Here is a 110,458-nt window from a genome sequence, read left to right on the forward strand (position 1 = left end):
CTAAAGCAAATCTGACCACATCCCCTCTCCTACTGAAAATGCTTTTTATTGATTCATTCAACAAATATTAAGTATTTATTATATGTTGAATATTCAAGATATAATTATGAGCAAAACATGGAATTTAAAGCCTATGGGGGTGACAGACGTGAACCAAATGACCTCCTAAATAATTATATAATAAAAACTGGGCTAGATGCTATGCGAGGGCCTGACCTAGAGAGGGAGATCTTTGAATGCTCCCCAAGGCGTCCCATCTGAAGTCTGAATAGCAGTCAGCCAGGTCAACAAGCCAAGGGTAGGTAAGAGCTTACGCAAAGGCCCTGAAGTTGCTTCTCTGAGTTTCTGTTTCCTTGTCTGTATAATGGGAATATTTAGAGCTGTGAGGATTAAATGAGTTAATACGTGTAAAGTTCTTAGAACAGGCCTTAGAACATAAGTTTTTTTTCCATAAGTGTTAGTTATTTTATATATATATATTTTTATTTTTTATTTTTATTTTTTGAAATGGAGTCTCACTCTTGCCCAGGAGGCAGTGGTGTGATCTCAGCTCACTGCAACCTCCGCCTCCCAGGTTCAAGCAATTCTTCTGCCTCAGCCTGCTGGGTAGCTGGGATTACAGGCATGTGCCACCATGCCTGGCTAATTTTTGTATTTTTTGTGGAGATGGGGTTTCACCATATTGGTCAGGCTAGTCTTGAATCCTGATCTGCCCGCCTCAGCCTCTCAAAATGCTGGGATTATAGGAGTGAGCCACCGTGCCTGGCCAATAGCTTAATATATATTTTTTAAGTGGAGAGATATTGGAAATCTTTCAGCAAAGGAGTTAAAGGAAAAAGTAGCATTTTTAAAATGTCACTCCAGCTGCAATGAGGAGCATGGATTAGTACAAAGAAAGAGCAGATTTGGGGAAACTAATGAGACTTTTGCAGGGGTCCATTGAGAGCTATGGGGATTTGGGCTAGGGAGGCAGAGGGAAATTGGAGAGATTTTGTGATTTAGGTAGTAGACACTGCTGGGCTTGCTGTTTTATTGGTAGTGGGAGGCTGTAGGAGGTAGGTGGTTGCTACAACTGGTTGGGTGGTGATGTTCTTCACCAAGACAGGGAAGGCTGAAGGATGCCTAGGCCTCAGGGGAGATGCTGATTCTGGATGTGTTTAGATGCATACTGTGGGACATCCCAGATGAGCGCCGTGTAGGCAGCTGATTCATTGTGGAGTTCGGAGGAGAAACTGTGGCTGGAGATAAAAAACTAAGATTGCTGGTGATATGGTTTGGATCTGTGTTCCCACCTAAATCTCATGTCAAATTTGTAATCCCCAGTGTTGGAGGTGGGGCCTGGTGGGAGATGATTATACTAGGGGTTGTTTCTCACGAATAGGTTAGCACCATCCCCTTGGTGCTCTTCTCGTTATAGTGAGTTCTCATGAGACCCAGTTGTTTAAAAGTGTGTGGCACCAGCCGGGCGTGGTGGCTCACGCCTGTAATCCCAGCACTTTGGGAGGTCTAAGAGGGCAGATCACAAGGTTGGAGTTCGAGACCATCCCGGCTAACACAGTGAAACGCCATGTCTACTAAAAATACAAAACATTAGCCGGGTGTGGTGGTGGGCGTCTGTAATCCCAGCTACTTGGGAGGCTGAGGCAGGAGAATGGCATGAACCCAGGAGGCGGAGCTTGCAGTGAGCCGAGATTGCGCCACTGCACTCTAGCCTGGGTGACAGAGCAAGACTCCATCTCAAAAGAAAAGGAAAAAAAAAAGTGTGTGGCAGCACCCGACCACTCTGTCTTGCTCCTGCTCCTGCCATGTAAGACGTTCTGGCTCCCCCTTTGCCTTCACCCATGATTGGAAGCTTCCTGAGGCTTCCCCAGAAGGCAAGCAGATGCCAGTATCATGCTTCCTGCACAGCCTGTGGAACTGTGAGCCAATTAAACCCCTTTCCTTTCCTTTTTTTTTTTTTTCTTTTTTGATATAGAGTCTCACTCTGTCACCTAGGCTTAGGCTGGAGTGCAGTGGTGTGATCTCGGCTCACTGCAACCTCCACCTCCTGGGTTAAAGGGATTCTCCTGCCTCAGCCTCCCAAGTAGCTGGGACTACAGGCATGTACCGCCACGTGCAGCTAATTTTTGTATTTTTGGTAGGGACAGGGTTTTACCATGTTGCCCAGGCTGGTCTCGAACTCCTGATCTCAAGTGATCTGCCCACCTCAGCCTCCCAAAGTGCTGAGATTTACAGGCATGAGCCACCGTGCCCAGCCTCCCTTTTCTTTATAAAATTATCCAGTCTCAGGTATGTCCTTATAGCAATGCAAGAACAGACTAATACAGTTGGCAAATAAGTGATCACCTCAATCACGCCATCTGTGAGATGGTAGGAGACAGCTAGGTGATTTTTAAGGTTTCTTCTGGTTCAAACATGCATAGGATTCCAAGTGTTGAGGTCAGTAGGACTCCAGAAACAGAGAGAAAATCGATGTGGTCTGAAAGACTTGGCAGAAGCTCCTTGCAGGCTATTTGTTATTCATTCATCTGTCTTTTACTGAGCAGCTACTCCGAGCCACATGCTCTACTGCGGGTGGAAGGATAAACAAGACGTAGCCGCCAAACCAGTGTGGTGGCTCACATCTGTAATTTCAGCTACTCAGGAGGCCGAGGCAGAGGATTGCTTGAGTCCAGGAGTTCAAGGCTACAGTAAACTGATTGTGTCACTGCACTCCAGCCTAGGTGACAGGGTAAGACCCCATCTCTGGAAAAAAAAAAAAAAAAGACCGAGCATGGTGGATTACAGGCAGTGATTATGCCTGTAATCCCAGCACTTTGGGAGGCCAAGGCAGGTGGATTGCTTGAGGTCAGGAGTTCATGACCAACCTGACCAACATGGTAAAAACCTGTCTCTACTAAAAATACAAAAATTAGCTGAGTGTGGTGGCAGGTGCCTGTAATTCCAGCTACTCAGGAGGCTGAGGCAGGAGAATTGCTTGAAACTGGGAGGCGGAGGTTGCAGTGAGCCAAGATCGCACCACTGCACTCCAGCCTGGTGACACAGCAAAGCTCCATCTCAAAAAAAAAAAAAAAAGCAGCAGCAGCATCTCAGGGTCTCAGGCTTGGTAGACCAAGGAATGTTTCCTAAAGGAAGTAACAACTAAGGTAAGACCCAAAAGTCAGGTAAAAGAAAGCTCCCTCCTCTTGAATTTTTCACTTTAGACTTTACCATGCACTCTCAGAGTCCATTCCAGGAACAAAGGCCCAGGCGATAGCAGTTGCATTTCCAAGGTTCTGTTGAATTTTCCATCTTCGTTGAGATCCTTCTTCTCAATGTTCCCTCTGGCCTTATCTTCACATTCTCCGCCAGGGCTAGGAATAGGGTCAGAGAAAAGGGACTGAGGATACAGAAGTAGGGAGGCAATCACTCATAGGTCATGCAGTGTGCTCCTGGCCCTCTTCCCATTCACATCCCCACTCTAGCTTTTCCCTGTACTCTGCTGGCATCTTGCTATTCCCACATGTGGCTTCCTCTGTTTACAGTGAGCCTTGCCAACACTTGACTAAGGAAAGCTTGCCCATGATGAGCTCAGATGTCACCTCCTCCTGGAAGTCTACTGCTTTCTCCAGTCGTCACTGTCCTTCTCCCTAGGCCAAGATGGTCCCCTGTGCTCTAACAGCATGGTGAAGACTGCACAGTGGTTAACAGAACAGGCTTTAGCATCAGAGCCCTGCTGTGCTGTTTATTATCTGTGAATCACTCTCTGCGCCTGTTTCCTTCCACATGTGTGAAATGTGGTGCTGGCATCACAGGGGAGTTGTAAAGATTAAGTGAGAAAATATATGTAAAGTGATCAGCAGTGACTGGTACATGTACCAATCAGATACATGATATAATAAAGATACAGACAGGAAGACAATTAGAATACATGAGCACTTTAGAAGAAGCATAAACAATAACAATAGCTACCACTTACAGTAAGTGGTTATTGTTCATACTTCTTCTAAAGTGCTCAAGTTTTCTAATTATTTTCCTGCCTTTATCTTCATTATAAGTTTCTAGGGGCAAGAAGGAAGAAGAGGAGGAAGAAGATATTCATAAATGACATTTAACAAGCATTACGACATGTCTGCTGAATAAAGAAATGACAATTTCATGGGAAATGTTCTGGGCAGGAAATCTGGAATCCTGAGCTCCAATCACATGGTCCTAGTGATGGTACAGTTTCTGCCTCACTCACATTCACTTTAAGGAAAAGCTGCCCAGACCACAAACCCTGCTGGGGCCACGCTGTAAACCACTTGACCCCTCCAGCCTCTGGACTTCAGCAGATAGGGCCAGCACCAGAGTCAAGGATCACCATTTAATATATTCGCTGCTGTCTGTCCTCGGACCAATGGTGTATACTATTGTGTGAATGTGTTCCCCAAGGCTCATGTGCTGGAAAGTTAATCCCCAGTGCAACAGTGTTGAGAGGAGGGACCTTCAGGAGGTGATTAGGTCATGGGGGCTCTGCCATCATGAATAAATTAATGACGATATTGAGGGAGTGGGTTCCTGATAAAATGATGCATTCAACCCCATTTCTTCTTCTCTCTCTCTTTCTCTCTCCCCTTCTCTCTGTCCCTCTCATGCTGTCTTGCTCTCTTTGCCCTTCACCTGCTGCCATGGAATACATAGAAAGAAGGCCCTTGCCAGATGTGGACCCCTCAACCTTAGACTTACCAGGCTTTAGAGCTGTAAGAAATGTATCTCTATACTTTATAAATTACCTAGTTTCAGATATTCCGTTATAGCAGCACAAAATGAACTAAGACAGCCTAGCACAACAATCTAAGATGGGCCGATTCGAGGCTTTATTGAACCAAGGAACAGAAAGACATTGTTGGCCAGGCATGGTGCCTCACACATGAAACCCCAGCACTTCGAGGTCAAGGTGGGAGGATCAGTTAAGCCCAGGAGCTCAAGACCAGCCTGGGTGACACAGTGAGATTTCATCTCTACAAAAGGAAAAAAAAAAATTTTAATTAGCCAAGCATGGTGGTGCATGCCTATATTCTCAGCTACTTTGGAGGCTGAGGTGGGAGGATCATTTGAGCCTGGGAGGCAGAGGGTTGCAGTGAGCCAAGATTGTACCGTGCCACTGCTCTACAGCTTGGGTGATAGAGTGAGACCCTGTCTCAGGAAACAAAAAAAAAAAAAAAAAAAAAAAGGAAAGAAATTGTCAGGTGGCAGAGGGAGTTGAAGTAGAGAAGTCAGAGATAGCCAGGTGTGGTGGCTCATGCCTGTAATTCCAATCCTTTGGGAGGCTGATGCAAGTGGATCGCTTGAGTACAGGAATTCACGACCAGCCTGGGCAACATGGCAAAGCCCTGTCTCTACAAAAAATAACAAAAATTAGGCTGGGCACGGTGGCTTATGCCTGTAATCCCAGCACTTTGGAAGGTCGAGACAGGAGGATCACCTAAGGTCAGGAGTTCAAGACCAGTCTGGCCAACATGGTGAAACCCTGTCTCTACTAAAAATACAAAAAATAAGGCCAGGTGTGGTGGCTCATGCCTGTAATCCCAGCACTTTGGGAGGCCGAAATGGGCGGATCACGAGGTCAGGAAATTGAGACCATCCTGGCTAACACGGTGAAACCCCGTCTCTACTAAAAAATACAAAAAACTAGCCAAGCGAGGTGGCGGGTACCTGTAGTCCCAGCTACTCGGGAGGCTGAGACAGGAGAATGGCGTAAACCGGGAGGCGGAGCTTGCAGTGAGCTGAGATCGGGCCACTGCACTCTAGCCTGGATGACAGAGCGAGACTCCGTCTCAAAAAAAAAAAAAAAAAAAATACAAAAACTTAGCCGGTCATGGTGGTACACGCCTGTTATCTCAGCTACCCGGGAGGCTGGAGGCAGGAGAATCACTTGAACCTGGGAGGTGGAGGTTGAGCTGAGCTGAGATCGCGCCATTGCACTCCAGCCTGGGAAATAAGAGTGAAACTCCATCTCAAAAAAAAAAAAAAAAAAAAAAATTTAGCCAGGCATAGTGACACACGCCTGTAGTCCCAGCTACTTGGGAGGCTGAGGCAGGTAGATCGTTTGAGCCCGGGATGCGGAGGTTGCAGTGAGCAATGATCATGGCACTGTACTCTATCCAGCCTGGGTGACACAGCAAGACCCTGCCTAAAAAAAAAAAAAGTCATAGACAAGTAGATCTTGGCCAGGAAAGCCAGGTGCAGGCCCAGATAAGTAGGAGCAGAGACCAAGAAAAGGCAGAAGCCTGACTGTAGGTAGAGGGGGAAGGAGCAATCCTATCCAGCGATGAGGAGTGGCGAGGAGATAAGAGAATGAATAGATCAGCGATGAGGAGTGGCGAGGAGACAGAGAATGAATAGACCAGTGAGTCCTAGACCTCTATGCTTCTTTCTGCCTTTCAGTTCCAGTCCTTACAAGAAACTCCTTTGTACTTGAGCTAAATTGGGTAGGCTTCTGCAGCCCAATGAGCCTGACTCTACTGTGTTATCTTGGCAAGTCCCTGTCCCTCTCTGAGCCTCAGTCTGACTAGATTATCTCTAAAGTCCTCTCCAGGTCAGTGTTCTTTCTGAACACTGTGTAGAGAGAATGGTTTTTAGGTTGTTGGCACCTGAGTTCAGTATTAGTTACAGAGTGCCCCTGACATCCTGGCTCCCAAAATAGTGTGGTGGCTGGTTAAAGAGCCTGTTAGAGGATCCAACACCCACCTGGCTTTGAATCTGAGACCCGCTGATACAATTCGACTCCTCCTTCGATTGTATCTTTTGTTGGATCACAAAGAAACTGAGGAACCAGGGCTTGTGTTTCTCCAGTGTCTTTTGGCTGCTGAATGCCCTACCTGCCCCCTTAATACTTTTCTGGACCCACTTCAGCATTTCAGGGGATTTCAGTGCCAAGTCTGCTCTAAAAAAAAGTGCCACTCCAGGAAGAATTTGAACAAAAAAAGTTTCCTTCTATGGTATTAAGATTTCCTGCCTTCCAGCTGTTTGGCTCTGAGTCTGTGCCCTGCCTTCATCCTCCTAAGCTAAAAAACTATGTTGATAATAATACTCCCTTGCTTTTGTATGGTGTTTTGCACTTTTCAGAGCATTTTAACACTTACCATCTTATTTGATACAAAAACTCAGGCAGGATGGACAAGAAGGAGAGGCAGAGGATAATACCTATCATTTCTCCCATTCCCTCTACCCCCTTAAGACAATTTATTTTAAAATAATGTAAAAAATCTATTCCTATGTCTTTTTTAAAAACAGGTGGAATTTTTTTTTTTCTTTTTTTTGAGATGGAGTCGCTCTGTTACCCAGGCTGGAGTGCAGTGGTGCAATCTCAGCTCACTGCAACCTCCGTCTCCCAGGTTCAAGCGATTCTCCTGCCTCAACCACCCAAGCAGCTAGGATCACAGGTGTGCACCACCATGCCCAGCTAATTTTTTAAAAAATTATTTTTAGTAGAAATGGGGTTTCACCATGTTGGCCAGGCTGGTCTCGAACTCGTGACCTCAGGTGATCTGCCCACCTTGGCCCCCCAGAGTGCTGGGATTACAGGTGTGAGCCACCGTGCCGGCCTCATATAAGGTGGAAGTATTGAGATTGAACTTGATTAAGTGACTTGCCCAAGGTCACAGAGCAGGGTGATGGCTGAGTAGGATGTATAAGGCTTACAATTGAGGATCACACTTAATGTTTACAGTCGTTCTCAAGACCTGCCTAACCCTATTTTGTACACTGCTAGCCAAGGCAAGGGACCTTGAAGAAAAGTCGTGTTTCTGACATGTATGCCCCTATGGTGCTTGCAGGGATCATTCTTAATCTTAACCTGTACCCCCTACAGAGACTTAGCTGTCCCACAGTGACTTGTGAAGCACCAGGCGGTCACAGAAGTAAGCTAGGTTGGATGTAAGGCTTTCATTACTGTTCCGTGGGTACTGGCAAGAATAAATTCTGTTGGAAAACACTGTTTTCTTGTTTTTCTTACAGACCACTTGTCCGAAGACAGAAACAGTTGAGAACCATCAGTCTATCCCTCTTTCAGTATCTCTAAAAAAAAGGAAGCAGGGCCAGGTGCGGTGGCTCACACCTGTAATCCCAGCACTTTGGGAGGCCAAGGCAGGTGGATCACTTGAGATCAGGAGTTCAAGACTGGCCTGGCCAACATGGTGAAACCCCATCTCTACTAAAAATACAAAATGAGCTGGGTGTGGTGGCGCACGCCTGTAATCCCAGCTACTAGGGAGGCTGAGGCAGGAAAACCGCTTGAACCCAGCAGGTGGAGGGTTGCGGTGAGCTGAGGTTGTGGCTTCCTCGGACTAGGCAACCCCACCTTTGGCTTCACACCCCATGACTGACCATGGTTCTGATTCTGATTTTTTTGGCTTGACCTTGGAATTCTATCTTCAGGACACACTTTTGAGTTCTCGCTCCCCACGTGACCAACAGGATTAAGAGACAAGGTAACTTTTGCATTCCCATTCTCTCCCTGCCTGGGATCCCCCTCCAGAGGAAAGAAATTTAGCCCATGTACAAAAGGTAGATGGATAGCTGGTCTGGATTTTAAACAATCACACTTTTAACACTTCTCTGTCTTAATTCACTCATAGTCCCCTAATTGCCAAATCCAACTGATTCTTTGATCCTTTGCAGATCTTTTTTTTTTTTTTTTTGAGACAGAATCTTGCTTTGTCAATCAGGCTGGAGTACAGTGGTGCAATCTCGGTTCACTGCAACCTCTGCCTCCCAGGTTCAAGCGATTCTCCTGCCTGTCTCTTGAGTAGCTGGGACTATAAGCGTCCACCACCACACCCGGCTAATTTTTGTATTATTAGTAGAGACCGGGTTTCACCACGTTGGCCAGGCTGGTCTTGAACTCCTGCCCTCGTGATCTGCCTGCTTTGGCTTCCCAAAGTGCTGGGATTACAGGCACGAGCCACTGTGCCTGGCCGAACTTTTGCAGATCTTTTGTCTCTTTCTCTCTTTGTGGTATTACATACAACTTTCTTTGCATCTTTCACCTCTCTAGCTCAGAGAGGTTAAATGGAATGGGGACTCGAACTCAGTTCAGACTAACTTGAAAGCACACGCTACAGACAATATTCCATGCTGCTTCCCAAAGTAGACCAATAGTCCAGACCTATGCTGTCTAATATGCAGTCATTAGCTACATGCTATAGTTTGAATGTCCCTCCAAAACTCATGTTGAAATTTAATTGCTATTTTAACAATGTTGAGAGTTGGAACACTTAAGAGGTGATGAGGTCACGAGGGCTCTGCCGTCATAAATGGATTAACGCATGGGAATGGGTTAGTTATGGAGGGAGAAGACCCCTGATAAAAGGATAAGTTTGGCCCCCACTCCCTCTGTCTCACATGCACACTTACTCACCATATGATATCTTCTGCCATGTTATGGTGTGGCAAGAAGGCCCTCCCCAGATGTCGAGCAAATGCTGGTGCCGTGCTCTTGGGCTTTCCAGCCTCCAGAACCATGAGCCAAATAAATTTCCTTTCTTTATAAATTACCCAGTCTTTGGTATTTTGTTATAGCAGCAAAAAACTAAGATACTACATGTAGCTATTTAAATTTAAATAAAATGAAATTAAATATTCAATTTCTTGGTTGCACTAACCATCTTTCAAATGCTTGACAGCCACATGTGGCTAGTGGCTACTATATTGAACAACACAGATATAAAGCATTTCTACTACGCAGAAAGCTCTGTTGGATAGTGTTGGTTTAGATAAAGGCTCTGTCCTCTGACCTCTTTACCCTCTTTCCCTTTATTTATTCTCAGGAAGTGGACAGACATTGTTTAGTCTGTCTAATCCTTTACTCCTACTTTTCTGAGAAGTGTTACTCTATCCCCCACCCTCCAACACACCTTCATTCATAGAGTTACAGTGGATAAACCATTTTTATGCACGACCCTGTCCCCTTTTCCATAATATTACTTGATTCAGTGGTGGACATTTGGCCAAAGTTAGCTCTAACAAGAGCTCTTCCTCCCAGAAATTTGGAATTGAGCCTAAGAATCTAGTCACCTGGATGATTTTTTGAATGGAGGCAACTTGGGACTCATTGGTTACCATGTTTTATATGACATGGATTGGGAAAACTGGTCTTCAGAATGACAAAGCAATGACAAACGGTTACACATATTGGGGAAAGTTGTATCTAGGTGTTCAAAGGATGTCAGGGCTCTGTCTCACTCTGTCTGAATTCTGCCTTCCTCTGTGATGCCTTCGTTCTCAGACAGGCTCTTTCCATGAAGAAAGAATAATGGCTGCCCTCAGTTCCACATAGCTCAAGATCTCCAGAAGAAAAATCCTGTCTTTCCTGTATTTCAAATCTTTAGGAGGGCTTTGCTTAGCTTAGTTGGGGTGATGTGCCCATCTCTCCAAAATCTGTGATCTGTTTCAGCAACATTTCTGAGAAAACAAAGGCTGAAGGAGGGATTAAGTGCTTAAGTTTTACGTGAGGGGCACAGCCCTGGAGTAGTGAGAATTAGGGATAAGATGAGAAGCAAGGGAAGGAAATGTTTGCTGGCTACTTCACAATGAGCTGTAGCTAGTCTCTTGACAGGCAGAATGTTGCTCTAGACAGGCTATATGGAGAAATTTTATCTTGAAACAGTCCATTAGAGGAAGGAAGGGAAGAGTGCATTGTTCTAGCCAGCTCCTTCCTGTCTCCCATTGATCAGTTTGCTCTGTGGGTAGCTAAATCCTCTGTAGTAGGTTGCTTCATTGGCCCCTTCAGCAGCTGCTCAGGAAGCCAAATCCCACGCTCTGTGAGGTGGTGCTTCATCAGGGTGTGGAAGTTGCAGGAGAAGCCAGACTCCATGTTTGTAACTAGTTGGCCTCAAGCAACAGAACTGTGAGACCGTGCTTAGATTTGGTCAGCTGTCTGTTGTTGAGGTGGACCAAGTGGCTAATTGCCTGGGAGCCAAATTATCCTGAGAGACTATGAGGAGGCACTGGGCCAAGATGTGGGGAGATTGTTGATCGGTCAGACTGGGTCATGTTCCTACTCCTGTGGCTAATGGGGTACGGAAGATGTGCTATGGTAGGATGCATCCTGTCCTCTTTCCCCTCATTAACGTGTTCAGATTCTCAGGAAATCAAATGCCAAGACAGAATAAAATGCAAGAAATTTATTATGAAAAACACCTGTGAGAGGAAATGGAAGGGGAAGACTGAGAGAGCCATCGCACAGTGATGCAGGCCTAACCCTGAGTGAAGGACAGAGGGAAGGTGTTCAAGGTGGAAGTGTCTCAGACTGCAGTAAAGTTCTAAGGAAAGTTTGGCAAGGCCACTTAGGAGTCCTTGGGTCAAAGTCATCCATCAGAAGAGTATCACTTATCCCAGGAACAGTCCTGTCCTAAAATCCCCGCTGGGCTCAGTTGTTGGCTAGAAGCAGGGTATGGGAAGTAAGACCTTGGAGTAAAGGGCGATGGATTTCAAAGCTCAGGATGGATTTCAGAACTCAGCAGCTGGACTGTTGGTAAATTACAATTTCTCCAGTCAGAGATCTGAGAGGCACATTCTCATGGCCACACACCCTCCCAGCCTAGCCAATATAGAGAGGAAGAAGAATAAATTCTACAATCTTTTTTTTTGTTGTTGTTTTTTAAAGTATGCTGGGCACAGTGGCTCATGCCTGTAATCTCAGCACTTTGGGAAGCTGACGCAGAGGGGCAGATCACCTGAGGTCAGGAGTTCGAGACCAGCCTGGCCAACATGGTGAAACCCCGTCTCTACCAAAAATACAAATTAGCTGGGTGTGGTGGTGGGCACCTGTAATCCCAGCTACTCGGGAGGCTAAGGCAGGAGAATAGCTTGAACCTGGGAGGCAGAAGTTGCAGTGAGCCGAGATCACACCACTACACTCCAGCCTGGATGACAAGAGTGAAACTCTGTCTCAAAAGAAAAAAAAGTAGAGTGCCATTACCAGTTGAAAGGGCAAGGGGTATTCAGCAGGCAAGACAACAAATGTCCACCCCACAGCTTACAATGTGCCACTTGTAATTCAAACTCTATATATCCAAACCCGAACTCATGACTTCTCCATACCCTGACTCTTCATCTGAAGACTACCATCCTCTCAAGTGTGACACATGGGAGTCATATTAAACACCTTAATTTGGCCGGGCATGGTGGCTCATGCCTGTAATCCCAGCACTTTGGGAGGCCGAGGCAGGTGGATTACGAGGTCAGGAGATTGAGACCTTCCTGGCTAACACAGTGAAACCCAACCTGTCTCTACTAAAAAAATACAAAGAAATTAGCCGAGCGTGGTCGTGGGTGCCTGTAGTCCCAGCTACTAGGGAGGCTGCCACAGAAGAATGGCGTGAACCCAGGAGGCAGAGTTTGCAGCGAGCCGAGATTGCGCCACTGCACTCCAACCTGGGCGACAGAGTGAGACTCCGTCTCAAAACAAACAAACAAACACACAAAAAAACCTTAATTTTCTTGTTCCCCAACCCTCAATAGCCAGTCAATGGTCAAGTCCTTACAATCTTTCTTTGGCAGTATCACCTCTGCATTTGTATCCTCTTCCCTCATTCTCACTGCGGCTGATGTGTTCAGGCCCTCACCCTCATTGTATCTTACCTAAACTATTGTGAAAGTCTCCACACGGTCATTCTGCCACTCTGTTCCATCTTACTCTCTTTTCCAGATTGCTTTTAAGCATAGTTTTGATCATGTCACTATCTTTTGTAAAACCTTCTACCATTGGGAATGTAAAATGGTATGATGCTATGGAAAACAGTATGGTGGCTCCTCAAAAAACACAAAAGCAAACAAAAAAACAAACATAGAATTACCATATAATCCAGCAACTTCACTTCTGGGTATATACCCCAAACAATCGAAAGCAGGGACTCCAGCAGATATTTGTATACTAACGTCCACAGAAGCATCATTCATAGTGGCCAAAAGGTGAAACTAGAATGGTGATTACCAGAGGCTGGGGGAAAAGAGGATAGTGCGTTAGTGTTTAATGTATACAGAGTTTCAGTATGGGGCAATGACAAATTCTGCTGATGGATGCACAACAACATGAACAGACTTAATGTCACTGAAATGTATACTTCAAGATGGTTAAACTTAGGCCAGGGTGAGGCGGTGGCTCACGTCTGTAATCCTAGCACTTTGGGAAGCCAAGGCAGGTGGATCACCTGAGGTCAGGAGTTCCAGACCAGCCTGACCAATATGATGAAACCCCCGTCTCTGCTAAAAATACAAAAATTAGCCAGCCCTGATGGCATGTGTCTGTAATCCCAGTGACTCGGGAGGCTGAGACAGGAGAATCGCTTGAACTCGAGAGGCAGAGGTTGCAGTGAACCGAGATTGCACCATTGCACTCCAGCCTGGGCAACAAGAGCAAAACTCTGTCTCCTAAATAGACAAATAAATTAGATGGTTAAACTTGTTTAAAAGCAAAACAAAAAACTTCTACCACTCACTTCCCATAGCAGAAAATAAAGCCCAGGAGCCTTAATTTGACCATAATAATGTATCTTTCCATATGATTCTTCTTCCGTTCCCTCTTACTCTGTGCTTCCTCAACTGATCCCTCGCTTCTTCTATTTGCTTTAGTGGCTGCCTACGTCTTCCCTAATTCTACTCATTTTTCAAGACCCAGTTGAAATGTCACATCCTTGCAAATCTTTCCCGAACTGCTCCCACTATTTCACACTAGGTGGAAGTAAGCACTCCCTTTCTGAACTCCAGCAGCACATGAACTATATCTTTTAGTGCTGCTTTTATTTATTTATTATTTTTTTTGAGACGGAGTCTCGCTCTGTCACCTAGGCTGGAGTGCAATGGTACGATCTCAGCTCATTGCAACCTCTGCCTCCTGCGTTCAAGTGATTCTCCTGCCTCAGCCTCCTGAGTAGCTGGGATTACAGGCACGTGCCACCACGCCCAGCTAATTTTTGTATTTTTAGTAGAGATGGGGTTTTACCATGTTGATCAGGCTGGTCTCGAACTCCTGACCTCGTGATCTGCCCATCTTGGCCTCTCAAAGTGCTGGGATTACAGGTGTGAACAACTACGGCTGGCCAGCGCTGCTTTCCTTTTAGGCCAAAGGCACAGAATGAGATAGAAAGGTGTGGCTTAAGGAAGTCCAGCTGGCTGTCTAGACAGGTCCCGTTACACAGTGCTACAAGAACTGATGCTTAACCTTGCAAACTCAGAAACCTAATTTTAATAGTAAGCAGAAAGTTGAACCATTTCCTGGAGGTGGGGGGTGTCTTATATTTGCTAAGCTCACAGAAACTTTTATATAGAGGAATCTGATTAGCTACAATGAAAAATACAATTACCAAAAGAACTAGAATCCTCTAGGTGGCAGATCACTTAATTCTGTTCCTATCGCCAAGACACTTGCTGGGTGAACATAGAGGAAAGCATGATTTTTTTTTTTTTTTTTTTTGAGACGGAGTCTTGCTCTGTCGCCCAGGCTGGAGTGCAGTGGCACAATCTCGGTTCACTGCAACTTCCGCCTCCCGGGTTCACACCATTCAAGGAAAGCATGATCTTAAGAAGCATTTCTTAGCTGAGGCAGTCTGAGATATTCCCATCCACTACAGAGATAACATGGACAAGGAAATCCTAATGCTCAGTGTGGTTTAACTGAGATGAGGCTTAGAGGGGCAACGGTAGTGCTAGCCTTTGTGACTGCCTTGCCTTGTTTTGGACTGCCATGGCTGAGCAGGTCCTTTTTTTTTTTTTTTTTTTTGAGACGGAGTCTCGCTCTGCCGCCCAGGCTGGAGTGCAGTGGCCAGATCTCAGCTCACTGCAAGCTCCGCCTCCCAGGTTCACGCCATTCTCCTGCCTCAGCCTCCGGAGTAGCTGGGACTACAGGCACCCACCACCTCGCCCGGCTAGTTTTTTGCATTTTTAGTAGAGATGGGGTTTCACCGTGTTAGCCAGGATGGTCTCGATCTCCTGACCTCGTGATCCGCCCGTCTCGGCCTCCCAAAGTGCTGGGATTACAGGCTTGAGCCACCGCGCCCAGCCGCAAGTCCTTTTGTTCACAGACACTTTCTCCAAACAGGGTACAGAATGGCTGACAGGATTGATTAGGTTCCATTTATTAAACTACAATCATATCTGGCGTCTTCAGATTCCTCCTATATGCCCTTGATCAGAGTTTGTTTTTTTTTGGTCATGTTTGTAAAAAAGGTCTTGGCTTACCCCCATTGATAGCTAATTTCATGGCTGTAGTAGTCTGCTTAGCTAGCATGTTATGCTGCAACAACAACGAAAACAATCTCAGTGGCTTACAACAAAGGTTTATTTATTGTGCACACAACATTACAGGTTATGTGTGTCAGCTGTGGCTCCACACATCTTCATTCTGGGACCAAAGCTGAAGAGGTAGCTCTTATTTAGGATATGCTGCTCTTGTGTCAGAAGAAAGATAATATGGCAAAATCATAAGATAGCTCATAACTTCTGCTCAGAAGTGGTACATGTCATTTCTTTCTTTTTTTGAGACAGAGTCTCGCTCTGTCGTCCAGGCTGGAGTGCAGTGGCGCGATCTTTGCTCACTGCAATCTCCAACTCCCGGGTTCAAGTGATTCTCCTGCTTCAGCCTCCCGAGTAGCTGGGATTGCAGGCACCTGCCACCACACCCGACTAATTTTTTCATTTTTAGTAGAGATGGGGTTTCATCATCTTGGCCAGGCTGGTCTTGAACTCCTGACCTCGTAATCCACCCACTTCGGCCTCCCAACGTGCTGGGATTACAGGAGTGAGTCGCCGTGCCTGGACAGTTCATGCCATTTCTACCGATATTTCATTGGTCAAAACAAGGCCAAGCTTGACGACACTAGGGTGAGAAATCTTTCACCCTCATCTCCTAGGGACAGGCCAGATAGCAAGGGCTTTAGAAAGGGAAGGGCAGAGGCTATTGATAATACAGACGATAGCAAGGACTAATATTAGGCTTATATGTACCAGTTGACTGTTATCAGTTATAACATTGACTATTAAAATACTGAAATACTCTAGTACTATCTGGTAAATAGCTGCTGTCCCAAACCTCCGGACCACTCCCTTCCCCTGGGATCCCCTGGGACCTACTAGTCACAAACCAGCAACTGAAGGGTTAACACCTAGCACAGAGGGATACCTCCAGGATCCTAGCTGCATTTCTAATTCTGCTTCATCTATGCTTGAGCACTACTTGTTGTTAAATATATTTAATATCAATCTTAGAAAATTTCCTCTATGTAGATTTTTATTTCTGAGGGCAACCCAATTTCCAGGCTCTTGGAAGGAAATGGACTGCAGTCCCTAAGTGTGGTCAATACTTAATTGTAACAACAATCACTAATAATAACTTGCACTGCTTCACTGTAACTAAATGTCCATTTTTACATTTCTTTGGCAAGCACAGTATATGCTATAATTACTCAATAAATATCTGTAGAGATTTACCTCACTTTTTTCCATTAGCTACATCTGTCTCTACAATCTCAACATACTATTTTCTTATTATGAGTCTCCCTGTTTTTAATTTTATGCCATTTCTCATGTCTGAAAATGTCATTATAAGTAACTTTTTTTTTTTTCTGAGACAGGGCCTTGCACTGTCGCCCAGGCTAGAGTGCAGCGAGACGCTCATAGCTCTTATCAGTAACTTCTTTACAACACTTCTGCAATTCAGGAAGCACTCTCACATTATTTCATTCACTCTCCCCAACATTACCAAGAGTTAGGAATTGGATCTTTTTATAGATGAAGGAATTGGGACTCCCTGAAGTCAACTGTCTCATAGCTATGTTTTGTTCATTCATTCATCAAATACTGAGTGCCTGATGTGAGATTTACTGAAATTGGATTTAAGAACAATTTTCCTGAATTCAAGTCAAGCGTTTATTCCACTATTCTCAATTACTTTATCACCAGGGTTATAAACCCAAAGAAACTGAGTAACAACAGTGTGATTTTGTTGAGGACCCCCGCAACATAAGTCTCAGAAAGGCTCCAATGTCATTTGTAAAATTCAAGATTACCATCAGCAGGGGCAGTCATTCCTCTCAGTGCTTGTTACCTAATGCACTAACTCTCATTGTAGGTAATTCCATTCAAGACACATTTGATGACTATATTTACAGGTTTTGAAGTTATTCATATTGGGTTTCGACACTTACTAGCTGTGGGGCCTTAGATCAATTCCTTAACCTTTTTGAGTTTCAGTTTTATCATTTGTAAAATGGATATAATCCTGATGCCTTTGGACCAAGTGGTCATGGAAATGAGAGATAAGTATTTAAAAGCCCAGGCTCATAGTAGCTGTGGTTTCCAACTGCGTGATGAAGTTTTAAAATCTGCATTCAAATGAGAACAACTACGTCGACGTAAAGTTACAAGCTAACTGTTCTTGGTAAGTACTGTTCTTTATTCTGGAGAATATCACTTTACAGTTTGGTGTTAAATGCTCTTTTATAAATTTAAGGTGCCAGTAGCTGTCTACTTGAACGACATGCTAAATTTGGCATGCCGCCGGGCGCGTTGGCCCAAGCCTGTAATCCCAGCACTTTGGGAGGCCGAGGCGAGCGGATCACGAGGTCAGGAGATCGAGACCATCCTGGCTAACACAGTGAAACCCCGTCTCTACTAAAAAAAATAATAATAATAAAAATTAGCCGGGCGTGGTGGCGGGTGCCTGTAGTACCAGCTACTCGGGAGGCTGAGGCAGGAGAATGGCGTGAACTCGGGAGGCGGACCTTACAGTGAGCCGAGATCACGCCACTGCACTCCAGCCTGGGCGACAGAGCAAGACTCCATCTCAAAAAAAAAAAAAAAAAAAAAATTGGCATGCCATGTCGACCTTCATCCCCCAGTTCTCCCCAAATAAAAAACACGAATACACACACACGCCCCTCCTTAGTTCCTAAAGTTCAAGGGCACGCGCACACACCTACTTATCTTTTAACATTCAAGCTCGCACCAAAGAGAGATCCACAAGGGTGGGAAGCGTGGTGAAGGTCACCTGGCAGCGCCTCCAGATCCCCCGAAAGGGGGCGGGGTCAAAACTCTGAGATCTCGAGCTTCCGAAAGAGGGCGGGGCTAAAACTCCCAGCTCTCATTCCGCTTCACTCTGTCATCGCCCTTTCCCAATTCTCGCGAGACCTCAAGCAGCACAGCTTCCGCGTGCTGCACGATACTGGGAGTCCAGGCACCAGGGCAGGGGGAGGGGGAGGGGAAAAGGGGAGACGGTGCAAACGGCGTGGCCGCCATCTTGCTTGTGCCCCCGCTTCGCGCGCGCTCAGTTCTCCGTGACGCACGCTTCCCCCTCCCCTCCGCCGTGCCTGGGCCTCTGCATTGCCCGACTCCGAAGGAGCGCGGGGGCGGCTCCTACTCTTCCTGGACTCCTAAGCAGAGGCGTGTGAGTGTGCGGGAGGTTCTGTGCGAGGGTGATAGGGGAGCGGCGACGGGGGGAGGGGCAGCGCTTCCCGCCTTCGCCAGAGACCTCACTTCCTCGCGCGGCAGCTGCTGTAGCTCGGTCAGGCCTGCTCGCCGCCATGTTGTGCTCTTGCCTGGCCCGCCGCTGTCGCCACCGCCGCGCTCGTGGGGTCCGTGTGCCTCGTCGGCCCGGCCCGCGGGCTTTCTCCCATTGGCGGAAGGCGACGGCGGGGGGGCTCGCTCGTGATTGGTCGGTGGCGGGGAGGCCGCGGACCTGGCACCTTATTGGTCGCGCCGGCTCCGGCCTAGGGGGTGATGAAGGAATCTGAGGCTGCGGGGATGCGCGCGTCTTGGGCTAGGGCGGCTGGGGCATTGACCCCCTGCGGCGCAGGCGTGGGGTTGCTGCAGGAGGGCGAGCCTGGAGGCTTTAAGGGGAAAGAGAGGGTGATGGCCTGGCGGGTACTTTGGGGGTCGCTTAGGCCACGGCCTGGAATGGGGGATACTCACTTTCAGAGGTGCTTTTCCTGGTACATGCATGGCGCAAGATGGGGGTGTGCAGGCCCTCAGGGTTCCAGGCCTGGAAACACCGAAACCCAAGTGACAGGGTGAGAGGATCTTCAAGATCCTCTCGAAGGGATGCTAGTGTGACCTAGTTGAAGTGGCCCTGAAATCCACTGTGTGAGTGCATGGTGTAGGAAGAGAGGCATCAGGGCTAGGGGCATCGCTGAACGGTAGAATCAGATCAGGGATTTTGCTGGAGAGTGCAAGCATTTAAACACTGAGGTTTTGGTGGAGCCCTGGAGTCCAGAGTCAACGGACCTGGGATGTGATGTGAGGAGCAAGTAAACCGAGAGAGGGATCCTGTTGATAGGTGTGCTCTGTCCGAGCCTGGCATTAAGGCACAGCATTAAGTAGTGTCAGTTTAAAGTGACTAAGTCTGATATAGGAAGCATTTTAGGGAATATTTTCGGACTTGGGAAGTGTATTAATACAGCAGTTAAAGATTTTGAGTCTCAGGACCATACAAATAGTTTTGAGATATTGTATATGAAATTTGCTGCTCTGGGAAGGATACAGGTCATGGCTGAGTTTCCAAAGCTACATTAGCAAATATTAGGTACTTGGTAGTTATTTGTTGAGTAAATATTGTTAGGTTCCCCTTTAAGGGAAAGGGAGCTAGCCGGAAATTTTGAGTCTTGATTTATTTCCTTGTTTATGTGCCTAGAAAGTACACCCACTCCCATGTGTACTTTGATTTTTTTGTTTGTTTTTTCAAATAAACAGCTCCAAACCAAAAAAAGCCAGTGCATAGCTTCTTAAGGAACAGGACTTGCCAACACTTTCTGGTTCATATTCAAAAAGTTTTTATTCCAATCCAGAGTCGTTCCAGTCAACTTGTTGGGGATATGTTCCTTTTCTACTGAATCTGAATCATAGTTACTTGTATTGCTTTACATTTGCTCCTCCCAATGTGTGAGGGCCATGGAAACACATTTATGTTAAACCTCTGTGTTTTCCTAATTCGTTTTTCCTTGTTTTTGTTAGGTAGTCCTTTTTAGCTTTAGATGGTACTCTTCTGTTTTCATACCAATTTCAAGAAACTCCTATGGTTTTCAAATTTAGTCAGTTTTGTGTGAATGCAACTACATTTTCTCTAGAAGGGAATTGATAAGCAGAGGAAGAGAACTGCTATTTTGGGGCACATTTTAACACCAGTAGGTAGGCATTATCATCCCCATATTGTAGATGAGGAAACTAAGGATCAGAGGTTGAGTAGCTTGTCTAGTGTCACTCAGTAAGTGGTTGAGCTGGAATTCAAACCCAGGTTGCCTCATGCCAGAGACTGTAATTTTATTGGCTACATCAGCTATCAACATAAACCTGACTAATCAAACTTCCAGATAATTTTATATTTCCAAGTGGATCATCTACTTTGATTTCTGGGTGTTTAGAGTGTATTAAATGGAAGACTATAATTCGTAAGAATTTGTTGTGCTGCTTCAGGATTCAGACCACAGACTTGTAACCATATAGAATATGGGTTCTTCAGCTAGGTATTCAAATCATACTCCTTGGCTTCTATTGTGAAAGGGAAGATTTACAAAGTAAATTGCTGCATTTTTTCCTGAATCCAGGTAGATAATGGGGAAGAATATGTACAGAAACTTGAAGAGTCTGCATTTCTTAAAACCAAGCTTCAGAATATTGCAGATAGTCTTCTGTGTATGGAGGTAATTTATGCCAACCGGCAAGGAACTACCAATTGCAAAGTGTAAGGAGCTCACTGGAGAGGTTTTTCAAACATCACCAGTTCCTTAGGGTGTCCCCAAATACAAGGACCTATTCAAAGGCCTAGTGCTTTCTTCAGACTGTGGGATATTGATTCTAGGATATGCTTATCCTGAAGAATGTGTAAAATTAAGACTGGATAGGACAAAATATTTGCAGTTCCAATTTTGCATGGAAACCTTTAAATCAGGGTTTGAGAGGAGACCAGTGAGTTGGAAATCTTAATTGCTTTATGTCTTGATGTGCTTAGGTGAAGCCCTCCCTCATCTTTATTTACAATAATATGTCACTGTGGAAGAGAGAGGCAAAGCTACAAGTGAAAATAGGGTTTGCCATGCATTTTGTACATTGGTCATTTCAGGCTCATTTGGCTCAGTCATCAAGTTAACCAAATATGAAGAATGCTGTAGATCTATGATTTAGTTTCTTTTTTACCAAGGCTAGACAAGGTGATAAAAATGAGCGTATATGTACACCTTTTTTATTCAGCAGGCATTTCTGGAGCAACCTGCCCTTCAGCATTGGTGACCACCTTCATTCCATGTTAGCCCTTTACACCCATGGCCACCTTGTTAAGATATGGAATTGACTACTCTAGAAATCTTGAACTCTCAGGAAATCTCAGTAGATCTGAGTTTATGTTGAAAACTTGTGAACCTCAGGTTTTTCTTCAAGCAGAAATTAAGCTTTATGCTTTATAGGCTGTGTCTATGGCATCTTATTTAATTCTTATGACAGATTATTCTGTTATTTATACTTACACATTTTTTCCTTGGTCAAAACTACTAGAGACTGGATGCAGTGGCTCATGCCTCTGATCCCAGCATTTTGGGAGGCCGAGGCAGGTGGTATTTGAGGTCACGAGTTTGAGACCAGCCTCGCACACGTGATGAAATAAAATTACAAAAATCAAAAAATAGCCTGGCATGGTGGTAGGTGCCTGTAATCCCAGCTACTTGGAAGACTGAGGCAGGAAAATTGCTGGAACCCGGGAGGCGGAGGTTGCAGTAAGCTGAGATTGTGTCACTGCACTCCAGCCTGAGCAACAGAGCAAGACTCAGTCTCCCAAAAAATAAATAAAAATCCCCAAACTGTTCTAGAGAAGATTTTACAAGGCATTTTTATCCCCTTTTAGTTTCAAAGAAATGTAAGGCAAAGCGAAATGAGGATTCAGACCACAGAATTGTAACCATATATGGGCTCACCCCATTCTATGTTAGGGAGCTATGCTGGGAGTCTTGTTTTGGGTTTTGTTTTTTGGGAGTTTTGCTCTGTCACCCAGGCTGGAGTGCAGTGACGTGATCTTGGCTCACTGCAACCTCTGCCTCCTGGGTTCAAGCGATTCTCCTGCCTCAGCCTCCCGGGTAGCTGGGAGTACAGGCATGCACCACAACACCCAGCTAATTTTTGTATTTTTAGTAGAGATGGGCTTTCACCATGTTAGCCAGGCTGGTCTTGAACTCCCAACCTCACGTGATCCACCTGCCTCGGCCTCCCAAAGTGCTGGGTTTACGAGCGTGTGCCACCGTGCCCAGCCAAGCTATGCTGGGTGTCTTTTTGAGGTAATTTTGAAATTTACATCTTTTAGTTCAAAGATACTGAGCCACTAGGATCTATGAATCAAACGCAGGGATACTATAGTTACTACTTTTATTGAATGCTTACATTGTACCAGCTAGGATATAAATGTATTATGTATATCTTCATACACTATGAGGTAGATAATATAGTCACCCTCATTTTTACATGTGAGGAAACTGAAAAGTAATTTGCTTAAGGTCTCATAGCCAGTAAGTAACAGAGTCCAGATTCAGACACAGACACAGATTTGTAATTCTTTTTTTTTTTTTTTTTTTGGTTTTTTTTTTTTTTTTTTTTTTTGAGACGGAGTCTCGCCCTGTTGCTCGGGCTGGAGTGCAATGGCATGATCTTGGCACACTGCAACCTCCGCCTCCCAGGTTCAGGTGATTCTCTTGCCTCAGCCTCCTGAGTAGCCCCGATTACAGATGCCTACCACCATGCCTGGCTAATTTTTTGTATTTTTAGTAGAGATGGGGTTTCACTATGTTGGCCAGGCTGGTCTGGAACTCCTGACCTTGTGATCTGCCTACTTTGGCCTCCCAAAGTGCTGGGATTACAGGTGTTAGCCACCGCGCCCAGCCACAGATTTGTAATTCTTAATTCTTATGTAAGTGAAGCCCTTACTCTTAAACACTGTGTTGATACCATAGAATGTTATGGGAAAAGAAAAAAGTCCTGGCTTCTTAGCTCAGGAAGTGAACTTCAGTTCTTTCAGGTGTGTCCTTTATACTGAGACTTCAAAAGAGTGAGATGACCTTGGCAGGGTCACTTGGCTATGCAAGGGCAGAGCCAAATCTTGCCCAGATCACTGGATTTCTAGATAGGTGCTCGTTCCACTGGATAGCATTGGCTCTCCTGTGGAAGCATTGACTTGATGGCAGAGATGACTTTAAGTGACAAGTTTACTTCATTCACGGGAATGAGAATGGCAGAGGACATTACTAGGATCACAAATGACCTTCTTGAGGTCAATCCTGGCCCTCAGGCATACAACCAGGAAGAACATTCCTTTGCCAGTAAGTTGTTCATTTCCATTCTGTTTCTTGTTCTCAGAGGAAACTGGTTGTGAGTTATCAGATGTCTTACAGTCTTTCTTTTCATTTTGTTTATTCAGTTTTTCATGCATGCACTGTCACAATTTAGGAAGGCTACAAGGTCATTTTAGTGTTTTCCTGCAGAGACTCAAAGCACTCAGCATAATTTAAGTAGATTAATTGCAGGAGGAAATGGATTTTTAAAACTGGCCAAAAAGTGCCTTTGGGAGGGGACACCATTAGTTGCGGATTGGAGTCAGACCAAGGGAAGAATTCTGTCTCTGCAATGCATTTACCCTGACTGTGCTGGGGCAGGTTCTTAACTTGTTTATTCCTCTGTGAAGTAACGACAATAATACCTACCTTTAGAGTAGTTATGAGAAATGAATATAATAGTGTGTGGTAGATGCCTGTCGCTTAGTGGACCTTAACAAGTGAGAGAACACATTTTTGTTTTAGAACAGCATGAAATCTGTCCTTTCAACCAGTTACAGCTTCCTTGATGTGGAGGGGTAAGGCCTTTTGTAATTGTCTGTTCTGTTATATACAGTACGATTTCCATATGGAGGAGCAGCCACTTGGCCTGAAAGAACTAACCTAATTTAGTAGTGCTGTTTTGGTTTAGGAGCTGATTTCCAGTGGACCAGTGTGAGGTCAGTCTTACTTTTGAATGTACAAAGTAGTAGGATCATTTGTTTCAGGGAAAGGTTGTTTCCTGATCTCTTTGGTTCATCCCCAAGTGTTGAGTGGTAATGATTGTGATGAGATGAAAACTTTTTCATAATTAAAGTCGGAGCAACCAGTGTTTTCATTCTGACCAGAAGGAGAGATTTGCATTATAGTCATTTAAAATTTTTCCAACTGTAGAAATTATCAGTTGAAGTAGGACTGTTGGTTTGGTTTGTGTGATTTGTAGTCACTTGAGTAACATTTTCTTTGAAGTAAGCAGGAAGACAGTATTGCGGAATGGTTCAGGAAAAATCTCTCTGCCTGTAGAAAATTTTGCCAGGTTGCAGGAGTTGTTGCACCCTTCCCACACTTCTCCATGTTTAGCAGTGATGTACCTGATAGCTGTGAGACAGCACCTGTACTCATTTTCAGTGTTAGAGTTGTATTTTCTATTTTGTTATTTTCAGATCTCCAGATAGATTACTTCCACATCCAGTACTGAGAGCTTTCTATTGTATAAACTTGTAGTTTAGAGAGCCCGACTAGAGTCTAATCTTTGCATTTGAATGTTTCCAGTAGAATATGTTTAAAATAAAGGTCGAAATATCCATGTCTGGTCAGGCACGGTGGCTCACCCCTGTAATCCCAGCACTTTGGGAGGACGAGGCTGGCAGATCACCTGAGGCCAGGAGTTTGCAACCAACCTGGCCAACATGGTGAAACCCCGTTTCTACTGAAAATAGAAAAATTAGCCAGGCATGGGGGCAGGCACCTGTAGTCCCAGCTACTCGGGAGGCTGAGGCAGGAGAATGGCTTGAACCCAGAGGCAGAGGTTGCAGTGAGCTGAGATCATGCCACTACACTCCAGCCTGGGCAACAGAGCGGGATTCCCTCTTTACAAAAAAAAAAAAAAAAATTCCATATTGAAGGTACTATATATAAGGTGTCCTATTTAAATGAATATTATTCATTCATTCATTTGCTGGAGTCACTCTGTCGCCCAGGCTGGAGTGCAGTGACGTGATCTCAGCTCACTGCAACCTCTGCCTTTTGGGTTCAAGTGATTCTCCTGCCTCAGCCTCCCGAGTTGCTGGGACTACAGGTGCGTGCCACCACACCTGGCTAATTTTCATATTTTTTGTAGAGACAGGGTTTCACCATGTTGGCCAGGCTGGTCACGAACTCCTGACCTCAGGTGATCTGCCTGCCTCAGCCTCCCAAAGTGCTGGAATTACAGAAGTGAGCCACTGCGCCCAGCCTGAATACCCTTAATTTAAAGCCAATAGTATATCCTTTGCCTCCTGGGTTTGAGCTTTAAAGTCAGTGGTACATTCTTAATAAATAAGATTCAGTAATTGTCCTATTATTCTTAAATACATTCATGAGTATGAACCACAAATAGTGATCTTGAGCAGTGTTTCGAAGTGTTTCAATAAGAGGAATGGGCCAGGCGCAGTGGCTCATGCCTGTAATCCCAGCACTTTGGGAGACTGAGGCGGGCGGATCATGAAGTCAGGAGTTCCAGACCAGCCCAGCCAACATGACGAAACCCCATCTCTACTAAAGATACAAAAAATTAGCTGGGCGTGGTGGTGGGTGTCTGTAACCCCAGCTACGCTGGAGACTGAGGCAGGAGAATCGCTTGAACCCAGGAGGCAGAGGTTGCAGTGAGCTGAGATTGCGCCGCCATTGCACTCCAGCTTCAGCAACAGGGCGAGACTGTCTCCAAAAAAAAAAAAGGAATGAGATGACTCCTAGGAAATGATGTTAGAGTATAGAATATTTTGTATCATGTCTTCGGCTTAAATCTATGAATTAATAAAGGTTTTCACCATCCCTAATTACTGTTACCCTTGGCCTCCAGAGCTGTAAACTGTCCAGTGATCTCTATGAAGTGAGATTCTTTGCCCAGTGTTAAGAAGATATATCCCTTTGACACTGGCATGATTTGTTCATTTTAAAAGAGAAAAAAGAAAGGGCTAATAAAGTACACATTATCTGCACAGCTGACATCCTTGTCATTTTAAACTGTTTTAAAAATTATTGCTGTACCCTGAAGGTAAGTAGCATAGAATTTGCTCATTATGAAATGACAAAGTTGGGGCCTTTTAAGAAGCCAAGCATGCTTGGTTGGCAATCACTTAGGAGGCAAAGGATTGCTATTTATGGTGGTATTTAATGTCATTTTCAGTAGTACTAAGTTAAAAAGGAAAACGCCATAATGTGTGTAAAACTAACCATTTTGAAAGGTTGTTAGAATGCAGTTGCCTATAGTCTTTTCATTCCACTAAAATTTGTAAGTTGGTTTAGAGCAGCATTTCCCAAGCTCTTCCACTGAACATTAGTTCTGTGTAGTGCTAGTCAGTGTCCTTCGGGGATGAGAAGAGGATCCTTGACAAAAAATGACCAAAGTGAAATGCCTTCCTTCACTGCAGAATTATTATTCAGAGCCTTGGTGCTTATTTTGTCTATGACCCTTCAGGAGGGAAGATACATTGTGCAGCATTACTCAGACTTGGTCATGGACTGCTGTTTGTGAGAACACCGAATAAACGTTTCATGCTATGACTGGTATGTAGCGGAGCCCAGTTGAGCAGTTCTGGTGTAGTCTATGAATAAAAAATGAATCATTTTGCATAAGATAGCTTGGTAATCATGGGAAAGGACTTTTCTGAGAACAAGATACAGCTTCAAGGTAACATAGACTCTTAGTGATGAATGTGATTTCAAAGGTCGTCTAAATCCAGTGGCCAATAATAATAGTAACAGGTACCATTTTTTGAGTACATGATTTTTATCAGCCACAGTGTTGTTATTTTACATGCCTTATTAACCACTGGGTCTTAGTGATTTTTAAATCTTCTTTATTTTTTATTTTTATTTTAATTAATTTTTTTGAGATGGAGTCTCACTCTGTTGCCCAAGCTGGAGTGCAGTGGTGTGATCATAGCTCAGTGCAACCTTGAACTCCTGGGTTCAAGTGATCCTTCTGCCTCAGCTTTCTGAATAGCTGGGACTACAGGTATGTAGCACCATGCCTGCCCAGCTACTTTTTTTCTTATTGGTAGTGACGAGGTCTTGCTATGTTGCCCAGGCTGGTCTTAACTTCTTTAGTTCAAGTGATCCTCCCACCTTGGCCTCCCAGAGTGTTGGGATTACAAGTGTGAGCCGCCGTGCCTGGCTTATTTTTTATTTTTATTTTTTGAGATGGAGTCTCAGTCTGTTGCCCAGGCTGGAGTGCAGTGGCGTGATCTCGGCTCACTGCAACCTCCGCCTCCCGGGTTCAAGCAATTCTCCTGCCTCAGCCTCCCCAGTAGCTGGGATTACAGGCGTCTGCCACCATGACTAACTAATTTTTGTATTTTTAGTAGAGATGAGATTTCACCATGTTGGCCAGGCTGGTATCAAACTCCTGACCTCGAGTGATCTGCCCACCTCAGCCTCCCAAAGTGCTGGGATTACAGGCTTGAGCCACCACACTCAGCTTATTTTTTTATTTTAGAGACAGGGTCTCGCTCTGTCCTCCAGGCTGTAGTGCAGTGGCATGATTGTAGCTCACTGTAACCCCAAACTCTTAGGCTCAAGCGGTCTTCCTGCCTCAGCCTCCCAAGTAGCTAGGACTATAGGTGCATCACCATGCCTGGCTAATTTTTTATTTTAATTTTTGTAGAGACAGGGTCTTGCTTTGTTGTCCAGGCTGGTCTTGAACTCAATGTCTTCACTACTGCTTTTCCAGTCACCAGATAACTTTAGCATCCTGTTTTCCACATTAGTGGTCTAGAGTGCTGCCATCCTCCCACTATGTCCCCTTCTCCAACTTGTTCTTCACACTGTACGCAAAGGTAAGGAACTAAAGAGTCTTAAACATGGGGCTGGCACAAACAGAATTACACTTTAAATGTGGGATTGATTGTGCCAGTCCAGTGTTTAAGACTCATTAGTTCCTTATCATTGTCCTTAGAATAAAGTTCTAATATCTCAGCTTTGTCCAACCCTGTTTACCTTTCTTTTTTTTGAGATCCCTCGCCCTGCCACCCAGGCTGGAGTGCATTGGCGCAATCTTGGCTCACTGCAACCTCTGCTCCCTGGGTTCAAGCGATTCTCCTGCCTCAGCCTCCCAAGTAGCTGGGATTACAGGTGCCCACTGCCATGCCCAGCTAATTTTTGTATTTTAGTAGAGATGGGATTTCACCACGTTGGCCAGGCTGGTCTCAAACTCCTGACTTCAGTTGGCCTCCCAAAGTGCTGGGATTACAGGCATAAGCCACTGTGCCTGGCCTGCCTTTCTAACTTTTACTTTTAGCTTCTTGCTTCTGGGCTGCTGCTCTACCAAACTGCAGCCCTTTCAGGAATGTAATACTTTCTGTGAGCTTCAGGCCTTTGCACATGCAGTTCACTTTGTCTATCCTGGTTTTTATTCTTAGGATTTTAAATCTCCTAAGAAGCCTCCTCTGACCAGCCTAAAACTTAGGTGTAAGCCCTGGGGTAGGTGCTATGCTTATTTCCTCCCATAGCATTTTGCATTTGCCTGTGTTGTAACTCTTAATGTACAGCATTATGATTGCCTATTTTAACGTTCCTCTTCCTTACAGTAAACTTTAATCTCCTTAAGGACAGGAACTGTGTCTTGTTTAGAATCCCCAGAGCTTATTTAGTACAATGGCTATGCTTATAATGTAAGTATTTATTGAACAAATGAAATTATCCTAAGCCCTAAAACCTTGCAAGATGTTTTAGTGCAGGAAACTGGCCTCAGTGGAGTTAAATAACTAGCATGAGGTCACTCACCTAAAAAGTGGTGAGAAGGGATTAAAATCTAAATCTGTCTAGCTGTAAAGATTGGGCCTTTTTTCCTGCTGCTGCACATGACTGCGCTCTCTCATGTTGCCTTTACACATCCCTGTCAAGTGTTCACACAGCCCGTGCCTAACAACCCCATTCATAGCTTCTGAGGAAAGTTGCGTCATCTTTGGACAGCTCTAAGAGTTGAAGTGAGTCCTTGCAGAATAATTTCCCATCTATTGGTCTTAATTTATGCTTTGGAGAATATAACCTATTTTCAAAAAACAAGTAATTCAGAATTTGTCATCTCCTTAAGGTCCATTCCTTCATTCACTGAGTAACCATTTACTGAGCACCAGTGCCATGTTCCTTTATTCTAATGATGTGGTCATTGCTCAGAATGTTTCTGGGCCTTTTTGGGGATTATCTTCAGAACCTCTTTTTTTTTTTGAGAGGGAGTCTTGCTCTGTCACCCAGGCTGGAGTGCAGTGGCGCAATCTCAGTGCAACCTCCACCTCCTGGGTTCAAGCAATTCTCCTGCCTCAGCCTCCCAAGTAGCTGGGACTACAGGTGTGTGCCACCAAGCCTGCTAATTTTTTGTATTTTTAGTAGAGATGGGGTTTCACTGTGTTAGCCAGGATGATCTGGATCCCCTGACCTTGTTATCCACCCACCTTGGCCTCCCAAATCGTTGGGATTACAGGTATGAACCACTGTACCTGGCCTATCTTCAGAACTTTTATCAGATTATTTTGAAGATGTGTGAACATAGTTTTGTTTGTTTGTTAAAACTTGAAGGTGGATTGGATTTGAGAAATAGCTACTAGTTGTTCAGGAGCAAGTTAAGTGAAAGATAATGGGTCAGAAATTATAATCTGGCAGTCCTCAATTTTCTTCAATTTTCTTATAATGTTTTTTGAGATGGAGTCTCACTCTGTTGCCCAGGCTGGAGTGCAGTGGCATAATCTCAGCTCACTGCATCCTCCACCTCCCAGATTCAAGTGATTCTCCTGCCCCAGCCTCCTGAGTAGCTGGAATTACAGGCATGCACCACCACGCCCAGCTAATTTTTGTATTTTTAGTAGAAATGGGGTTTCACCACGTTGGCCAGGCTGGTCTTGAACTCCTGACCTCAGGTGATCCATCCACCTCAGCTTCCCGAAGTGCTGGGATTACCGGCATGAGCCGCCACGCCTGGCCTATGTTCTTTGTTTTTGTTTTTGTTTTTGTTTTAAACTTGAACTGAAACTTGAAATAGAAAGCTTTGACATTAAAACAGTCTGTCTTTTACTTCTTAAAGAATCTGGGCTGGGTGCAGTGGCTCACACATATAATCCCAGCATTTTGGGAGGTTGAGGTGGGAGGATCACTTGAGCCCAGGAGTTTGAAACCAGCCTGGGCAATATGGGGAGACCCTATCTCTATAAAAAAAATTTAAAAATTGGCTGGGTGTGGTAGCGTATGCCTGTGGTCCTAGTTATGCAGAAGGCTAAGGTAGGAGGATCACTTGAGCCCAGGAGGTCAAGGCTGCAGTGAGCTGTGATCATGCCACTGCACTCCAGCCTGGGCAACTAACCTTGTCTCAAAAAAAAAAAAAAAAAAAAAAGAGTGTGAAGCTCTTATTGCAGTTAACCAGATTTCCTACATGGCCTTCTTCATTTGGAGCTGTGTAGCGGTCACTCCTTTAGATGGGACACACACTTGGCAGTTTTCCTCAATCCCTGTTACTCCCTGTTGTTACTGACACTGTGGCTAAAATCGGATTTGTTTTATATCTTTATGCTTTGGGGATATATGTAGATAAAAATAAGACACTTGCTGCTTTCAAGAAGCCCTTTTCTGGTAATAGAGGCATATTAAAAAATAGTTATAATATGTGTACCTGCTATATAATCAAGTGTATATTTAGATATTAATTGGGCACCTACCACATTCCAGATGTGTTGAGTGCTTTCAGTTATTTAAGCCTCAACACTCCTATGAGTTGGTGTTATTTCCTCCATTTTACACATGAGGAAGTGAGCTCAGAAATAGTTAAGTATCTTGGCCAATGTGCAGCTAGTAAGCAGGTAGCTATGATTCAAAAATCATTCTCCCAACCAAGAGCATCAATTCTCACTTTGCCTTCTTTGAGAGTATTGAAGCTTCAACGGTGTAACCAGAGCTACTGGTTTTGTCTCATAGTGATTTGAGTGTTTTTTGTTGTTGTTGTTGTTGTTGTTGTTGAGACAGAGTCTCGCTCTGTTGCCCAGGCTGGAGTGCAGTGGCGCGATCTCGGCTCACTGCAAGCTCCACCTCCCAGGTTCAAGCGATTCCCCTGCCTCAGCCTCCCGGGTAGCTGGGAGTACAGGCATGTGCCACCATGCCCAGCTAATTTTTTGTATTTTTAGTAGAGACAGGGTTTCACCGTGTTAGCCAGGATGGTCTCGATCTCCTGACCTCATGATCTGCCCCCCTCAGCCTCCCAAAGTGCTGGGATTACAGGCGTGAACCACAGTGCCCGGCCTCATTTGAGTGTTTTTTAGGGTAAGAAGATGCAATTGGCTGCTGAGATCCAAGACCAGGGAAGAATGTTAGCTGAAATCCTAGAGATTCTGTTAGATTCTCAGTCCACAGTAATGTCAGGTAGAAGAGAAAGCTATAGTAAGTGAATGAATTCAGCTGCCAAATGGAAATTCAAGAATAATTTGGGTTCTCTTCTTACTGTGGCTTGAATTCTAAGGTAAGTGTTGATGAGAAGTAGGACTTGAAGTATTTTCCTTGCAAACTGCCAAGAAGTAATAAAAACTATGCTGAAGACCTTCATAGGGTGTTAAAGGTCATGATTGGTTTAATCTGGTATATCCAAAGCAGAGTCAAAGGGCCAGCTTTTGAAACAGTGATCAGACGTTCGCTGGGATTAATGGTGAGAAGCCTGGGTTTCCAGCCTAAAAAGTGGAGAATTTTATGGCACCTGGTAGTCTTCCCATACTGTCCTTTATGGCTAAGGAATTGCTTTCTGCAGGGCTGCAGAGTATGCTAGAGATAGAAGAGAGGTATTTCTTTGAAGTGGCTTCAGGGCCTTAAGCAGGTCTTCTCCCTTTCTGAACCTTAACCTTCTATACCTCAAGGAAGTTGAATTGGATGACATTTAATACTTTGCATTTTTTCAGTGCTTATTCAGGCATAGTACATATGCTTTACATATATTACCTTATTTAATCCTTATAGTGGCTCTCTGGTATACATGGTGGTATCTATACATTATAGATAAGGAAACTGAGGCTCAGGGTTAGTTCAGTGTCATATAATTAGTAAGTAGAGTCAGAACTTGAAACTAACACCGCCTGACTTCCAAGTGCTTAGTTGTTTTGCCATGCTGGCACTAAGTAGTAATCAGCGAGGTTGTGAACACGTTCTCCCTATTCTTCTGCTCCCACCCTTCAGATGAGCTTCTTTGCCTTGTCAGCTGACTGGCCCTCAGGTGTTCTGGGGCTAAGAGAAGCTCCAGTACAGATAAGTCCTGTTGGCCTTCTGCCTTCGCTTCCCAGGATGGGAGTAGCTATTCAGAATCTGTAATCTAAACTTTTGAGAAAAGAATTACGGTACCTATAACACATCCTGTTATCATAACCAAACGATGTGGATGCCATTGTGAAGTTGTCTCACAACCCCTTTAAATTTTAACGATGTACTCTTGTTAATGATTTACCTAGTTGTTTCATGCCCTTATAAATGTGGTTTGTTACTGGTTAAATGTTCCTAATAATTTAGTAGTAAACTTTATAACAACTTACAGGGTGCTATTTGGTCATACCATTGGCTAGGTCTCTAACTGGCAGATCAAATTTAACGGTAGTCAGATTTTACATTTTAATATTTATTTATTTATTTACTTACCTGAGATAGTCTGTCTCTGTCACCCAGGCTGGAGTGCAGTGGGACGATCACGGCTGATTGCAACCTTGACCTCTTGGGTCGAGTGATCCTCTGGTCTCAGCTTCCAGAGTAAGTGGGATCACAGGCGTGTGCCACCACACCTAGCTAATTTTTGTATTTTTTGTAGAGATGGGGTCTCACTATGTTACTCAGACTGGTCTGAAATGCCTGAGCTCAAGTGATTCTTCTTCCTTGGCCTCCCAAAATGCTGGGATTACAGGCGTGAGCCACCATGCCTGGCCCAGATTTTTAGTTTTTAAGTTTGTTGAAGTTGGATAATGGTTTATGCTATCTATACATATATATGGCACCTAAGAATTTCCTTGGATGTGCTTGAGGTGTTCCATGTCTTGGTAAGCAGTGTGGTGCAGTGGAAAGAGTAGCACTCTAGGTGGGACCCGAGTTTGAATCTAGATGTATGGCTAGGGTCCAGTTTTTTAACTTCTTTGAACCTCACTCTTTCTCACTGGTAAAAGGGTATTGTAGTGAGAATTAGAGGGGTAAAGTCTGTAATATACTTAGCACAGAACCTGGCACTAGTAGTTGTTCAGAAATCATTTCATTTCATCATGGGAAATGAGTGGAATGTATGTAGAGAAGTTAATATGGCAAAGTGATAGGGCAGACCACCTTGCTCCTATTTTGGGTCCCTGCTGAATCTCTGCACATGTCAAGGATGAGTTCTTATGTATGGGCAAGTGAGGAATTTCTAGAAAAGATCTCATCTACCTAGCAAAACAACTGTGTTTTTCAGTCCTAGGATATTTAGCTTTGGTGGGAGGAAGCAGATCTAAGGCGATTGTTAAAGGCCTCAGGTGATGAATGGTGAGATGTTTGTATTTGAATGTTTTGCTTAAAAAAACAAAAACAAAAACAAAATGCTAATTGATTTTCACCACATTAGGAGCTGCCTCTTAAAAAACCTAAGCAATTGGTCCAAAATCCGTAAGAAAATCTTTGACTACCACTGGTAGCCTTTGGCACCCTGGAATGTTTTCAATAACCACAGTGAGATAAGTAAGAATACTTGTAATATCTTTTCTGAGATCAACTCTGTTGTGCTTATTCTTAAAAATATGGGGCCAGGCGCGGTGGCTCATGCCTGTAATCCCAGCACTTTGGGAGACCAAGGTGGGTGGATCATGCTAGGTCAGGAGTTCGAAATCAGCCTGGCCCACATGGTGAAACCCTATCTCTACTAAAACTGCAAAAATTAGTCAGGTGTGGTAGTGGGCGCCTGTAATCCCAGCTACTTGAGAGGCTGAGACATGAGAATTGCTTGAACCCAGGAGGCAGAGGTTGCAGTGAGCTGAGATCACACCGCTGTACTCTAGCCTAGGTGACAGAGGGAGACTCTGTCTCAAAAAAAAAAAAAAAAAGATAGAAGACTGGGGTGCAGTGGCTCACTCCTGTAATCCCAGCACTTTGGGAAGCCAAGGCAGGTGGATCTCTTGAGGTCAGGAGTTCAAGACCAGCCTGGCCAACATGGTCAAACCCTATCTCCACTAAAAATACAAAAATTAGCTGGGCATGGTCGTGGGTACCTGTAGTCTCAGCTACTAAGTAGGTCACTTGAACCCAGGAGGTGGAGGTTGCAGTGAGTCAAGATCGTGCCACTGACCTCCAGCCTAGGCAACAGAGTGAGACTCCATCTCAAAAAAAAAAAAAGAAAGAAAAAGTGAGAAAAAATGTGTCCTCATCCAGGCACAGTGGCTCAAGCCTGTAATCCCAGCACTTCAGGAGGCAGGGGCAGGAGACTCCCTTCAGCCCAGAAGTTCGAGACCAGCCTGGGCAACATGGCGAGACCCCATCTCTACCAATTAAAAAAAATTGAAAAAAGAAAAGAAATATAAAAATTTAGCTAGGCGTGGTAGCACACACCTGTAGTCCTAGCTACTCAGGAGGCCAAGGTGGGAAGATCGCTTGAGCCCAGGAGGCGGAGGCTGCAGTAAGCCGAGATCGCGTCTCTGCACCCCAGCAACACCCCAGCTTGGGTGACAGAGCCAGACCCTATCTCAAAAAAAAAAAAAAAAAAAAAAAAAGAATGATTTTTATCCTCTGTGATGTCAAACTCTGTGGCTGCCTTAAATAAATTAGTTAATCCATCAAATTATAATGTGCTTTTAATAATATGTCATCAACCCTCCGCATCTAAGCATTCAGCCAACCGTGGGTCAAAAATATTTTTAAAAATTGTGTCTGTATAGAACATATGCAGACTTTTTTCCTTGTCATTATTCCCTAAACAATACAGTATAACCACTACATGTATAGCATTTACATTTTGTTAGGTATTATACGTAACCTAGTGATGATTTAAAGTATACAGGAAGCTGGGCAAGGTGACATGCACCTGTAGTTTCACTCACTTTGGTAGCTGCGGTGGGAAGATTGCTTGAGCCCAGGAGTTTGAGGTGGTAGTGCCCTGATTATGCCTAAATAGCCACTGCATTGCAGCCTAGCATCATAGTGAGACACCATCTCTTAAAAAAAAGTATACATGGGAATGTGCAAGTGTTTTATGCAAATACTGTACCGTTTTATGTTAGGGACATGAGCACCGAAGGATTTTGGTATCCATGAGAGGGTTGGCTGGGGAGTATCCTGGAACCAGTCTCCCATGGATACCAGGGGATGATTGTATTCACTGATGTTCTAGCTTTTTTGTCATCCTCCCCCCCACCTTTATCATTGTATTTCCTTCTTAGGTTTCTGGTTGACGTTCTAGAAATGCCACTGTCTCTGCCACTAACTTCATACATTACCTTAAAATTTTTCTATTTAAATTAGTTTGTGTTTTCAAATAAAGTGCTTTGCCTTGATACCAATCTGTGCCTTTAAAGTGCTACTAACATAATGACAGATGTCTTTTAGAAATCTTGCAAACTATTGTATGGCCATTGGCATCACTCTGTTAGTGTTAAAGAAGCTGCATTTTCTTTGCACTAGCCCTACCCAGTTTTGTTTTTCTTCTTTTAATGCTCAGCAGAAAACTGAAGATGGTCACAACTTTCCGACCTTGTGCACATTGCTTCTCTGGTCTATTACCATAGGATACCGTAGCAGTGTCTTACAGACATCTTTGATGGCCAATCAGCAGCAGTTAAATTACCGTAAATTTTTTAAATGGAACTCTGACAGCCAATAAGAAATCCCGTGGGTGGGAACAGTGACAGCCCTTTGGCTTGTTTTTAAGAACAATTCTAAATTTTCAGTATTCTGTTTTAGAAACACATGATTCCCTAGTGCAACTGCTATGTGCATTTGCCAGGCATTTCCACGCCTTAGAGTTCCCCATAGTTTGTAGTCTGAATCTGACCCCTGTTCTGCTTCTCAAGGTAACTTTAAAACAGGAAGTGTACAAAAGAGGTAACTGATGACGTGAACAGCCAATCGTGGCTTTGTGTTCTTAGCCAATAAAGCAGTTCAGCCAATGGGATCACTGTGGAGGCAAGGTTTGGTGTCAAATAGCATGCTAGATTGAATGCCTTTGACAAAGTGGAAGGAGGCTGCAGGGCTTCATTGGAGCCTCGGAGTTTTTCACTGAGGCAGGGGTCAGCTGAAAGACAAAGAAAAATGGCGAATAGTTTGTTGGGGGGTGGGAGGACAGCTGTTCGGGCTTTCACTGGAGTGGACATTCCAGACTCAGGTTTCTGCATCTCCTGCTGCCTTTTGTTTCCTCCGTCCTTTGGGGGGGAGGGATAGGAGTGACTTAAATTCTCCCAGTCCGAGGAGGTATAAATAACTACATGTAAAATTAATGCAGTTCCCGGTAAGTTTAATTCTTTGTTTTGTGTTGAAATGATAGAAACTGTTTAGCTTCAGAGAGTGTAGACAAGTTGCACTGTTCAGAAAATGGCCACTTTACATTCCATGCATACCTTTTGGTGCACCTAGAATACCTTGCTGTGTTTAGATTTTGCATGTCCTTCAACTAGGATTTCTTTCCTAGTTGGCTATCGACAAGATCAGGTACATGGAGAAAGGCTAATCATTTTTCAGGGGCACACAGAATCAAAACACTTTTCTCTTTGCATTGGGTAAACTTAACTGTTTTCCAAATAATTTTCCTTTGTTCAAGTGCACTGAAGCTTTCCTATGGAATAAGCTGAGTTGTTGTGAGAGTTTTTCTGTTTCCACGCACTTTGTTGACATCTGTGTTTTCAGATATAGGAAGCGACACTGTTGCTGTTAGAAATTTGTGTGAAAATATGATTTGCACTGCTGCAGGTTCTAATGGTGAAGGCCCACATGCCAGTGTGAAATTTTCCCGTAACTTTCTAGATTTACCTGTCTACCTCTAGATTCTAATAAGTACTAATTAATGTAGTAACAGTCTTTGTTTTTAATGCACATTTTAGCGTAGAATGCTGGTTAGAAACATCTTCACTTATATTGACAGTGACAAGAGCAAATCTTTTTCCATAGATTTCACACATTTTGTCAGGTGGTGATTTAGTTCTTTGAAATGATATGAGCAAAGTGCTTTTCATTTTTCCATATTAAATCTTTAAAATCCTGCAGTTTGTGCATAGGAAAGTTAAGAGTATAGGCACCCTATCTTTTGCCCTTGATATATATGTATTTTTCTCTATACAAAGCTAACGTAGGTTGCTAATCAGTAACCGACCAGTTATTATGAACAGTGAAATCTTCAATCCCACGTACTAAGATCTATAATACACCTGATTTTAAAATTCAATTCTTTGTTTTCTTTTTATTTGCAAATACGGAATGAAGGTCATTGCAACATTTCTGCAGCAGACTCAGTGTGGAGCCGTGAGCCAGCAGCACTTAGTCTCTGGGTAGGGAAAAGGAGCAGGCCCTATTAGAGGAGAAGTTTCAAGGGTGTTGATTTGCCTTCCCTAGCTTCCCCTGTAATAAAGGATTTACCTGAGAGGACTGATAGGATTTAGATTTGGGGCTCTCGGAGTTGGAATGATACAGCAAGTCAAAGTTCTAGATGCAGGCCTCTGTCGTTGCTTGCAAAAGTGACCTTGAAAAACTGCCGGCGAGTTGAAAGATTGAAGGACAAAGTTTGTTTATACAGATTTGGACTGAAAAGCTCTAGTTAAGATGAAAAGAGACTGTGATTCTGATATTCAAGTCGAGTGGTTAGTAGGAATATGTTATAGATTCAAATCAGGAGTTTTCAGGGAATAAGACAATAGGGCTGCATTCATTCTCTCTCCTACTCGTTTTACTTCCCTCCCCCCAGCAAAAAATTCTAAATTCTTTTGGTATGATAGCTGAGTGAACTGCCTAACAGATTCAGAATTCCTTGCATGCTACCTTGTCTTCTTTGTAATCTAGAGGGTTCTTAGTGAAGGAATAGTATTTTAGGAGTTCAGAGTAGTTGTATTTGTGAAAGTTTTGGGGAATTGAAATGCTTATAATAAGAAAATGTTCCTTCTGGGAATTTAAATCCTAAGATAAAGAAGTATGTGTTAAGGATTACATTTTAAGAGGTACTTACTTTGATTTAAATTTATTTTTTTAAAGTCATTGATTATTTATATGTTATCGGTTGTTCCAGGTTTTATATATGATTTTAAAAACAGTTGTAGGTACTGTCTTGACCCTGTTGGCCCTACGAGAAGGCCTGTAGCAGGGGAGACAGAAGTGAAGGTGTGGTACAGTATGAGGTAAACCATAAACTTGAGAACTTGGTGGATTTGGCTTCTTGGAAAGACGCCCAGTCACTGCCTCTCGCCGAGGTTCTTCACCATTTTTGGATCATAGACTCTTTGAGAATCTGACCCACTACCTGGAAAAATGCACATGGGCATGCCTGTGCAAACCTTTGATGACTAAGTTATTTTCTAGTGTATGTCAAATGGTGTTTAACACTTTAGCCAGATAGATGTTTACTAGACAAATGAAGAAAACTTTGCTTCCAGAAAGAGCAAAGACCTTCTAGAGAGCTAACTGTAATTTGGACCATGGGTGGCTGTGTGTGTAAGTGGGGGAAGCTTAGACAGGGTCTAGAGATGTGAACATTTATTTACTCTGATCACAATGTTTGATCAAGGCAGTATGGTACAGACCATTTAAAGGCAAGAGATCTGTGTCCAAGCCCCAGTCACCTTTATCACCAGCTTTGTAGTTTGGGCAAGTCAGCCATTTAGTGTTAGCTTCCTCACATGTAAAAATGGGACCTAAAAATAGTGTCTTATTTAGTGGTGAGTCTTGAATGAGATCATGTGTGTCAAAGTACTTTGCAAATTGTAAAGAGCTACATAATATTAGTTGTTACTAATCCAGACTATTTGGGGGATGAAACCTTTATGAAGATAGGTGTGGCATCAAAGAAAGAAATGCCAGTATTTTAACATTTTTAAAAAGGAATTAACCTGACACATTTCTTTTTAAACTGCCTTCACCTGCATATTCCTGTTTATGCTGACATGACCCTATTTATTTAATGCATACTTTGAGACCATCCTTTACTCATCAAGATTCCTGTGAAAGAATTTTAACCCCTTTGTCAAAATTTAAGACCCTCTCAGAATAAGATGAAACAGGTATGCTGATTTTTAAAAAACTCTTGTTAGATTTAGGACCCTCTCAGAATAAAATCTGGAAGCCTGTTCAGTTTGCATTATGAGATTTGCATTATAATGCAGGTAAGTTGTAATGGTTGCATATGTTTACCAAGCAGGAGTTACATTTTTAGTTTGTATACCAAATATTTATAAAGTAAACTGGAACCATTTTTTTTTTGTTTGCTTTGTGATTATCATGTCAGTTTTCAAGCATGGGAGGTAGTTATAGCCTGCAGTATGTATAGTAAGCAAATAAATGTTGGGATGAATGCCTTTTTTTTTTTTTTTTTTCCCCAGACAGGGTCTTGCTCTGTTGCCCAGGCTAGTGTGCCAGGCTGGAGAGCCGTGGCATGATCATGACTCACTGCAGCCTCCACCTCCTGGGCTCAAGCAATCCTCCTACCTCAGCCTCCTGAGTAGCTGGTACTACAGGCATGTGCCACTGTGCCCAACTAATTTTTTTTTTTTTTTTAATAGAGACGGGATCTTTATTTGCTGCCCAGGCTGATCTCACACTCCTGGGCTCAAGTGATCCTGTTGCCTTGGCCTCCCAAAGTGCTGGGATTACAGTTGTGAGCCACTGTGCCCAATTGTGGGATGAACACTTTTAAAAAAAGAAATAATTGATCGTTTATCAAAAATCTAACATAAATTTCACGCAGTTACTACCTACTATGAGATACCTTTCTAACATAATTGGTGGAAACTCATGGGGATTTCTTTTTAATCTAGTCTATATGCCCAGTGTCATCTATTTTTAGGACTTCCTTTTTTTCCCCCCCGGGGTGGGGTTGATATTTTGTGATGTTTGATTTCCTGTCCTATTAAGTCACTTCCTCTCAGGCCTATGGTCAGTCAGCATTGGTGTCTGCTTCCTATCTGTGCTTTGAAAGAATCATATTCAGACAGAATGAGGTTTGGCAAAATTGATACTGACTTTACCAAATAAAATTCCAGTTCCAGGGATGTGTAGGTTTAAAAACAGCAACTGTGGTCACTTTGGGCTTTTGTTTTTAAAACAAGATGAGGTCTCCTTCTTAAAGAAGCTAAATACTTTTGTGGGGGCTTCAGTAACCCAAAAAATGTATAAAAGCTGAACATGGCTATCTTCATGAATGGAATGATTTTTGCCTGTTCTTATTACTGATAATATATGCATACAGAGTTTGAATACGTCTAAATTAGGCTGATAGGAATCACTTAGAGATCTAGTCTAGTTCCCTTATTGTAAAGTGGGGAAATTGAGGCCCAGTAAGTTCAGGTGCCCTAATCCAAGTCTTTCAGCTTTTTAGGAACAGGCCTGTACAAGTTTGGAGATTTGACTCCCACTCAATTTGTTGCACGTTTCTTTTATTCCTCTAGGTTGTTTTCACTTTTTATTTTTCATGTTTCTTTTCCTTTTGGCACTTCTGTATAGGTTTGCTGTTTGGCTATAGAAGGAACAGAGAGAAAATGGGCCATGGAAGAGGTTCAGAAGTCTTTACCTGAAGTGTGTTGGTTAGAAAGTCTGCTGCAGCAGATTTAGTGTCCCTTTGGGATCTGAAGATACCTTGCCTCAGCCAGTTGCTTATTCAGAAAGCTGAGAACCAGCTAGGAAGCTAATGGTGCTCACCTGTGAGGTATTCCAGAGAGCCGGGTTACTGTTATGCATTATGAAGAAGTTAGGGTATACAAACACATGACCTGCATGCCAGTTCGTGTTTATTGTTTTCGTTTTTTGTTACTACATTTCAAGAACAAGCTGATTCCCAAAAAAGTTTGTACCTGGCTCTTAAAGTGAGTCTACAAGCTAACCTGTATTTAATAAACACAGATTCCAGGGTCATTTTAAGCATTTGAGAAGACTGAAATAGGAATCATTGTTTATAGACACCCAAAATAATATCTTAACTATGCTGACTTCACTCTTTCCCATCAGCAAAGTGGTATTATGTGTGTATGTGCTTGTGTATGGTTGAGTGGTTTTTGTTCTTTACATTCTTTGATAGACCATGATATACTTTAACATTTTTTATTTTTCTGAAGGTGATGACCTTCATATATTTAGACAAAAGTTATAGTTCATTGAAAGGGTGAGGGCTTGAATGATGTAAGTTATGTAATATTTAAGTCCTAAAATATACTGACTGAAAATTATGATAGACATAGCTGGATAGACTATACTTCATGTCTGCATTTCCCAGAAGTTTAGTTTTCTTTCTTTTTTTTGGAGACTAAGGTCTTGCTCTGTCGCCCAGGCTAGAGTGTAGAGTGTAATGGTGTAATCATAGATCACTGCAACCTCAAACTCCTGGGCTGAAGCAGTCCTCCCACTTCAGCCTCCAAGTAGCTGGGACTACAGATGCATGGTACTAGGCCTGGCTAATTAAAAAAAAATTTGAGAGCCAGGCGCAATGGTTCACGCCTGTAACCCCAGCACTTTGGGAGGCCAAGGCAGGCAGATCATGAGGTCAGGACATCAAGACCATACTGGCTAACACGGTGAAATCCTATCTCTACTAAAAATACAAAAAATTAGCCGGGCGGCCGGGCGCAGTGGCTCAAGCCTGTAATCCCAGCACTTTGGGAGGCCGAGACGGGCGGATCACAAGGTCAGGAGATCGAGACCATCCTGGCTAACATGGTGAAACCCCGTCTCTACTAAAAAATACAAAAAACTAGCCGGGCGAGGTGGCGGGCGCCTGTAGTCCCAGCTACTCGGGAGGCTGAGGCAGGAGAATGGCGTGAATCCGGGAGGTGGAGCTTGCAGTGAGCTGAGATCCGGCCACTGCACTCCAGCCCGGGTGACAGAGCGAGACTCCGTCTCAAAAAAAAAAAGTTTTGACTGGGTGTGGTGGATCATGCCTGTAATCCCAGCACTTTGGGAGGCCAAGGCGGGTGGATCACTTGAGGTCAGGAGTTTGAGACCAGCCTGGCCAACATGATGAAACCCAGCCCTTACTAAAATAACACCAAAATTAGCCGAGCCTAGTCCCATCTTCTCAGGAGTGTGAGGCACAAGAATTGCTTGAACCGGGAGGTTGCAGCAGTGATAGTGCCACTGCACTCCAGCCTGGGCAACAGAGTGAGACTCCGTCTCAAGAAAAACAAACAAACAAAAAAAACCAATTTTTTTTTGTAAACATGGAGTCTCATTATTTTCCCTGGCTGGTCTCGAACTCCTGGCCTCAAAGGATCCTTCTACCTTAGCCTCAAAAGCACTGGCATTTACAGGTGTGAGCGTCTGTGCCTGGCTAGTTTCCTTTTTAATCTGTTCTTTCTGCTACCTCAATATTGGGGCTCACCTCTTTATAACGTGGTCAGATTCTATTTGTGTTATCAATCTTACCTTCTTGTCTCTCCCTTTGGGATCCCAAAGTCAGACCCCGCTATTCAATAATTGATCAAAAGTTTTTCTCTACTTACAGTATTTATTTTAAATTAAATTACAGTCTAGAACCTGCAGTGAAAATGGGCAATCAAAGGATAAGGAATGAAGTTAAATTCCAGTATAGAGGAAGAACTAAAGAAAAAAAGATAGTAAATGTTTAACTTTAAAATGGCATAACATTGTGACCTTGTGTTCCTTAGTTCAAAGAAAGAAGACTAAAATAACCACAGCAAATAGCAGCGCGAATTCACTTGGTTATCCTTTCTTCTTGGAAGTACTACCGTTTTGGTCTGTTTCCATAGTTTCAATTACATAGAAAACTAAAGGGAAGACCTGCTTGATTGAAAATATCCAGATAAAATGAAATTGTCTTCTGTTTATCTAAGCTATATAGTTCTTACCTTCAAGGAAATGCTAAAATTGGATGCTTTTACACTTCCTTTCACCAATTCACCATGCATGCTTGTCTTTTTTGTGGAGAGTTTAAAAAGGTATACAAATAAAATTTTACTCTGAGACTGATGATGTTTATCAGGTATTAGAAACTGATACGGAAAGAACAAGCAAAATACACAGAATTCAGAAGAGGGGAGACCTTGGCTTAGGAATGAAGGGAAGCTATTTAACTGGATGTGGACTCAGGGAGGTAGGGACAAGGGCATTCCAAGCGTTGGGAGCAAAAAGAGCAAGATCATGATTCAAAAAGTATATCTTGGGTTAAAGAGAGCAGTAAATGGTCAGCTGCTTAGAGCATAAAGAGATGAGTTAAGGACAGGAAGGAGTGGTAAAAGAAAGATGTATGCAGAAATAAGTTGAGTCAGATGTTGAAGGGCCTTGTTTGACAGGCTAAGAAATTTGAACAGTCTCTGCTTGACAGTGGTGACCATTGGAAATCTGGGGTAATAGAGTGATGTGGCATTATGAGAGCTGCGCTTTTATAAGATTTATTACACATCTTAGGTTCACAACCTTTATAGGATTATTAGGTTTAAGATAGGTTGTAACATAAAGGGCTTAGAATTGTACCTGGCACACAGTAACCCCTAATGAGCATTAGCTATCATCATTTTTATTACATGGAGGCGATGAAGGTCTGAACAGAGATAGTGGTAGTATGAAGAAAGGTCAGGAGATGGACACTGCTGGACCCTGTTACTATAGAATTTAGCAGCTGATTAGAACTGAACAAGAGAAGAGAAAAAGTACGAAATGATACTGAGGTTTCAAGTCTGGGTGACTGGAGGATAGAAACAAATTCAGGAAGAGCAAGTTTGGGGGGAAAAGAAGATAGATTTGATTTGGGGCACGTGGAATTTCACTTCTGGGTAGCTTTCCGGTTGTAGATGTCCAAGTTGTAGATGTCCAGCTTTCCGGTTGTAGATGTTCAGTATATGCAGGAGTGAATGAAGCTTTGGAGAAATATCAAAATCGGTAATGTATATTTGGAATTTAGGCTCATAAAGATTATAGCTGAACCTAGGGGACAAACAGGAGAGAATCAAGAAAGAATTGACAAAAGACTAGTGCTACATGTCAAAGATGGAAGCACAAAAAAGGTCTGACTCTAAAGTTGAGAAATCCAGAAATGAGCATGGTAGAGTTCTCTAGGTCAGTGTTCTCTTAGCTTTTTTTGGTTGCACACTCCTCTTGTCTGAGTGTGCAGTTCCCATGTATGAATTAATATTCTTTACTCCAAAAAGTTACTTGCTCGGTTTTTTAGTATTAGTTTAGTAAAAATAGAGAATATCTGTAACTCCCCTTAATCCAGGCATATACAACAAGGTAAAGGTTTTGTTGTTAGCCTACATCTTCCTTGCAGTACTTGTAGCACCATATGTAATACATGGTCTTGTGACAAGTTCAACTAAATGAGGGCATCAGTATCAGCTCATAGGTTAAATATCCGAGAAGCTAATATTAACACTTTCCGTGTGTGCCTTGATAAGTAAAAGACTAGAAATATTGCCGTAGAATCTGGTGACCTTCACTTGCTTTAAAAATGTACAAATATTTCCTTGAGATTAGTACATATACCACATCTCCATTCAGTACAAAGACTAGATTTTATTTTCTGAGTTGCAGTGGGCTTGATCTTACTGGTTTTAGCTTTGTAAAATCTCAAATGGCAACATCCTGCATGAAGCTGACCAAAAATACATATGTAGGAATTTGGCAGCATTTGCTGAGCAAGTAATTTATAGCTCACATGATCATTATAGCACCAATGAGCAGCACACAAAAATTAATTACCAGGAATGGGACTAGCCTCATCTGTAGGATTTAGCAGAATTTTTAATATAAGACACCTATATTTAGTTTCTAGGCTGTGTATGTTGTAATTATCCTTAATCTAAAATAAAGGCAATAAGAAACTTTTCACTAGAGAAATAGTGGTAAATTTCCAGCCATTTTACCTCATTATTTATAATCTGAACTCCATGATTATTTTCCTCTTGGAAATTCATTGTCCAGGTGCCTGTGAAGCTCCCCTTAAAGGTGGTAAGCAATGTAATAGTATGCAGTGTTTATATGAAGCATAGTACTTTATAGTTAGTGAAGTGATTTCATCCTCATTCTCTTATTTGGTATTTACCTAATGTAAGTAGGACAGACGATTATCATCCCCCATTTTAAGGGTGACAAAATGGAAGGCAGAGCCTAATGACAAAGGCTTTTGCTGTTTGTACTGCACTTTCTTACTGTATATGAAAAACAGTCTATAGCTGTGTCCATCTTAGGGGACTAATTTTTCCTCCTACCTTCCCTTTTCCTATACTTGCTTCTCCCTTGAAAGGCACAGAACTTTCCCAGAGTTCTCATCGACTCTCATATTATAGACTGCTTATCAGGCTAATCATAAAGGGAGCAAACAGTCAAATTGAATTACCTTTAAAGTGTTTGTCAAAATAGGTGAACACAGTCACTTTTTGGAACAAAGCATAGTACAAGTAGATAGATACAATTGAGCACTACTAGTGTTTTGGGAAATTGTCTTTAATGAATCCTAAATTCACTAAGGTCAGATAAGTAGTTGAAGAATTTTTTTCCAAATAGATATGTGGTTAGAATTGTATTGGGTGTTCATTAGCTGGTATGTATTGAGGCAGCTCCCAAATTTGGGTTCTCATCTTGAGCCACAGAGATCAATATTTTTAGATGAATCATTGTGTTATTTTTTTTCTTTTTGAGACGGAGTCTCGCTCTGTTGCCTGGCTGGAGTGCGGTGGCGCGATCTTGGCTCACTGCAACCTCCGCCTCCCGGCTTCAAGCTGTTCTCCTGTCTCAGCCTCCTGAGTAGCTGGGACTACAGGTGCCCACCACCATAATTATCTAGTAAATAATTTTTGTATTTACTAGAGATGGAGTTTCACCATATTGGCCAGATAGTCTTGATCTCATGACCTCGTGATCTGCCCGCCTTGGCCTCCCAAAGTGCTGGGATTACAGGGGTGAACCACCGCGCCTGGCCTGTGGTGTTCTTAAATAATCAGTTGCTTTAAATTTCCTAGCTATGATTTATAATCCTTACTTACCCCTAGTGAGGTGGAACAAAGGAATTCTGATTTCTTGGAGGAATGGCTGGATAAGATAACTTTATCACCATGTTCACAATGTAGCGATAGCTGTAATTTTGAAACACTGCATAGAATTTAGCCAGGTGATTCCTCATATAAGTGGGTAGCTATGAAAACATCTCCAATAAAGGAGGCTGGGCTAAGGCTGTTCTTCTGAATTATAGTGAAAGAATTGAGTGACTTCCCATCACCAGGCCCCCAGAAAATGAACTTGATCCTTTCTATCTCCACTCTTATTTGGTAACTGGATGGCCTAGTCCCACTCCTCTGATGCAACTGCAGTTTAACAAGCTTGAAAACCTTAAGCTTTCTTGTTTAAGCTTTCTACTTTGAAATGTGTAAGAATCTGGTATCTTGATTTTTTTTGGAGTACTTTTTTCAGGAGAGTGATCAGGAAAACTAAAGGTAAAAAGGCCTGGTGGATTTGTGTTCCAGGCTGAGAAAAGCTGTAGGTTCTTAAGTTTTGGGTTTTCTATTGTTACCAATTCTAAAGTAGAAGGAGAAGATTTAATGAAAGAGCACAGAATTGAGAATCAGAAGACATGGATTTTAATTTCAGCTGTGGCATATACTTATCCTGGTGACTTCTGCCAAGTTCCTCAGTCTACCTGGATAAAGTATCTTTATCTGTCAGATGGGAATATTTGAACCTGTGTTGCTTATCTTACATGTTTATGGTGAAAACCCCATAAAATAATGTGAAACTACTTTAAAAAGTATAAAGTATGTACAAATGTAAGAGATTAGCATAACTATCTCAGTCACTTTGCACTCTTTGAAGTGGTCTTTATGTCCTCACTTCCTGACAGCTGTATACATGAAGGTAAGAGATTTAGGATTTGGTTGGCTTGGAAGATTTGTCTCGTTTCACGTCCTTTTCCTTTCTTTCTTCTCCTCTTTTAAACATTTAAATCAATGATAAAAGACACTAAGCAGAGGGAATAATTCAGTGTGTCTGAATGAGCAGAATCCAGACAGCCAAATGAATACAGCCAAGTTCATATTGACATTCTTATAACGCCCTCTAGGTTTTTAATTGACAATTTTCTGCCTTCCCCTGTCCCCCCACCCCCCTGGTTTTCAGATGTATTAACTCACCAGCACAATCTTCCATTTTTCAGTGGAGCTTATGATTAGATAATTGTCTACATTTGTGCTACATTTTCTAAAGTAGAACAAGTTTTTCTCCATCCCTGCTCTTGTGGCTCTTCCATTGGATTACTGCACAAAGGTTACTGCACAACTGAGCATAAGTACTTAAGGAATTTTCCCATTTGTCAGTTTAAAAGAAAAGCACCTAGAATGAGGCCAAGGATACTTGGGGTCTTAAAATAGTTCTTGTCCATGCATGGTGGCTCACGTCTGTAATTCCAGCACTTTGGCAGGCCAACATGAGAGGATCACTTGAGGCCAGGAGTTTGAGAACAGCCTGGGCGAGATAGCAAGACCCTGTCTTTACAAAAAATTTAAAAAATTAACCAGGTATGGTGGCAAGCACCTGTAGTCCCTGCTACTCAGGAGGCTGAGCAGGGGAGGATCGCTTGAACCCAGGAGGTTGAGGCTTCAGTGAACCATGATCACGCCACTGCACTCCAGCCTGGGCAACAGAGCAAGACACTGTTAAAAAAAATTCTTTTTTAAAGTTCTTGAGGAGCCTGTGTTTTTCATTCAGTAGATGTGTATTGAATTCCCACTATGTGCAAGGCACGTTTGCGTTGAGGATGTGTCAGAAACAAAATGATTATGTAAGACAAACTGGGGAAAAAATAGGAGCATGAAAATTTTAAGCTTAAAAAATAATATGCCCCCTAAAAAAGAATATGTTACACAAGTCTGAAGCAAGTGAATATGCTAATTAGAGAAATAGATTTGACTGTGTGCCAGGAATGGTTTCTTGGGGAGAAAAAAAAATAGTCATTGCTGATGAGTGAATGTGTAGACAGTATTTAATTTCTTTGCAGTTGTACTGTAAAGGCAAGCTTCTTATCAGTGCTATTGCAGAAGAGCCTTAAACATTGGTTTCAATCCATGAGATAGTCTGAGAAATTCCGGTTTTCCAGAACATGTTTCCTTCATGTTCACTTCAGGATGTTGGATATAGATGGAAGTGGGTGGAGCTCTCTTTAGAGCTCCAAACAGAATCTTTTGCTTGGACGATGGGGCCAGGTTGAGTGGGGAGCTGCCTGGACTCCAGGTTTCCTCTACCCTCTAACTTAAACAAGATTCCTTTCACAAGACAAAACAGGCACATACTCCTAGCTTGTGGAATTCTGAGGTATCCAAGGAGATGGTGGTGATTGTGGGGTTTTTTTGGCTTTTTTTGAGATAGGGTCTCACTCTGTTGCTCAGGCTGAAGTGCAGTGGTGCGATCATGGCTCATTGCAGTCTCCCAGCTCCTCGGGTCAAGTGAACCTCTTGCCCCAGCCTCCTGAGTAGCAGGAGCTACAGATGTGTGCCACCACACAGACTAATTTTTGTTTTTGGTTTTGGTTTTTCTTTTTTGTAGAGTCAAGGTCTTGCTATGTTTCCCGGGCTGATCTTGAACTCCTGGGCTCAAGCGATCCTCCTGCTTCGACCTCCAAAGTGCTGAGATTACAGGCATGAGCCACCATTCCCAGCCCAAGGAGATACATTCTAAGAATTTAAGGCTGGGCGCGGTGGCTCATGCCTGTACTCCCAGCACTTTGGGAGGCCGAGGCAGACAGATCACGAGTTCAGGAGACCAAGACCATCCTGGCTAACACGGTGAAACCCCATCTCCACTAAAAATACAAAAAAATTAGCCAGGTGTGGTGGTGGGCGCCTGTGGTCCCAGCTACTGGGGAGGCTGAGGCAGGAGAATGGCATGATCCCGGGAGGCGGAGCTTGCAGTGAGCCTAGATCATGCTACTGCATTCCAGCCTGGGGAATGGAGGGAGACTCCATCTCAAAATAAGTAAATAATAAAACATAAATAAGTAAAAATTTTAAAAAAATTGTTAAATGTTTTTGGATTAGTGTGGAGAGAAAACCTAGTATAGCTGTCGATCACTGACACTCTCAGGGATTTAAATTTGGCTCATTCCCATTTTCAGCTTGAGTTCTTTGCTTTTTTGGAACTAGTACATTTGTTCCAAGTTTAATAGTTTAAAGGGCTTTAAAAATTATTTCATGTTTATAAAAGAGATAGGAGAGCATCTTTCTCTATTTTAATATGTATTTCCATGCATCTGAAACTAGGCTTTTTAAAGAAATAGATTAAAAACAAAGTAAGTAGTCTAAATTATAGAGAAAAAGAAGCTAGTTGGTCTTTAGGCTTGGTACCATATCTGGGACTCTTCAGACCAGTAGTTGGTGTCTTGTCCAGCTTTGAGCAGTCATGATGGTATGATGCCATCTGGCATTTGTATGAATCTTGCTATTTTTTGAGGCCTTCTAACATGTGTTTTACCATTTGTGTGTTTCAATTGCCCTGTGGGATGTTGCTGTAGATGAATAGAGAAGTTTCTAAGAAGTTAAGAAATTTGCTCAAGATCACAGTTCGCCAGAGAGCTAAGAACCCCCAGGTCCAATACATTTTATTTATTTATGTGTTTACCTTGTGCTTTAGTGCCCCCAACTGTTCACAGCTGAGTATTCAAAGGTGCTGCTAACCCGCCTAGAGACATGCAAAGGGGAAGGATAAAACAGGAAAGAAAAAAGAGTGACAGTGCAAAAAGTGGGAATGAGCAAGTTATAATAAATTAAGACAGAATTTTAGAGCTTTTGCATTTTGACTCTATCATTTATTGTATTGTGATCTTGAGCAAGTAACTTGATACCTAACCATCAACTTTATCTATAAAATTGCAATAATATTGATAAATATATCACTGAGCTAAGTAAGGCTCAACTGAGGAGGATGCATGTGGCATGTATTTTATGAACTCTAAAGCCCATAAGTTGGCATCTTCGAAACATTCTTCAGAATTACACTTCTTATCTCTGCTGGACACACAAACACAAGCTACTGCCAGAAACTGGGCAAGAGGCTATTTGTGAATCTCAGAAAGGACCTAGTAAGAAAATGATGCTTTGTTTTAGAATACAACTTAACTTAGCTACAGGCGCTCTTTCTGTCTCTAGCTCATGTCACAATTCCTTTTTGGGATCAAGGCCTGAAAAACCAGTTACTCATCATTCTTCCTATAAGGATTTATTTACTCGTTAGGCTGGAGGGTCAGAGAGACTAACAGATTCTTCTGTGCAGCAGAGGGGGTCTGACCCAGCTTAGTTCTAATTGAGGATGAACAGCTGAGGGAGGCAGGGGAGCTAAATAACAGTTGTGTGATCTAGGACCAGCTTCTCAACCTCTGGTGTCAGTTTCCCCATCAGTAAATCAGGGATAAACAAAACACTTAACAATGCTTTAAAACAAGATCAGAATATTATCTGAAACTTTTTCTTTTTCTGTTTCTTTTTTTTTTTTTTTGAGACAGGGTCTTGCTCTGCTGCTCAGGCTGGAGTGTGGCGGTGGCGCAATCGTAGCTCACTGCAGGCTTGACCTCCCAGGCTCAAGCAATCCTCCCGCCTCAGCCTCCTGAGTAGGTGGGACTGCAGGCGTGGGCCACCATACCTGGCTCATTTTTTATTTTTTATTTTTTATTTTCTGTTGAGATGGGGGTCTCGCTATGTTGCCCAGGCTGATCTCAAACTCCTGGGTTCAAGTGATCCTCCCGCCTTGGCCTCCCAGAATGCTGGGATTAGAGGCATGAGCTACCACATGTGGCTGAACCTTTTTCCTTAAAGGTCCAGATATTTTAAGCTCTGCAGCTGTATGATTTTTGTTGTAACTCTTCAACTCTACTGTTTAGCATGAGAGCAGCCATAGACAATATAAACTAATTAGGGGCTGGGCATGGTGGCTCACGCCTGTAATCCCAGCATTTTGGGAGGCCAAGGTGGGCAGATCACCTAAGGTCAGGAATTCAAGACCAGCCTGGTCAACATGGTGAAACCTGTCTCTTCAAAAATACAAAAAGTAACTGGGTGTGATGGCAGGTGCCTGTAATTCCAGCTACTTAGGAGGCTGAGGTGGGAGAATCGCTTGAACCCAGGAGGTGGAGGTTGCAGTGAGCCAAGATCGTGCCATTATACTCCAGCCTGGATGACAGACCGAGGCTCCATCTAAAAGTAAATAAATACATAAATAATTAGGATTGATGCCTTCCAGTGAAACTGTTTCTAAAAACAGGCTGTAGGCTAGATGTGGCCTGTGAGCTATAGTTTTTAGACCCTTCCTTGCTTTAGAATACTTCACTAAATACTTGATCTTTTTTCTCCATCATACAAAATACTGCTTGTGTTTTATTGGTGTCATATATGCAGGGGTGGTTTAAGTTTGAGCATTCAAAGGATGAGGAAGAATGTGTGTGAAGTAAGATGTATCATTTTCTGTTCCACAGAAATAAGTTTTCAAATGTTCTGTTCATGCCTTCCCATCACTTTCATTGTTTATACCAGTTGCTGTGCCTTCATTTTTTTCTAGTTATAGTACAACTATATTATGATCTGGCTCCTGTTTCAAAGATTATATTATACTAGATACCAAATAGGAAAATAGTTTTGTTTTTGAAGGAAAAGTGGCTCTTCTGCCAGTTTGAAAATGTGTCCTTGTGAACAGATCTTTAGGGAGAGCAGTGTGCAGCCACTTCCAAGCCTAAGTCTTTTAGGAAGCATGGTTTTCCAGTAGGCACTTTGAAAAGCGGCTTCTTCTTAAGACAGATGTACCCTCAAACGTCAACCTTGGCATTAATCAGAGTTGGGGAAGTAGAGCTGTGTTATTCATTCTTGTATTATAGTAGTGAAGACTATTCAGTAGCCTGCCAGTAAATATGACCAGCTGGTACCCAGCTATGTGTGTAAGTAATAAGGTTTCAGGCACTAAGCGTAGTCCTTTCTTGCATGACTATATAAAAACTTTAGATGAGTTTAAACAGAGACTATTGAACCTTGTGTTCTCTCTAGTCACTTTGCCTTTCCTTGTATTCATTCATTTATTGCATCTTCAAGTAGTGAAGTGTAGGACTTCCCTACCAAACCACCAGACCCCTTTGGAATGTGTTCAGTATGCATCATTGCTGGAGTGGCTTAGTAGAGTGACTGACCCAGGGCCACCAGCTAGTAGGCAGCAAGCGGCCAGTACACAAACATAGGTCTTAATTTTCAGACCAGTTCTTCTTGTGAAATTGTCAATTTTAGATTGGTTTTTATTTTGGAAAGTATAAGCCTTCTTAAGGCTAGAAATGCTTTTTAGCTATTGTGATTGATAATGGCATAAGTCCTAAGGTCCTTCTGTGTAAACATAAAAACCAAATTGTCTGTTAGTAAATAAATCCTACCCCCCTTTCCCTCATCCATCCATTTATTTTTATTAATATTCTTCCTTTCTCTGTATCTCTCATCATCATTTAAAATACAACATCTTACAAACCTTAGCTCATTTAAATGAAGAAACCTAGAACTAACCTCAACAAATACCTGAGCAGTACTGGAACATAAAATGCTTGTGATAGTGCTGCCACTAGAGCAAATACAATAAAGCTAACATCATAATAAAGAGAGTCACACAAATTTGTTGGTTTCCCAGTGCAAACAGAAGTTATATTTGTGCTACAGTGTAGCCTATTAAATGTGCAACAGCATTGTGTCTAAAAAATACACATATCTTAATTTTAAAATACCTTATTGGTAAAAATGCTAATTAACATCTGAACTTTCAGCAAGTTATAAGCTTTTGCTGCTTGAGGGTCTTGACTTGATGATGATGGCTGCTGACTGATTAGGGTGGTAGTTGCCGAAGGTTGGGGTAGCTTTGGCAATTTCTGTGTGTGTGTTTTTCTGTTTTGTTTTTGAGATGAGTTTCATTCCTGTTGCCCAGGCTGGAGTGCAGTGGCGCGATCTCAGCTCACTGCAACCTCTGCCTCCTGGGCCCAAGTGATTCTCCTGCCTCAGCTTCCCGAGTAGCTGGGATTGCAGCCCCCTGCAACCCCCCCACCCCCGGTCCCCCACGCCCAGCTAATTTTTGTATTTTTAGTAGAGACGGGTTTCACCATGTTGGCCAGGCTGGTCTTGAACTCCTGACCTCAAGTGATCCACCCACCTCGGTCTCCCAAAGTGCTGGGATTACAGGCGTGAGCCACTGCATCTGGCCTGTTTTTTTTTTTTCTTTTGGGACAAGGTCTCACTCCGTCACCCAGGCTGGAGTACAGTGTTGTGATCTCGGCTGATTACAACCTCTGCCTCCTAGGTTCAAGCCATCCTCCTACCTCAGCCTCCCAAGTAGCTGGGACTGCAGACACATGCCACCATACCCAGCTAATTTTTGTCTATATTTTTTTGTATAGACAGGGTCTACTGTGTTGCCCAGACTGATCTTGAGGTCTCAAACTCCTGGGCTCAAGTGATCCTCTCGCCCTGGCCTCCCCAAGTGCTGGGATTACTGGCGTGAGCCACTGGGCCTGGCTGGCAGTTTCTTAAAATAAGGCAGCAGTGAAGTTTGTTGCTTCAGTTGACTCTTCCTTTCCTGAAAGATTTCTTTGTAGCATGCTTTTCTGTTTGATAGCGTTTTACCCAGAGTAGAGCTTCTTTCAGAATTGGAGTTTGTCCTCTCAAGTCCTGCCACTATTTTATGAACTAAGTTTATATAATATTCTAATGTTCATAGCATTTTCACTGGAAGTAGGTTCCATTTCAAGAAATCACATTCTTTGCCTTCCATAAGAAGCAACTCTTCATCTGTTAAAGTTTTACATGAAATTGCAGCCATCCAGTCACATCTCAGGCTCCACTTCTAATTACAGTTCTCTTGCTGTTTCTACTACATCTACAGTTACTTCTTTCACTGAAGCCTCGAACCCCTCAAAATCATTCAGGAGGATTGGAATCAACTTTAGACTCCTGTTAATGTTTATATTTTGACCTCCTCCCACGAATTTTGAATTTTTTTTTTTTTTTTTTTTTTGAGATAGAGTCTCGCTCTGTTGCCCAGGCTGGAGTACAGTAGCACGATCTTGGTTCATTGCAGCCCTGACCTCCCAGGCTCACGTGATCCTCCTACCTCAGCCTCCCAAGTAGTTGGGACTATAAGCATGTGCCACCACACCCAGCTAATTTTTGTATTTTTTGTAGAGACAAGGTTTTGCCATGTTGCCCAGGCTGGTTTTGAACTCCTGAGCTAAAGCAGTCCTCCCACCTTGGCCTCCCAAAGTTCTGGGATTACAGGTGTGAGGCACTGTGCCTGGCCATGAATATTATTTATTTATTTATTTTTTCTTTTTTTTTGAGACGGAGTCTCGCTCTGTCGCCCGGTCTGGAGTGCAGTGGCCGGATCTCAGCTCACGGCAAGCTCTGCCTCCCGGGTTTACGCCATTCTCCTGCCTCAGCCTCCCGAGTAGCTGGGATTACAGGCACCGCCACCTCGCCCAGCTAGTTTTTTGTATTTTTCAGTAGAGACGGGGTTTCACCGTGTTAGCCAGGATGGTCTCGATCTCCCGACCTCGTGATCCGCCCGTCTCGGCCTCTCAAAGTGCTGGGATTACAGGCTTGAGCCACCGCGCCCGGCGCTTTTTTTTTTTTTTTTTTTGAGACGAAGTCTTGCTCTGTCACCCAGGCTTGAGTGCAGTGGCATGATCTCAGCTCACTGCAACCTCCTGGGTTCAAGCAATTCTCCTGCCTCAGCCTTCCTAGTAGCTGGGATTACAGGCCCACACCACCATGCCCAGCTAAGTTTTGTATTTTTTTGTAGACAGGGTTTCACCATGTTGACCCAGCTGGTCTCAAACTCATGACCTTGTGATCTGCCTGCCCCGGCCTCCCAAAGTGCTAGGATTACAGGCATGAGCCACCGTGCCCAGCCTGCCATGAATATTCTTAATGGCATTTAAAATGGTGAATCCTGTCTAGAAGGTTTTCAGTTTACTCAGATCTGTCTGAGGAATCCCAGTCTATGGCAGTTGTATCCTTATGAAGTGTTTTTATTTTTGAGACAGCCTCACTCTGTCACCTAGGCTGGAGTGCAGTGGCGTGATCTCGGCTCACTGCAACTTCATGCTTTGGCCTCTAGAATAGCTGGGACTACAGGCGTGCACCACCAAGCCTGGCTAATTTTTGTGTTTTTAGTAGAGATGGGGTTTCATCATGTTGGCCAGGATGGTCTCGAACTACTCACCTCGGGTAATCCTTCCGCCTTGGCCTCCCAAAGTGCTGGGATTATAGGCATGAGCCACTGTGCCCAGCCATGTATTTCTTCAATAAGACTTGAATGTTGAAATTACTCTTTGATCCATGGGCTGCAGAATGGATATTGTGTTAGTAGGTATTAAAATATTAATCTCGGCCGGGCGTGATGGCTCACGCCTGTAATCCCACCACTTTGGGAGGCCAAGACGGGAGGATTACTTGAAGTCAGGAATTTGAGACCAGTCTGGCCAACATGGCGAAACCCCATCTTTACTAAAATTAGAAAAATTAGCTGGGTGTGGTGGCGCATGCCTGCCATCCCAGCTACTCGGGAGGCGAGGCATGAGAATCGCTTGAACCCAGAGGGCGGAGTTTGCAGTTACCTGAGATGGCACCACTGCACTCCAGCCTGGGCAACAGAGCGAGACTGTCACAAAACAAAACTCTGATGGAGTTGTGCAAGGAGATTAATGTTATTTGTTTTTTGAAACGGAGTCTCACTCTGCTACCCAGGCTGGAGTGCAGTGGTGCCATCTTGGCTCACTGCAACCTCTGCCTCCTGGGTTTAAGCTATTCTTCTATCTCAGCCTCCTGAGTAGCTGGGGTTACAGATACCCACCATCACGCCCAGCTAATTTTTATATTTTTAGTAGAGACTGGTTTCACCATGTTGGCCAGGCTGGTCTAGAACTCCTGACCTCAGGTTATCCGTCCACCTCGGCCTCCCAAAGTGCTGGGATTACAGACGTGAGCCACCGTGCCCAGCCTCCATCAGAGTTTTTGGATGACCAGGTAGGTATATTGTTAGTGAGCAGTAATATTTTGAAAGGAATCTTTTTTTTCTGAGCAGTAGGTCTCAACAGTGAGCTTAAAATAGTGAACCATGCTGTAAACAGATGTGCTGTCATCCAAGCTTTGTTCCATTTATAGAGCACAGGCAGAGTAGATTTAGTATAATTCTTAAGGGCCCTAGAATTTTTGGAATGGTAAATGAGCATCGGCTTCAACAGGCATTGACTTCTCCTTGATGGCATCTTCTTCCAGTAAAAGTCCATTTTGTCTACACTGAAATTCTATTGTTTAATGTAGCCAGTTGTATCAATGACCCTAGGCAGATCTTCGGGATAACTTGCCGCAGCTTCTATGTTAGCACTTGCTGCTTCACCTTATACTTTTATGTTATGGAAATGGCTTCTTTGCTTAAACCTCATGAACCAACTTTTCTTTTGCAGCTTCCTCACCTCTCTCAGCCTTCATAGAATTGAGGAGAGTGAAGGCATTGCTCCGCATTAGGCTTTGGTTTACAGGAATGTTGTGGTTGATTTGATCTTCTGTCTAGACCACTGACACTTCATATCAGCAGTAAAGCTGTTTGCTTTCTTATTTGTGTGTTCACTGGAGGAGCACTTTTAATTTCCTTCAAGAACTTTTTCTTTGCATTCACAGCTTGGGTAAGTGTTGGGTGCAAGAGGCCTAGCTCTTGGTCCATCTCAGCTCTTTTTTGTTGTTGTTTTGAAACGGAGTCTTGCTCTATTGCCCAGGCTGGAGTGCAGTGGTGCAATCTCAGCTCACTGCAACCTTCGCCTCCTGGGTTCAAGAGATTCTCCTGCCTCAGCTTCCCGAGTAGCTGGGATTACAGGCGCCCACCACCACGCCTGGCTACTTTTTGTATTTTTGGTAGAGATGGGGTTTCACCATGTTGGTCAGGGTGGTCTTGAACTCCTGACCTCAGGTGATCCACCCTCCTCGGCCCCCCAAAGTGCTGGGATTACAGGCATGAGCCACTCTACCCGGCCCCATATCAGCTTTTGATGTGCTTTCCTTACTAAGCTTAATCATTTCTAACTTTCGATTGATTGATTTAGAGACAGAGTTTTGCTCTGTCACCCAGGCTGGAGTGTGGTGGCACAATCATAGCTCGCTGCTGCCCAAGGGATCCTCCCACCTCAGCCTTCTGAGTAGCTAGGACCACAGGTGCGTGCCACCAGGACTGGCTAATTTTTCTTTTTCTTTTCTTTTTTTTTTTTTTTTTGTAGAGATGGTAGGTGTCTTTCTGTGTTGCCAAGCTGGTTTCGAACTCCTGGACTCATGCAGTCAGCCCTCCTTGGTGCCCCAAAGTTCTGGATTACAGGCGTGAGCCACCGCACCTGGCCTTTAGTTTTTAAGTGAGAGATGTGAGACTTTTCTTTTACTTGAATGCTTAGAGGCCGTTGTAGGGTTATTAAGTGGCCTAATTTCAGTATTGCTGTGTCTCAGGTAATAGGGAGGCCCGAGGAGAGGGAGAGAGACGGGGAAAGGCCAGTTGGTAGAGCAATACCTGTGAAGCACAGTAAAGTGAAATGCAATAAAACGAGGTATAGTTGTAAAAATGTCATCTTATGACAGAGGAAGATATGATCAAAATGCAAGTCACAAAAGTGAGTGAAGAAGGTATGTGCCTTAGTCATAGAGAGATACTTGTTGACATGTTAAGTTGGAGATGCACAGGAATGGTTGGGAACTCAACTCAAAAAGCCTAAGGGCTGCAAGTTGGATTGGGGAACATTAAAGGGGAATGACAATACCAACATTATATTTGTTTCTCAGTCAGTACTGGGCTAAGATATATTTGTTTGCATTTGACAGTGAGAGCATTATTTTTAGGTAAAATGTGTCTTCCCAGGGTGGTTCAACTAGTGCAGTGGGTCTTCAGATAGTGTTATTTGATTATAGTATTGATGAAGAAATTAGAAATCAGTTCCTGGCCAGAGTCACTCTCTGTGTGGAGTCTGAGCATTGTCCCCATGTCTGTTTGGTTTTCTTCCCCAGTACTCTGCTTTCTTCCCACATCCTGAATATGTGCATGTTAGGTTAATTGGCACATCTAAATAGTCTCAGCCTGAGTGAGTGTGTGCCCTGTGATTGAATTGTCCAGGGCTGGTTCCTACCTTGTGCCCTGAACTGTTATGATAGGCTTCAATCATCTGCAACCCTCAACTGGAATAATTAGAAAAATAATCATCTTACTTTTTTTTTTTTTTTTGAGACAGTCTCGCTCTGTCTCATGTTGGCCAGGCTGGTCTTGAACTCCTGACCTCAGGTGATCCGCCTGCCTTGGCCTCCCAAAGTGCTGGGATTACAGGTGTGAGCCACTGCACCTGGCCTTTCTTTTTCCTTTTTTTGGGGGATGGGGGGAGACGGAGTCTTGCTCTGTCACCAGGCTCTAGTGCAGTGGTGGCGCAACCTCGGCTCACTGCAACCTCCACCTCCCAGATTCAAGCGATTCCCCTGCCTCAGCCTCCTGAGTAGCTGGGGACTACAGGTGCACGCCACCACACCTGGCTAATTTTTTATATTTTTAGTGGAGACAGTGTTTCACCGTGTTGGCCAGGACGGTCTCAATCTCCTGACCTCGTGATCTGCCCACCTCGACCTCCCAAAGTGCTGGGTTTACAGGCGTGAGCCACCATGCCTGACCCCGGCCTTTATTTTTCTTACTCTTTATTAAATGTATGTATAGCTCATAGTTATTTCAGTGTTTAATATTAGAAGGGTCTTGATCTTTATTTAGAAGTTTGGTGATGTTTTTGTGACCAGGAATATGGCATAGGAACTAACTCTTGTTTATATCAATTAGACTTCGGTAAAAAAGTTGGTTTTGTTCTACGTTTGGCTTAAGTTGCAGTTTCCAAGAGCCTATCGAAGACATTAAGGAGGACTTACTCTGCTTTTGGAAGCAGCATTGGTCAAGAATTGGGTTTCATTTTAGGGGAGCTTCCTGTGGTCTTTTTCCCTTGAACAGTTGTGATGTTAGGTTTTTAAATATTATCTCCCAACAACATCTGTTTGGTTTTAGTTACCTCAAAGAGCTGTATTGTGGGTTTAGGCGTACTATGAAAGAGTTTGGTATAGAGAATGAAGTACATGCCAAGGAATAGAGAGCTGAACTAAAGTCTAAAGGTCCTGAGTTTCAGAAACCAGGTCATATTGCAATAAACCTTAGATTTCTTTTTATTTATGAGGTTGATAATTTTGATACATCCTGTTGTTCCATGCCCAGGCGTATCACTAAGGGAAGATTTGGCAGGCATGGTACCTGGTTGAGAGCAAGAGCTTGAAAGATTTCCAAGACAGCTTTAAAAGAGGAACACTCTGATTTTGGAATGTTTTGAAAACTTCCGAGGTTTCATTTTTTCTTTAAGAATGACGAAGAGTAACTGGATATAAGAGTAACAGCTAGATTGCTCACTCATTAGTGATCTGATTAAATCATCTCACTTCTGCATGATTTTCCCCTTATCTTCTTGCTAATGGATGGCCAGGCAGAGATATTTATCCTCCTCCTACTTACCCATTGTCATTAATATTTCAGACTTTGCTAATCTATCCTGTTCACTTTTCTGAAGTGGTTCTGACTTTCAAAAGATTTATACTTGGGAATGGTATGCACCCACATTTCCAGCCTTTAAGTCTGCATTGCAGCTTCCAGGACTGTCTTAGATGTTTGTGTGTGTGTGTGTCCTTTCTGTCCTCCCCTTTTATTTTAAATCTACGTTAGTAAGTCAGTTTCAGGTAGATTTCTGATTGCAGTCTTGCTTTAAAGTCCTGGAGCTCGTTTAGTCTAAGCTTCTGGAATAGCTTGTATAACCATTTCCTTTGGTTAGGCAATTCCAGTAAGTATTTCAGGACCAAGCTTTCCAAGATTCCTTTTTTTTTTTTTTTTTTCTGAAAGGCCATACCCAGCATTAGTCTTGCCCCTCCTCTTAGGGGTAGTTAGTTATCAGACTGTGTGTTAGATATTGGGAGGGATCCAGAGAGATGAATCATATGCAGATCCTACTCTCAAGGAGCTTGTATAGCAGGAGGGGAAATAAGACATACACATTGATGTGTACATCATACAAAGTATCAAATACAATGAATGATTGTACAAGGTAATGAGGTGAGGACAGAAAAAGAGGTGCAGATCAGGGCTCCTTAAGGCTCCCAAGAGAGGGAGCAGTTCCAGAAAGCAATAGAGAATACTTCGTGGAGAGATAGCAATTGAGTTGAGTGCTTGTAGTCCCAGCTACTTGGGAGGCTGAGGTAGGAGGATTGCTTGAGCCCAGGAGGTAGAGGCTGCAGTGAACCAATATGACGTCACTGCACTCCAGCCTGGGTAACAGAGCGAAACCCTGGCTCCGAAAAAAAAAAAGAGAAAGAGAAAGAGAGAGTAGTTTAACATGGAATGAAGAGGATCCTGGAATGAGTCTCTTATTTCTTTTATTTTTTTATTAGTGTAATTTTGGGGGGACAGGGTCTCCCTCTGTTGCCCAGGCTGGAGTGCAGTAGTGTGATCATAGCTCACTGTAGCCTCAAACTCCTGGGTTCAGGAGATGCTTCTGCCTCAGCATCCTGAGTAGCTAAGACTTACAGATGTGTGCCACAATGCCTATTTTTAAAAAAAAATTTTTTTTTTTTACTCTTCTTTTTGAGATGGAGTCTTGCTCTGTCGCCCAGGCTGTTGTGCGGTAGCATTATTTTGGCTCACTGCAACCTCTGCTTCCCAGGTTCAAGTGATCCTGTTGCCTCAGCCACCCAAGTAGCTGGGATTATAAGCATGCGCCACCACGCCCGGCTAATTTATTTTGTATTTTTAGTAGAAACAGGGTTTCACTATAGCCAGGCTGGTCTTGAACTCCTGACCTCAAGTGATCCTCCACCTTAGCCTCCCAAAGTGCTGGGATTACAGGCATGAGCCACAGCCCCTGGCTTAAAAAAAAAGCACCTTTTTTTAAAGACAGAGTCTCACTGTGTTACCCAGGCTGGTCTCAAACTACTGGCCTGAAGTGGTTCTCCTGTCTCAGCCTCTGGAGTTGTTGGGATTATAGATGTAAGCCACAGCACCCAGCCTCCTCTTACTTTTAAATACTTTCTTTCCCTTATTATCCTAGAAGATGAACCCATGGGATTGTAGATGTTTTAAATGGACGACTTCTGTAGCAAAATCAGTTTATTTGCAATTAATGTGTTAAGATAAGAGGTGGTGATTAAGATTGCTTTATCTATCTATCTATCTATCTATCTATCTATCTATCTATCTATCTATCTATCTATTTTGAGACAGAGTCTCGCTCTGTCACCCAGGCTGGAGTGCAGTGGTGTGACCTTGGCTCACTGCAACCTCCACCTCCTGGGTTTGCAACCCCCACCTCCTTGGTTCCCGAGTAGCTGGGACTACAGGCATGTGCCACCACAGCCAGCTAATTTTTGTATTTTTAGTAGAGACAGAGTTTCACCATGTTGGCCAGACTGGTCTCGAACACTTGACCTCAGGTGATCCACCAGCCTTGGCCTCCCAAAGTGCTGGGATTACAGGCGTGAACCACCACGCCTGGCCTGCTTTATATATATAATTTTAATTGTTGGGTGTTTTTAAAGCTCCATGCAAAGAATGGATCTGCTTTATGGAAAGCCTTTTGACTAAAAGTACTCACTTTTTCCAGGAATTTACATGAACAATTTGTGTTCTTCTAAGAGACATTACTAATAATATCTGCAAAGGTGTTAGAAAACATGCTCCAAACCTTTTTCTCTTTTTTCCTTGTGAGAAGATCTTGTGTCCTTCAAAGGAAAATTACCTTTGTCTTTTGAAGTTAGGAATTTATAAAAAGAGTTTGCTGGATGGAAAAACCATAAAGGCCATAACTCTAAAACCTAATGTAAAGAAGAACAGTTAGAGCTGTCCAAAGATGGGAAAGAATGTCTTACCACTAAGCCAGGTTCCCGAAACTGGAGTGGGGGGCCCTCAAATGTAAGCCAGCTGACCACTTAAGATAGAATCACTTGGGGTTGGGCAGAGGTTGAAGAAAAGCTGCGAGCATCTTATAAACAGGTGGGCCTGAGTGTCTCCTTATGTCTTTTTTTTTTCAGTCCTAAACTTCTGTGATGCAGTAAAATGTAAAGGATATTATTGACTTGTATTTTTTGCCTTTACCTATTTGGGATTTCCTAATGTAGATAGGCTTCTCAATTTTAAAACTTAACCTTTAATACATTTTCAGTTCCAAAAAAATTTGGTAATTTCTGTTTTGTACCTAACTTCCACTACCACAGCATGTGGCTCTGAGCCAGCCACAGATTCATGATCTGTTGACTACACAGATGTTTGGAGGCTGATCATGCCTGCACATCCGTAGTTGGGACAGTTCAAAATTTAAAAACAGACTGCACAGATGGTTCTAGATGTGCTTTTTGAATTGTGTACCTTTGTAATGTTTTGGGGGGATATCAGAGGACAGCCAGAATTTGTTACCAGACTTTTAAATTGTACAGATCTTTGTACTCCAGCTAAACCTACTCATCCATTAGCAAGTATACAGAGATACAATCCTGGCAATTGCGCATCTTTTTCCTTTGACCTTAGCAGTTTGCGTGGCAGATTGTGCCAAGATGAGGCCTGTCCAGGGACCCATTGCAATAAAAGATTAGATTCTTTTGAAGTTTTTTGATAATTGTTTTTATTTCCAGAAAGATATTTTTGTTTGCCCCATTTAAAAAGGTTAAATTGAGTCACTCTCTTCACTTTCATGAGTACCTTATAGGAAACTATTAATAATGATAAATAACTAAACTTCTTTAGATTACCTTAATTTGTTGTTGTTGTTGTTGTTCTTAGTGTATCTAAGAGAGTAGCATATAGGCCATGTGTATGTGGTGATAAATGAAAATGCAGGGGTCTTACTTGGTTATTTAGGACTTAAGATTTTATCTAGTCATTTTCAACTGTGATTGAAAATGTGATTTTATCTAGTCATTTCAACTTCCCTTTAACTCCTTTCAGAAACTCCAAGATCATATTGTATCCCAGGTACGAGAATTTCTGTTCAGCTGTTTGTAGGCCTCCACCACAAGAAATTGGCTCCAAACCTATTCCCATTACATCATCATCCACTAATGTCATTACACCAGAATGAAATCTGCTTTGAAGCTTGTATTTTTGTTTTCCTTCCCTTTCTTTCCCCTCATTATTTCCTTTAGAAGGGAAAGGGAAGAAAAAAAAGAAAAAAATCAGAGACCTGTAAACATTTAACAGTGAATTGGATATCCCCACAGGCTAAACCTAGAGTTGTCAGCTTTCATTCCATTCTGCTGTGATAGGGTGTTCTGCTCAGTGTGTATCCACATGGAGCCTGGAAAGTAACAAGTCTGGTCATGTGACAACTGGCTTTGGTGCTTGCTTTCAACCCCTCAGAATTAGTTCCTAATGACTCACATAGTTCTCTGCCAGCATCCCGTCACTGGTATGTTAAACCTTTTCAAATAATTCCTCAGAATAGAAATTCTTAGGAGAGCACTAAATTTCTCCATTCTTTGTGTTTAAACTGTTCTTACATTTAAATATTTGCCAGATAAGCGCTTAAGACATTATAATACAGGTTGAGTATCCTTACTCTGAAAATCTAAAATCCGAAACTTTTTGAGCCCTGACATGACGCTCAAAGGAAGTACTCATTTTGGATTTTGGATTTTCAGATTTGGGATGCTCAGCCAGTAAGTATAATGCAAACTTATTCCAAAATCAAAACAAAACAAAAAATGGACTGGGCATGGTGGCTTACGCCTGTAATCCCAGCACTTTGGGAGGACGAGGCAGGTGGATCATCTGAGGTTAGGAGTTTGAGACAGCCTAGCCAACATGATGAAACCCCATCTCTACTAAAAATACAAAAAATTAGCCAGGCTTGGTGGCAGATGCCTGTAATCCCAGCTGCTCAGGAGGCTGAGGCAGGAGAATCACATGAACCTGGGAGGCGGAGGTTGTAGTGAGCTGAGATTGCAACACTGCACTCCAGTCTGGACAACAAGAGTGAAACTCTGTCTCAAAAAAAAAGTCAAAATCCCAAACACTTCTCGTCCCAGGCATTTCAGAATTTCACGTAAGGGATACTCAACCTGTGTTATCTACAGTTATACAGTTATAGCTGATATGGGGATCCTTATTCATATCTTCCCTCCTTTGTCACAAAACAGTTGACTAAATGCAGGTTCTAGCCCTCTTTCTGTATCCTAATTTTTTTTTTTTTTTTTTTTGAGACAGAGTCTCGCTCTGTGGCCCAGGCTGGAGTGCAGTGGCGCGATCTCGGCTCACTGCAAGCTCTGCCTCCCGGGTTCACGCCATTCTCCTGCCTCAGCCTCCCGAGTAGCTGGGACTACAGGCACCCGCCACCTCGCCCGGCTAGTTTTTCACATTTTTTAGTAGAGATGGGGTTTCACCGTGTTAGCCAGGATGGTTTCGATCTCCTGACCTCATGATCCGCCCGTCTCGGCCTCCCAAAGTGCTGGGATTACAGGCTTGAGCCACCGCACCCGGCTCTCTATCCTAATTTTAATTCTTTTTTTTTTGTGTGACGGAGTGTTGCTCTGTTGCCCAGGCTGAAGTGCAATGGCATGATTTTGGCTCGCTGCAACCTCTGCCTCCTGGGTTCAAGTGATTCTCCTGCCTCAGCCTCCCGAGTAACTGGGATTACAAGCATCTACTGCCATGCCCGGCTAATTTTTGTATTTTTAGTAGAGATGGGGTTTCACCATGTTGCCCAGACTGGTCTTGAACTCTTGATCTCAGGTGATCCACCTGCCTCGGCTTCCCAAAGTGTTTGGATTACAGGTGTGAGCCACTGCACCTGGCCTCTGCTTTGTTTTTTTTAACTGTCTTTAAGGCTTCCAGTTGCCAGTGTGCTATGTTAGGCTTTGTGTTTAATAACATGGTTCAGGTTAGGGAAGAACTGGCAAGTAGTTTCATTTCAGAGGCTTCATGTTACCTACACAGTTATTGGCCTCATGTCCTTTGAGGCAGATTTGCCTGAGATTAGAAGGAATCATCATCATCAGGAGCCCCAGAGAAACGGGACCACAGTGTCTAAAACAAAAGAAGAAACCTAGCACACACTCTATCTCTTCTTTTTAAGAGACAGAGGCTTGCTGTGTTGCCCAGGCTGTCTTGGAACTCTTGGGCCCAAGTGATCCCCCAGCCTCACCTTCCTGAGTAGCTGGAACCACAGGCATGTGCCATTGTGCCCAGCTAGGCTTTTATCTTTTAAGACTCTGGGTTTACATTTCTGTACAGTACTAATCACTAGGGACTTTTAATATAAAAATTTGCTGAAGTCTGTGGCATGGAGTATGAGAAGCCACAGAGAACTTGAAAAAGCTTTGGAGGGAATGGCATTGAAAATTATGGGCTAGACTAGGGCAACAAAATACTTTCCTCACCCCACACCCATGTAAGAAGTTAAAAGTCCTTGATTAACATTAGGATTTCAGCTTACATTTCTAGCAACTTTTGATTTTCTAGTTGGAGCTCTTTAGCAGTCTCTATGGTATAAGCTAGATAGAAGGAAAAACTTTCCTACCAATGTTTTTAAGATGTAAGTCTGTGTTAAAATCTTTTTAGTGTAATTATATACCTTATCAAACTGAAAAATTGAATAGATTCATAAAAACATCCACAAAGATACAAATGCCTAATCTGGACAGAAGGTCTGACTTTATTGTTTCTAATGGGTCTTATGTATGTGTTTATTTTCAGTTGTCAAGATGTCCACAGAAGGAGGATTTGGTGGTACTAGCAGCAGTGATGCCCAGCAAAGCCTACAGTCATTCTGGCCTCGGGTCATGGAAGAAATCCGGAATTTAACAGTGGTGAGGAAGAATGAGAAACTTTTATTAGAAACTTTTAAAGAGTATAAAGAGCTATGGGAAATTAACCAAAACTCAGACTAAAGCATTTTTAATTTCAAGCACATTTACGAGGCATAGTTCATCCCTGACCTGTGGGTAGGAAAATGAAAACATTTGCCTTCTGTGAGGTAACTACAAGAGTGTCTTTTATATCTCAGTGGTCTTCCATAGGCGTGTGGTATGTAGTGGATACTTTGACTTGGAGGTAGTTTAATGTGAGGCATATCCTTTAGGACTTGTAGGAAAACAGAGATCTCATCTTCCTTCTGTAGCTCTAGCTCAATTTTTTAGGCCTGATTTAATAGTCCTGCCACATTTCTAGAACTTGGTAAAAACTATTGGGCAATTTATTCAACAACAAATCTATTGTGAGCCAGGAACTCTTTCCAGGTGTTAAAAAGATACACTTTGATCACTGTTTCTCAACAGCTGCATTATTGACATTTTGGGCTAGGTAACTCTTTGTTCTGAGGGGCCGTCTTATGCATAACAGCATGTTTAGCAGCACCCCTAGCCTCTATTCACTAGATGCCAGTAGCACCCCTCCACGAGTTGTGACAACCAAAAAATGTCTCCAGACATTGGGAAATGTGCCTATGGGCAAAAACATCCCCTTTTGAGAACTACTGACTCAAAATAATTAAATATAACCTTGACCTGTGAGGAGCTTACAATCTAGTAATTACAACCAGACTCATTTAGTCAGTAGGTATTTATTAAGTACTTACTGAATCAGGCACACTGATGAGTCCTGAAGCAGTAAAAGCCAAGGAGCACAGAGGACATAGTGCTTGTTTCTTTCTGGTTGAGTTAGGGAAGGGTTTAAGTAAAGGGAACATTTTTGTTGAGTCTTGAAATACAAGTAAGCGTTCACCAGATGTGAAGGATGGGAGGGCAAAGACAAGGGCATGCATAAAGGCATGGAGGCCCAGTGGGGAGGGCCTTATAGTTAGAGGAACATCAAGACATTCAGAGTGCCTAAAGGTTACTGTGTGTTTAGTGGAGGTTGAGGGAAGGAGTAGGTATGTGGTGTGAGAGTGGTAGTGGAAGGTGAGGCAGGTTAGAGTTAGAGTATTTTCATAATACAGTTGTCATGTCCTTAATGAAGAATGTTCATTAAGGTGTCATTTTAGTACATACTGAAGGAGTTCCCTGTGTTGGCTATGTCATTCCTGCCCTGGAAATACTAGTATCCTGGCAGAGCAGACACTGGATTCCTTCCTGATGTAGAATTAATGTTGCAGTTGCTTAGGGTTAGTGACCTTTACCTTCTGACGTTACAATGTCAGTTTATTCATTCACTCAACGAATACTTATTATGTACCAACCAAGGCTATGCTAGATACTGTGGATACGGTAATGAACCAGACAGACAGGATCATTGCAGTGAACCAGACAGGATCATTGCACTCATGGAACATATATTCTGATGAGACAGGCTAATAAACAAGTAATTAATGAAATGAAATAACTTATTATGATAAATGCCCACTGACTTCAGGGATAAAAAGTAGTTCATGTTTTGGATATACCTCTGGGTCACGTTTGTTTATATGAAGAGTTTTCAGCAGTTGAACTTGGCTTGGCCTTTCTCAGACTGGCCTGGGTTCAGAGTGGATTTCCACTGAAAAGTCATTGTTCCTCTTCTGCAGTCTAAGGTAGTAGTTATCTAAACTGTTTCAGATATAGAAGAGAAGGTAGGGAAAAATGAAACTATAAAGTCAGAAGTGGGGTGTTTTGTTCATATTTTAGGGGGATGATCTCATGATTACACTTATCAGCTTTTGGTGCTGGGGTCAGCTTGGTGTAAAATGAATGCTCTCCTGGGGTGTGGTGGGACTAGGCCAATCGAGCAAGTCTGTGCCGCAGCTTGAGCTGAGAGGCATAAATCCAGGATTAGGCAAGTGGCCAGATAAACTCTGGAGTTAAGCTCAGCACTTAACTTTTCTGTTTTGTTGGACTTTGATTTTTTTTTTTTTTAGTTGTAGTTACAAAACAGGTAAAATTTTGCCCCTTATCCATTTTTAAATGTACAGTTCAGAAGTGTTAAGTATAATCACATTGTTATGAAACTTATCTTAAGAATTTTTTCATGTTGCAGTACGGAAACTGTGCACTCTTTAAACAACCACCATTCTGCTTTCTATGAATTTGACTATTTTTGATACCTCATAGTAATGGGATCATATCGTACAGTCCCCTACTTACGATGATTCAACTTAATGTTTTTTCCACTTTACAGTGGTTAGAAAGTGATGTGCATTCAGTAGCAGTTGTACTTTGAGTACCCATTCAACCATTCTGTTTTTCACTTTCTTTTTTTTTTTTTTTTTTTTTGAGGCGGAGTCTCGCTCTTGTCGCCCGGACTGGAGTGCAGTGGCCAGATCTCAGCTCACTGCAAGCTCCGCCTCCCAGGTTTACGCCATTCTCCTGCCTCAGCCTCCGGAGTAGCTGGGACTACAGGCGCCCGCCACCTCGCCCGGCTAGTTTTTTGTATTTTTAGTAGAGACGGGGTTTCACCGTGTTAGCCAGGATGGTCTCGATCTCCTGACCTCGTGATCCGCCCGTCTCGGCCTCCCAAAGTGCTGGGATTACAGGCTTGAGCCACCGCGCCCGGCTGTTTTTCACTTTCAATCTACTATTCAATAAATTATGAGATACTCAACACTTTACTATAAAATAGGGTTTGTGTTAGATTATTTTGCCCAACTTTAGGGTAATGTAAGTGTTCTGAGCACATTTAAGGTGGGCGAGGCTTTGATAGGCTAGGTGTAGTAAATGCATTTTCAACTTAGGATCTTTTCAACTTACAATAGCTTTATCAGGATGTAACCCCATTCTAAGCAGAAAAACGTATGTATTTGTCTTTTTGTCTTACCTTATTTCACCTAGCATGTCTGTTGAAGCATGTGACAGGATGCCCTTCCTTTTTTATCTTTTTTCTTTTTTTTTTTTCTTTTTGGAGACAGGGTCTCACTCTGTCTTCCAGGCTGGAGTGTAGTGGTACAACTATGGCTTACTGCAGCCTCAACCTCTCAGGCTCAAGCAATCCTCCTGCCTCAGCCTCCTGAGTAGCTGAAACTACAGGTGCATGCCACCACACCCAGCTAATTTTTGTATTTTTCTGTAGAGGTAGGGTCCCACCATATTACCCTGGCTGATCTCAAACTTCTGGTCTCAAGCAATCCTCCCACCTCCGCCTCCCAAAGTGCTGGGACTATAGGTGTGAGCCACCATGAGTGGCCTTTGTTTTTTCTTTTTTAAAGAGACAAGGTCTTACTCTTTTGTTCTTTGCTGGAGTGCAGTGGCAGGATTATAGCTCACTGTAGCCTTGAACTCTTGGGCTCAAAGGACCCTGTCTCCTCAGTCCCCCAAGTAGCTAGGACTCTAGCTGGGCACCACCGACCTGGCTAATTAAAAAAAAAAATCTTATGTAGAGATGGAGGTGTCACTGTTGCCCAGGCTGGTCTCAAATTCCTGGCCTCAAACAGTCCTCCTGCCTTGGCCCTCCAAATTACTGGGATTACAGATGTGAGCCATCATGTCTGGCCTATCCTTTTTTTTAAAGGCAGAATCATACCCTGTTGTATGTATATACCACATTTTGTTTATCTGTTCATTTGTTAATGGACATTTGGGTTGGTTCCACCTCTTGGCTATTGTGAATAGTGCTACTGTGTTACATGAGTGTGCAAATACCTCTTCAAGACCCTGGGCTTTGATTTGTAACCTACTTGGTTTACAAGTTTGGTTGCCAACAAAGCTGATCATGATGCTGACCTAATTTTAGTACCTAGACTTTTAGTCTATCAGAAGTTAAAAGAGAGTTACTTTGAGGGGTTCAGTTTTGGTTCAGGTTTTGTGTGTGAAGAGAAAGAAAAGTAAAGAGGAAGTTGTCTTTAATCATTCTTGTATTGGTGACTAATTAAAATTCTCCTCCTATGTACTTTTCAAAGGGACTCCTAGACTTCTGCCAAGCTATGTCTTTTATATCAGGTGCTTACAACAATGTCTGACATATAGTAGGTGCACAATAAATATCTGAACGAATTAGACTTCACTTCAGGTTTAGTGCAAAGCAGTATCAGTTCCATGTTTGAGTAAGAATGCAATCCAGTAAAGTCAGGGTAATTTTTTTCCGTTTGTATGACTCTTATTTTCCCCTCTTCTCAGGAGTACAACACGTGATGGCATCTGCTTCTCTGACTGCGCTGCTGCCTGTGTAACATGACCAAACATTTTAGCATTTAATCTGTGCCTTTCCAGAACTCAATAATACTTAAAACCAGACTTCCTCAGATGTGTCAGAGCCTCTTAGGTTGACACCTCAAAGTATCTAACAGATAAAACAAAAAAAAAAAAAAAAAAAAGAAAGAAAATTCCTTATGTTTAAACTACCCAATCATAAGTAAAATTTACGAGAATATTCATAAGGTGTGATCTCAGACTGGGACACAAATTGTTCCAAAAAGAAGTAATTGAAGTTTGCTAGATGATGTATTTCATGATGTGTTGGAAACACTGGCCTCAAGTCCTTTTGGTCTGAGTCCTGTAAAAGCAATTTATCTTTCATTTTAGCTTGTTCTCTTGACTCTTTTTTTTTTTTTTTTTTTTTTTTTTTTGAGACGGAGTCTCGCTCTGTCGCCCAGGCTGGAGTGCAGTGGCCGGATCTCAGCTCACTGCAAGCTCCACCTCCCGGGTTCACGCCATTCTCCTGCCTCAGCCTCCCGAGTAGCTGGGACTACAGGCGCCCGCCAGGTCGCCCGGCTAGTTTTTTGTATTTTTAGTAGAGACGGGGTTTCACCATGTTAGCCAGGATGGTCTTGATCTCCTGACCTCGTGATCCGCCCGTCTCGGCCTCCCAAAGTGCTGGGATTACAGGCTTGAGCCACCGCACCCGGCCTCTCTTGATTCTTAAAAGCTCTGTAATTATCTGTAAATCCAGGTGGTGTTCAGCTTGGATTGAAATTAATTAAAAACCATAACAAGATGATTGTTTCCCAGAGTGATTGTGTAAAATACTATATTCCTGCACAGCAGAGCTCTGGGAACAATATATAACAGACTTCTTCATGTTGAGTTTTGCCCCACTGGGCCTCTTTGAAAATAGGAAAGAGAAAGCTAACTTTGTCTTTACGGAGGTGAGTTGGGGGCAGTTGGGCAACGATGCTGAATTTCGAAAAGAAAAATCTAATTCTCTACTTACTCTTTACATCCCATTCAGCCTTCAGTTTACTGTAATTCAGTGCCTAGGTCACTTTCTTTTAATTGGCAGTTTCATCTTTTCATTCCTCAGTGCCTTCTGATTGGGTGATGACATTTCTAACATTACAATCAAATCAGATAACTGGTTACACAAAACAGGTCCTGTGCTGTGTGAGCCCCTCCTGTAGAGCAGTGCTTCTCAAACTTTATTGTCTGTATGAACCACATGAGGGAGGATCTTCTTAAAATATTGATGCTGATTTAGTAGGTTAGGAACGGAACCTGGGATTGTTTCTTTTGAGTTCCCAGGTGATACCATTGCTGGTCCAAGGACCTTACTTTGAGTAGCAGGGCTGTAAAGCAGTAGTCCTTAACTCTCACTTGGATCATAGTCACAGGGGAGTTTTCAAAAAACTTGATGCCAGTACTCTACCCACTAGAGCAGGGGTCCCCAGTCCCTGGGCCATAGACTTGTATGGGTCCATGGCCTGTTAGGAACCTAGGAACTGGGCTGCACAGCAGGAGGTCAGTAGCCAGTGAGCAAGCATTACCGCCTGAGCTCCCCCTCTTGTTAGATCAGCAGCGGCATTAGATTCTCATAGGAATGTGAACCCTATCATGAACTGCACGTGTGAGGGATCTAGGTAGCACACTCCTTATGAGAATCGAATGCCCACCCTGCCCATCTTTGGAAGAATTGTCTTGCACAAAACTGGTTCCTGAGGTTGGGGACCACTGTCCTAGAGTTCCTGATTCAGTTGGTCTCCAGGAGAGAGCTCAGGCATCTTGTTTTTCAAAAGCTTTTCAGGTGATTCTAATGTGCAGCCCCAAGATTGAGAATCATTGCTTTCACAAGGGTTGAGAATCTTGACTTGCCAGAGTGCCTGACTGGGTAGGCCTGGAAAAGATTTCTCTTTATTATTTGAAACTCTGGATGTTCTTTAGTGCAGCCCAAGATCCATTGACTTTTCTTTGGCTCCAAACTCTTATTGAGTGAATTCAGATTTGAATTCGTCTTGAAATGCAGCAGTTTCAGATGGCAGCATTTTTAACGTAGTTCTTTGGTAGTGGTCAGGAGCATGAGAATGTTCTGAGAGATAATCTGCTCTTTTCCTTACTGATGTAACTCCCAAAAGTAGGAGGGGAAAAAGTATGTGTCAGCTGTTCTTCCAGTTGGATCAGTATCAGGAGAAGGAGTTAAAGAGTTAAATGTTACTCCCTTCAGTTACGTAGTAGCCAGTGAAGTGGGGAGCATGAATCCAAGTTTCGGGGGCCTCAGTCTACTGTTTGTAGAGGGCCTCCCCTTTCCAACAAGCTTATGGTAAATCCTTATATGTAACTAGAAAGCTACAATAGGATTAATAGAAAACTGGGTGATTGTCAACAGGGATGAACCATACACACACCTCAAGATCCACTTTTACACACTGCTCCTTGAGATCTCAAGGTTTCAGGAACATGGAAAAATAGTTCGTCACAAATGAAAGCTTTGGGAAGGATATTAAAGCAGAGCTTATTGTAAATTTCTGCTGCATTTTACATCTCTGCAAGGCGGGAATGATCTCTTGATCCTTGATCTTTGTTGCTTTTGATTAAAGAATAGAAATTGAAGGAGTAATATTTTACTCTATCCATTTGGGGAAAGAGGTCTTTTTTGTCAGCTTTGGGCTTTAGTTCAGTAATCATGGAACATTCTTGTACAAATTATATTTAAAACCAAGCCAAATGAGAGCACACTTGCAAGAGAACTAAATCTATGATCATCTTGTGCTGTATGTATCAGTCTGGGAGGCTTTCCAAAGGAGTGATCATCCCTAGCATTCTCTTTAGCATTTCTGTGTAGTGTCATCATCTTCTGTGATATGCCACACAAGAAGGAAGACCAGTGGTTGATTTCTGGGATTAAACTTTAAAAAAAATCTCTTAAGGATCTGGCTCCAACCCAGTATCCTCTTTCCTGCTTCTCACCTCTGTACTCAGGTCATAGATCTAAAACTTAAATAGACTGTGATTTTTTGTATCTCTGTCTTTGTTGTTCTGTCTGAATAACATTCTCATACTTTTTCAACAGGCAAATTCCCAGAATCCCTTAGACACAGTTCAGATGTCATCCCCTTTGTGGAACATTTCCAATCCCTCACTCTCCCTCCAGCCCTACACTGCTAACTGTCCCTAGCAACGTGTCCTTCTTTGTGTCCCCATGGGATTTTATATCCCTCCCTTCCAGTTTTGGATAGGGGATTATAATGTTTTCATGTGACTGTCTCTGACAAACCACATGCTTTTCAAAGGTAGGAGTAGATGTGTATTTTTTCTTTCTTTCTTTTTTAAATAGTAATGGGGTCTCACTATGTTGACCAGGCCGGTCTCAAACTCCTGGCCTCAAGCGATTCTCCCATCTCAGCCTCCCAGAGTACTGGGATTACAGGCATGAGCCACCGTGCCTGGCCTACATGTGTATTTTTGCATAGTAGTAGGTATCATACATTTACTATTAGTTGAGTTACTTGAATCAGTAAGTGAAAGAGCAAAGGGAAAAACAAGAATAGAATGAATCTGTGCTACTGTTTCCTTTTGTTGAAATTTTAATAAACTGAACTTCTGAGTCCCCGTTACTCCAGGGTTAGTTTTAGTAGAGGCTTCATGGAAAATGTTGATACCTAATTTGGAAAAGGAAAAGATGAAAAATTGGTGTTTGAAGTTTGTAGAGCAGAGTGGTAGCCAAGCAGCTTGTTGGGTTTGCGTGGAAAAATTAGATGTCTTGGTGTACATTTTATCCTAATAGATTCTCTTCTTTCTGTAATCATAAAATAGGTTCTGGGAAAACTGTTGATGGTTTTCCAAAATAACTTTTTTGACATATATTTGAGATTTTCTGTTGGTCTTAGAAAAGAAAGTTCACTTATGCTTGTTAATTTACATCAAATCTCAAATAATAGCTGCTGCTTCCATAATGTGATGATGCAAATTTCCAGGTGAGCATATTGGGTTTAGTGAGTCATATTTCAGACCACTTATAGAATCAATCATTTGACACCTAGTCCCAGTAGAGATTTTGCTGATTTTAGCTAATGTCTGCCTTTGCACCTTTCTCTTCATTGCAGCTCAGAAACTCAAAATTGATTTTTTTCCTAGAATTGCATCCATCATTGGGCATGCGTTTAAATACCAGTAGTTTTCAAATAAAACAAAAAAAGGGCTTACATTTCAAATTATTGAGTAGTGCTGGTCAAAAAAGCCCTTTCCTAAATTATATCCACAGTGAAGTTATATGGTCCTCCCCCACTCCAGGCTTGTTTAAGAAAGAATAACACAGCTGTTCCTAAAAGGCAGCTGATAAATTCACCCTCATCCTTTTTCTGTACTCCTCTACCCCCACTTGAAACAAATTTTGGAGACAAGGCCATTGCTATTGTGATGGGAAAGGGGCTCTCCTCTCCAATTTCTGTTGTCAGGTTAGTGCAAATGTCAAATGTGGCCACTGTCAGCTGTGAAGAACTGTGGGTCACTGTGGTCAAGTTCCCTGGCGTTGCTGTTACAGTTTATCACTGAATGGAAGAAAGAACTGGAACTTTAGAGGAATACCCCTGAGACAGAAATCTCATTTTAATCTGCATATTGCAGACTGGTAAACTTACTTGGAAAAAAGAGAAGGCGCTCATAATGTCCCTTTATGTTGTGCTGATGAAAACAAACAAACCAAAAAAAAACAGATATTGCTTGGGGCTCCGTTTCATGAGGGCACTGTTAGAGGCCATCCTAAGCTTTTTCTAAAGCCCACTAATTCTTTGAAGACCTGCATATGTTAAGAAGAATTTTGCTCTGGAGCTTGTGTTTTCTTCATTTCATCTGTACCTCCTCTCCCGACTTCCTGAAGAGAGGGACTAAGCCAGAGTGTTTCCTGCTGCCTGTCATGCTTTGCCACACTGTTGATTGTGCCCACCATTTATGCATCTCTTGTTGTTCATTTCAGAAAGACTTCCGAGTGCAGGAACTCCCATTGGCTCGTATTAAGAAGATTATGAAGCTGGATGAAGATGTGAAGGTGAATTCACATTCATTTTTATTATTTCTTATTGAAGCTGAGTGATGGGTAGGTTATTGTTCATTGCTCTAGAGCTCAAAGTTTAATTAAACAAAAACACACAAAAAATTACTGTCTGTTGCTTTATTTGATTCCTGTTTAAAATTGTTAAGTGAGCCAAAATTGAGCAGTTTTGGTTACTATATGGATCATCCTGAAACTTAAGGATATCCTGGTTTTTTTAGATGTTGAAAAAATAGTTGTTGTTGGTTTTTGTTTTCTTTTCTTTTCTTTTTTTTTGAGAGTTTTACTCTGTTATCCAGGCTGCAGTGCAGTGGTGCGAGTTTTTGTATTTTTTTAGTAGAGACGGGGTTTCACCGTATTAGCCAGGATGGTCTCGATCTCCTGACCTCGTGATCCGCCTGTCTCGGCCTCCCAAAGTGCTGGGATTACAGGCTTGAGCCACCGCGCCCGGCCGATCTGAACTCTTAAGAAATTTTTGGCCGGGCGCGGTGGCTCAAGCCTGTAATCCCAGCACTTTGGGAGGCCGAGATGGGCAGATCACGAGGTCAGGAGATCGAGACCATCCTGGCTAACATGGTGAAACCCCGTCTCTACTAAAAATACAAAAAACTAGCCGGGCGACGTGGCGGGCGCCTGTAGTCCCAGCTACTAGGAAGGCTGAGGCAGGAGAATGGCGTGAACCCGGGAGGCGGAGCTTGCAGTGAGCTGAGATCTGGCCACTGCACTCCAGCCTGGGCGGCAGAGCGAGACTCCGTCTCAAAAAAAAAAAGAAATTTTTAATAATGATATTCAACCTGCTGTAACCTTTTGATCTGTGAGTTTCTTTTACATGAATAATACTTGTGAGAGGGTTTGCTTGGGCTTGCCATTTCTGTTTTCCTAGGAGTCCATCTCCATTATAGATCTCAGAGAAAGAGGAACTCTTTGTCTCTTTACCACTCAAAATTAATAGTCTTGTATTTTCACAGAAAGCTAACAAGTGATAGCAATTTTCCTTTCTTCCTCACAGTAGCCCTGTGAGATTTGATATAATAAGAATTATCAGTTCCATTTTACAGATAATGGAAATAGACACAAAGAGGTTAAGTGACTCACCCAGAGTGCTAGGACCAAGATCGCATTTCCCATCTGCTGCTGCTTTAACTCCAGAGCTCTTTCTGTGACTGTAGCCTGCACAAACTACCTCACCAAAGGTTTAGAACCTTGTTTGACCAAGAGCTTCAGCTTTGAAATCAGACACATCAAGTTTATATGGCTTGAGCACTTCCTATGTGCCAAGTCCTGTGCTGGGTACATATATTATCTCATTTGATTGCCACAATAAAACTGGAAGGTTATCCTCTTTTTCAGTGTGTGAAAAACAAAGCCCAAAAGGATGGGAAGCCTGCAGTTTTACCCAAATCCATTGGCTTTCAAGCTCATTCTCCTTCCCCATATTGTTTCTCCTTGGATTAGAACCTAAACCCTGCCACTTACTGGCTCTATGGCTATGGGCAAGTCACTTCATCTCTCTTAAACCTAGTTTCTTTGAAAGGCTATTATAAGGGTAAGAAAGCACCTTGCACAAGGTTTGGCACATGGTAGGTGCTAAATAAGTATTCTTTCTCCCTGTTCCCTGCTTTGTTCCTACTCATGGATTTATTTTACCTTGGAATCTCTTGAGCATACCACCTCATTTTTTGACCCTTGCCCCATAGTCCCATGCTAGGCAATGAGGCAAGAGACAGACTGGTTTGAATGACTTCCTGGTGATTGACAGGGAGGGCCTGTGTCTGTTACAGATGATCAGTGCAGAAGCGCCTGTACTCTTTGCCAAGGCAGCCCAGATTTTTATCACAGAGTTGACTCTTCGAGCCTGGATTCACACAGAAGATAACAAGCGCCGGACTCTACAGGTATTATTGCAGACTTAGATTAGGAAAACTGGGGTAAGCGGCCACCTTTGCCTGTTCTCCTGCAAAGAAGAACAGGTGGCTTTGGACCAAAGATTGTTCTTCTTTAGGCCTCTATCAAGCTGACATGTAATTGGCATCTCCACTGTTGGGAGGCAGACATATCTTCTGGCCATGGTGATTGTGTTTCTCCACCAAAAATCTTAGTCAATTCTCTCCTGGTTTTCACAGCTTAGTGACTGAACTCTTTTCCCTTGGTGAGCCCTCACTATAAACAGAGGCTCAAGTGATAGAGTATTTACCTGTTTCCAGACGTAAACAACTTCTGCTTGGGAGCCTTGAGAGATTCCAGGAAAGGACGGTTCCAGGAAGTATCAGCAGTCTCACTAGCTTCGTTAGGCTTTTTGTTCTTTGTCTGCCTTCCTGAGAGAAGGAGTCCTCCTCCTCCTCCTCGTCCTCCTCCTCCTCCTCCTCTTCTCGTTCTCCTTCTCCTTCTCCTCCTCCTCCTCCTCCTCCTTCTTCTCCTTCTTCTCCTCCTCCTCCTCTTCCTCCTCTCCTCCTCCTCTTCCTGCCTGCCTCCCTCCCTCCCTCCCTCCCTCCCTCCCTTCCTTCCTTCCTTCCTTCCTTCCTTCCTTCCTTCCTTCCTTCCTTCCTTCCTTCCTTCCTTCCTCCTTCCTCCTTTTTCCTTCCTTCCTCCTCTTCCTTTTTTTTTTAATTTTAATTTTAACCCAGCAACTCCACATACATACTGTATGCAGAGCCCTTGGTCATTGACTCTAGAAACCCTCACCCTATAGCCAAGCCCTGGCTTTTAGAGGAAAGGTTTCCCAGATACAAGAAGAAGGGTGTAACAAGTATAAAACAGTGGCACTATTTTAACCATGAAGCCAAGAAAATAAATTGTTTTCACTTTTTGCTTCCCTTTACCTACAAAGTAGAAAATACATGTGTTTATTCATTTATTCTAAAAAAACTGAACACCCACAATGTGCCAGGCGCTTTTCTGGGCTCTGGGGATTAACGATACACAAAACAGACAAAAATCCTTATCTGTGGGAAGCCTGCATTCTAGTACAGCTTGTCAATGCAGCTTAAAGTTAGGATTTGTGTACGTTACTATATGAAAGTTTTAAAGCAAAAAAAGGAAAAAATACTGAACTCCAATAAATGATAAGCATGTTGAAGTCACAGAATTTATGCTGCCTTGAAGTTAGTCTGTAGATCCAGAGAGATCCAGTTAAAGCTCCCTTCAAGAGCAGTTCAGATTAGAAAATAAAATACGTGGCCAGGCACGGTGGCTCACGCCTATAATCCCAGCACTTTGGGAGGCCGAGACGGGCGGATCACGAGGTCAGGAGATCGAGACCATCCCGGCCAACACAGTGAAACCCCATCTCTACTAAAAATATAAAAAATTAGACGGGCGAGGTGGCGGGCGCTTGTAGTCCCAGCTACTTGGGAGGCTGAGGCAGGAGAATGACTTGAACCCAGGAGGCGGAGCTTGCAGTGAGCTGAGATCAAGCCACTGCACTCCAGCCTGGGCGACAGAGCGAGATTCTGTCTCAAAATAGGCAAAACACTTGGACAGACCTTCAGAAAAAAAGATAAACAAATGCCCAATAAACCCACGAGAAGGTGTGCAACATCATTAGTCGTCAGGGAAATACAAATTAAAACTGCTGTGAGATACTGGTTTATACCCACTAGAATACCTAAAATAAAAAAGACTGACAATACCACAGTTGGTGAGGAAGTGGAGTGTCTGAAACTCATATATTACTGGTCAGAATGTAAAGTGGTACAGTCACTTTGAAAAACTATTTGGCACTTTCTAATAAACATATCCCTCTACTCTGTAACCCAGCCATTTCACTCCTAGGTATGTACCCAAAAGAACTATAGCCATTTTGATATAAAAATGTTCTTAAAACCTTATTTATACTACCCCAAAACTGGAAACAACTCAAGTGTCCATCAATATAGGAATATATAAACAAATTCTGAGGTATTAATGAAATGGATTCCTCCTCAGCAATAAAAAGAAACAAACCATTGCTCCATACAACATGGATAAATCTCAAAGATACTATGTTAACAAAAGAAACCAGAGGGAAAAATTTACATAGTGCATGATACAATGCATTATTACTACCACCTATGGTGATAGAAATCAGAGTTGTGGATGCCCAGATTTAGGGGAGTGTGGGGAAGCATGTTGACTGGAAAGGGCTAGAAGGAACTTTCTATATTCCTTTTTTATTTTTTGAGACAGGGTCTCACTCTGTGGCCTAGGCTGGAGTGCAGTGGCTCAATCACAGCTCACTGCAGCCTCGACCTCCTGGGCTCAAGTGATCCTCCCACCTCACCCTCCCAAGTAGCTGAGACTACAGGTGCGTGCCACCATATCTGGCTTAAAATTTTTGTTGTAGAGATGAGGCCTTACTATGTTGCCCAGAGCTGGTCTTGAAACTCCTGGCTCAAGCGATCCTCCTGCCTCAGGGAATTTAAAAAGCAAAGTAAAAATTTTAGAAAGACCAACTTAAGTACATCTATGTTTCCAAAATACTCTAGAGCATTTTGTTATATGTTGGAGATGTTTATTATTTTTCTTTTTCCCCTTTTATTCCATCGGTAAATGAGCCATTTAGATAGATTGAGTAGGTGACATCAAAAAATGCGACACTATATTGTAGTCATCTTAAATGAGTCCTGGCAGTCTTAAGATGGGCCCTGCTTCAGTTGGAAGGGTTTATCGTCAAGCTGGTGGTTGGCAAGAAGGGTGGACTAGAGTTTTGCATTTCAGAGGCATAGGGCCATCACAGATACAAGGGAAAGAAAGAAAAAGAAAATTTCCATCCTCTCCTGTTTTGTCTGATGAGTCACCTTTTAAGGTGTGGTATATAGAGTTTGCTAAGGATTTCTGTTGGTATGTTGACATTTTCCCCAGCATTTTATTATGAAAAATTTCAAACATAAGCAAAGTTTACAGTGAATACCTGTATACTTACAACCTAGATTCTACCATAAACATTTTACTATGCTTATTTTATTCCCATATCTATTTATCCCTCTATCTATCCTTCCAAGTAGTCTAAGTGCATTGTAAAGTTTACTTTGCCCAAATACTTTAACATGCATATCATTCACTAGAGTTCAGTGTTTTTTCTTATTGTTTTTCCTTTTGCTTTAAATCTTTAGTAAAGTACACAAATCTTAACATACATAATATGTTGGGTTTTAGTAAAAATCTTTTAATTTTATTATTCAAAGAAAGGAAGTATCACACTTGGAGAGAAACCCCCATTAGAGCAGGTCTTGGTTTCGGTATCATTAGCCATCTGACTCCTATGTTGTCTGACCTCTCCTGCTGCTGTTCATAGCACAGACTATGAATATCAGAATTCTCACAAGCTATGGTTTTTATTTGGGAATTCAAAACTGCACTGATAAACCCATGGTTTAAGCATTGCAATTTAGAATTCCCAAATAAAAACCACAGCTTGTGAGAACTTAGTGTATACAGATCCAGTGACTTGAAAATGTTGCAAAAAGTTATTGAATTAGGATTTTACCTAAGAAATCCAAAGTAGATTATAACTACTTGTGAACCAAAGGGAAAATATGATTTAGGGCCTTAAAAGGATTATAAACCTACAAAATGACCAGAAACCTACTAATTGAGATTACTAAGTTTATAATTTGAAAATCACTGGGAGAGGATCCAGAAGGAGTAGCAGTGGTTGGAGGCTCAGATATCCCATTTTAGAGTGTGAGTTGCATGTATCTCTTTCTTTTTTGTTGATGATTGTCCACCAGGTCTGATCATTTAAAGTATATGAGTTTGGCTGTGCTTATTTCAGCTGTAGACTTGCCCATGGGTATTTAGTTTGGCTTAAAACTCATCTTACCTTACTTGGAGGGTATAAAGCCAAGTGAACTAGTTTCTCCCAAGGCTAATTTTTCACACCACTTTTCTTTGTTACAGAGAAATGATATCGCCATGGCAATTACAAAATTTGATCAGTTTGATTTTCTCATCGATATTGTTCCAAGAGATGAACTGAAACCTCCAAAGCGTCAGGTGAGCTGTGAAGGCATTGCAGTTGCTGCTGACTGAAGAGCGCTTTGCATACTGGTGTCAGACACGCTCCTTCTCCTCTCTCAGCACAAGTCATTTGCTATTCGTTTTGCTCCTCGTTTCTAGACCAGATTCATTCTGAACATATCCTTCTGTTACTCATTTCTGGATACTTTTAACTCAGTGCCTCTGAAGTGGTATTTCAGTGAAAATGGACAAAATAAAAATGAAAGACTTTAGTTACAAGTGGTAAAGTGAAGCTCATTTCAAAGTATCTTAGGAAGTCTATCAGAGCTCTTCATCTGGGATGGAAGAATATTCCCAGAAAGTTATAGATTTTAGATTTTTAAGAAACAGCTTCTCTGTGTGCACAGTGGTATTTGGAGTGAATGGACTGTGTTTTCTCATCCTCTATATTGTGGTTCTTTATATCTTTATATAGTGCCCTGACTGCGCACTAGAATCACCTGTTGGGGTTTTAAAAATACCAGCACCCAGGCTCTACCCCACATCAGCTGAATCAGAATCTCATGATGGAGCCCAGGCATCAGTACCTTTTAAAACTCCCCGAGTGCTTTTAATGTGCAACCAGATTTGAGAACCACCACTTGAGCTGTTTTCCAAGCAATCACAAGAAAGAATATGAATGTCTCCCTTCCCCTCTCTTCTGCCTGCGCCTCTCCAAAGGTCACACTAGTTGTTTTTTCAGCACCTTGGGTGCATATAGCTCTTAATTGTGATTGTAATAGACCTCTGTCCTTTAGAGCTCATTGTTTTAAGTATGCAGATTGCGTGATTCACTAGATGTAGTAGAGACACTTGGGAAATAGTGGCAGAATCTCACAGGAGCAAAGCTGTGCCTTGTGCTGCTTGCTTTGTTATATGAAACTTTATTTTTAATAAATTATTTCATAGTATATTATCCTTAGAAGTAGTCATTCAGTGACAACCATTCTCCCCATCCCAGCCTGTATTAATAGCCAGTCAGAGAAAGTCTAGGAGAAGTGGCATCCTAATCAACATTTGTAATTCTGACCCTGCATGAGGGCCTTTGGATTAGCAAGCCCTCTGTCACCTCCTTACTAGAGTAGGGTGTGCCTTACTGCGTCTCCGTTCTTTCTGGGCAGTCTTTGCTACTGTAAACATCCTTGACTGGAAGCTGTAAGGTGTTCAGAGGAGCTTTCAGTCGGATGTTTACAGCGGCAGGCTGCCACAGTCGTCCCCAGCTACGCATCGGCTTTGAAACATTGCAGGTTTGTGCCCACAGGCTCAATTCCTCCTCTTGGGGGTCCTTCCCTCCTCTGTTAAGCAGTCAAAACAACAAGAACTCAGGCCATTTCTCTTCCTTCAGAACAGAGAGTATCGTACACCTGCTTTCCTTGTTGAAATTGTTCTCTCCTTTTGTCTATCAGAAGCCCCCTTTAAAACAGGATGGTGAACTCTGTGATGAAATCAGGCCTTGCTCACTCTCATTGTGCTAAGTCCTTGTTTTCTATGGGCTGCCTGCTGAATACACTGGCTGGAGAGAAGGGTCACATCCTGTCAGTTCCTTCAAATTCCTCAGTGCTTCTGGGTCTCTCGGGGCGTCACACGGCTCCTTATTCCATCTTAGCCAGACTCGAAATGCTATGATCCATCTGCTTTTAAAGTGTGTTTAGCTGAAACAGCTTCTTGTTGCTTGGATTTAGTTCTTTGTAGGTGTTCAAGCCATTGATTGGCATCGTATTCGGGACAGCTGCTGCCTGGCCTTTGAAAGGTTGAGATTGCTGAAAGCTGGCCTGAAATTCTAAGATAGCATTTTTAATCCTCTGTAGACACGAAGTTTTCCCAGGCTCCAAATTGGCTAGCACTTCCTAAAGTCCTTTAAAACGCCTACTCTCCAAAACCCACCCTTTCTGAAGGAGGCAGCAGTTCACTCTTGTTGCTAAAGAGAATGTACTTTTTTCCAGTCAGGGCTGACTGCACAACACTGTAGAGATGACCCTAGGATGTGATGCTGCTCTTCTCTGGCACTGTTCGTCAGTCTCAGCTTCTGAAAAGATTCCAAGAGCAAGCCCTCTAGTTGGGGAGGCCACTGCTAAAGTTGAGCAAGTGCCCCATTCTGGATTGATCCAGTCATTAAACGATTGTTCTACCACTTGGGACAGCCTCCCACTGCTGGGATAAGGAACTAGCCAGAAATATTGAATTGTGAGTCCAAGGCCCTGACTTCTCAAAGATGCTTGGGAGTTTCGCTTGTTCTTCAGAGAAGCAAGTAAAGATTATTTGAAGGTAGTAGGTAGTTGAGGCCTGACTTCTGCCCCACTAAAGCTATGAGTTGAAAGTTCCTGCCCATTGAAATGTCATTATCTTTTCACCCATTTCTTTAAACCAAGCATAATCATTTCCTTGCTAGCTTGACTTCCACTGGCAGAATGAGTCTTCATAATGCAGAAGAGCCTTAGATATGCCTTATTCCATTTCATTGATTTGAGAACAGTTGTGCCTTGTCCTAACAACACAAACCTAGGTGCCTCCACTTGATTCTCACAGCGTCCTAGATATTGTCTAGTTCATAAACAGTTTTTAAGAGGATTTAGTAAGCAGCATAGGAGGAGCGCTTTACTTGCTCTCACAGTTTTTGGCAAGAGGTGTTTTGGGTTCTGGAAGGGGTTTTTAAAGGGTTTGCTTTTTGTCTGACAAAAAGATCATATTCAATACTAGATCAGCTGTAGTCGGGGATAACTGGAGACTAAACATTCACAGGTCAGGGCTAGAAAATGCAGGTGTCTCCCTGCTGCCTAGCTTCCTACACAGATGGTTCTAGGGCTTTCAGTCCTGTGTACCCTCTCATTACCCGAGAGCTTTTCCAAGTTAGGTCTGGATTTCAGTGATTTGTATTTTTTGTAAAATAAGAAGGGAGATCTCAGTGGAACACAAGTACCTTGAACCTATTTCAACAGCTTTGCAAAGAGCAGTTGGCCTCTGTTTCTTGGCTGCAAAAGGTATCAGTATTTTAGCCTTGCCACAGCCAAGACCTAGTTTCCAGGCTGACATTTATTTCTAATGATGATAAGTTGGGGTTGAAATGGAGTTGACGTTGCCATTTTTAAGTTGTTGTGGAAATTGAGACCTAGATGAAAATAAAAGGGAATCTCCTTTTCCTTCTGCCTCAGCATAATCATATTGAGGGTTAAAACTGTTTGTGTCTGAAGCACAGAATATATTAACCTAGAAAGTCAGTTCATATATTAACTTAGAAACCCAGAATATTACAGGTATCTCCCTAAGCTGGATAGATGGCTGTCAAGTAACCGTGTCATGCAGAGACCCATGTTTCTCAGGGGCTAGATACTGGCAGTCCTAGTTTTAGTGTCCTGGCCCCCAGTCATCAGGCAAACAAAGGATACTCAGCTCTGTTCCACAGGGGACACCAGCTGCTTCCCCACACTATAGCCACAGTCCCAGAGGTACCAAAAGAGAGTTTAGAGACTACTTTTTTCTATTGGTAACAACTGTTGGGTTTAAGAGAATTTGTCATACCACCAACTTAGATTCAGAGAAGTACTTTCCTGCCTCTGTCTGCCTGTCTAAATAAATCCGTTCATCATTCAGCAAGCACTTATTGAGTGCCTACCTGGGAACGCAGGGGATAGCAGAGAACAAGAGGGAGCTAGGCTTTGCCCTCATGGCACTTACATTTTAGTAGAACAGACAGTTAATTTGACATGAAAGTGCAAAGTGTATACTATGAGGACAGTACTTTGGAAGCACAGTTCAGGGCACCTAACATAATGTTGGGAATGGGGTCAATACCAGCTTTGTAAATGTTACTTTGGGGAGTTTGAGGCAGTCCACAGGGTTTGTGTACTTCTAAGAAGTGTCTTTTCCTCTTTTCTGGAACATGGCAAACTTTGCCCTGAATAAGGACATGAGTAAATTTAGCTAATATTTTTACTCAGCCAGCCCAAGTGGTTCTATGTTTTTATTGTTTTTGTTGTCCCAGGCAGGGGCACCATGTGTCACACAGGTCACTCCGGATCAGACGCCGTTCTGTGTCAGTGGTCAGGGGCTGACCAACCCTGGACCCTGTGGGCTATAACCATGCTGTAGTGTGTGTAAACATCCTACACTCTCAGCTGTGAGCTCAAGGTGGCTGGGAGAGGGTTGTTTACTCCTTCTGCCATGGAAAACATCAGCTGAAGAAGGAACAGTCTCCACTCCGCAGATGGGACAGAATGCGACCTCCCTAATCAGCCAAGGCAGTACCCCAGCGGAGAGCTGTCCATCAGGCCCCCTGGGTTGCGCTTCTGTGGCTAAGTACAACCAGAACCAGATGTGACACTGGATAGACATGCCCTTCGTGACCACAGAGCTTTCAACAAGCTGTGAAAAGCTGGGTACTTGCCTACCAGTGCTCTCGATCCTGAAATTTCAGCTCAGGAAAAGCCCTGTTTCCCATTAACCTGTTCTGTCCGCCTTGAAGTGGTGGGGATAAAATGAGAAGAGTGCTGCCTGTTTGGGAGATTGGGACCAGGCCTGAGAGGCATGATGTTTGGGTAGCATCTTCCCAACACGTGCAATTAGCACTGTTCTCAGATCACAGGCCTTGACAGCATTTACTGACAGGCACTGCTGGTGCGTGGTTTTTAGTTATGGTAATTATTTGCCCGTTTGCAGCTTATCATGCAATGGGTGATTATTTCGTACTTCAGAAATTGGCTGTATGTTTTGTGAAGCCTATAGGATCTGTTATTTTTAGTTTGATTTAGCATAACTGGTCTCTTTGAATTCCACTTTCCTTTGGCTTCAAATGTGGAGCGCTCAGCATTCAGCAGGCAACTGCACATAGCCTGTTTGGGGGAAGAGTGGAAATTCACTGTGGTGGCTGCTGAGTCGGTTCTTTTCCTCTTACCTGTCTCTCTTTCCACCCAACAGGAGGAGGTGCGCCAGTCTGTAACTCCTGCCGAGCCAGTCCAGTACTATTTCACGCTGGCTCAGCAGCCCACCGCTGTCCAAGTCCAGGGCCAGCAGCAAGGCCAGCAGACCACCAGCTCCACGACCACCATCCAGCCTGGGCAGATCATCATCGCACAGCCTCAGCAGGGCCAGGTCTGTGAGCTGCTGAGGATGCCCATCCAGCAAGACAGTGCCCCTTAGGTTTTTGGATGGGCAGAGCTTGATGAGGGCAGAGAGGCAGCCAGATCATTAGAGAGCACTGGATTTAAAGTCTGGAAACGGGAACTTTTCCCCAGATTCAGCTACTGGGGTGAGATGTCACCCTAATCTCTCTGGACCCTGTTTTTCTCAAAGGTCAAATGAAGAAAGTGTAGTGGACAGTGAGTTCTCCAGGATCCTATTAGCTCAGAAATTTTAGAAGGGAAAAAAAAATGTCTGAAATGCCTTATGAAGAGTAGTGGGATCTCCGTAGAGGTACTAAAGTGAACTCCATGCCTGCTGTCTGTGTGTCTGTGTCAGAAGTGGAATTTGTGCCCTTAAAAGGAGAGATTAGGTATCATTGCCAGTTTGCATACTCCTTCTCCCCGTCATTTCTGTGTCCCATATTTGTGTCAAGTGACCTTCTCTTTTTACGATAGTAATCAGAGGACTCTTTCTCTCCCCAGTAGTATTGTTGAGAGCAGTAGCATTCATGTTTGTTGGGGGTCATGTGAGGCTGCAGAGAACTCTGTACTGTGAGCTCTGAATCCAAATTCTCTGTCAATCATTGTTTATTCATTAAACACTGAGCATCCTCTGAGGGTAAAGTCCTGTACTATGTATTAGGGATACAAGCATGAATACAACAGTCCTTATTTTCAAGGAATTCACAATTTAGTTGGGGATACAAATACTTAAAGGTTATACCTCCACGTGAGAATGTGTACAGGGTGTTACAGGAACACATCAAAAGAAGTACCTTGGCTCAGGGTAGTGGCTCATGCCTGTAATCCCAGCATTTTGGGAGGCCAAGGTGAGAGGAACCCAGGAGTTTGGGTTACAGTGAGATAGGATCATGCCACTGCACTTCAGCCTGGGCAGCACAGCAAGACCTCTTCTTTAATTTAAAAAAAAAAGGCAGGGGCATGTGGTGGCTCATGTGTGTAATTCCAACACTTTGGGTAGCCAAGGCAGGAAGATTGCATGAGCCCATGTGTTTAAGACCAGCCTGGGCAACATGGTGAGACCCTGTCTCTACCAAAAAATCAGAACATTAGCCAGCCATGGTGGCATGCACTTGTGTCCCAGCTACTTAAGAGGCTAAGTTGGGCGGATCGCTTGAGCCAAGGAAGTCAAGGCCTCAGTGAACTGTGATTGTGCCATTGTACTCCAGCTGGGGTGACAGAGCAAGATGCTGTCTCAAAAAAAAAAAAATATATATATATATATATATATATATATATGAGGATGAGTAGTTAAGAAAGATGTGAAAGAGGTGGTCAGATAATGTTCCTGAAGGAAGTAATATGAGTCTTAGGGAACAGTGGAAATTAATCAAAAAAAGCGGGAAAGGGTGGTGTTGCCAGTTGAGGGCACAGCATAGGCAAAGGCTTAGAAGTGAGAAACAGTACAGGGAGCCATGGGAAAGTAGTCAGCGTAGGAGACCATCTAGGCAAGTTCAAAAAGATAGGTAGTGAACACATCCTGGACAGCCTTGTGTATTCTAATAAGGAGCTGAGTTTGCCTAGAAGAAAAAAAAATGGGGTGGAGGTAGATGGATGGATTGATGTTTTTTTAAAGATAGGTTCTCACTTGGTCACCCCGGCTGGAGTAGCACGATCATAGCTTGCTGCACGTTCAAACTACTGGGCTCAAGCAATCCTTCTGCCTCAGCCTCCTGAGGAGCTGGGACTCCCAGGCGTGTGCTACCACACCTGGATAATTTTTAATTTTTTTGTGGAGATGGGGTCTCATTAATGTTTCACAGGCTGGTCTCGAACTCCTGGCTTCATGCCATCCTCTCACCTTGGCCTTCTACAGTGGTGGGATGACAGGCATGAGCCACCATGCCCAGTTAGGAGGTAGATTTAAGTAATTATGATTTGTCCAGGTGCAGTGGTTCACACCTGTAATCCCATCACTTTGGGAGGCCAAGGTAGGCAGATCACAAGGTCAGGAGTTCGAGACCAGCCTGGCCAATATGGTGCAACCCCATCTCTTCTAAAAATGCAAAAGTTAGCCGGGCATGGTGGTGGGTGCTTGTAGTCCCAGCTACTCGGGAGGCTGAGGCAGGAGAATCTCTTGAACCTGGGAGGCGGAGGTTGCAGTGAGCTGAGATCATGCCACTGCACTCCAGCCTGGGCGACAGAGCGAGACTCCGTCTCAAAAAAAAAAAGGTAATTATGATTTTAGGATTTATTCCCTGCTCATTTACTTACCCATATTACAAAAATGTATTGAGTGCTTGTTTTATGCCACATATTGTGCTAGGCAGGAGGGTTCAAAGATAATGGCTGCTCAGTCACTGCCTCAAGGTCTCGATTGTACCATGATGCCTAAGGGACCTTCTTTGGCTAATGCTTGTGCCTCTACAAGCTTTACCTGCCAAAGGCTTTATCCCTTTACAGAGTGAACTTAGAGGGAGTCTGCCAAGGGCAGACTCTGATTGGCTAATCATCCTAAGAAGCTCATGGCTGTTATGCCCTGACAGCAGGGCACACCATACATGATTTGACAGCTGCCATGCTAACACAAGCCCTCATTTTCCTGAAATGATTTAGAAATACCTTGGAAATCCTCTTGGGAAAATTGATATAGTACAGTGATGAGTTGGCAGCATGCATTTCTTTTTAGTCAGCGAGAATTTCATCTATCCTCTTCTCTGCCAACCCAGACGTGCTCATCTTGGAGCTGATAAGGCTTGTGAGGATGGTGAAGTTGGTTCTTCCCAGCATTTTTCTGGCTGTTCTTTCACCATCCTGCTGCTTCAGGGTGGCCTTGTGCTGTGTCACACCACCCTGGACCCGTTGTGATGGCTATTTCAAGTTGAGTGCAGATATCCTTTGTGGGACAGAATACATATGTATCAAAGCAGAGTTGGAAAGAATGCATATTTTGGTAAAATTAATCCTGTGTTTTCTGTCATAAATTGGAAACTTACTTATGGAAGTTGGGAATAGGCTGAGTGGAAAATTGTGGTACAAGAATGGAAGAGATGTTTTCTGTTAGCCTAGCCCACTGCATGTACTTTTAGAACACTCTGTCGTCTTTCTTTCCTGCCCTCCTCCAGTTTGTAGTAATTTCTTCTTAGTAATCCCTTGAATCTCATCTGTCGTTCCCAGAACACATCCCCTTCCCTTGTAACTTTGGATGCATAGTTGTAATTTTCAGTAATCTATGCAGTCAGAATTAAGAACATCAGAATAGCAACATCAGTTGAAGTTTATGATGCATTGAGACTTCCATAGTCTTCTTATTGAGGTGATTAATTCCGAGTGGGGGAGAGAGAGTGACAGAATTCAAGTCAGGGATTGGATATACAGGTGTAGTTTAAAAGGCTCCACCCACACACACCCTCACCGCCGCACCCCCCATTACTACCACCACCAGATGAGCCAGATAGGCTCACTGCTCTAGGTAACCTGTGACAGTCACAAATAGTACTAAAGTTTTGAGATTTGAAAGAATAATTGACCCTTTTGGCAGCTTGTGTCTTTACCATCTCTCAGAAGAGTACATTTCATAGGACTATATTTGTGTGTGAGAGACAGAATCTGCCAAGTCATACACATTGGGCAGAAATTTCTTAAATCCAAGATTGCTATTTTTAGAAAGTTAGAGTTCTTGCTTTCTTTTTTTTTTTTTTTTTTTTGAGACAGAGTCTCGCTCTGTCGCCCAGGCTGGAGTGCAGTGGCCGGATCTCAGCTCACTGCAAGCTCCGCCTCCCGGGTTCCTGCTATTGTCCTGCCTCAGCCTCCCGAGTTGTTGGGACTACAGGCGCCCGTCACCACGCCCGGCTAATTTTTTGTATTTTTTTTTAGTAGAGACGGGGTTTCACCGTGTTAGCCAGGATGGTCTCGATCTCCTGACCTCGTGATCCGCCCGTCTCGGCCTCCCAAAGTGCTGGGATTACAGGCTTGAGCCACCGCGCCCGGCCGAGTTCTTGCTTTCTTAAACTCTATTATTTAGGGGTAGACTTAGTTAAGAGTCTGTGTCTTTACAGTGCTCAGTGAGTTAGCAGTGTTTGCTCTCCTGTGGGAAGCCATACTGTGGTCCAGAGCAGCCATCTGGCCAGTGTGGGCAGAAATTGCTCTGCGGCTTCAATGGGGTGAGAGCCGGTGTGCACTAGGGTCAGCCTCGGAGATGCACCCCTGTGCTTTATTTTTCTCTCAATGTCTTACATGCCTAAGAAAGAGCACATGACCCCAAACTAAATAAATCCGTACCCTTTCCATTTAATGTTACCCTCCAAATTCATCTGCCCCAGACTTGACTTTGGCTATTTCTGAAGTAAACTGTCATGGTTGCTTTTGATTTTTTCTGTAGTGTATGTGCCTTATCATCACTAAAGGGGCTGTGAAAAGTTGCAGCGTTTGGGGCACAGAGGTTTATGTTTGGGACCCATGCAGATATTTGTACTGTGAGCCTTAAAATATTTTTGGCTTTTCTTTCATTTTGGAGAGTAGCTTTAGCAATGCTGTACACCCAGAGGACTCTGTATTACTAGTATTGAGATGAGTTTAGGCATTCATTGAGAGGGTTTGCTTCCGGCACACTGCTCATTATTAACCTCTTGGTAATCCTGTGGGCTCTAAGCCTGAACTCATGCAGCATTCTCATAACTCTTCCTTTTAGACCACGCCTGTGACAATGCAGGTTGGAGAAGGTCAGCAGGTGCAGATTGTCCAGGCCCAGCCACAGGGTCAAGCCCAGCAGGCCCAGAGTAGCACTGGACAGACCATGCAGGTGATGCAGCAGATCATCACTAACACGGGAGAGATCCAGCAGATCCCGGTGAGTCTTGCCCTGAGGTTTGTCTTTACAGCTTTCTAGAAGGAAGTACTTAAATATATATCTATACCTTGATATATATATATATCAATCACACACATGCACAATACTTTTTTTTTTTTTTTTTTTTTTTTGAGATAGGTCTTGCTCTGTCGCCCAGGCTAAAGTGCAGTGGCCTGATCTCAGCTCACTGCAGCCTCTGCCTCCCAGGTTCAAGCAATTCTCCTGCCTCAGCCTCCTGAGTAGCTGGGATTATAGGTGCGTGTCACCACGCCCGGCTCATTTTTGTATTTTTAGTAGAGACGGGGTTTCACAATGTTGGCCAGGCTGGTCTCTAACTCCTAACCTCAGGTGATCCGCCCGCCTCAGCCTCCCAAAGTGCTGGGATTATAGGCGTGAGCCACCACGCCCAGCCCACAATACTTATTTTTATGTGTATGTGTGTGTGTATGTGTGTGTTTTGTTTTTAACCTGTGTGCCAGTGTTCCTGAACACAACTTGCTTCACTGTGTTTGTTCCCTGCTTTCCTTTAATCTAGGTTCAGGTTCCCCACAGTGGGGCATCTTCTCTCGATTTCCCCTCATTCCACCTATGCAGGGAAATCATTGTAACCACTACCCATGCCAAGGCCCAAAGGCCCTGTGAGGCAGTCCTGTATTTGATCAGCAGAGGATAAGAAGGAGGTGTATAGGGAAGGCCATAAATACACTTGTTGCATATTCATGACTCAGTTCCCAGTGGAGCCTGCAGCAAAGTGTATTTTTGGCTTTCGTATAACTTATCCATTCCTTTACTGTGGACTGCTGCTTCCTGTGTGCCTTGAGGGATTTCAATTCTTAGATTTGTTGGCTTTTTTATTGTACTCCTTCTTTTGTAAAATGTGTCCTTGTCTTAACACTTGCAGTCTGTACATGGTCGTTTTGACCCCCAAATAGAAGTGAAACAGAGCGGTCCTTCTATTCCCTGCCCTTTGCCATTTTTGTCATAAATGAAACGTAGGCAGGTTTAGAAACTTACATAGACTTGGTTAACCACTTCCTCTGTGAAAATAACTCTGAAAGTATCCTTAGATCAGTTTAGGAATTGTTCTTCATCTGAAGTTAACATAGTAATAGGCCAAGAGAAAGCTTAGGAAAGCGGAGTGTGTATGTCTCTTTCTCCACCTCTCACGTGTGCTCACAATACCCATGGATTGCACGACTGAGCTCTGCTTTGCTTCATTGTTTCAGTCCCCAACCCCAAGATTTCTGTTGAATGGTTCTCGTTTTTGCAAGTGAAGGCACCGCCGCAGGTTCATTTAAGCCAGAGAAGAGAGAGTTCCACCTTGCAGATACTTTAACCCTCTGGGACACAGAGCTTTAGCCTAGCAGATTTGTTGCAGAATTCACTATTTCATCTTCACTGGCTCCGGCACTTTCTGTAGGAGTCTTCATTTCCAGACTCTTTAGGCAGCTCATTGGAAAGTTCCTAAATAGTGATGAGCTTCAGGAAGGAAACGTTATTTCCCTTTCAAAAACCCAGAGCTTATTTTGTCGTAATTAATGTAAAAAAGCTATGAGGATCCCCAGACCTGTCCTGCTGTAGAGAAATGAGGGACAGATCATCACCAAATGTCTTAACCTAAGCCAAAAAGGAAACCTCTTGCTTCTGTTGAAGAGCTGCTTGGAACCATTTGGCTCACAGCTTTTCAGTCACATTTGGGTTTCTGCAAAGAGCTCTTCCCAGCTAGAAAATTTTACATCCCTGTAGCTGTCATTATACCTTCTCCCACTCCTGTGACAAGACTTTAGTCTTCTTGTGATCCCTGGCTGGAGTTCTGGGGACTCCTGGGACTAGTCACCATCAGTCTCTGTAGATGAGGTTTCCCATACCTCCCCACAGCTGCCTTCCTCCCCATAAGCAACTTAACATTGTTGCCAGGAAGCTGCATTATAGGATTTAGGTGGGGAATTCAGGCTTGGCACCACAGCCTCCCAGCAGCTTCTCTTGGCATATTCTTAGGAAAGAAATGACTGCAGGTCATAATACTTTTTGCCCTGTCTCCTTTGAACCAGATTTTTAATAGGTTTAGATTGTGTGTCCCTCCATCTTGCCTCAAGTGGGCAATTCTGGAATGGTCTACCATGAACTTGAGAGGTCGTTTTTTCTTGGTAGTTCAAATTCTGTGAGGCTGGAAGTCTCAGAAAAGCATTTTGATTGAACATTGTGTGCAGGAGTACAGCTTCATCCCATTAGCATTTTCCTCATGGAAGAGTCCTGCAGCCCTTGAAGACCAGAGGGAAATTTGCTCCAGAGCAGAGGCAACACTTACCTGTTAGCCGCAAGAAGCTCCCCCTTGCAACAAAGCAGACTGGGCAGCCAGGGCAGGTGGTTTCTGGGGCCCCCAGATAGAGACCTAGTCTATCCATGCTCCCAGAACCCCTTTCATTTCCTCTAAATTGAGGGTGTGAATGTCTGCAGTCCTCCTCTGCTGACCTTCATCTTTGCTGAGCTACAGTTCTCTGACATGGTAACTGCCTTGGTCCTCTTTTCATCCCTAGCTCAAAGCACTAATACTTTCATGGTACACTGGAGCATTAAGAGCCTGAGTTAAGGCTTTTAGCACACAATTAAATGCAGCATGTGGTATTATTGTATTATCTGAGATTTAATCGTAAGCATGAGAGACTCTAAGGGCGCTTTTGTAGCTTTGGTTTCCCATGATGGGGTTTTCTGTGAAAGGTTTATTGATTCTGCTTCCCCTTGGGAGGTATTTGGCCAGAAACTAGTGTTGAACACCAAGGATCCTAAAAGCCCCACAGACCCCCATCCAGCCTGGCTCTTGGGGAGAGAGATGGTTAAGCAGGCCAGCTTTTGCCTCCAAGATGTGCAACACGGGACAGGGCAGTGTGAGGGCTATGATGCAGAATGATGGCTGTCTGCTTTGGGCTCCTGGCGGATGCTGGATCTCTTTACAGTATTGGGAATTGTGGGAGATGGGAGGGAAAGAGGCCCACACTTAATGTACAGGCATTCTGATCATGTCAGTCAGATAAATTCCGAAGATAAGCCGTGATCATATAGCTAAGATCCGGCAAATAACAAGCATGCAGCCATGCTGTTCTCACCTTTGTGACAGGATCTTCTGGGAGTTTTTTCTGAAGTCCATTCAGGGAACATACTCTCTTCTGTGTTGTGTGACTTGTGGATGTTCTGGTTTTGCTTGTTTTGACCTCTGTTTAAAAGGGACTTTTTTCAGGGCAGGCTTCTTTGGAGGGCTTGAGGGGTAGGGGGCAATCACCATCTCTGGTCATGGAAAGTTTGCCTGTTTGAGATTATGCTCAATGTCTTATGGTCTGTTTGTCTCTGCCCCTGCCATAGGTGCAGCTTAACGCCGGCCAGCTGCAGTATATCCGCTTAGCCCAGCCTGTATCAGGCACTCAAGTTGTGCAGGGACAGATCCAGACACTTGCCACCAATGCTCAACAGGTATGTGCCCCAGAGACACAGGGCTTGTGTTGGAGACCAGGAGCAGGTGGCTTCTGACAGGAAAGGAGCACTCAGCGCACAACTGTCTTGCCTCCTCATCCTTCAGCCAGAGGCACCACCCCCACACCCTCCATATCTCTTCTGCACCCAAGAGGCATGGGTGGTAATTGGAACATTAGATTCAAAGTGTTTTCTCTTATCGTCTTGTTCTCAAGGGACAAAGAAATGCAAGTCAGGGGAAGCCCCGAAGGTGCCTGAAAGAAATCTTATAGGTGTGCACACCCGTCAGACCCGGGATATGTTCGACAGATCGCCTGATCGTCAGGCTGTTTCCATCTTTAAACCCAAGTGGCTGTTGTGTTCTGGCACCTCCTGTGCCCTTTGGAAAGCTTACTTAGATTTTACCCCCACCTCCTCTTGCATCCCTGACCAGAAAAATTGCCCCTCTCCTCTCATGCTCTACAGTATTGATGGCTGAGTCACAGATGGTGAGGGGGCTGCCTCCCTGGACTTGGGGGTATTGAGGGATGTGGGCACCATTTGTAGAAGATGGGGGGTGCTGGTCAAGGGGAGGCATTGTTAATGGATTCTTTTGCCTCAGACCCAAAAAAAAGCAGCAATCGTTTAAGAGCTGGACCCGTCTGGCCCAGTTGCATTTCTGGTGATGTACCTATTGACAGTGGTGACAGAGCTGAGTTTGTAGAGCAGGTCTCCAAAGATCTCATTTGGGAAAATATGAGGAATGAGTCAAAAGCAAGGCTTCTGAGTTCCATATAGTCTCTGGGATCATTAAGGGCTCTTTCTTTGCCCACTCCCTGGCTTACCTAAGGTCTCAGTTCTTCTGTAACTGATACTGACTCACACCCTTCTCCCATCCCCTCTTTTTTAACCTTGTAAGATTCTTCCCTGGGATCCTAAAAACATAACGGCATGGGAGTGGGAGGAAATGAGAAGGAAGCTTCTTGGTTCCTCAGAAGTCAGTTTAGGGCTGGGCATGGTGGCTCACGCCTGTAATCCCAGCACTTTGGGAGGGAGGCCGAGGCAGGTGGATCACTTGAGGTCAGGAGTTTGAGACCAGCCTGCCCAACATGGCAAAACCATTTCTACTAAAAATACAAAAATTAGTTGGGCGTGGTGGTACACGCCTGTAATGCCAGCTACTTGGGAGGCTGAGGCACAAGAATCACTTGAACCCAGGAGGTGGAGGTTGCAGTGAGCCGAGATTGTGCCACTGCACTCCAGCCTGGGTGACGGAGTGAGACTCTGTCTCAAAAAAAAAAAAAAAATTCGGTTTTGGGAACAGAATTAAAGCCAAAAAATGGGAGAGGTTCGGGAGAAGCAAGAAAGCGGTAGCTGAAGGCAATGAAAATCTTTATAACAGCAGGTTGTAATTGTGATGACCTAGTACTTAGTAGGTGCTCAGTAAATGTTTGTTGAATGAAGCTGAATGAATAATATGTAAATAAAATTTAAAGGTAAGTGAAACCTCAGCTAATATGAATGGCAATCCTGCTCGCCACAGAGCAGTTAACCTTCTTATCTGTGGAATATTTTCCATTTGTCTCGGGCTCACTTGTTTATTCTGCAGACATTTCTGGAATACTTACTTTGTATGGGCTCCTGCCCTCAAGCAGCTTATAGGCTGTTGGAAGGAAAAGGACTAAAATAAGGAACAATAGTAAGAAATAGTCATGAAGCCTTTTATACCTGTTCCCTTTCTTGTTCCTTATAGCCTCATGTGTAGGCTTGCAGGGGTTGTTTTTGGCCGTGGTGAGGACATTTGAGAGGACAGTCCTTGTCTTGCAGGCTGGCTGTGATGATTCCAGGAAATGGTACACAGAGGACACTGCTGGTCAAATGTTCCGTAGGAACACATGTGCATGCACACCGCAGTCTTCTTTCTAGTTTACCAAGCTGCTTCCAGCAGTTGTCATTATATATGCAGTTCTACATGTCAGTAAATTTATCTAAAGTCCATGCACAGTCCGCAAGTAAGATTTTAAGTACTTGTGATAAATGTTGTCTTTGTTCCACTCCCCGTCACTCCCCCTTTCTCCTCCCCTCCTTTGGCCTAGAGGACTGCACAGTGCCTCTCTCGGAAAAAGTACTTCATAGGTTTGCCATGAGGACTGCTGGGGCCAAGGCCACTTGCTTGCCAGGGTGTTTCATATTCCAGTCAGATGATCTGGGTGATACAGGTTAGGTTTGGAGCCCACCTTCCAAGAATGAAAGAGACCACTCACCACTTTGTCTAATACTTTGCAATCTGCCTTTACTGGCTGAAAGACTGACTCTTAGGACTTCTACCCCAAACCCTAGGACCTAGGAGCCATGTGTTCTGTTTGAGCCTCAGGACCTTGAGATGAGTGGATGGTTGAGGGAGTAGGCATTCATTAGAGAGATGGATGTGGGAACTGTCTATTATGTGCTCCAGGATTCTTGATGTCCCTTTGTGCTGCCAACTCTTGGGGTAGCCATCAGTGCTAGAAGATTAGGAGGGGTCCTTGCTTTCTTACTACCCATTGAGCTGGGCACTTTATATGCGTTGTCTCATTTGATCTTTATGACCTTCTTCTGGGTGGTGGGCTGGTGGATCAGACCCTGCAGCTGACATATCAACTCTACCATCTTGATTCTTACAGATTACCCAGACAGAGGTCCAGCAAGGACAGCAGCAGTTCAGCCAGTTCACAGATGGACAGGTAGGGTACCCAGCCTGGGCAGGGGCAGAGGGTGAGGAATTGCGGGGCAGGGTAGCAGGTAGTATCTGGGTTTGGATGGTTAAGGCAGCTGTCCTGTCCTCTCCTAGCAAGGACTGGGCAGAAATTTTAAAACAAGTACAGTATTTAAATCAGGGCACCTATCCTTGAGTTTTATAGACTTAGTTGGAACTAAAAATAATCTTAGACATGTAGCCCCAGTTGCCATTTTACAGATGAGTAGACTGAACCCTGGAGATGGGAAGTGCCTTGTCCATGCTCCCCTAGATGTTCATTGCAGAGACAGGACTAGAGAGCAGGTTTCCTGTTTCCCTCTCTAGAACTGTATTTTTTTTTCCCCTAAGCCATAATGTTTTTTTAATAGCATAGACTGTTGAGATGCAGAGAACATGTGACCTCTTGAACTCTCTGGGTGCCTGAAATTCAGTAATTTTCAGTCCATACGAGGCGAGAATCTTCCCTTTTCCCTCTGCTTTCCCCTCACAGTACAGTACCAGAGACCACTGAGGACATGATAGGATGACATGCCCAAACTTGTGCCCTCTGCTGCTCAAAAGGGAGAAGAGCTGGCATCAGGACCCACCTCTGGCTTCTGCCAGCACCACATGCTAGGCTTACATGCCAGGGCTCCTGTGAAGTCTTGGCTTTTGGTTTCTTTGGGGAGCGCCTGGGAAACCAAGTAGTCAATTAGCCCTGACCTTCCTAAGTGGCTGTGTGAGTATCTTCTCCACCCCTGAAGGGTCTTGGCTATAGTTAAGTGTTTAATACCAGGCCACCTCCTTAGCAGGGCCCATGGAGAAAATTCAAATTCAGTTTAGTTTCAACCTGAGCCAGATACTCTGAGAAAAGGAGGAGAGGAGGGGGTAATCCTACTGCCCCTGCCAGTGTAGATTACCAAGAGTTGGGGAAATGCTGACTTCCAAGCTGCTGGTACAGTGGTTCGAATTGCTTGTGTTTGCCACAGAGGAACAGCGTGCAGCAAGCTCGAGTCTCTGAGCTAACGGGAGAGGCAGAGCCCAGAGAAGTGAAAGCCACAGGAAATTCAACTCCCTGCACCTCTTCCCTGCCCACCACACACCCCCCCTCACACCGGGCTGGTGCCTCCTGTGTCTGCTGCTCCCAACCCCAGCAGAGCTCCACTTCCCCTCCTCCTTCTGACGCCTTGCAGTGGGTGGTGGTTGAGGTATCTGGGACCCCCAACCAGCTCGAGACCCATAGGGAGCTGCATGCCCCTCTCCCAGGGGTGACCTCACTCTCTCCTCTCCACCCCTCGCAGCAGCTCTACCAGATCCAGCAAGTCACCATGCCTGCGGGCCAGGACCTCGCCCAGCCCATGTTCATCCAGTCAGCCAACCAGCCCTCCGACGGGCAGGCCCCCCAGGTGACCGGCGACTGAGGGCCTGAGCTGGCAAGGCCAAGGACACCCAACACAATTTTTGCCATACAGCCCCAGGCGATGGGCACAGCCTTCCTCCCCAGAGGACCCGGCCGACCTCAGCGCCTCCTGCAGGCTAGGACACTGGTGCACTACGCCCCATGCCTGGGGGCCAAGATTCTCCAGCAGAAAGATGCAATATTTTTTGTTTCCTTTTTTTCCCATTTTTTTCTTCAAGGAATCAATATTTCGATATGTTGAGCTGTGTGTCCAATGCTATGAAATTAAAATATTAAATAACATATTTATGGCATTTTCTTGAAGAGTGTGGTTGAAGAAATACTTCTTTGGTTTTTTTTTTTTTGTTTGTTTGTTACTGCCACTTCTTTTTAGGAGCAAATCTCCCCAGGGGTGTATGGTATTTCTTGACTCTTGGAACAGCTGCTACCCCCAAGACTTGCCACGTTGTTCTGCCCTCAGATGGAATTAGGTGAATGTGTGTAGCTGCTTTTTCACTCATGGTCCTCTCCCCATCCCTTGCTTTTACCCCAGAGCTCTGTGTATTTGCATCCAGAGGCCATGGAAACATTCCTTGCATTTAAGAGATTTATTCCCCATGGAGAGTGGGTGGGTTCATTGCCACACTCTGTTCTCCCAGGGACCCAGGAGACTAGGACTTTGTGCGTTTGCTGCCCACCTCTCCTTTATTTTTTAAATGCATTAAACACTGTGCTAGTCTCCTTTGCATGGACTTCAAACTGCATGAAATGCAATAAATCTCATTTTAGATAATTTAGAGTCTGGGTTTCTGTGTCTGGGGGCATTCATGGGGCCACTTTGCTTGGAAAGGTTCATTTGCCCTCAGGTTGTGTGTCTGGGAGAGAGGGCCGCCCTTGTGAGAAGGGGATGTTCAAAGCGAAGGGAACTTCATGCTATGTATCTAAATCAAACAGGTCCTTAGCCGATCTTTGTGTGTGTGTGTGTGTGTGTGTGTGTGTGTGTCTTGTTCTGTTTCCCAGGCTGGAGTGCAGTGGTGTGATCACCGCTCACTTCAGCCTCAATCTCCTGGGCTCAAGCAATCCTCCCACCCCAGCCTCCTGAGTTGCTGGGACTACAGTCAGGTTACAGTCAGGTACCACCATGCCCAGCTAATTTTTTTATTTATTTGTAGAGACAGGGTTTCACTTATTGCCCTGGCTGGTCTTGAACTCCTGGGCTCAAGTGATCCTGCCACGTCAGCTTCCCAAAGTACTGGGATTACAGGCATGAGCCACTGTGCCTGGCCTACCTCAGCCAGTCTTAAAAGTGAACTTCATCAGAATATATTTGCTGCTCAGAGATGCTTGCCTGCTGGACTTAGTGGATTCTCACCATGTATCAGATTGAGCGGTGTCTCCTGCCTGGTTGAGGGTCAAGGGGGCATCTCTCATGGAGAAAGCTGGCTCTATCAAACAAACCTGGGGTAAATCATTCCAGTCCTGCCTGGCACAGGCTGCCATTCAGCTACCTGCTGTGGCCACGCCCATTACCAATGGCATGGCATCTGCCAGAGAGCAACCCAGGCGCCTTGTCAGCCAAGAGTTCTGCAGCCAAGACCTACTTCCTGTTAATTGAAGCAGAGAAAATAGAGCATTCCACTTATTCATTGGCCACAGAGGCCAGTGATGAGCCATCTTTCTTACCTCCACCATGCCATCCTTCCAGCTGGAATGAGCTGCTGTTGTGGGAAGAACAGTGAGCTGGGTGCCAGGAAATGTAGCTATTTGCCCTAAACCCATGGGCAGATACCTCCCTTGTCTTTGGGACTGTCTCAGTGAGTGAGGTGGAAATTGGGGAAAGGCTTTTATTAGATGATTTCAAGTCTGAACCTGATGCTTTTATGATTATCTCATGAAATATCCACTGTAAACCATAGGGGTAAGACATGAATTGGTTTTCAACAAGTAGTTTCTGATAACTCTAATGCCCTCTGCTCTTTCTTCCTCCGAGGAGATTGCCCAGATTTCTGGGATCTGCTTAAATACTTTGCCTAGATTCAAGTCTGGCCAGCTGTACCCTTTACTCCAAATTGGGGCATCCTGTTGCTTATATTGTCTTGATGATGGTAGCTTATAAAGTACTCAGCATCTACTTCACTATGCCTTACCTCAGTCCGTAAGAAAAAATTGCAATGAAAACAACACAATGAAATAATAAAACAAATTAGAATTAGGAAAAACATAATCTAGTAGGAAATCGGGATTATAGAAAACAACACAAATACCATGGTTATAAAGACCTACGTAGTTATTAGAATTATTTGACCCTGAGCTTCCTGGTCACCAAAGCAAAAAGAGATGAGACCAGGTAAAGGATTCACATTATAAAAGAAAGACAACTTTTTTTTTTTTTTTTCCCAAAAGCAAAAAGTTTTTTTTAGCTCTAAGGTTTTGGATACATGATGCTGTGTATCCAAAATGACATGGAGTGTCATCAGGGTAGGTAAAGCAGGTGACAGTTCACCATGAGAAGTCAGTAAGTTGGCCCCCATAACACAGTGAGTCAGGGTCAGCCCCCACATGCTCGCGACTCCCAAATTCAGTCCCTCCTATATCTAGTTATCTTCATTCTAGCTGTGGACTTTTTTCTGAAGGGGATTTTCTGGCCTTTCCAGCTGTCCTGAACTCAGCGAGACATCATATAATAGCAAGTTTTCACTGATATCCGTGTGCCTAGCCCCGCATGCAGGGAATGCAAGAGGGAGAAAGTGGAAGTGCAGAGGGACCTCAGGCAGAAGCTCCACAATTTAATTTTCTGACATCTTGTGTCCCACCTTGTTTGCTCTGGTTCATTCCTGAAAACCCAAGTATGACTGTAGTTTCAGGCCAATGAGTGGGTCCCCATTTTCCTGTAGACTTCCATTCTTTAGAGATGTTTCGATCAGTTGTGATTAGCAAGCAGCTTCCCTGCTGAACACTTTCCCTTTAAATTGCCCTGCCAGCAGGGCCCATCCTGGTGTAAACAAACCCTTTGGTGCAGCCCAAGAGAGCCCCTATCTAATACCCAGCACGATCCCCTTACATCCGGAGCACTTTTTAAACATTTTTCCTAGCACTTGCAGCATCCGTCCTCCTTCCCGATGATCTTCACAGTGACCCTGCAGGGGAGACAGGAAGAGGCATCATGATCCCTGTGTTAGAGATGGAGTCATGGGAGGGCTAGTGAAGTGCAGTGACTTGCCCAAGGTCACTCCATGAATTAAGGGTGTAATTGAAACCAAAACACTGATCTCCTGACCCCCTGTGCATACACAGTTGCTCTCTGGCCAAAGGTGACGTGTATATATGTAGGAAAGAGGCAGGCTGTTGAAATGTGAACTATCTCCTTTTATTCAGTCTTCCTGAACTGACTGGCCCAGCCTTGAGTATGCGTGAAATAAATAAAGCCGTTGGGTCTGGTCTGGGGACAGCTAGTGGGTGGGATAACGTGCCACAAGGATGACCTTGGAGACTGGAGACCCCTGGAATCAGGAGCAGACGATCTGGCTGGCTTCCTTGCCGCTCAGGTCTGCGGAGGCCACAAGGGGGCAGCATGCAGCCCTCACCTGTGTCTCTGGGAGGTGCCCTGTCCCACTCATCCCAACTGTAGACAATTCTAGGAACTAGTGGGAGTATGACTGTCCCCTTTCTTAACCCCCTTCCTGATAAGACTCTCACCCTTTGAAGGGAGGGTCCTCCCTAGGATAATAGAGCTGGAAACTCTACCCTCTCCAGAGTGTTGCCTCAAGGTAGGTGGTTAGATTTTAATGACTTTCTGACAGCTGAAGTTGGTTCAAGGTCCTTCTTATCTCCCCAGCTTTGTTTCTTTTCACTCTCCTCTCCCCCACCACCTCCTGTACTCTATGGTCCTGTCACACCCAATTACCGGTCCCTGAACTTTCCTCCATGTTTTCAGAATGTGCTAGCTACAATGCCTGAAATGCCCTTTTACTTCCTTTTTCACTTATTGAGCTTCTATACATCCATCAAGGCCCAATTTAAATGGCCCTTGCTGAGAAACTTCAAGACCTCTTCAATGTTCCCATGTGAACTTCTACAACCTCTATTATTAGAGCTCATATACAGTCGCTCAGCAGATGTTTCTTTGGCACCTTCTGTGTGTCAGATGTTGTTTTAAACATTGTGAATACAGCTTAAAACAAGTGTGACTTGTCTGCTACCATGGAACTTACATTAATGAGTGGGTTGAGGGTGGCGGTTGGGTTGGGGACGGGGGAGAGAGACAACGAACATAAGACCAAGTTAGACTCTAAAGAAACCCTCTACCTTGCTGTTAGAGTTTTCTGGGTTGGGCTGTCTTCCTCACAGGGAGTCCTCAAGTCCAGGGTCATCTCCACCTCTGGAGTGCAGCACAGAGCCTGGCACCAAGAGGGTAACAGTAACTGATGAGTGAGTGAATGAACACAAAACCATCCTTGCAGCCACACTGCACATATTCCCACTTCTGTTCATCTGCTCTCACCATAACATTTTTTTCTTGTTAAGAATTCTTTTTGTTTTGTTTTTTTGCGATGGAGTCTTGCTCTGTCGCCAGGCTGGAGTGCAGTGGTGCGACCTCGGCTCACTGCAAATTCTGCCTCCTGGGTTCAAGTGATTCTCCTGCCTCAGCCTCCCGAATAGCTGGGACTACAGGTGCCTGCCACCATTCCTGGCTAATTTTTGTATTTTTAGTAGAGATGAGGTTTCACCATATTGGCCAGGATGGTCTCAACTCAATCTCTTGACCTTGTGACCAACCCACCTTGGCCTCCCAAAGTGCTGGGATTACAGGCGTGAGCCACCATGCCTGGCCCTTGTTAACAATTTTTTATTGAGCTATGATAATATGCCAGGCAGGGGTGTTCAATGGAGATTATTGTTTAAGAAATTTCTGTCCAGGAAAATATGTCTAAGGCCAGGCATGGTGGCTCATGCTAGCAATCCTAGCACTTTGGGAGATCGAGGCGGGAGGATCACTTGAGGCCAGGAGTTTGAGACCAGCCTGGGCAATTTGGTGAAACCCTATCTCTACAAAAAAATATGAAAATTAGTCCGGGCATGGTGGCACATGCCTGTAATCCCAGCTACTTGGGAGGCTGGGGTGGGTGGATTGCTTGAGCTGGGAAGGATGACTTGAGTCCAGGAGGCAAAGATTGCAGTGAGCCAAGATCATGCCACTGCACTCCAGCTTGGGTGACAGAGTGAGACCCTGTCTCAAAAAAAAAAAAAGAAAAGAAAAGAAAATACGTCTAAAGCTTGGTACTCATGGATTCTCATTTCATTTTCACATCCTTGTTAGGTAGGCATTCTCCCTATTTTGTAAGAAAGAAACTGGGGCTCAAAAATGTTAAAATATTACCCAAGGGCACCAGCTGGTTGACTGGAGCCAGATGCTCCTAGGAGCCTCCTATCCCAGCTGACCCAGCCCCCATGGGTTTTGCCCCCTCCACTTGTGATTATTTTCCTACAGAGAATGAGAGTCCCCTTCCCACCAACTCCTGGGTAGGGACCTAGCTTTTGTCCCACAGTTCCAGCCATCTCTAGGCCTCAGTGAGGTGGCATCTGAGCTCCTAAGAGGAGAAGACCCTCGTATGGAGGCCCAGTGCCCAGTCACATGAGCAACTTGGCCATGGCTTCCTCAAGTCCTCCTGAGCCAGGCTGCTGGTGTCTCCCCCAGCCTGGGTGCTGTTCCACTGCCATGGCTCAGGAAGAGGAGACAGAAAGACAGTAAGACTGGCACTCAGGAGGGAAGAACCTGAGCTGGACCAGGCTGGGCTGGGTTCCTGTGTCTGGCTGGTGCTGAGGAGAGGTCTGAAACAGAACCCGGCCTCCCTCCAATCCCTGAGCCTCCAGCCTCTCCTTAGAGTCTTGGCCGTGTGCTGTGCCCATCATCTCTGTGAACTCCCAGCCCCTCCCCCCAAGCTCCTGGTCTCTCTTTCTGGGAAGGTCTGTGGAACAGAAGCTTTCTAATATCTTGTATGTGTCAAATGTCTTTATTTTGCCCTTTCATTTAAGTGACAGTTTGGCAAGGTATAGAATTCTAGGTTCACAATTATTTGCCCTTAGCACTTGGAAGATATGATTCCATTGTCTCTTGGCATCTGTTGTTGCTGATGAGAAGTTTACTATCAACTCAATTATTGGACCTTTGTAGATAAGCCATCTTTTCTCTCTGGTGGCTTTTAGAATTTCTATTTATTCTTGATATACTACACTTTGACTACAAGGTGTCTAGATAGAGTTTTGTTTTCTAAGATATCTTACTAGGTAGTCTGTGGGCCTTTTAAATCTAGAAATTCATTGATTATTTTTGGCAAGTTTAGTCACTCCAGTATCTCTTTTTGAAACCCTTAATGTAGATGCTAGAGTTTCTCATTCAATCTTCTATGTCTCTTTTCTTCCATCTGTTTAATCTCTTTATTCTGTGCTTCAGTCTGAAGGATTTCTTCAGTTCTAGCTTCTAATTCATTAATTCTCTTCAGATATATTTGATAACCTATTTATTGATTTTTAAAAAAATGTTAGTGACTTTAGTTTTCATTTCTAAAATTTCTAGATAGTTCTGTTCATTTCTGCTACGTTTCTGTTTGATATCTTTCTATTCTTGTTTTATAGATGCTACTTCTTCCTTTATCTTTTTGATGATTTTAGCTATATTAAATTTCCTTTCAGATTGCTCCATTAGCTCTAGGTCTTTACGTATAAATTCTCCCATGAGAGGTATGTCTCTCAAGGTATGGTGCTTCTAATCTGTTATGGAACTTATCCTTGAGATTATTTTCAGCACATTTTCCTGACTGTGCCCTGGGATGTGGAGGCCACCCTAAGGGATGATTTCTCAGTTGTATGTGCCTAAGGCACGTGGAAGTGCACCAGCCTCAAATCAGCTCTTATAGCAGTGTCTTGGTTTGGGATTTTTGCATGGCCTGGATATCAAATCCTGAGCCCACATCTCATGTGGACAGGCTGAGGTGTCACACTTATAAGGGTCCTCTTTCTGCTTAAAGCCAGGGGCCAGGTGGCTAGCAGACAGAGATTTTAATCCTGTTCATGGAAGGCAGCACTTTACCAGACCCAGCTTTAAACAGAAAGCCTACTGTTGCCCCTGGCATTTTTAAGGTTGGCAACTATACTTCCCACCCTCCCACCCCACTGGACACTGGACCCGCTCCTCAGAAATACACCTTCAATTCCTGCTCGCCACCAGGAATTACCTCTTATGGTCTTACACAATTCCCCATTCTTGCTTTTGGAGCTTGAATATGTATTTTTTTCTTTTAATTATCAGCTGGGCATGGTGGCTCATGCCTGTAATCCCAGCACTTTGGGAGGCCAAAGCTGATAGATCACTTCGAGGCCAGGAGTTCAAGACCAGCCTGGCCAACATGGTGAAACCCCATCTCTACAAAAAATACAAAAATTAGCCAGGCATGGTGGTGAGAATACAGTAGCTGTATTCTCAGCTACTCGAGAGGCTGAGGCAGAGAATAGCTTGAACCTGGGAAGCGGAGGTTTGCGGTAAGCCAAGATCACACCACTGCACTCCAGCCTGGACAACAGAGCAAGACTTGGTCTCAAAATAAATAAATAAATAAAAATAAAAAATAAAAAAATTATTTAGCACTTACCTTGCTTTGCACATCTAATATTTCAAAGAGGAGGAATTTAATAAGTGTTTAATCAAGCTTGACATGGAAATCCTGGTCTCTGAGCCTCCCATCTTTGTCACTGAGTCTCTAGCCCCTTTTTGGAGCACCCATTCTCCACCTTGAATCCCATCTCCCTTACCAGGTTGTCAACCTCTTTCTGAACCCCATTTCCTGCTACTTAATCTTCAGTCCCTCCTACTCACATCATCTCCCTCCCTGAGCCCTCATCCAAGTTTCTCCCACCAGGAGAGCATGGAAGTTCTTTTCCACTGCACACTCAGCAACTCAGAAAAGTCCTTCCTTTTCATTTTTCAGCCAACTCCATTGTCCCAGTGGTTCTCACTGAGAACATGGAGTTAACCAGCGGGACCACAGCACTGTTGCCTTCTGCATGGTCTTCCAGGGGTAGAGGTTAGAGGAAGGATCTTAGAGAAAGAATCAGGATTCTTAGAGGAAGAATCCTGAAGGCAGAGGAGGAGCCCTGCAAGAAGGGAGGGCTTTGACCTTCATTTCCACGCCCCTTTCTCCCTCTGTGTCTCCTCCCTGTGGGCCCCCTCCAACCCTGAGGATCAATGGGGGTTCGCTTTCACTGAGCTCAGCAACACTGCTCCCTCCCCACTTCCTGTGGCTCTGAGCTGACTGGCCTGCTTGGTCTAGGCTGGGGGCAGGTCAGTGCCACACCCAGATCTGGGGAAAAGAAATTCCTTGGGCCCCTCCAGCACCTCTCGCCTGGTGGGTGGCCTAAGTCTCTTGTCCTTTCTGGGCTGCATAGGGAAAAGGAGGAAGGCCTGATCTTTCTCTCATGCTTCCTCCTGCTCTCAGTAGAGGTGGGTTCCCAGAGGTCAATAATGTGATGCCATCACCCTCTGAGCACTCTCCACTCCAGTCCCCTCCTAGGAAGGCTTCCTAGGTTGAGAAGACCTGCTACGACCAGGGAATTCCCAGAGCATCTCCCCACTCCGCCTCAAACACGTACCTGAAAATCAGTAAGACAAATGGGTCATGTGTGTACAGCCCCCTGCATGGTCTCTAACTTTTTCATGCATTATAGCATTCAGCCCTGATAGCCAGGGAAGGTGGGGAAGAGGTGGAGTGGCTTGCCTAAGGTCCCCAGGTAGTCCACAGGTGGAGCTAGGACTGGAAGCCCAGCCATGACTTGTAGTTTAGGGCTCTTTCTGTCCCTGGCACTGCCAGCCTCTCTGGGTGCTGGCGTCTCCCACTTCACCCATCCTGGGTTCTCTCCTAGGGAGCCACAGCCTCTGCAGCATGCCCAGCCTCAGGGCCTGGCCAGGTTCCCTGTTTCTTTTCAAGTCAAATTGGACCCTCCAGCTTGGCATTCAAGTCCTCCTGCATCCCCCTGGCTAAGCTTGCTCTTCCAAATGCTCTGTAACATCCTTCCCACACCAATACACACACACACACACACACACACACACACACACACACACACACATACAGCAGCACCTGGGTGAATTAAGAGCTATACAAGGCAAATCTCTTCACTGAGCCTCGGTCTTCTTGACTATAAAATGAGACTGAACAGTATTACTGCACAAGGTTGTGGGGATGCTGAAATAGACAAGGCAGGTAAAACATCCTGCACAAGGCTTAGGATTTACTGCAGGCCTCATTAATGGTAGCTGCAGGCATTATTGGTTGTACTTCTCTGCGTCTCTCCCAGTCCTCCCCACTCCTGTCCCCAAGAAAGCTCCCTCTGTCATTGCCTGTGGAGACTTATCCCTCCTGTGACCTCTAGCAGCCCTTGGAGCTGTAAGAAAGCCCAGGGTCAGGTGGCTAGCAGGCAGAGAGGTTTTAGGAGGCGAGTGAGTGGAACCCAGACCTCCTCACCTAAATTCAACTAGCACACCTCTGCTCCAAAGCTTTGTACACATTGGGGTGCTACCTTACGATTCTGTCTGTAAAAAGGATTCCTTTGCTGATAAAGTCTAAAAATCACTGACTTAAACCACCCCACTTCCCACTCCAGGAAAGGAACCTGAGCCCTTGATTGACCTGGGGTCACAGTGGGAGTCACTGACAGGCTTGAACCTAGCCTGAGAGACTAGTCCTAGCCACTCCCTGCCCTCCATCCTTTCAGACCTGGAAATTTCATCCTTGGTACAAGTAAGTTCTAGAGAACAAGGATTGGCCATGTACGGTTATCCTCAGCTCCCAGCACCCAGTGCCCAGCAGGCAGGTGCCAGTCAGTGGAAAGCACAGGTCACAGACAGTTCTGGGGGTCACCAATAGGCTGTGTAGACTTAGGCGAGTCCCTGTGCCTCTCAGAGTCTCAGCTGTCTCAAGCAAGGTGCTACTCTCTGGCCCAAAAGGGACTGGGCCTGGCACACAGATGGTGCTCAGCAAATGGGAGCGCTCGCCCTCCCACTCTTCCTCTCAGTCAATACTTGCTCCATTGATGGATGATGGGGACAGTGATGAATTACAGGAGATCTTGGAGCCCTGCCCACTTCTTGCACAGACAGGGAAACAAGTCCAGGGTGGGGAAGGGACTTGCCCAGGTGGGAGTGAGTGTTGGTGAGTGCATCTCCTCAGCAGGACAGGGAAGCTTTCACAGTGTTACCAGGGTGGAGACAGGGCTTGCGGGTGGAAAGGAAACTGCTGAGGGTGGGGTCAGGGGAACAGGTGGGAGAGAGGGAAGGAGGAGGGTGGGGAACCACAGTGTCCAGTACTCTCCAGCAGAGGGGCCAACTGAGGGAGCCTGAGACAGCTGTTTGCTCAGAAAAGTGTCTTAGTCACTAAAGGCTGTGGTGGGCAAAGGCCGTCCTCCCAGTCATGTCCTGGGAATCCGGATGGGGCAGGAAGGCTGCCCGGTGACCCTCGTAGTGGCCACCTGTCCTCTCTGAACTGGACTTTCTCTTCTGGCCCTTCCACTCCTCCATGTGCACACACATGCCAAGTAAATTTGCTGTGGCCTCCTGGAATCATTTCCCCCCGTCCCTCCCAACCCTTAGGAAGAGTTCTGTGTCCCTCCATTACCCATATGCCTGCAGGAGAAACAGGCCTCTATGCCCTATGAAAGTCCTTCCTGAGATCTAACTTCCATCCCTCTAGCTGCAACCACAGTCTCTTTCCTCTTTCTGCTGCCTTTGAGCAGGTAATCTGGAGCTGGAGTTGGGAATGATGAGAGACTCTCCCTGCAGTGAGGGCTCCTCACAAGGTGGGGAAAGAACCTTTGTAGTCCCTCAGCTGGGAAGAGAGCCATGGGATCCAGAGGTGATGCTGAGCTTGAAGATTAGATTTCCCAGAACGGACCCAGTTTCAGATATTCTGGGTGTTAAGGGCAACCTGAATTCAAATTCCATCTCTGTTACAGAAGAAGGGCCTCAAAAAGACCCCCTAGAAACATCCCCAAGGCCCTTGCAACTGCTTTCCTGTGCACCTTTCACGTCCTAGACCTTAGTTCCATTCCCCAGGATCCATGATTGAGAAGAACCCGCCAGGCAGTTCCACAGAGGGAGGACAGTGCCGCATATTTTGGGGGTGCTATCTTCAGCTTATAGAGAGAAGATGGGTTAACTCAGCCCAGGCACTGCATCCCTAGTGGGGCCTTGGGGTCCAGAAACCATTCCCAGCTTCCAGTAGAGGATCTGGGCATAACCTGCCTGGGGGCACCAGGCTCTGGCCCTGGGCACACCTTGACCAAGAACAGCAGAAGAGATTCAGGTCAGACCCCAGAGGGCACCCCCAGCTAGGCAGAGGGGAAAGGATCACTATGGGGTAGGGGTGTGGACCTGCTGCCAAGCCCAGCTTAGGGACCCCCAGGTCCCTGCAGCCCACGGCCCTGCCCCCCTCCCTCCCTCACTGGCGCTCAGCAGATCAATGCTGCCTTTGCTGACAGCTGAGAATCGAGCTCGCCTTCCCGCCCCTTCCCCCGCCCCTCCCGCTCGGCTCGTCCCTCGAGATCCTCCCGGAGGAACCGGGAAGAGTTCGCTGCGGAAGGCTCACCCTGGGGCAGGGCCTGCGGAGGGAGCGGCTGGTG

General features: G+C 43.9%; 1 protein-coding gene across 5 annotated transcripts; it reads left to right on the forward strand.

Moving 5' to 3' along the window:
- Positions 1-18,274: 18,274 nt before the first annotated feature.
- On the forward strand, positions 18,275-99,584 carry NFYC (nuclear transcription factor Y subunit gamma). Of its 5 annotated transcripts, none has more exons than XM_030942557.1 (10): positions 18,275-18,403; positions 65,928-66,040; positions 75,258-75,329; positions 77,114-77,227; positions 81,210-81,305; positions 86,220-86,393; positions 91,074-91,232; positions 94,590-94,697; positions 97,340-97,399; positions 98,382-99,584. In XM_030942557.1, the coding sequence occupies exons 2-10, from the start codon at positions 65,936-65,938 to the stop codon at positions 98,811-98,813; spliced, it is 1,320 nt and encodes a 439-aa protein (XP_030798417.1). In that variant the 5' UTR covers positions 18,275-18,403; positions 65,928-65,935; the 3' UTR covers positions 98,814-99,584. The 5 variants fall into 5 exon arrangements, with proteins under 5 accessions (XP_030798417.1, XP_030798416.1, XP_030798418.1 ...); XM_030942556.1 differs by lacking the exon at positions 18,275-18,403 and adding an exon at positions 26,543-26,564; XM_030942558.1 differs by lacking the exon at positions 18,275-18,403 and adding an exon at positions 36,158-36,465.
- Positions 99,585-110,458: the final 10,874 nt, after the last annotated feature.

This window comes from Rhinopithecus roxellana, chromosome 12, assembly GCF_007565055.1.
Source record: "Rhinopithecus roxellana isolate Shanxi Qingling chromosome 12, ASM756505v1, whole genome shotgun sequence".
Lineage (NCBI taxonomy): Eukaryota > Metazoa > Chordata > Mammalia > Primates > Cercopithecidae > Rhinopithecus > Rhinopithecus roxellana.

Excerpts from the sequence above, each read along its gene's own strand:
- NFYC (XM_030942556.1), top strand. Across the intron at positions 66,041-75,257 it reads AAATCCGGAATTTAACAGTG|AAAGACTTCCGAGTGCAGGA; the intron begins GTGAGGAAGAAT and ends TGTTCATTTCAG. Across the intron at positions 81,306-86,219 it reads TGAAACCTCCAAAGCGTCAG|GAGGAGGTGCGCCAGTCTGT; the intron begins GTGAGCTGTGAA and ends TCCACCCAACAG.